We start from the raw sequence: 102,376 nt of genomic DNA, 5'->3' as shown, positions 1-102,376 counted from the left end.
TTTTAAATCCACCTTTCTCATTTTATTTCAATTTCTTAAAAGTATTTTAATATCTGTCGTCATTGTTTGGAGGGGAAATTTTGCATGATGTTTTTTTTTTTCCTTTTATTTAAGCCTAATTGTTGAATACACGTCACTTGACAATTTTTATTTTCAAGGTGGACTGGGCAACACAGCTAGTCCATACTAAATTTAGTGTTGAAAAGCAGGTAATTATAAATGATAATTTCATTAATAAAGCTTTTTAGCATGCCAACTAATACAGTCAAATACTGTTTTAATGAAGAAGAAAGGACCAGAGAAAATATTTTGCTTCGGTGAAATTTTGTTATGCTGAAATTAGTGACTTCATGTCAATATAACTTGGACACCTGAAAGTCTACATTACGACAGAATTGTTGCTGAAACCCGTTTTGCTAAAACTGCTGAAACCCGTTTTGCTAAAACTGCTGAAACCCGTTTTGCTAAAACTAACAGTTTGACTGCATTCTAGTTTGTTGTAAAAATTTTAGTATATTATTTCGAAAATCAAACAAACTGCAAGATAAAAAAATTCACACACAAACACTAAAATTCAGGGTGGGATGCTAGGATTACCACCAAAATTCCTCACACCCCTACAAAAAAATGGTCCAGACCAGAGATCAGAGGAAAAAAACTTTTCTAAAAGTTGGAAAATTCACTCTTTTTAACTGATGTGTATTATTAAAAATAGCAGAGAGCAACAGAACAAAGTTTTCTTCCTGGAAAAATTATTTTCATTTTTGAATTGCATAGCAACAATATTTTCTTAGAAAACATAAAAATGTCAAAAATTGAAAAATATATGCAATAAATCTAGTTTCTTCTTAGCATTTGTTGTTCAAAATACCAAACATTACCCCAATTAGTCAAATTATGATTCAACCATTAATTTTGAGCAGGATGTGATTTGTGTGAACTGTTAAATTAATCTTTTGACAGGTTTCTTTCTTTGTTTTGTATTTATCTTGTGTTTTTGGATAACAGTGAAAGTTTTTAACAGAAAGTTGCTTTTTTCTTTTTTTTAAACATACATTTATATATATGTGTAAGGGTATTACACACATTAGATGAAAATATTGTAAAATTTGAACTTAAAAATGTCAACTAGTTGATACTTTGTTATTGACATAATTATATCCTTTATACATTGCAAGTTGAACTGCACCATGCTGCAGATACAGGGCTCATAGCAAGTGAAACGAGCTGATCTGTGCATCACATGACTTCCTTTTACTCCAATTTAATGTCATTTTCTCATTATTGGCAGGTTTAATGTGATTCAATAGTTTACTCTCTAAATATCACAAACAGTGGCCAAATTGAAACCATTCAAAAAAAAAAAAAAAAAGCCAAATTTGTTGCCAAGTTGGCAACAAAACTTGGCGACCAAAAGACTGGCGATATATCGCCGAGTGTCCGCCAAATTATGACACCACTTGAGTTTACATCGAAATTAACAATGATTCCCCCCCCCAAAAGGGTGAAAAGACCCCTTTAGAAACACTCGAATGCAACCAAAAGGGGAGGTGCACAACTAGACCCCACTAGGAGTCTACGTACCAAATTTCACCTTTCTAGGACATTCCGTTCTTGAGTTATGCGACATACATACGTACATACAGACGTGATGAGAAAACTCATTGTAATTAACTCGGGATTTGTCAAAATGGTTATTTCGCGTGTCTATAGATTCCTAGGCAATTATCCACCTGTGGTCGAGTCGAAAAAAAAACTCAACATTCATTTGGGGGTGAGCAAAATGGAAATAAGGGTCGATTTTTGAGTGAAAATTTTGTCGCTAATACAATACTTCCTTTCTTGTAAAAGGAAGTAAAAAACACATAGGAGTTTCGAAGAAAAAATATAGGATAGTCGTGGGTAACTCGCTGGTGAGATAAAGTTACTTTATCTACCAAATTGTTGCCGCTCTCAGTTTTAATGAGATGACATTTTCCTCCAGCTTAGTTATTCAATTCACTATTCCAGACAGATAAGTTCTAACAAGAACAAAACTGAAGTCTCTCGATACGATAACCAAGCTGTCTGGTATACTGCATGTAGTTCTGCCTAAGCACTGGCTTAGGGGCGGTAACTCACTGCTAAATATTTAGTTTTGTTAGAAATGTTATGCACTTTCAAAGGTAAGTAAGTCTGACTTGTACCCCGCTATGACCAAGTGTTGATTTGTCAGCACTGGTATGCGTTTGGATGTCAAACCCATCAGCATTATTCTTATGTTTTGGACACTTTTTAGAGCTCAAACATATGGTCTGTTGATGTTTTACGGTTCATTTCAAAGCATTAGAGCTAATTACTGTTATTTTTACTGATTTTCTAGAAGCTTTGGCATTACTATTTTCAACTGGGCCATGTGATATCTCTAGTCTAACAACAGTGTGTTTTACTGCGTTCTACAGCACACCTCCAGTGTTTTGAAATACCTCTTTCATTTAAGTAGGTATTTTAAGTGTGTGAGAAGGTATGAGAGTGGTTGGGGTTTTTTTTGTGGAAATTGCACAAAATAAATTACATTGCAATAATAATTTTTTTACACCCTGCATATATAAGCTACTGAACAAGAATTAGTAGGTAATATTTAATAACACATTTAAAAAAAAAAATCTGATTTTGAACCCCACACAACTTTCATTTATGTCTTTAAATAATCTAAGTTTTATAATGACTCAAACAGAGAATAATTGCATCTGTACATGTACGAGAGTTTGAAGCAATCATCTGAGATCTGAATTTGTGGCCACAAAAACTAAATGGAACGAGTAAGAGGAACATTAATACAATAAAATAATGCCAGCATAAAATCATTTAGAGTATTAACAGCCCAAGTTTGTTGCCAATTGATGAAGAAAAGACCGTTATACAGGAACAAATATTAGAGATATCAATAATTTTAACACTGATTCTACAGGGATCTTGTTACATAGCACCAAATCTATACTAAATTGGCATTTCCTTTTCGCCAAAAACTTGGCAAAGCTTTATAAAGTGATCACAATTTCAACCTGCATTAAAAGTAATGTCGATTTGCCACAAAAAGGCTTTATAGACTCCTTTTGGAACATTGGAATGCAACCAAAAGGGAAGGTGCACAACTGAATCCCATAAAGACCCTAGATACAAAATATCAAATTTCCACAGCGAATTACTTTTTAGTAGTGTGTGATACATACCCACATTCATACATATGCAACAAGAAAACTTGTTAAAATCAATTCGGATTGGTTAAAATGAATATTGCAGCTGTCCACGTGTTCGTCTGTACATATGCACGTGCAGATGGGCCGTGCATAACATAAACAAACTCAGCATAAAAAACTAACATAAAAAACTTAACATTAATTCGGGGATGAGTAAAGTAGAAATTTAGAATGTAATATTTCTTGATTACAACACTTCCTTTATTCATTTAAATGTGAAATCTAGCTTTAACTCTTCAGAAAATTTTAATGTGACTTTCACATAAAAACTTTCTAGGAACAAATTTATTTATACAGCTACAAACTTTTTCATTGACATGACACCCAACATTTCTGTTGGGTGTCATTCACACACCCAAGGTTTCTGTGCGGGTCAGTATCATACATGCAGCAAAAATTAAAAGTAAAAGTATGTGTATTTGAGTGTAGCTACTTATTAGGCTTAATACAGTAAGCAAGAAAATACATTACTGCTGGCATATTAAATACCTTGCAGAATATTTAATATGCCAGCTGCTCCAGCTCTTCGTAAAGGTAGCAGCAGATTAATACCCATGATTTCATTAATTCTTGTTTTCAATGTTCCTAGTTTATTTTTTAATGTTCCATGTTTATTATTGTTGTTGTTATTGTTGTTTATCTTCATTGTTACATACACTTATTTCTGTGCTACCCGTGTATGTGAAACTTTACTATACATATATATATATTCTGAAACAGTTCATTCTAGTTAAAATTTTGCATCAAAATGAAAACTTTTGAATTTCAATAATGAAACTTGACCAGCTGTTAAAAATCATTTAAAATTACTCTTTGTCTATTTCTGAACAAAACAGATACAACATTAGCTTTAAAACTATGCATACAGTACGTTAAATAAACTTATTTACCAAAAACCAGAGAGTGAACTTTTGAGGGTAAATTCTGATAGGATATGTAACAAATCGTAAATAAGACATGCTTAACAAACAGTGGTATGACAGAAACAAACTGCACGATATTACTCGGACTCTGAATCGTCGTCGTTGAATCCCGAGAGATCCACGTCTTCCAGGAGACCCCTGCTCAAAGCATATTCTAATAAAGCCAAATGACAAAACACATACTGATCAGGCATTTGAATACTATACGCTCGTTGGGCTCGGATTTTCTCGACAGTTTTAATAATGTCTATTAGACCGGTCGCCTCTAATCTGTTGATGCAAATATCCAAAGTGATGAATGTCCCTGAAAACAGAGAAAGCAGAAAATCAGAGATTACAAAGCAATTGCAGCATGGATTTCCAATTTTGCAATCTCAAAATCCGGAAGATCCAAAACCAGGAACTTTTTTCACTGAATTAAAAAAAAAAGCACCATTTTTTAATATTAAATGTTTAAACTTGTAAACATTCGGCTATTACTCAATGAGTAATAGCTGAAGTACAGCACTTACAGTTTATTTTTTAGCTTTTTCTTTGATATCACAGGTCATGCATAATATGGTGTTTTGCTGCCATTGAAAAGCAATCTTTTAGCATCTGCTTTTGGTTTACGATATTTCTTTTAATTTCTTCATTAGTGTGCATAGTGTACATTAGTGTACATAAATGCATATTGAGATAAAATACAAAGCTATTTTTGGTATAAATACAATTTACCGATTGTATCAATCGGCATAATTAAAAGTAACATCCACGGATCATACGTCGTTGCATCTCTGACTCTTTTCTTTTGAAGCAAAGCAAAGTATACTTTCATTAAGATTCATAAACAGCAAAATAAAAATTTGGTGTGAACATTATATATAGAGAAATTTAGAAAGATGTGCTAAATATTGCATAATAAAATTATATTTACAATGTTTTGGATCAGGATCCAAAATCTGAAAAATTCCAAAATGGTTGCATCCCCAAGCGTTTCGGATTCACACACAAGACGTCATACTGTATTATAAAAACCGGACAAGGGTTACAAAAGTGAAGAAATCGGTTTTAAAATCTTAGAACAAAGATTTGCAACCTTTTATTTGTCAAGGTCACCTATGAGTATTTTATTAATTTTGCAATACTTAATAAAAAAATATATACATATTAACTAATAAGAATTTTCTTCACTGAGTTTAACAATTTTTCCAACATTGTGCTACTGCATATGTGAAAACAAATATATAAGATGCATTGTAGCATTACGCACACATCAAATGACTGACTATAAAATTAAAATGATAAAGAAAAACTCAAACAATAATTTTTAAAAAATTACTGGTTAATATTACAACATTTGTTTTTCTCTTTTCCTAAAATTCAAAAGCGCTTTACAAGAACTCAACTAGAATTGTGTTTCAAGGACTTTAGATTTGTTAAAATGATTTAAAGCATGACATAAATGCTTTCCAGTCAGTCAAGTTTTAATGCTGGAAAGTATAACATGAAAGAATAAAGTACTAGCTTTTAACCTATTTTAAATTTAAAAAATAAAATGAATAATTTTCAATGTAATACAGTTTACACATAAAAGCAGTGCAAAAAGGCAAAAAAGTAAATACAATATTAAGTTTCTGAAAGTTTATTTTATTTCTTTATCTTTCAAACACATTGATAGTACACATACTTTATATTAGAATGTACTATACATTGTAAAATAAACAAAAGAAATTTCAAAAGTAATAATGAAAAACAATATCAAAATATTCACTAAATATAGTGCAAGATATAGTAGAGCAATCCATGAATTTATTCTAACAATTTAACTGAAGGTGGTAGATTAAGGATGTTAAAATGGAATGATTTCAGCCAAGGGTGCAACAAAAGTTCAGTTGTAAATTTAAAAATGTTTACACATATGTATTTAAATTTCATTATTTGTCCTTGCAACATAACTGGCGTGGAGGGGGGGGGGGGGCTAGAATTAACTGGATGGAAACCAAGATACAAATATCTGTGACCAAAGTGCAACAAAAGAATTCTGACAAGTAAAAGATTAGATTTTTGAAAATAATTTTTTTTTCAGTTTGAGAAAGCAATTTTAGAGCAGTCAGGCTCAAAAACAGGAATTTAGGGACAAAACTAGAGGACCCGACAGACGTTGTTCTGTTCAAACTTTGTAAATTGAAAAGTTAAAAAAATTCAATAAACCATCAAGTGTTTGAGCTGTTTTGTTGAAAAAATAAGTAAAAAGAAAATGTTTTAAACTGCTTGGTGTAGGAATGCGTATATTTATTACAATTTGATTTATCTAATGTACACTGAGCAGTTGTTTTATTAACTATTTGTTTCCCGTACTTGATGGTTTGTTCCTTCAGCCATACTGAAAGGATAAAAAGCATCCTCAGATACTAAGTGTAAAAAACTAACTACCCATCTAGAACAAACGGGAAATCCCGCTGCAACATCCCTCATATGAAAAAGAATAAAACAATCGAAAGGATATCGTTTAAAAAAATGATCAAGGTAAAAACAGTTCTCTGAATAAGCGAAAATCACTCATCCTTCCCCCCTCCCGATGTAAAATAAACAGATTCTTCAACTAAAATGACTAAAAAAATTTATTAACGAAAAACAATTCTTTGCAATTTGAAATATTTCGCCAAATAAACAAAAATACAATAAATTACATTAACAGTAGATTTAAAATGTAAACAAATGATCACGCAACTCTATTGCTTATAGCCAAAGTCGCCAAGCCTCCACGTTACTGTAATCCAGCCCATCAGTGAGCGAAGTCAACTCCGACCGATTAGCAGTCCGATCTTTTGAATGAAAACTTTTAAAACTTTATATATTGCCTAATTTGTTCTTTCCATATCAAAGAGAAAGATCTTCCACTGCACTGATCTTTTGTGTACATAACTACCCTGTTGTAATTTATCTGGACGAAAATAAATTTTGTTTCTTATTTAAATTCCACCATTTTTTTCTTTAATAATGTTACTGATTAGTTTGACAATCCTTAAAGTATTCTATACATTTGTTCCAAAACTCAGACTTGAGCGATGCCGTCGCAACGATTTGAGCCGATAAACAAATGTTGCTAGGTACGGTACTTTTTGATCATTTGGTTATTAGGAAAACCTAAAGCACCGATCCGGTCACATGGTTCAACTACGATGACAGAACACACGTTTTGCGTGAACCTTCCGTACTTTACTTAAAAAAATATCTCTGGACCTAAAATCGTTGCTTTCAAGAGAGAGAGAGAGAAATGAAAAAAGGCTTCACTCTCTCTCTTTCTCTGTGCTTTATCTATTCTCAACTGACATAATCACAGTAAGAAATTTCATTACAAAAAGCAGAGCTGGCTTTCTTATTGTACTTTGGCAACAGGTTAAATATTTATTTCAGTTCTCGCTCAACAATAGGTTAAAATAAATATTAATCATTTGGGAGATATAACCATCCAATGTTTAAATTATTTAATTAAGAAAAACGTTCCCGATTCGATCCATCGCGCTTCGAAACCATGCTTGCGACAACTTAATTACACACAAAAAATTTGATTAAAATCGGCAAAGTCGTTTAAAAGCCTTATGTTGACAAACGTACGCACAGAAGATTTTTATATATTAAGATGCCGCAAGAAATTCAACATGGCACATTTTAGTGCAGGGTTTTCTACTTGTAATTGTTAAAAAATTAACTCTAGGATTAAAACTGCATTTTTCATATATATTTTTAAAACATATTAATTAGGGGCCATTCATTAATTACGTAAGGATGATTTTGGCAATTTTTGACCCCCCCCCCCCTTTTCCCATGTAAGGGTACGTAAGATCTTTCAACCCCCCCCCCCCCCATTCTTACATAAGATTCTATTTCGTTTTTCAAAATAATGAAATAACAAATCTTACATCACTGGAATTGGTACTAAATTCACTGTTATTAAATTTAACTTTTTTGTGTAAGGAAATATGCACTAAAAGGGTGGAATCTAGACTGAATGTTTTTTCGACATTTTTTTTTTTGTATATGATGCGATACTCATTAAAAATAAAACATGCCATACATAGTGTGATTCTTTTATTATAGTTTATATTTATATATTAATAATATATATACACTATTCATCCTTTGTAAAAGAAATAAAAAACAGCTCATTATATGTTTTTTTCCTTCCAGATGCAAATGAAATATAATCCCTGTCAAATCACCTGGCATGCACGATTTCTAATGTAAAATATCGACTTGGAAAATACTACGTAAGAATGGGTTTAACCCATCCCCCAAAGTAAGGGTATGTAGAGATTTTTCCAACCCCCCTCCTTCTCAGGACCCTTACGTGATTAACGTGAATGGTCCCTTAAGCTTAAAACCAAGACGAAATACTAATACGAAGTAAAGTACCTGTCCTGCCAATGCCAGCGCTACAATGGACAACAATAGGAGGCCCAAGTGGATGACCCTGCCAATGGGCTCCTATAGCTGCAACAGCTTCTGTTTGCTTCATTCGTACTTTATCTCTGAAGTCAAGCATTGCCAGAGCAGAGTGTGGTACTCCATAATCTGGCCAACTTGTAAACTGCATATGTACAACATCTTGAGAAGTGCCAAGCTAAAAAAGAAGTTTGAATCATCAGATCTTGAATTCAAATTATTTTTTTTTTGCAATCACGAATTTCAATAGGACCCTACTCATTGTGCTTCCAGTTTCTACTAGTGGCTTTTATCGCAACCATAATTTGAATTCAAGAACTCAATATTCATATGTGAATCCAGGGCTTGGACGCTGAATGCTAGAGGATGGATGCTGGATGTTGTGTGATAGATACGGTTTTCGTGTAAAAAGCATCGAAGTAAAGTTGAGAAGGTCGTTTATAAATAATTTGATTCCGACGCACACGGACAACTGCATTATACAGGGTTCATACTCACTTCGGGTAAAAAGATTCCATGAATTTTCCAAGACTTTTTCATGGTTTCATAAAAATTTTCATGACCTTGTTACACAAAGAGAATAGTACTATTTCATGTCAAACTTGGCAATTATTTCTTTGTATTGTCTGACTAAAGTCTTTATTTTCCTCCAAGCCTCCAACAAATTAAGATAAACTGATAAATTTAATGCTTTATTTTTACGAGTGGTTCAACTAAACTCGGATGCGACTGAATTACACTTTTTGAGCCGGTGTGGTAAAATCAAAAACATGCAAGTCCACTACTACACAATATAAAAAACAAGAAGTGCTGAAAATAATGGTGAATTCAAAATTAGTGATGTCCCAGCAGTAAAATCTGATTACAAAAAAAGGTGGGCGGCTGTTACAGAAGCGGATGCAATAGGATTCCTAAACTCAGATTTGTTTTTATGATCATTAAATTTTCAAGTATTAATAGCTTTTATTAGCAATACTATTAAATCCCTAAAGGTTTCTAATGTTTTTCTTTAGCTACTGTTACTTTATTACTGTCCAAGACATTTTCCCATGACTTTAAATTAATTTCCATGACTTTTGATGAAAATATTAACTTTCCATTACTTTTTCAGGTCTGAAATTTGTTAAACTTTTTTCCATGACTTTCCAGGATTTCCATGACCCGTATGAACCCTAATTATAAGCATAGAAAAATAAAACCAAAGAATAGATGTCCTTCAACGGTCAAATGAAAACAATAAATAATTCGTGATTGCTCAAAAAAAAAAAAAAAAGCATGATCTTACATTAATGTAATTATATTAAGTCAAACACGAAAATAACTCTAACATGAATAAAATACTGCAGTGCTTTTGCTAACAACAGCATTAGATTATGAAATATTTGGCCAATTACAACTAATATGAGAAAAACCATTATTTAAAAACTTGATCAAGAACATTCTTAATCAAATATTTTTCTTCTAGCACATAAATTCATTCAACCTACAAATTAGTTATAATTGCAAAAGGGGAAAAATAATCAATACAATAAATTAATAAAATTATAATATCTTAGCGGAAAACTCCACTAGTTAGCCTCTAATTTAATCTTTCTTTCACTATAAACCAAATTTCCGATTAACCTATTAATTTAGCTGATTATTGCAAAATGAAAAAATCTGAAGCTCTCTCCGATTTACTGAAATGAGTGAAACTATGAACACGACTATATGAAAATTTTAGAATGAAGAGCTCAACAGTCACATAAATTAATGTAGTTGTAAAGTCTTGCAAGAAAAAAAGAATATATCAAAGCAAGATTTTCAACTGGAGGGGGGGGGGGGGCGGCATGCCTCGCTAAGGAGGTGTAGAAGAATTTCAAAGGAAACTTTGAGAGTATAAGAGAATAATAAAAATTAAAAAGTGAAACTAATTTTAATTCAATCAATATTGTGGCTACATATGATAATTACATGATTAATATTCTCTATATAAGTTTACAGAACTGGAATTTTCAAATTGACTAGAGATGCTTTTGAAATCAACACAGATATATTTATTGATCATACTCAGGGACAAAACATCAACCTAAACTATGATTTTCAAGCAAACATGATGTTGAAGCATTTTGGTTAAGCTATTTTCATATTTACTTTGGAAACCTTGAGGTTTTTAGTGCTATTAAAAATTTTTTTCTTAGAATCTGAATTTTCAGCATTAGCATACATAAAGCCAAAATATCAAGCAAGGCCAGATTTTGAAAGTTGTCTGAGGTGTGGCTCAAGATATGTGAAGCAGTATTTAATTTGTGCATGAAATTAGCTATATTTTCCACTAATAACCAATGACCACTTTTCAGTTTAAAATTCTGATTGCACTACAGTCGAGTCCCGACTTACGCGAGGGATGCGTTCCAAGACTCCTCGCGTAAGATGAAATTTTGCGTTTTGGAAAAATATATGCATACGAATTTTTTAAAGCATACCAAATACTTTTAGGCACTTATAAACACTCCTCAAACTGCTCTAAAGCATTCCTTAACCATTACAGTTTCTTCCATAAAGAGCTGAACTTTTACTGTATTTAAAAAATAAAAAACTGTTATTCAACAAGAAATACTTAAGATGCACAAAATGAATGACCAATGGGAATAAAAGACGTAAAATAAAACAACACGGTACGCACTGCATGCAGTAAAATTAAAATGCACAAAATAGTACTGTACAGTAGATACAGTAGCAATATTTACGAGTTAAAAAATGAGGATACTAGTGATGATTTATGCTCCAAGATCAGGTCGTTATTCTTATCTAATACATTTTTAAATACGCTTCACCTTTTATTTAAAACGTTTCAATTTGTGGCTACATCTCCTCAACCTGATCTTTTTATTTATCCACAATGCAAGAGCGCGCGTAGCTTCCATTTTCATGATTTTTACTTTGCTAGACTGCTCTGAGCTTCAATATTGAAACTAAGTTCTAAACTTTTACGGACAATTTTTGGTTTTGACTTTTAATTGTACGTGTGGAAGATTCACTCATACTTATTGTCGCGCTACCTTCGACATTCCGTAATTATTCAAGCATATCGAAAATCTTAACCTTTTTAAATTTTTTTATCAGAAACTTTCTTTTTCTTCACATTTTCAAACTTTAGATAAAGGTGACACTAAGGTGCCATTATGGTTATTTGATGCACTAGACTAGTTTGGCGTGGGAACTTTGGCTTTCAGTGGTGCCCAAAGGGACGTAATAACATTCACGAAATCAATATTTAGTAGCCAATAACGAAGCTGATACTTCCTTCTAAAAAAATTCATGTTGTGGGCAAAAAATTGGAGTTAGCTCTTAAATTCGTTACTCGTGAAAAATTCGCGTTATAGCCGTTTCGCGTAAGTCGGATCACGTTGTAGCGGGAGTCAACTGCACTTATATTGACCTGGCATGGGCATTTAAGGGGGGGGGGGGGGCGCACAGCATAAAAGGTTGAGAATCCCCGTTTTAGACAATGAAGAAATTTCAATGCATAGACTACACTTGAATACAGATAAGATTTTGAAGTACTTCAGATGCAAGTACAGTGGACACCGGTTGAATCAGTGGTAAATTGAATCAGCCGCTTTATGGAATCAAAACTGTTTAGAACAAACGTGTGTGTGATTCATATTTGCTACCCTATCTTCAAAACTCCTAATTTTAATGTTAAATACATATTTAAAATTTTATTCATAGGGTTTCTATAAATATTATATCTCATCTATTTACAAAATATTTTTTGTTTGCATTTTAGTGTTTCCCCTAGACATAAAAAGGGCATTTTCTCAAAAGAATTTCATAGTAAAAAAGTACAATGTTTTGTAGTTTTGTAGAATAATCTTCCCATACCCATTCCAATGGACAAGGGGAAAGAGAGAGTTACGTTTTAAAGTTATGCTGAAGTGACTTTTTACCTTTCGAGGAAGAAAATTTGTTTTTGTGATCAAGTGTTGATAAATTTTGAAGGGGGGTGCAATGAGAAATGCAAAAAGGAGGGCAGAGAGCATCAAAGGATGTCAGAAAGAGGGCAGGTCACAGCGCGCTCCTAAAAATGTCTGAAGGAAACACTACATTTAATATTGATACATGTTTGATATAATTAACTTCCCTTAGATATTCTATTTGCCTCATTTAAAAGTTATATAAAAAACAGTTTAATATTATTTAATATTGAAAACAAAAATCAAAAGCTTGAAACTAAATAGAAAAAGAAGGACTATGAGACCACGTGATCATATGACATACTAAATGGTTATTTTTGGAGATTGTGTTCTATGAGAAATTGTCTAACTTTATTTCTGAATTACATTGATAATTCCATATTCAATAGCAATTCCAGAGTATTTTTTTTTATTTTTGTTCCTTGTGGCTATCTTTGCCTCCCCCCCCCCCCCCCCCGCTTTTCTGGAAAAAAGGGTTACTAAGTAGTGGATAATGCTATACAAATATAGTTATCAATTTTATTTTTCATTCCTTCAATAATGCAATGATGGTAGTAAAAAGTTATGACTGAATTTTAAAACCAATGTAGTGCATTAACAAAAAAGCCTTTTTAAAAACATAGTTAATAACTGTATACACTTCAAAAAACTTAGTCATGTTTAAATATATACAGGAATAAACTTTTAGGATTCTTTCATCAACTGCTTTAAAAAATACCTTAATTTTTCTTAATCAGCCTGTTTATATGATCGTACACAGATTGATAAAAGCATAAGCTATAAAAGTATAATGTACATAAAATTATACCTTTTTGTTGGTTAAAACCAAATTAGATATAATATAATCGGCAAAATCTTATGGTACACAGATTGATAAAAGCAAATCTATAAAAGTATAATGAACATAAAATTATACCTTTTTGTTGGTTAAAACTAAATTAGATATAATATAATCGGCAAAATCTTCTACGCCAGCATTGAAGACATCAAAGTCACCGTACTCTTGGGTGACATTTTCTTCTATGGGCCAATACTGCCCACATTTTACTCTTCCTCTTTCTAAAGCTTTTGTCGTCATCACAATGACTTGGCTTTCTTGTTCCCAAACCATACGCCAAAAATCAGGAAATGTTTTTGGAAGAGGACCTAAGGGAATTCAAGAAACATGAATACAGTAGACCCTCGTTTTATGCGGGTTTATTTTACGAGTTTCAATTGCAGCATTGCAAACTGAGATAAAATTTTCCCCTCTTTCAAAATCCCAACTCCTGAGATTGCAGATAACAAGCAATAAACTGCATTTTGACGGGCCAACAAGCAAGCTTGGGCAACTGAAGACACTTTTTTTTTGCGATTGGTTCTAGAGCTCCTTCCAGAAATAAATTTATTAAACTCGCACAATTCAGAGTTCACAGGAAGAACTTTGAGAAGTGACTAAGGGAAAACAAACTCAATGAGGGGACATCAGTGACACACAACCAAAAGCTTTCACACTGAAAATTTTGAGCCATTTCTAGACAATAGCAAATGATCTGATTTATTAGTGAAGAGAGATCACATCATGGAAATTAAGCGAGTGATCATGAAAGCGTAAATGCCCCACAAAAGAACTACAGAGAATTTTTTTTTTATTGTATGCCAAAAGAATAACATAAAAAGCTCGTTTTAATAAGCACTAAGTTAATTCATGTTTTCTTTATACACGTTGTGCGAATGCATCGGAATAAGCTTACATTAAACTTATTAGTATATACATTTATCTATCACTAGAATGGATTTTTTTTTCATCTACGGAACCTAACCCCCACGTTAACAATTTCTAAGTCTCAATTTACGCAGTTTCAATTTACACGGCATTTCCGTGGAATGTAACTCCCACGTAAAACGAGGGGCTACTGTACATCAATCTTTTAAATTTTATGTCGTCATAAAAATTGCATTTTTATTAGCAATTTTCATCACACATTTTAGACCAAACAGTTGATTTGGTAATGTATGCAACAGCAGAAAAAAAAAAAAAAAACACATAAGTTTATTTTGGTCAATGGTGAAACGTCTAACAGTTCTTAAAACAGCACATAACAAATGTCATTTGAAAAATAAAAACATTGCCACCAATGTAAGACATGACTAGGTAACCACAAAAAATGCATCCAAAACAAAATACAGAGTGTTTATAAAGTTGATACTGATAGAAGAAAATTTATTGCCTGGGGCAAAGTGGAAGATTCACTATATATTTTCAGAACTACAAAAATCGTTGCTCACACACAAGTGTAATAAAGTTGTAAAAAAACTTTTTGAGATAAGGATAAAAATCAAAAAAGAATTATGTAACAAGCATGGTGACTGAATACTTATAAACAATTTATTACTTGGACCTAATAAGATAAAAAATGCAAAAGTCAAGCATAACAATAAATATTGATGACTACTCTCATGCTCTGCAAATTCAAGAGATTCATTAAATTAAAACTCAAGATGCGTGCCAAACAATATATTTTTTTATGATAGACATTTTGATTTTTACTTAAATAAAAAAAAATAAATAAATAAATAAACTTTTTATTTTACTTTTTTATATATTTTACATTTATTCATTTATTGGTAGTTTACAAATTTGGGCATTGATTTTTGCAACTTAAATTTCATTTAAAAAAAAGGTAAATTCCCTGCACTTTCCAGGTATTTAAGGAAATTTTCAAAATTCCCTGGGTTTCCCCCTTTTTTTAGCTGATCTTTGAATTTCCTGTATTGTCTATGTTTTTACAGGCTTTCCTGTGTTGTGGCAATGCTGTTAAAGGGAAAAAGTTCCGAATTTCGGTCTTGTTTATTTCGGGATTCTAAAATTTGCGTCTCACATTGCATGAAAATTTTAAACTATCAATATTATGTATCACTAGTATCTATTGGCTGCTCATCGTTGGAGAGAAAAGCGGTAATAGCTAAACTAGAGGTTCCCAAACTTCAGACCTCCGCAGACCCCCTCCGTAAAAATTAGGAAATTCGCCCCCCCCCCCATGCAAAAAAAAGGTTTTACAGTTAAATCTTTTTTTTTTTTTTTTTTTCAAATATAATTTTACGCTTTTTCCTTTAAATTTATTTATTCAATGTTCTGTATATTTTTCAGAATTATTGTTTGGTTTTCATTTTTTTACATTATTATTTTGAGTTATGGAAGTAACACTCTATTTGAAATTCATTTAGGAATAAAAATGCTATCATCAAATTTCTACAAGTTTACTAATAAAAATGAACTTTAGAAGTTAGTGAACAAAGCACTGTTAGCCAGGTTTAAGTGTATTAATTTTTCATATGAGATGTATTTTTATGTCGCATTAGGATTTTAATTAATAAACACGGTTCTGGCAAACCTACCCTGGCAGCGTCGTAATGCTGTGATTAGGATCTGTGTTGCATTCTCAATCTGCGTTGCGTTTGCATTGTACTTAAAAAAGTTTTGTAACAAAATGAACTTGGTAATGTTCACAAAATTAATTAATGTGTAGTGTGTTTACTTCTGAGAGTTCCGAGGGGGAGGGGCTGCTGCGCCCTTTATGTACTTATGCAAGAACTTTTTTGTTACTCATAAATATGCTTTCTTTTTATCAAAAAGATCGTTACTCGTCCTACAATATCAATTTTATTTAATGCTTTTGCTGGATAGCACCGCAGAACCCCTGGCATGGACTCGCGAACCCCGGGGGTCCACAGTTTGGGAAACTCTGCCCTACACCCTTTTACTCCTCTGTGTTAACATTTCAGTCAAGTTTTCTTTCAGATAAATGAAATTAAAAAAAAAAAAAAATTTGAATTTTGATTTCTTGAATTCAAATTATGTTTTTCGCAATCACGAGTGTGTGTATGTAAGCGTGTGTGTTTGTTTGTGTGGGGGTATGTGTGTTGTGTGTAGGGGTATGTGTATGTGTGTGTAGGCATGTGTGTTTGTGTCTGTGTGCAGGCATACGTGGTGTACTCCAATTTCTTCCACACTTCCGGTAGACCCGAGGGACTAGGGGGAGCAAACAATAGCGCTTATCGCAGCCGAAGAGCTCCAGTCATACCTCCTGTTGAGTTTGGGGGCGAAAGGAGTTTGAAAATACCAAGCTGTTTTTCCTGTTCTTTTCCCATTAAGTCTCACTCTTTTAAAAGTTTCTACTATTGAAAATGAAGTTGGCGAGTTCTTGGCGTCTTAAAGAGTTGCCCACTCTTAAGCAGGGGTGTGTGAAAAGAAAAGAGAAAAAAAAAAGCACGTGTGTCCAGTTTCTACGATTTCAAAATGACGTATCATTCATTCAGTCTAACCTATTTAAGACGAAACTGTTTGAAATTTAAAACATATTTACTTGCTACCAAACCTATTTTTGTTTGAATAAAAAATTTTCGCTTAAAGAGAGGATTGTGTACCATTATCTGCTCTAAAAGTTTTTGTGTTCGAATTTCAAATAATAGTGAAAAAGAAAAAAGCTTGCTAAAGTGCTTATAAACTAAATCACAGAATGCTCGAAAACCTGCATTATTTAAAAATTTTAAAATGGCCTATTAGTCATGAAATGTTTTTGACAAAACTTTAACTTTATGACATTTAGGAGTTTTAGGGTGGGGCACAGGGTTCCGAACCTCCCCCTCCCGGGAATAATTTAACAATACCATTAACTATTTTTCAATATACTAGGGAGCTCTGCCCCCCGCTCGCTAACGCTGACCAAGCCCCGAAAGTTGCTTAGCAATCTTATTTGATTCTCAACGATTTAAAACGTCAATTATAAAGAAACAGGTTAAAAATGCATTATGAGCTCTCTTTGGAACAAAAAGCATCCCTTCCCCGGGTTTCAAAATAATTTGTACTAATTTGCAGAGCGATAAAGATTAGGAGTAGTGATGTTCCGGATATCCGTATCCGCGGATATCCAAGGGAAAGTAAAGATCCGTATCCGCTACTTTTTGACGGATCTTAAACGGAACTTTTCTATTCTAAAAATTCCTAAATATTTGAATAAAAAACTCTCCGTTTAAATTAGGTTTTATTCCCTTTTTAAATTATAAGGTATCATTTCAGAAGCAAATTTGTACCACCCGTTGCAAAACCGGAGATATTAATAAAAACCGACTTCACGTTTTTCACGTCATATTAGTAAAAACTTACCCGTACGTTAAAAATATTGGCCTCAAATTGAAAGAACTAAGTTTTTCTTCATTTGATATTTGTTTGGAACTTCCAAGTTATATGCAGTAAAAGCTATAATCTTGTCAAGGAAATTTTAAATGCAATTCAAAGCCTTTATACGCGTGATAGGTAGCTATTTCATAGTCGGTAAGGAGAAAAAGTTCAATGATTTAAAATTTCTATCCGCTGTCAGTTCATATTTGTTAACAATGTGTGTTTTGACCCGCAAAATCCATCTCAATATCGGGTCGGCCCTCTAGGACATGTTTTTTTTTTTTTAATTTTTAGTTTAACATTAGTTTCTGTTATTGATTTGGGGTTTCTGTCATTCTTCATTTTGGTTTTTCTCGGCATTCTTCAAAGAAAAGTGAAACTAAATTCTCTATTAATTGTTTGTAAAGGTTTTCTCGGCTCTGTTATTCTGTCGGTCAGATTAAGTTGGGTGGAATGGGTCAGTGCTGCATTTATGCTGAAATAAAATGCGAAAAATTATTTCTAGCCTGTCCAGTAGCAGCTTTACACTCTTGCTCCTGTATCCTACATTTACCGAGGAAGCTAGAAATAATTCTTCACATTCTATTTAGGCATTAATGCAGCGTTGACCCGCAGTGGCGTACCGAAGGGGGGGCGGAGGGGGCGGTCCGCCCCAGGCCCCGCTTTGACATAGGCCCCCAAATTTCAATTTTTGGTTTTCACCAATATTGTCGCATATCTTGGTTTGAATGCTTAAATAAGTTGGCTTAATAAATCATAATTTTTTTAAAGAACAAATATTTGTTCACAGTGACTCCTCTTCGGGATCAATGGAGGGTTTATGATACCCAGGCCCCGCTTTGACATAGGCCCCAAAATTTTAATTCGTTTTCTTTTTCGCCAGACGTGCCTTATGTCATGGTTTAGATAAATAAAAAGTTGACTTTTTATGTAGAATGAATATTTTCTCAGTGACTCTTGCCTAAACAAACAGAGGGCAAATTATGTCCCACAGGCCCCGCTTTGACATAAGCCCCGAAATTGTATCTTATTTTTTCCAGTAGATCTGTCATATACATCATGATTAGAAATATTAATCAGTTACCTATATATGCGAGTATATATCATAAATTTTGTTAAATATGACTTTTTTTCATAGTGACCCGTCCTAGTGTTCAAAGGCACATGAGCGCTTGGGCCACGAATTTAATGGGGGCCCCAAATTTTTAAATTAACTAAACCTATAAAAATCATTGGCTTTTATTTCTTTAAGTACTTTCAGCAAAGTTTTATGCTTTTTTTTTTCAAAAAATTTATAAAAAAAAAAACTAATGCATAACAGATGCACGTTTATAATTTTTGATCATTACAGTATAAGCTAAAATATCTGTTTTATGTTTTGTTTTGTGTATTAAGACTACGATGGTTAAGTCTTAATTCATACACTATTTTTGAAACCAAATTCAAACATATAACCAAGAAAATCCATTCCTAAATGAGAAGTCTATCCTTTGTGGCGTTGGAAAAATCAGCCAGATAAATTTTTCTTTTTTCCAGCTGCACTTTTGTGGTTTTAAGTTTCGTCTCCTGCCCGAAGCTCTAACTTCTAAGAACAAATCGGACCCCTTCTGACTCAAGCAAATGGGTCTTCCTTTTTGCTATGCCCCTTTCGACAGCGTAAAACTGTTTAATTGGTCAATCCTTCGGGACTTTTGACTTTGACTGCATAATACTTCCTTCCATCCATTCTATACTCGATTGCAAGCTTACTTGACTATGGAGAAATGAGATGCGGCCAAGCAAAAGATATAGTTCCTAGCCCTTTGTCCGATAATCGGGGGAAATTACGCTCTTCGCTTTAGAAATCGGATTAGTTAGTTAAACCCACGTATACGCAAAATTTTTTTGTCTTAATTTCTGTCGAACATTAAATATTTTCAATTCTACCAGCGAAGCCGCGCGGAGCGTTTTCTCCACTTCAATCAAACGCGCCAGGCGAGTATAGGGTCACACCAGTTTTTTTGTCTGAAGAACGTAAAGAGCGGTTTTTTTTTTTTTTTTTTTGTGAGTGAGACCTGCAGAAAAGTTTTATTTAGACTGTGAATGTGTGAATTTCATCCTTATTTAGGTAAGCATGTTTTTAAAATATTTTTCTCTGAGATTAGGTGATGTTATCAGGGAAATAGTTCCCTGGTGTGTCTTGCTCAAAGGAATAGTAAAGGGTTTTTTTTTCTGTAAAAGCCAATTTTTATCCTAAAATTAATTAAATCTGGAATGCCTAAACGTTTCTGTTCACTGTACTTGGATGTTCAGATGCAATAAATTTTCAAGATACAATATAATTTTAGGACTTTTTTCTGTTTTTGATATTTTCTGACAAAGCACAATTTTATTAAAATTATAGTATTTACTTAATTTTACTTAAAACCATGTGCTTTACTGTGGTATTTACAATAGTGTCCGAAATCAAACCAACACTATTGAAATATGTAAAAATATACCACTTAAAATAATTACTGTAATATATGGTACGTACACAGAGTTTGAGAAACTTCAGTTTTAATACCAGGTAGGCCCCCATTTCGAGTAGCGCCCCAGGCCCCCATCTGTCTTGGTACGCCACTGTTGACCCGTTCCTTCCAACTCTCCCTCAATTTTAACGGAGATTCCTTTAAAGAGTAAATCATAGTCTTGATTATATTTTCGCCGTAGATGACATTTTTTGAAGAAGCAGTGTTATTATTCTGACGGGAATATCTTCCGTAACAAATTAAGCCCTTGGATAATTGAATTGGGTAAAACAAATTGAGATCCGTATCCGTGGATCTTGACACTAATGATCCGGATCCGCGGATCTACTTTTTTGACGATCCGGCACTTTACTAGTTAGGAGGCTCCTGCGCATTGCAAAACTGCAGTTGTATACGTTTGAAAAATCGCGTTCATAATCATGATCTCTACTAAAATGTTTTGCTCCTTAGCTCGGGGCTTGAATTGAGTTGAGCCTAAGATTTTCCGTTAAAATCACAACCTTAAAATTTGGGATTAAGAAAGAAGAAACAAACGAATCGAAAAGACGTAACTATGGCAGCGACAAATAAAGCACCAATAATTTGAATGGAAATGAGATTTTTCGAACTTGATAAAAACTACTTGTAACTTTTTCTTCTTTGGAGCTAGAAGCTAAGTTTTTCGACCATAGGTCGAGTTATATCTGGAGTAAAAAAAGCCACTAATTCCAATGGTGTCCAAAAAAAAACTGTGCGACAATTCCTTCACTTTTTACTAATAAATTTAATGAAGAATGTAGTGCCTAAATTTTAGTTTAGCCTAAACGAGCTAAAAATAATAACTAGCGTCGTAATTACATTAGAGCATTGAAACAAATTGCGTAGAACGCGGAACATTCTACCCTTTCCAACGATATATCTAGAGTGCTCGGGAAAAAGAGTATAAGTCGCGCCTACATTCAGATCAAAATGATATAAGTCAAATAATTTAATTATTTTCAACAATATAGTTCAAATGAAGGTTAAGCAATGTTGATTTACTAATTTTGAAAAAGAAAATTGTAGTAAACATTGTGAAAATAAACAAACACCTGATGGAGTGGTCTACTTCTGAAATCTAGAAGGAAAGCTGTGGAAAAACAGCTCCCCTTAAAATCCAGTATTTTTGACTTATACTCTTTTGCCCGAGCACCCTAGATATAATATTTATATATACAAAAAAATTAATTACAGAAAAACTAATTAGAATTTTTAAAAACAAAACCGTAGGAGCAAACCACAGGAGCGGGACTCTAAGTAATTTCGTACAAAATTTCAAGGCTGTAGGTGTGTATGTGCTATAGGGTCTCCTTGACGCTGTCCCGCCACAGACTTCCTTTCAAAATTTTCTTTGACCTTTTTTTTTTTTAATATAAAGGGATTTCTTCATAACAGTATTCACAATTTTAAATTATTTCTTTTAAAACACACATACCTACGCAAGAAACAAATTTCAATAAAATTACGTTGGTTTGCTATGAGAATAATATTGCAGTGGGCAGAGACTTACGAATTTCGAAGTCAAGGGTAGATAGTTTCACGATTTGTTTATTAATTCTTCAGTAATTGTTTAGTAAATTAAAATAAAAAAGATTATTCTTTTTTTTATATATATAACCTCTTTTTTAAGCATTATGACAATGATTCTATGTATTACTGAGCATTTTATGTCAGTTAATAGTTAATCAGCTTAAATTGTTTTTAAAAATATTTCACCACTACATCCGAAATGAGTTAGTACGTAATTTTATGTACTTAAAAGTAGTTTAATTGGCTCTAAGAGATCTTTAAAAACATTTTAAAGGGTCCGCGCGGGAATAGACTGGGATCCCGCGCCCTTTTTCGTTATTCATTACTAACAAGCTAATTTTCCGTTAGTAGCTTCATTTTGTCGAGACGCCCAACATTAGCCTGTACAAAAATTTTGTAAGTGGTAGAACATGGGTATTAAGGACATAGTTTGTTGATTTGGCGGTTATCAAATATTTATAGCTAACTGATTTTTTTTTATAATTCTCATAATAATTATCTAAATTAGCCGAAAAAATATAGTCCTACAAAATGCACGATTTGATCAAAGATGTCCCACTTTTGCAACATGTACTATTTACGAAGACATGAAATATAATTACTATCCAGCTGAATTTTTTTTAGTCAGTTAGTTAATATTTATATAATTTAAGACACACATTGTCCTACAAATAGCGTGGTATGCTTTCCTGGTCCGACACTCCAAAGTTGAAGAGTACAAATCCCAAATATAAAAATAATTACTATCAAGTTGAATCTTCGTGAGTAGTTTCGTTTCAATGAGACGCCCAACAGTTTCCTTTGCAAAAATGCTCGATAGTGGCAGGTATATGATATGTTGTATATACGTAATTTAAGAAAGTGCAATGAAGTTTTCACTTTTTATTTCTGTTTTAGTGTGTGGATTGACTAGCAAAATTGCTCAATTTTAAAGACCTGTATCTTTTTTACAAACCAAATACAAAAAACAATATGCATAACATGTATAGTACTTGAATGGAATATTCAATTGGCCAAGAAATTTTATTTTTAATTCCATCCCCTTTAGGTTTACAGGGGTCTAAAAATGTCATTTTTACGATTTTTGAGGGGCTGTAATCTATAAATGGTGCACAAACACACAGCAAGATTTACATATTCTGTTTAGCATGGTTCCAGTGATTAATTTTTGCCGTATTTCATTTTGTGTTTCCGTCCACTACGCGAGTTATCCCCCCTTTGAAATAAGTAAAATTTTTACATTTGACCCTGAACTTTAATCTGTTGCCGTTATTTTAATTATTAACTTACAGCTTCTTAACTCAGCATGTAAGACTATCAATTTGTGCACTTCAACATCAAAGCGTTAAATTAACTGTCATAAATAATTCAAATAGATTTCGACCAAAATGCAAAGATCTAAAAGTCCCATTTTTGACTACGAAAATCACTTTTGATGACCCCTAAAAAATCAAAGGTCCAGTTGAGAGAAAAAATAAAAGTGGTTTTAAATATCTTTCATATCCAGCTTTTAGGGATATGAATTTCAAAAAAATTAAAAATGGTCGAGCGCACCCATCCGTCGAACCTGTATGAATTGACCCATAAAACACAAAGAAAATGCTCTTTTTCTGAATTTTATTTTAGGTTTGGAAATCAAAAACCAATTTTGAGTTTCTTCAAGCAAATAGTAGAAACACAGCTCTATATTCTTGAAAAATTTTAAAGTTGTCTGAATTTTCCCTCATTTGAATTTTTGTGTCTATGTGAAGGGGAAAATAATCATTTTACAAAATGTCACTAAGTTTAAAACTGATTTTGAAGACAAAGGAGTTAAAATACAACTTCAAAAGTAAGGTATTTCTTTCATGATACTTAGTACATTATTAGGTATTAATTTCATCAAAGCTAATGCATTCCTTAAAGATTGAGATTAAAAAATAAAATGCTCAATTACGAGAAAATTGAAATATTTTGAGTTTTTGAAATTTGGTTAAAAGTTAACTATAATAACTTTCAAAATTTTACTGACATCAGATTAATTACCCTACTCTATAGATTGTAACAATATATAACTTTTATGTTTTCATTAAATAGTTAATAAGATACAAGCCTTCAAAAATGCAACATTTAGCATTTATGAGAATGCTGTTCAATTTGACCAATTTTCAATCGCATGTAACTATTCAAATAAAAAATTTTAAGCAAAAATATTTTAGATATTTTTATATATGCATAAAAGGAACCTGTATACTAAATTTCATAAAAATCTGTTACCAAGTGGCCACCAGAGTGGCCACCAGTTTTTTGCGATTTTTGCTCATTTCGTATGGAATGACCCTTATATAGATATTAACTAACTGATCAAAAAAATTCATCTGGTTAGTAATTATATTTCATGTCTTCGTAAATAGTACATGTTGCAAAAGTGGGACATCTTTGATCAAATCGTGCATTTTGTAAGACAATTTTTTTCCGCTAATTCAGATAATTATTATGAGAATTATAAAAAAAAACAGTTAGTTATAAATATTTGATAACCACCAAATCAACAAACTATGTCCTTAATACCCCTGTTAGCTACCACTTACAAAATTTTTGTACTGTCTAATGTTGGGCGTCTCGACAAAATGAAGCTACTAACGGAAAATTAGCTTGTTAGTAATGAATAACGAAAAAGGGCGAGGGATCCCGGTTTACAACTTTTTTTAATAAAAAAAGTTCCCATGAAGGGGGCACTTTTTACTTTTCTGGGCCCCTGCCAAAAACTGTCTGTATCCGCCCCTGCCTTTTAATTACTGTTTTATTTTATTGTTACTGCTAACAATTAAAACGCGGAAGTGCAGTTTAACCGAAGCGCCAAACATCGAAGCATCGGCCCAGTGCTGAACGAAGCTTCGGCTGCTTCTTTTCTTTAATTTTTAGCCATGAATACTCGAATTCATAATAAATGCATGCAATATGATACTGTACTACAGATATTTTAATATGTATAGCGTCACAAAACATTTCCTGCTTACTGTTTTATTTTTAAACTAATTTCACTAATTGAAGTACCTTAGATCCTTAACGTAACATAACATAATCTTAACATTATACTTAATTTGAAATTTTTGAAGTCAAATTAAAATTGTTCTAGTTATGTACATGTATTTTTTCTTACTTTACTTATCTTTCAGAAAAAATTCTTTTAGTAAGAGAGTTAACGCATTTGTTTGGAACTAGCCCCGCTTAATCGAATATCGTCGATTCCAAGAAATATTATTCGATAAAGCGGGTTATTTGAATATGCGAGAAAATTTTATTCACCTTTCTAATTTGACAACATTTGTCACATAATACTAATAATAAATAGATCGCTGCATAAAGAAATGTTATTGCTAAAATGTTTTTTAAATAAGCTAAATTTAACAGCAAAATAGTTCAACAATTAGTACAATACATTACAAGTACGTATGGAAATTATAAAAAGTAACCTACAGCTTGAGTTATGAAATCGTTGTTTTGGCACCTTTTTTCAGAACGTTATTTTTTGAAAAATTCCATAAATTGCTTGTACTCAAGATCTTTTTGGGAACACTTTTCCGACTCCCTTTTTTCCCTTCTCGTCTACCGCATCTTACATTTAATATTTATCAATTCCTCATCATCGCCTAAAGTGCGTATATTTATTTGCGTTATTTAATTTCATTATCGACTGCTTTTTTTTGTAATGACAAAGACAAAAGAAATTTTTAAATTTCTTTCACTGTTCTTTTAAAAACATTGAAAACGTGGTCATGGAATATCGATGTTGTTTTTCACGCCTTCAACGACAATCATTGTTCTTGCTTAATTTCTTTCTAATTTATTCAAGATTTTTCCCCACAAAATTATTTGCTAAAGCTGATTAATATTATTCGATTATCCGGGGAAATTGTTGCATTAAGCGAGGATATTTAACATTGCGTCTACGTGGAAATATTCGGTTCCAGGGGATTTTGTTCGTAAACGCGGGGTATTTGCATGTCCGCTACCCGATTAAGCGGAGCTGACGTATTTATTTTGAAAAAAAAAAAAAAAATCACAAATAACTATTTTCTTTAAAGTGATAAAACGTGGATGCGCAAAGAATAGTCTCTTTCTTCATATTTTGCTTTATAAAATATAAATAATAAAAATTCATTTTCAATTAACTTTTTTTTGCTTAATTCGTAGGATGTTTTATAATCCAGGACTATTATAAATAATCTTGAACAATCTCTACGGGAAAATATTTTATGGAAGAAGCCGAAAAAAGTTACCCCCCCCCCCCCCCATTTTTTTACTTAAATGAAAAAAGTTCTCTTGAGACTCTTTTTAAAATGTTTTAAAAGATTTCACTTCTCATGATTCGGCCAGTACGATGCTGTGGTGAAATAGCCGAAACTTCGTACCATGTCTATTTATAGTAATAATTATTTTTCATTGTTTTTGCCAACCGGAATTAGTATGCGAGCATTATGACAGTATACTAAGAAATCTAAATCTTAGCGTCTAATTCTAAAAAGTACGCTAAGAAATCGTCTTAAAGTTCTGTATCGGAAAATAATTTTAGCTAGAAAGATTATTGAAAGTTAGGAAAAAGGATCACATGAAAGCACCCTATTATTTACGGCTAGCTTCACACTTACAAGGCTTTCCAAGAATTTTCGGGAGAACCGGACGCTCTTTCGAAAGGAATGCAACAATTTGGCGTGTTATCTTTCCCTTGGCGAATGCTTTCCGCGGGGATTTACAATTGTTTTCGTGACCAGTAATGGCGGACATACGGATTTGTATTGAACCTGCTTTTTAAGTTTCTTTACTTGCACAAAGGAAGTTAAAGACAATAGTTACTCTGACAGCTCACCTGTCATCCTTATCAGCAAGGGGAAGAATTTGGATGTAGCCGGCATACGTGTGTGAGTAGATGTGTGTATGAATGTGTGTAGATGTGTGGGGGGGGGGGGTTGTGTAGGTGTGTGTAGGCATATGTGCTTGTGTCTGTGTGCAGTGCAGGCATGAATGTGTGGGTAGTTTGTATGTGTGTGTATGTGTTTGTGCATGTGTAGGTGTCTGTATGTAATTGTGTGTGTGTGTGTATGTGTGTGTATGAGTTTGTGTATATATGTGTGTGCATGTAGTTGTGTATATATGCGCGTGTGTGTAGGACATGGATGCAACCTGGAGAGCAATAAGCAATCGTGATTGCTCAAAAAAAAAAAAAAAAGAAAACCAACTGTTATTTCTTTTAAAATATGTTTTTGCTCAATACAGATCGTGTTCGGACAAATTGTTCCGATGTAAACAAACAAACAACGTTGAATCGGTAGTGACGTCATTCGGGCGATTCACTCATCTGAACTGGATTGGGTTTTGGCTAGTTCCTGCATGTGATAACCATGAGATGTTTTCTAAAGTTTTCGTGTGTGGCAACAGTGCTTGTTGTTTTGCATAAGGGATTAAAATTTCAGATGTTGGTTGTGCCAACATGTGTTTTGAAGGATATATAATGCTGCAGGTTTGAGGGCTCTCCCTCCCTCCCTCAATGTTTTTTGTGTGTGATGTCTGCATGTTAGTGTCGTCCAGTCCAGTTCAAAGAAAAATGGCGCAATTGTCTTGAATATTCTATTTCATGAAGATGTATTTTTCTAAGGTAATTCGAAATAAGTTGTGTGCCATTTTGATGAGATGTTTGTTGTTAGAATAATGTTATATTTTTAATGTTTCTGTTGAACTGTATTCAATGTAAGTCTTGTCTAAATCATTGTCTAAGTATTAGCTCATCCAATATGCTAAAAAAATAAAAGGTTATTTTTTTCTTCAGACTTTGCTCGTCATGTGCTTTTTTTCATCTGCTACTCTGCTGAATATTTCCGAGGTCTGAAATGCTTCCTTCAGGCCTACACTCTGGACACAGGCCCGTCATGTAGGGAGGTCAGGAGTGATCAACTGCCCCCTAGGGGCAGTGGCGGATACACCCGGCGGGCAACCGGGCATTTGCCCGGTGGGCCGGTCATGTTTCGGGCCGATCAGTTGCCCTGTCTACCAACAGTAAAATGTAAATTCTCTAGCTTCAATCCCTCTTTACGCATGGGTTCAAGCCCGCGGATGGATGGTGAAAGGCCGTCGCTAAGGGGCCGTGGGGGTCTACACCTGCCCAGTTTTTTAGAAATGGGGCCGCCAATTTTATTTTAGTAATCCAATAAAAAACAGAAAAACAAGGGCAGTATTTAAAAGTTAAAATATTTTTTTCCATTTTTCAATTTCATCGATGAATTGCAATTCTCATTTACCTTACTTATGAATGGCAATTCAAAATTGCTATGAATTGTAGTTCATAACAATTACGATAAAAGTGACAAAAAGTATTTTTTTAATAAGGCTTTAACGGAAAATGCAATTTTAAAACACAATTTGGAGCATCCAAAATTCTGTATTATAAAGATTATTTAAGTAAAGACCTCCTAAATGTGCGTTTCTAACATTTTTTTTTTTGCGAAAAATAAAATATTCAGTTTCTTTCACTCAATATCCCTCGAAGGGTTTCAAACCCACGGTTGAAGGTTCAAACCCTTCAGTTTAAAAATGATTACATAAAAAAAATGTGATTATCAGGGGCCGCCGACACACCGACCTTTTCTACCATTTACCTTTCCTATTTTTTTAAAATGAAAAATATCATCCTGAAAATCAGAGTTATATATATAGAAAAGTACACATGCCCCAGAAATACGGTTTAACTAGGAGAAAAATTAAAGTATAGCGAGAGAGATTGAAAATATTGAAATTAATAGTCACACTAGTATGTTTGAAATGTTTGAATGTAAAAACCACGTATGAATCGAAAATTGAAACAAAACTTTATCAAGAAGTGAAAAAGGAATGATATTTAAAATAAAATAGAGTAAAAAAAAGAAAGAAAAGACCTAAGATTTTAAGGTTATTTAAGGTCACCAAAGCACCAGATCAGTTCAAGAAAAGTTTTTTTTTTTTACCTGGGGCCGCAGATAGCTTGCATTTCAAACAATTAAAAATACTAGGCTGTAAATTGAAAATTTTATTATGGAAAATCTAAATGTAAATGGTTTTTTAAGGAGAACACTGTTGAAGGGTGTTTCAATATTATGTATCAATGAAATAAATGAAAAAACATTGGGACGTAGCCAAAAGGGGGGAAGAGAGGGATCAAAAAGAGCTTATATCTTCCTCTTTAGTCACCAAAACTTGCCTAAAGTGCGTATTTAAAACTTAGGAATTTAAGGAATTCCTGGGTAAAACTCCCGAACCTCATTCCTTAGCTTAACGTCATTAAAGATGGCCTAAAACAGCGTATTTGGGATTTCAGCTTCGAAAAACTTCGAGGAGAGTATTTCCGCCACAATCGACCTAGAAACGCTCCCACCCCATCATTAAAGAGCGTCAGAAACCAGTGTCAAAAAAATTTCGGAGGCCCCATAAGCATCTCCTTCCCATAATATCATCGAAAATCGTCTAAAATTACCTTTTTTGAGCTTCAATGACAAAAAGAAAAAGAATCCCCACTTTTCCCATAACATCATGACAGAAGATTTTTTGACCTATTACCAAAAATTAAATTAAAACCTCAAATTTAAATCTAAACACCATACACCAAGCAATTTTTGTAACTGGCCATAGTCCTTTCCCTATCGATCTACTTCGGTTCTCACTTTCAGATTCTGTATCATGTAAAAGTACATGTCATGGTGTCATGGACTCACAGGTACCCCAGACCTTTATATCTTTCATTGTCCACTAACCTCATCTTTCAGCATTAAATATTAACCCTCTAATTTCTCTTTCCGAAGTTTCGATTGTTTACCGGGTAAAAGCCCCCGATCCTCTCTTCTTAGTAACACTATGAAAAAACGTTTATAACTCCGTTTTCGAATATACAGCATCGAAAAATTTCAAAGTAAGTACCCCTCCTCTCTCCCTCTTCGTCATCATCAATAAAGCAGGTCAGAAATCTCGTTTTTATTAATGCTTCAATTTCGAAAAAATTCCAAGTAGAGCCTCGCCATAACTCCTGTTCTTAAAATCATCGAAGGTCGGTAAAAATTTCGTTTTTGGAACTTAACTTTTGAATAACAGTCGATGTCCTAGATTTTATCAAAAAAAAAAAAAAAAAATGCTTACAATTGCCTTTTTAAGATTTCAATTTCAAAAAAATTCTTGATGGATGTTGCTCAAATCTCTCTTTTCCCTAGCATCACCCAAAATCATTTAAAACTGCGTTTTCAGAGCGAATATTTTGAAATTTTCCCGGACCTCAGCTTCCTAACATAATTGAAGATAATATATAAATGCAAGTTCGGAGTTTCACTTCAAAAAAATTGCCGGAAGAGGACCCTCGAACCTCCACTCTCCCTAACATCACCAAAGATCATCTAAAATTTCGTTTTCAGGACTACAATTTGAAAAAATTTCAGCGGAGAGACCCCAGGACCCCATATTTCTGACTTAATGTTAAACTTACAATTAGGTTTCTAATGCTAATATTTTATAACTCAAAAAAGCAAGAAAATCAATCTATTCCCCGTCTCTCTCTGTATTGATACATGTGTTTGAAAAAACTGAGGGGTCGCATACACCCCTCGCCTCCCTAATAACCTCCCTATTCTAACTTGAGTAATGTTAGAAGATATCATTACGGAAATAATCAATACAGCACCAGGCACTTAAAAATACTTGGATTATTACAATCACCTTTTTTTTTTTTTACAAACAAGGGTTTAGCTTATCTTGTATCAATTGCTCACCATTAAAACACAGAAAAGAATCCCATTTGTTAAATTTTGTTTAACAGAAAGTATTTAATTTTTTTTAAAATAATTTCCTCATATTTAAGTGATATCGTTTTCTAATCATTTTTGTAAAAATTAGTATCTATAGAAACTATGGGGCCGCGACATCTCTTTATGCCAGGGCCGATTTCTTTAACCAATCCGCCACTGCCTAGGGGGGTAGGTGTAAAATAGATAATTTTACACCTACCCTTTCTCTGGCTTTCAAAAATTGATGTTTTCACATCTAAATGGGCGTTTATTTTTCTGATAAAATTTTCATCAAGTATAACCCTTTGCCTCCCACAAAAAAGCTTCATTTTGCAGCTTATATTGAGTGATTTGCTATCTATCACTAAAGATAAAGTGACAAAAATCATACAATTATATGCTCAAAGTGTAAATGAAGAAAAATTGATGGCTATTGGTTATTTTTAAGGTTTTTCAAAAGATAAGAACCCCTAAGGTCCCTTAATTTTTTTTAAAAACAAAAAAGCCCCTTCTAAGAACTTTTTAAGGAGTACGAGAGCAATGTAAGCAAAGAAGTTACACTTCATACATACCTTGAGTAGAAATAAATGCATTTCGCTGTTTATACCCATCAACGAAATTAGCATTTATATAATCCGAATAGGGATCTTCATCTACAATAGATAATTTTACACGGCTGTGATCATAACAAAGCACGTCTGTATATCGATTCTTTTGCTGATTGGGCTTTATCCTAAACATAGAATGGCTCTGATTAATTGTTTTAATTCAAATACATGACAACTTTATAATTAAATTATATGAAAAATAAATATTAAAGTATTTAAAATATCTTAATCAATAACATAAAGTAAAAACACAAGCCTTGAAATGAGACTTATTTCTCTAAATTTACAAAATATGTCGGCGAGTACGCTAGCATTAGTATCCAAAAAGCATTGAATGAGCTAGAGACAAATGGATAACTGATGTACAAAAAACACTTGAACTTAAGACTTCATCACAAGCAAGCTTGTTGAAATTCTACCATTACAATACTATTTTCATGAACACCTTTGATACCTCTGAAACTCCAGGGGTTCGCGAACCACCAGCTGGAAACCCATGAGCTATTCAAAATGCAATAGCTATTCAAATGCTATTCAATGAGCATTCAAAAAAATCTAATATTGCATTTTTTGAACTTCCATATTGAAAAATTGCTTTGGGGAAGTCCCTGAACCTCATCCCTTCTTTTAACGTTACCAATGAGGGCTTAAACAGTGCTTTTGATTCTCAAAGTCATCGGGCCAAGGCCCAAACCACCCTTTCCTTAACACCATCACAGATTGTCTAAAATTGTGTTTTCTTGGTAGAAAAACAGCCAAGGGAGAATTCTTTTATCTTGGCAGAAGCAAGCTTGCTGCTTGCTGTCAAGCGAACAACGTGTACAGCATTAGTTTCCTTTTCATTCAAAAAAAAAAAAAAAAAAAAGCCTTGCAAAATAAAAAATCAAAATGATTTCACCTTGAAATAAAATTATCAAAAGTTCATAGAAACATTTCGACACATGGCACTTATACGCAATTGAGGAAAGGTTAAAACAAATAAACAAACAATAAAAAACACCTCACACACACACACCCAATCTAAATTTTTGAGGCTCTTTGTTTTGTATATTACCGTGCAAGGTTTCAACTTCTCCACATCTATTACTTTCCACGAAGATATTCCCAATCTTTAATTTCAATGGCCGGCTGGTGGCGTGATGGTTAGGCGCTGTTCTTCTACGCCTGGGGACCTAGGTTCTGACCTGGGTGGCCAGTCGGTGGATTTTCGAGATGCAGAAAATCTTCAGCGGCCATGTCGTATGATTATGCGGCATGTAAAAGATCCCTTGGGTATTCGTTTGGCTTAGAATATCCCTCGGCTAAATTAAATTCCCAGTGCAAGTTCGCATCAAATGAGAGCCCAGGTGCCTCCATCTGGTGGAAACCGGGCGTCAAAAACACAACTGTGTCATGCATCAGTGCCTTAATGGTGACACACCAAAGACTGATGCATTGTTGGGGAGCGCACTAGGTTTGGTTATGGCCCAGACACCTCTTGAGGTGGGTCTCTTATACAGCCCCATTGGAAAGAAAAAATGTTTAACTTCAACAAAAATTTAACTTTTGCATGAGTTACACATTGCACAAAACTAAGCTTACTTGGAAGTTTCGAAAGTGCCCTCCGGTTGTGCAGCTTTTATTTCTGCGTACTCTTGGTACAACCCTTTCCTCCCTCTTGTACGAAGGTGCTCAATGAATTCTTCTAAAGACATACCGGCGCAGCTTTCGGAGTGGACAGAATCTTCGAATATCGAAAGAGATGCCGTACTACTTGAAAGGTGCTTTTCTTCATCCTCAGTGAAATCGGTGACGCCTGATTCCGGGGTCAGCGGGCAAGGTTCATCAAGATCCTTCTTAAAAATACACCAGTTAATTATGTTACATTATTTAACATTAATAAAGAATAAAAATATTTATATGGTAAAGGCTAACACTCAAAAATTGAAATAGAGTATATGTGCACAAATTTCACTATACAGGGGTGCCCCTCATATAACTTGGTTAGTTCGTTCTGTGTAGTATCGAAACACATATTACACTAGACTTTTTTAATAATAACATTTTTACTTCTTTTTAATACCAATTATGTATGTGAATGAGAAAAATCAGGCTATATATAAGATGTATCGTGTTATATCGAAACCATGTTATACGAGACTTAGAAATAATGTAAATCAAGGGATGTGTACCGTGTTCTATCGAAACCGAGTTTCATAAAAACAAAGTAAAAACTTTATAGAGTTATCAACCATTAACAGAATGTATTAAACAAAAATGAAATTCCCTCTTTTTAAAATATAACATTCGAGTTATTTCAAAACCATGAAGTAATTAATTCAAGTTTCTTACCGTGTAATATCGAAACCGTGTTGTATAAGTACCGTCTTATATGAGGGACGCCTGTAATTGACATAAGGGGTCCATAAATGATGCCACTTTTTACTCTCAAAAAGATTGACGCTCCCACCTTGTGTGGCACTTCGCTTTACCCCCCCCCCCCTCCCCCTTCATCACAAGTTATGCTATTTTTCATAAGCACATATTGTTATAAAAAAATGTGTGATGTCACCCCCTTTCTTCCCCCTTGTCACAATTTCACCCCCACAAAGGCTGACACCATTTTTGGACCTCCCTTAGGCTGCTATTCGTACAATACATTATGTATTACGGACAAACACAGAAACAGACTTCCATTTTTGGGAAGGGTGGGGGGGGGGGGGTCATGCTGAGGATTTATCTCCCCCCCCTCACCTTTATGGCTATGGGTATGAAAATTTTCTTAAATTGCTTGAGTGTCAATAAAAAGCACCAAATTGGCCAGGAATAAGGCATAAACTTTGGGACATAATTTCATTAGCAATAAAAAGAATAAGCATTTACTTACTTTCAAAAATAATTTATGAACTGAAAAAGATTACTGAAATCCTTTTAATTTTATTCTTGAAGTGTTTGGCCACAATATGAACTGCCATTTGGGAGGGGGGGGCAATGGCAAGGGGACATTCACTTGCATCATGACAAAAATGAACTATCCTGGTTTATGAACTGCTTGAATTTTGAAATGTGTTACTTCTAAAGCGGTAAAGGAAACAGAGGAAGATTTTATATTCTGTGACAAAAGGCAGAACATAGTTAAAATGCAGAAAGCTATGTAAAATGTTGAGATGAAAGGAAACATGTAACTAAACAATGCAGTTTTTGAATACTAAGACAATAAAAGTAACCAGCACTTAACAACAAAGCAAGATAGTGCAATTACACTACAATCAGCATTTTTCTCTTATAAAAAAGGTATCATGCAACTGATGATTAAATTATTTAATGATTTTACACATCATTTAACGTAACACAATATTATCACAATAAAAGATGAACAGAAAATAAAAGAAAAATAATCTTTTAACTATTTTTATGTCTTTTCTTCCCCAAAAGGCAAAATGAAGGTTCTAAAAGACATATTGTCATGCAGTGTCAATGAATGAATACTTGAATAATTACTGAAAATTATATAATTATCTTCGATTCCTGACATTTATGACCTACAGAGAAAGAATTTTGCTTTTCAACAATACCAATAATGCATTAACTCTACCAATTTGAAATTTAAAAAAAAGTCAATAAATATGAACAAACTTCTCATATAAATATCACAGCATCTGAATGGAACAAGAGTCTTGGTCAGGAAACAATTAATAATGAAAACTAGCTACGTCGCCCAGCTTTGCACGTTCTACCTCGAAAATAAAAGTTATGTCAAGTGACGCATGTTCAACAATCACGTGTGAACAAAACAAACAAACAAAAAAAATGGTACAATTTTGCGGCAGATTGCGGGAAAATGACCAAAAAGTAAACATTTTAAATCTCTTAATTACAGGAAAATCCTCAAAACAAAAGTCGAAATTTTATTTGTTCATATTCGAGAAAAAAAAATGGTAACAGATCTTTCTTCTCAATGATTTTCTTCGCGCTACAAATTTCAATAAAAGCATTGTTACAAAAAGTTGAGATGAAGCACTGAATAATGATTTGAATGGAGGAAAAAAAGTCTTCAAAAAATAGGGATTTATGTCGAAATCTAAGCGTCACAATTAATAGTTTTAAATTGATATCTCAGCTAATTATTATCAGAGGATTATGTTAAATAGCCAAACACAAAGACAGGAAAATGACGAATCTATCAAAACCTGGTTCAATGGTCAGTTGACTGGTGTTCGGGAGAAGAAACTCGGACATAGATAGGTACCATACATAGATACGCTCAGATTTTAATTATATAAGATTGCTTTATGTGCTTTGAAGTGGAACATGGAAGTATCATTCCTCGCTTACCACCTTCCTGCATCACAATGGTTTCATATTGAGGATAGTTAAAATTTCAATTCAATATGAAGAAGAAGAAAATATCTGACAAAAATTTATTTAAAATAATAAACGTTAAAATTATTACCACAGTGAGTTGCAACAGATCTTCTTTCAAAACTTCAACTTCTTTTTCCCTCTCTTCAGAATTCTGCTTTTCGTGAACTGAATTTTGATGATCACTCGTCTCATCGACGTCCATTTCGCAATCATTAAAGCTTTGATGTATGTGAATCAAGCCATTTTCTTGAATTATTCCGCTGAAAGGAAGAATGGTGCCATTTTGCAGAGGAGTTGGACTGATGGGCGAGCTAGAGAGTTCTTCGTGGTATCTGTTTGTAGTTGATTTTAGACAGTGTTGAAGCCAAGCTTTGTGGTCAATGGTGAAGCTGCCTCCAAGTTCTTTGGGTAATGATGATGATGGTATATGAATACACAGTTGAGGAATGCAAACCATAAATACCTAAAATTAAGTAAAAATCTCATTACAATATGTATCACTGAGATTTTTATCAGCAAAGGGCAGGAATAAAATAGATGCTTTAAAAGTCCACATTACGTTAGTAAAAAAAAGGTCCCTTTTTGCAACAAAATACTGGGGTGGGATAGTTTGTGACCTCAGATTAAAAATTCAGAAAAGTAACAAAGTAAAAGCTTAAGAGTGTTATACTTCAAATTTTAACTACACGAAATGTTTACTACGCATTAAGAAGCAAAAACTATGTCTGTACTTCACTTTGGGCTGAAACTAATCCATTTTCACGATTTTCACGATTTTCAGCAAAAATGGAGAGTATGAGGGTTGTGAACTTCAAAATATTTTTCCAAAAACTCGTGCTTTTTTTTTGCTGCAATTTCCAAATATATTTGATGACATTGAGAAAAATTTTACACTTTGAAATTTTTTTTACATCATTTGAAAGCCTGGAGTTACCACTGAAATTCAGTTGAAGCTTCAAACTTGATTAGAACTGGATTAATCAATAAAGATATTAGTTAAATAATAACTGAAGAAACTGAACAATAACTTTAAGGCTTCTTTTGTAACTTAAAAAAAAAAAAAAAAAAAAAAAAAAATCTGTACAAGATTCCACAGCGATTTATGAAAAAGTTTCATAAAATCTTTGAAACACCTGTATGAATTTTTTTGTTCTTAAAATTTCTGACATAAATAATTGTTCTTCTTTATAACATTTTAATGGATGAAAATAAATAGTCTACAGCTAGATAATTAATATCCAACACAAACATTTTGTAAAAACATAGGTGCATTCATCTAACTCACAAATATTAAGAGAAAAAAGTTTTACAATATAAAATTAGCATAAATAACTTGCATAAAATGAAGAAAATTAATTAAACATTTCCCAAAGTAAACATGCATTAAACATCGTGCTACATATAACATTGGAAAAAAGGAAAGGTTGATTATTGGTTGTTACAAGGAACACAAATTATAAACTTTCAGCCTTAAAATACTCAAGCACTTTTAAAATCAAAATTCATATAAGTTTACTCAACTACAAGACATATTTTAATGTTAAAGATGTAGTAGCAATTAAATAAAATGATATACCTAAATTTTACAAAAGTAAACTGATCAACCACAAATCTTTTAGTGTCAAACCTTATTCTAATCATATAAGTTGGTTTTTCTTTTTCTTATTTTAAGTTTAAAAAATAAATAAATAAATAAAGCATTTTGATCAAGGTGTAAAACTAATAGTATTTACTTTTATTCATTCCTTTAACTGAGACACATCGTTTAAATTCGTGAGATTTTATAATCATGTTTATCACTCCCTCAAAGGCATTGAGGTCAAAAACAAGTCAGCCTCAGTTCTTACGGTCGTCCATATGTGCACCAATTTTTGTTTGAATCCTTGCTTTACATTTTAAGATGTAGCAATCATGCTTCACAAAAAACAATTGGTTGCACTACCTCCTTTTAAATTATTAGCATTAAAAAAAAAAAGAGTACCATTCTCCACTAAGCTACAGCTGAATCCCAACTTCTCTTTGTATCCCATAATTACTTTTTGAAACACAGCTCTCATGCTTTATATGAAACTGATGATGTGATTTCAGGATGACATTAAAACTATTTTTCAATTCTTAATTGAGAAACAAAAAAACAAGAAAATATGTGCAATACACCGACAGCCTGGTTACGACATCCATAGACTGCAGTTTTGTTCCTGTTATGGACTCATCAGTCTGGAATAGCCAATAACTGAGCTGGAGGCAAATACCATCTTATTGAAACTGAAAGTGTCAACAAACTGGTAGCCAAAATAAATTTAGCACACCAGCAAGAGTGCGGTTCAACTCGTCAATAAAAGTCAAAGCTTTGGTAGTAAGCAGTAAGTTACAGCCCTCAAACCAGGGGTAAGACATAACTATATGCAATGATTTACTGCTAATGAAAATATGCGTAAAAAGCTTATTTTGTTGTTTTTAAAGATGTAAAGTTCATGGATGGGTTTGGAAAAAATATAAAACATATTTTATAAAGCAGAGAAATTGCTTGAAGTAATATCAAGTATATCTGCAAAATAATGGACTGGAGGGGGGAGGGGGAGAAAACAGGGACGACAGGAAGAGTAGTATAAATACAGTACACCCTCGTTTTATGCGGGAGTTACGTTCCACGAAAATGCTGCATAAATCGAAACCACGTAAATTGAGACCTAATAATAGTGTTAAAATAGGGGTTTGAATCTGTAGATGACAAAATACTTCATTCTAGTGATGACTAATTGTATAATAAGTTTAATGTGTACTTATATCAACTTTTATGCACAACATGCCTAAGGAAAACATAAATTAATGTATAGTGCTTATAAAAAGGAGCTGGCTATGGTAGTCTTTTGGCAGTCATTAAGAATTTTTCTCTGTAATTCTTTGCAGAGCATTAAGGCATCCATGATCACTTGCGTCGTTTCCATGACAGAATCTTCCTTCACTAACAAATCAGAAAGATCATTTCTATTGTCTAGGAATGGCTCAAAATTTTCAATGTGAACGTTTTTGGTTGTGTGTCACCATTGTCGTTATCCTCGTTGGTTTTGGCCTCCTCTGTCACTCCTAAAAGCTCTTCTTCCAGTGAGTTCTGAACTGTGAGAGTTTAATAACTTTACTTCTGGAAAGAGCTCTGCGGAACCAATCGTATAAAATGTCTCAAGTGGCTCAAGCTTGATTGCCAAATGCAGTTGATTATGCGTAATCTGCAATCTTTAGGAGTTTGGATTTTGAAAGAGGGGAAAATTTTATCTGTTCGCATTGCCGCATCCGCATAAAACCGAAACTCATCTGCGTAAAATAAAATTAAGGTGTCAAATCTTAAACTGTGTATAATCGAAACCGCGTAAAATAAACCAGCATAGAACGAGGGTCTACTGTATATGTAGGCAAGTCACCACAAATTCTAGGATTGTATCTTGTCTAATTATAAGAAATAAAATGTAAGAGTACAAGCAATGAATTATTTGCTACAATTAACAAATGTGTACCAACAATAATAACTTTTCTATGCTGCCAGTGCAATGAACAGATAGTTTTCAGGCTTTTTACTTGTAAATGTTCAAGCAAATATGTTTTTACTGTCAGTTTTTGGGATTAACCAGCAAAGCCATACCAACAAAGTATTTCACTACCTTTTGTTACAATTTTCCATGCATCTAATATTTTTAACAGTCAATTATTTGTAAATATAGAAGATCTTGACTAAATAGTAGTGTGCAAAAAATATTGTTCTGATTGATTCAAAAGCAGTCCCTTCTGAAACACATTTTGCTTGTTTTCATCGTAATACAATTTTATTCTTTCAATAGAATTTCGGGGGAAAAAATGGTATGGTTAAAAGTTAGTTCAATTATGTACTTCCCATAATCTGAAAGTAATAATAATAATGGAGAGTTACAAAAAACGTTGGCTGAAAGTTTATAATTGTACAGGAAAAATAACAAATACAGGAAGGAAGGAAAACATTTTGGAAGACATATAAATTTGAAACATGCACAATTTTGCCACCACCATTTCACCAAAAAAATTAAACAATTTTACCAACTAACAACACACGTTAGGAAAAAAGTTTCTGTACCTTCTGTACAGGTGCTCCTCCAGTTTGCTAAATAAAATGTCACAAAGTTAGACTTATAAGATGATCAAAAACGTCAGCTATAATGGTGGCAAAAAATATAGAATAGACAAATAGCTTTCTAACGGATTACACATTATCAAATAGTTAATTATTACCAAATTAATGTACACGAATAAATAACAAGCATTTTTATTTTTGTTTAATGAGATATCTTTGTTACTTGTATTTGGAATAATTATTGGATGCAGGAACAGAAATGCAAAGTAAACTTTTACTAATAACAGTGAGTTCAAAAAAAAAAAAAAAAATTAAACAACATCATATTAGTGTACTTCAAAATGAGTATTGAACTAGGATTCCTTTTAAAGCATACAACTGTTGCATATAAAAGACAGCATTTCCTGAAAATATCTGTTGCAACAAGAGCTCCTAATATATGCAATGATTAGTTACTATAATTATTCTGGAAACACTTGTATAACATCATGGACTATAGCTAATGAATTGAAATAAAGAGCAGTTCATAAAAACATTGTTCAGTAGAATTTTAGATTTATATAACAGGACAATAAAACAATTCATCTTGTGATGAGGAATATTAAAAAAAGAAAAATAAAAAAAAAGAATAAAATATAGACTTTAACCTTACTCCCCCCCTCATTTTTGGGCTCAGAATTATTTATTAAACTCACATAAGGAAGTCAATTGTTAATCTATTTTGATTAGCTTTAGAAATTTTGCTCCCCCCCCCCCTCTCATGAACCTATTTTCATTTGTGCTTCCAAAGGAAATCAAAATGATAAAATATTATGTCATAACAATTGAAAAATCTGCCTGCAAAAGTTTCATTGAATTATTGCAAACAACATGCAATTGAAAAGCAGTAATATAGTCAAACTTTGAAATCTTGAAATTTCTTATCTTCAAACCCTTAATGTTATGCCAAAAAAAAAAAAAAAAAAAAAAAAAAAAAAAAAAAACCCTGCATTTTACAAGTATTTTTATAGCTATCTCAAAATTTATTTCAAAACCCTTGAAAGTGTCAAAATTTTAGTACAGAAGCAAGTTTTAATTGCAGTTTCTCCTTAGCAATTTTTGTAGTAGAATCAGTTCCAGAGAAATCTGCCTGTAGTTCTTCATCCCTTTTTCCTAGAAAATATAGGGAATTGGTGCAAGATAATGTAAGAAAATGGGTACCATAGGTACGGTTCGCCGATATATATCAGTCGATATATATCATGATATATATCCGATATTTATTTTGAAAATATCATGATATTTTGATATTTTCAATATTTATTTTTTCAACTACGGTATTTTCTTTATAAAAGTTATATTAATTATAGCAATGTTGTTCATTTATAATTATTATAATAAATCTATCAATTTTTTTCAGGGTTCGCCGATATATATCCGATATTTATTTTGAAAATATCATGATATTTTGATATTTTTTTCAACTATGGTATTTTCAATATAAAAAGTACATTAATCATAGTAATACTGTTCACTTATTAATAAACAAAACCAAAAAGTTATGTACTATACTTCTATGATACATTGATACATCATTAACATAACGAAGTAATATAATATTCCTTTTTTATTTTATATTCATAAAATTATTAGCAATGTAACAATTTTACTTCTCACTAAAAGTGCAAAATTAAATATTAAATGTTGTTCAGAAAAAAAAAATATCCTATGACTGCATCGACTAATGTATATTTTTTCTTTCTGAATCATATAACTGTGCAAAAGTAGCTAACAGAAGAAAAATGAGTATAACAGCTAACACTAAATAAACTCCATCAAATTGATAAAAATGTAAAATGAAATATTAAATATAAATAAGGAGAGAAACCTTGATTTTACATATTGTAGTAATTATATAAGAAAATAAAGAATGATTTAAGGATGCATTTACTATTTTGAAGACTTTAGTTTGCAATGATTGAAAATATCGGATATGTATCAAAATATCCGATATATATCAAAATATCGGATATTTTTGAAAATATCATGATATTTTCGAATCCTGGGGTGTTGCAGCATTTTTTATCTCTGTGTTTTCTCCAGAGGTTATTCTTTACGCTGTTCTTCAAAACACAAGCCCACTTGGAGGACACGGAGTTGAGTTTTCATAGCCGATCAACTCTCAAGTGCCAAAGGGAAAACATGTTAATTATTATTCTCAATTTTTATCTCGTGTAAAATGGCTAGTGAAAAGCATAAATTGAACACGATTGAAGATAAAATAAGAGCATTGAAGTTTGTTGATGAGAAAATAAAGTAAAAATTGTTATTCATTTCAAAATAACTTGTCAATTGTTATGTAAAGTACATACATACAGGGTGTCCTGAAAAAGACTTACTGTTTTCAAAAATTCATAACAGGAGAATGGTTAATGATAAAAAATAAATTCTTGCAGAAAAATTCATGTAGTGGGCGCAAAAATTCTTTCCCTCAGAGTTCTAAATTTTAGTTCAAAAATGTTTCAATAGATGGCGCTGCACATAGTAAGCCGATAAGTCAACAAAGAATAATTGAAATTCATCGATTTTTCCTCTGATTGCGACATTGGATAGCAGCCGACGATTATTTGAAAATATTGTTCTGTTCTTTTGTTCATTATTTTCAAAAAATTATGATGTAATTTTCTATTCTTTTTTTTTATTTACGGGCTTACTATCTGCAGCGCCATCTATTGGAAATATTTTCAACTAAAATTTGGAACTCGGGAGGGGGGGAATTTACGGCCCACCACATGAATTTTCTGCAAGAATTATTTTTTTTTATCATTTACCGTTTTCCTGTTATAAATTTTTGAAAACAGTCAGTCTTTTTCAGGACACCCTGTAAATACACATACCTTCTGTGTGATTAATTGTGAGAGTTACAAGGGTAATTTTTTTAAAACCTTGATAACTCCAAAACTAGATTTCTCGAATTCTTTTCTTGTCCCAAGAGATTCGAGATATTGAGGATGTACTGTGCATGGCTACTGCTATTTGTTTTTGTGCAGCAATGTTTTAAGTTTAGAAAAAGGTTGTGTAAAACTATGCATAAATTTATTTTCAAAAAATCAAATTTTTTGATTGTTATTTTGTTTTAATGAAAAATTCTTGCGCAAAAATTATTGTTGGCCAATAAGTTTTCATGCAAAGCTTTGAAAGGTTGGTATAGTAAAAGGAAGTGCACTTAATTTACTACAACAGATTTTTATACTTACATATCAGAGCAAACGTAAGATATCTAATCCCAGAAACAACAGTAAGATATCCTACTGTTACTCTGAGGCGACGAAATATATTATTTTATTTTTATTGTTAATTGTTCAGATAAAGTGAAAGTATTCTTCCTAAATGAAAACTCATGAATAAAATAACAATGTAAAACAGACAAAATACAATTAAAAAGCAAATTACTTGCAACTGTTAAGATTGGTGAAACAATTTTAAAGCACATAAGCATTTAATGCAAAAAATCAGAACTGTATTATGCTCTAAGAGTCAATTTACATTTGAAAAGTTACATAATTGCATAAGGTTGCTTAATGCCCATATTATTGATACCATCAACCAGTAAATAATAAGAATACAGTAAAACCTGTGAAGTTGACCACCCTTATAAGTTGACCACCTGTCTAAGTTGACCACTTTTTTCAGGCACGGAATTAGCCCTTATCATATAAATCAACCTTTGTAAGTTGACCACCTACCTGTTTAAGTTGACCACTAAAGTAGTGCACCGCAAGTGGTCAACCTACACAGGTTTCACTGTACAATGTAATATTACTTATAAAAATACAATTGAGACAACTATTAAGAAAACCAGAAAGTAATGTTTTTTCTTTCAAACAAAGAAATTTTTAAAGTATATTTTTAATCAACGACCCTCGTTACCAACAGCATTTTGCCATCTAGTGTGCAAATTTTCAATTCCAGATACATAAAAATCTATTTTTGGAGCAAAATACCAGGAAATGGCATCTTGGGTACGAGCCCAAGTTTTAAGTTTTTGCCTCATGGAAAATGTTTCAGTGATCAGAAGAAAGAGAAATCAGACGGTGAAATTTGTGGCGAGAAAATTTCTGCTATTATCAGCAGAAAAGGAATGATCCTGAAACATGATAATGCAGACCTACACTGCTCAAGATAAACCCCTAAAAAATTAATAAGCTGTGGTGGACCCGCTCATCCCCCCATACTTTCCTGACATCTGATTTCCCTTTATTCTGATACTAGTGGTACCCGCACGGCTTTGCCCCTAGTAGAAAATTAAAACGTCTTTTGGTTCGCCTGTATATTTACACATAATGTATGGTGAATTTCTTGCCAATTGGCTTTTCCATGTTATGGTTCCACATTATGATAACTTGGTAATTTACTCGTTCACGTTATGATAATTTGCCCGGTAAAATGTTCTTAAAATTGAAATAGAAAAAGAACAAAATTTTTTAAAAATCGCTTCAAGGTGCACACCCTCATGCTACAAACTAATTTAGTACCAAATTTCATGAAAATCGGCCGAATGGTCTAGGCGCTGTGCGTGTCACAGAGATCCTGACAGAGAGAGATCCAGACTTTCAGCTTTATTATTAGTAAAGATATATGTGACGACAAATCTTGAAAGTTTGCTTAATATCCAAAATGCCATTTCTAGATACTTTTCTAAAAAACCAATGAATTTTTATTTATCCCTGACCGAAATTTTTTTCACTACACAGCAAAAGGTTATTGCTAACCAGGGTATAATTACATGGTTAATTAAAAATAAAAACTTCAAAAAGTTATTAGCTTGAAAAAATAAAAAATAAAACAACATTATTTTCCGGCCCCCTAATATAGGCAAGGAGGTTGCAAGTCACAATAGTGAATTTTATTTTGGCAACTATTTATTACAGTGCAACTTTGCAATGATCGAAATTCGGATAATCAGGGTAGCATGGGGTAATAAGCAAAACAAATAAGCGGACTAACTTTTCAGTATGATATAAAACTGTGTTTTGTAATAGATTGCTTAGAAGACACTGAAAAATATTAAAAATTTTCAAATCATTTCTTTAAAAAAAACATGTTTTCTGTCTTCCATTTCAAATATGCATATTTGAATCAAGTGTGATTATACAAACCTTTTATCATTAATAGAGCAAAGTATAAAGCAAATGTTTAGTGTACTTTTGCGTTCTTTCTATCATCTTATACATATAAAATCTGAGTATCTATCTATCTATCTATGTCCAAGCTTCTTCTCCCGAACGACAGTGAACTGACCATCGAAACAGGTATCGATGGATTCGTCATCTTCCCGTCTTCATGTTTGGCTATTTAACATAATCCTCCGATAATAATTAGCGGAGATATCAATTAAAAATTATTAATTATGACTCTTAGATTTCAAAATAAAATCCATATTTTTCGAAGGCTTTCCTCCATTCAAATTATTATTCAGTGCTTCAACTCAACTTTCCGGATGAACGCTTTTATTAAAATTTACAGCGTGAAGAAAATCATTGAAAAGAAACATCTGTTGCCATTTCTTTTTCTCGAATATAAAGAAATAAAATTAGGCTTTTGTTTTAAGGCTTTTCCTGTAATCAGGGTGTTTAAGTTGTTTACTTTTCGATTATTTTGCCGTAATCTGCAGCAAAATTTTGCTGTTTTTTTTTTTTTTGTTCAAGCCTGATTGTTAAATACGCGTCACATGACATAACTTTCATTTTCGAGGAGGACCGTGCACGTCGTAAAGTAAATGAGTGATTTACATGCAGTTTATTTTTAGTTACCTAACCTTAGTTAAACCTTGCTTTACGCGCATTTATTTATTCCTTAACGCGTTAGAAACTAGTGTCAGTGTACTACAAAAGCATCAACTGGACTGCTCTTACATTTTTTAGGTAGCTCGTGCAACGCCGGGCACGCAGCTAGTAATTTAAAAGTATCTAACCAGAGTCTAACTTAAATTTTGATAAAGGCTACAAATTTGATGTGGACTATCTGGAGAACCGGATGAATGGGAGACGGAAAAAACGAGGATCTGAGGCAGGGTTTGCGCTGTGGTACGGGATTGTGTTGAAACTGCATCAAAATGCATTTCTTGGCAATATCGCCATTTTCGGATTGTTTTTCATTTAAAAGAGCTTTTCAACTAAAAATATTTCATTAGTACACTATTTAGTAAAAGATTGATTTAAAAACAGAATCTTGCCTACGTAGCATAAAATAAGATATTTTTATGTTAAGTTTTATTTTAAAAAGATTAGTCAATATCTCTAAAATAATAAGATGTAGGGGAATGTGGGGCAAAGTGAAATGGTTAAGATGACTGAGTTTTTTCAAAATGTATTTTTAATTTTTGGCAGTAAATTTGAGTCTCAAAAAAAAAAGTGGAAAAATTTCACTTTTTTTTTCATGGGGCAAAGTGAAAAATAATCTATAAATAATCAGAAATAATCAATCAATGTATGAAGAAAAATAAATGAGCAAGTAAAATAATGAATGAATAAGAAAATAAGTGAATGAATGAATAAATAAGTGAATTACTAAATGAAGGAAAGTAAAGGAATTTATTAATAAACTAGAGGACCCGACATTGTTCTGTTCAAACTTTGTGAATTGAAAAGTTAAAAAATTTCAATAGACTATCAAGTGTTTGAACCGTTAAGTTGAAAAAAATAAGTAAAAAGAAAATGTTTTGAGCTGCTTGGTGTCAGAATGCGTATATTTATAACATCCTGATTTATCTAATGCCCACTGAGCAGTTGTTTTATTAACTATATTTTCTCCCGTACTTGATGGTTTGTCGAATCAGCCACACTCAAAGGATAAAAAGTGACCTCAGATATTAAGTGTAAAAAACTAACCAGCCATCTAGAACAAACGGGAAATCCCCCATATAAAAAAGAAAAATACAATCGAAAGGATATCATTTAAAAAAATGATAAAGGCAAAAACAGTTCTCGGAATAAACGAAGCCCCCCTCCTGATGTAAAATAAACACATTCTTCAACTAAAATGATTAAACACTCTTTAAAAACGAAAAACAATTCTTTGCAATTTGAAATATTTCGCCAAACAAACAAAAAATACAATAAATTACATTAACAGTAGCTTGAAAAAGTAAACAAATGATCACGCAACTCTATTGTTTATAGCCTAAGTCGCCAAGCCACCACGTTACTGTAATCAAGCCGATCAGTGAGCAAAGCTAACTCCAACCGATTAGCGGTGCAATCTTTTGAGCAAAAACTTTTAAAACTTCATATATTGCCTAATTTGTTCTTTCCACCAAAGATAAAGACCTTCCACTGCACTGATCTTTTGTGCATAGAACTACCCTGTTGTAATTTATCTGGACGAAAATAAAATTTGTTTCGTCTTTAAATTCCATCATCTTTTCCTTTAATAATGTACTGATTAGTTTGATAACCCTTAAAGTATTCTTGACATTGGTGCCAAAACTCAGATGGATTTGAGCCGAGAAACAAATGTTGCTAGGAACGGTACTTTCTGATCATTTGGTTAAGAAAACCTAAAGCACCGATCCGGTCACATGGTTCAACTACGACGACAGAACACACGTTTTGCGTGAACCTTTCAGTACTTTACTTTAAAATATATCAGTGGACCTAAACTCGTTGCTTTCAAGAAATGAAGGCTTCACTCTCTCTCTACGTTTTATCTATTCTCAATTGACATATCACAGTAGGAAATTTCATGACAAAAAGCAGTGCTGGCTTTCTTATTGTCCTTTGGCAACGGGTTAAATATTTATTTCAGTTCTCGCTCAACAATAGGTTAAAATAAATATTAAACATTTGGGAGATATAACCATCCAATGTTTAAACTAATTAATTAATTAACAAAAACTTTTCCAATTTGATTCTTCGCACTTCGAAACCATGCTTGCCACAACTTAATTACACACAAAAATTTTGATCAAAATCGGTCCAGCCGTTTAAAAGCCTTATGGTGACAAACGTCCGCACGGAAGATTTTTATATATTAAGATGAAAATATAAGTGATTTATATTAAATGATTGAGTGAGTAAATGAAATAAACTGTTTCACTTTGCCTCATCCACTTTGCCCCGTATGTACTTGACTAATTGTGCGTTTATTTAAAATACAAATAAGATTAATATTAACTAAATTAATACTGTAATGGGTATTAGGATGTTTTAATTCCTATTTAAAATGTTAATAACGAGAACTTTATCATTTTATAGTAACAAAAATAATTTTTGACTTACAATAAATATTACAATATAAGTATCAAATTTTTAAAATTGCCTGTATTACCAAATGTTTTAATTTTTGGCGGTATTTTCCCCCCGACTGGAATAGACTACATATGGTTCTACATAGTTAAAATAATGTCAGATAGGTGAGCCTAAACCAGAGTAAATACTTTACCATTTCACTTTGCCCCATGTTCCCCTACATTTATTTCTGCAAACAACCTTTTGATTTCATGCTCATTAAATAAGTTTTGTGCTACATGATATGCAAATATTTTGTTCAAATATAATATATAATTAAAATGTTCAAGCAATATAAAAAAAGAAAAAAACCTCACTTCAAATGTAAAATTCCGACTTTTTTCCCTAGTGTGAACCCTTTTTTACAGTTTATGATTCAAGATTTGCACTTGTTTTTTTCGATAACTTTTCCCTGTCACTAACAGCTCTTTGCCTCTCGTTGTATCAATCAATAGAATTTTTGAGTTAGAAACACATCAATGAAGTGCAATTTTTCCATAAATAGAGATATTTGAAATCTACTTACTCTATCACGTAATTTTTCTCTCAAAAATAGCTGAAGAATTTTAAAAGGGGCTTTGAACCATAATGGAGCAGCAACTATTAATATTTTTTTCAGCCTGGCAGGATAACCACCCTTTAAAGAAAAACATACATGTTTATAATGCTTCCTTATTTCATAAATTATGATTCAACAGAAAATAATATAGGAAATAAGAGAATACAAAAAAAAAAAAAAAAAATCTTTAGCGAAGTAAACCTTTTGCAAAACTGTTTTTACCAGGGTTCAAAATGTCGTGATATTTTCGAAAATATCCGATATTTTGATATATATCCGATATTTTCAATCAGCGCAAACTAAAGTCTTCAAAATATTAAATGCATAATCAAATCACTCTTTATTTTGTTATATTATAATTACAATATGTAAACTTAAAATTAAGAATTCTTTCATTATTTATATCTAAAATTTCATTTGGCATTTCTATCAATTTTAATGGAGTTCATTTAGCATTAGTTGTTTTATTCATTTTTCTTCTGTTAGCTACTTTTAGTTATATGACTCAGAAATAAATAATATACATTAGTCAATGCACAGTCATTAGACATTTTCATTTTTTCTGAGGGATGTTTAATAATTAATTAGGCACTTTTAATATTTAATTAAAATTGTTACATTACTAATAATTTTATGAATATAAAATACAAGTAAAAAAGGAATATTATATTACTTTGTTATATTAATGATGTATTATACATCATAAAGATATAGTACATTACTTTTTGGTTATTTTCAATAATTGAACAATATTACTACAGTAGAAGACCATTATATCGCCCAAATTTAAACCAGAGTTTTTGCGTTATACAGGTTTTGGCATTATATAGGTCATTTCACAAATTTTTAAACTAATATTCAAAATATATCTATATATTAGCACTTAAGAATGAGTTTTATCTGAGTGTTAAAGCACTAATTATATGAGTCATTCACAAATAAATATGTTTCTTTATTACAAGAAAGTGAAATATCTTGCACTTCTGCTAGCTTTGTGGTTTGCATAACATCTGCATTTTCAAGAACCATCTAGTATTTTCATTTTACTGTGAATGCTAATTTTCATTTAAAAGCTTTGAATTAAGATGAAAAGATGAAAAACTGATTCAAAATTTAATTTTCCTAACAATTTTTATGTTTGCAAGGCAAAACAGAGGGATTTTTTAAACTTCAAAACTGTTTGTTTACTTCAGAATAGTAGTGCGGTTTATAGAGAATTGCGTTATACAGGTCGGCGTTAAAAAGGTATTCTACTGCATGATTAATATGCTTTTAATATTGAAAATACCGTGGTTGAAAAAATAAATATCATGATAAAAAATGAATGATAAAATAAATATCGGATATATATCGTGATATATCATGATATATATCGGCGAACCCTGGTTTTTACAACTTCTTTTCAAACTTTGCAAAGGACACAAGGATATTTCTAGGCAAAAAATATTTCAGCTATGATGCAAATAATTTTACAGGACTCAAAATAATTATCACACCACAAAATGTTTTGTATGTTGTGAGTATAAAAAGAATATGAAAGAAAAATTAATTTAATGCATATATTTTCTTTTAATATTTTTTTTTTCTTCTAAAAATGAAATAATGCTCATTCAGAAAACAAAAATCAAACAGCAACTAAAAATTGGAACTTACCTTTAATAGATTTAAAATTTTCTGACTAAGTTCATAGTCAAAATTAGCATACTTTGATCCAGTCATGTTATAAATAAAAACAATTCCACGCCTTTGTGTCTCGAAACTAAATTGAGAAAAATAATTTTAATTCTTATTAATGCAACAAACAATAAGAAAATGTAACAGCACTAAATATTCAAATTAATTTTTTGAATTTCAGAAAAATTTCAACTAATAACACTTTTATAAACTTAAAAATAAAAATGATAAGCTATCAAATTTAAATTAATCAATTATTCCAATCAGCTGGAAAAGTCTTCAAATTAGTATGAAATTTGAGTTAAACATTTGAGCAGAAGCTCATATAAAAAAAGACAACAAAGATTTGAAACTCTTTAGAATAACACTTTTTAATAATGCAGAAAAGAAGATTAGAAATCTATCAATTTTTTTCAGGGTTCGCCGATATATATCCGATATTTATTTTGAAAATATCATGATATTTTGATATTTTTTTCAACTATGGTATTTTCAATATAAAAAGTACATTAATCATAGTAATACTGTTCACTTATTATTAAACAAAACCAAAAAGTTACGTACTATACTTCTATGATACATTGATACATCATTAATATAACAAAGTAATATAATATTCCTTTTTTACTTGTATTTTATATTAATAAAATTATTAGTAATGTAATAAGTTTAATTCATATTAAAAGTGCCTAATTTAATATTAAACATTGCTCGGAAACAATGAAAATGTCTTATGACTGAGCACTGACTAATGTATATTATTTATTTCTGAGTCATATAACTGTAAAAGTAGCTAACGGAAAAAAAAAATGAGTAAAATAGCTAATGCTAATGAACTCCATTAAATTTGATGAAAAATTTAAATGAAATGTTAGATATAAATAATGAAAGAAACCTTAATTTTAAGTCTACATATTTTAATTATAATATAAGAAAATAAAGAGTGATTTAAGGATGCATTTACTATTTTGAAGACTTTAGTTTGCATTGATTGAAAATATCGGATATATATCAAAATATCGGATATTTTCGATATTTTTGAAAATATGATATTTTTGAACCCTGATTTTTTTTGCATGTAGAAGAGGGGAAACATATGAAGAGCACACACAAAAATACTTAAAAATATAGATAAACATATCTAAAATAAGGAAAAAAATAAATTGTAAATATATACCTTTCTAGAGCTACATCAAGTTGATACACAACACCTTGAAGTGTAACTTGGTGAGAAGTTTCAGTTGGCACATGCTTACTGGCGGTAAAAATGGCAATAGCAGCACCACTGCTATCTCTTACAGGCTGAAAACATTTTTTAAGTTTAAATTACACATCATTAACAAATATGCTGATCAATTAGAAGAAATCCTATAACTATTCTTTATCAGGATAAACACTTTGTCTATTTTTTTAATAAAATGTTTGGGATAAAGTAGAAAACACAACAAAATGGACAATCCATATAATTTGATACAAAATCATTGCTTTGAGCCCGACCATAAATGTCACCTTTTTTTTTTCAGTAAATCTGACTGCATTCCTCCTTTGTCAAACTTTATTTACTCCCCCCCCCCTCTTATTGTATGTCGCGCTGTTTTTCAGAAGCATATTCAGTGCTAGAAGACCTTAGAAAAACTAGTATGTTATGGCCATCACGAAACTTGCTTCTATATCTCTCTTATGAATTCTGATCCCTCCTCATGCATGACAAGAAAGCAATATTCCCAGCAAAAATAAAATTATGCACATAAAAATTTGACAACCTAAATTTGCGAATTATTGCAAAAGCAAAGCAAAGAGTGAAAATTGAGAAAGTTATTTTAAAAAGCCTTTCTTGAATTAATTAAATATTTTATTTGTTAATAAATATAAGATGGCAACAGCTAAACATTTTAAATCAGTGAGATAATATTTCTGATCATTTCCCAACAATTAAAATAAAGCAAAATACACAGACGACAGTCTATTGCGATTTATCTTTCATATTGTTGCATTAATAAAACTATTTTTATTCGCACAAAACAAAGCCCCCCTTGGAGCCATTGAGGCCAAAATTGAACCAACGCCTGTTTACATATAGGTTCAGATTTGTTCCAAGGCTCATCCAGAACGAAGCATTACTTTTTGAGATATAGCGCTCACAAAGAAAATGAGAGAACGTTCGACTGTACCAAGCCCCTTTTCAGTTATTGACGTGAAAATAGAGTCGGCTCTTGTATCCTTCTCCATGAGCTATTTGTAGATAAATTTGTTTTGATTCTGTTACTTACTTCTTGAGATATAGCAGTCACAAGTGACGACAAAAAATGTTCCACAGCTCATCCCCCCTTTGAACTTTTGACACCAAAAGTGAATCAGCACATGTACATGTTAGGGGCAACATATGGACCAAATTTTGTTTGGTTCCTCCAGTTACTTTCTGGAGAACAGCAGACACGCATAACTCAAGAAACGTCCCATTGCTCCCCCCCCCTGGAGGATTTCGCGTCAAAAACTAATGGGCTCAAGTTCACATAGCGACACATATGTGTATCAAATTTTGTTCGATTTCATGCGGTAGTTTTTGCTGTAGAGTGGCCACAAAAAACTGGTCACACACATACAGACACACACACACAGAGACAGACAGACATTTTCCTAAAATTGTCGAAATGGACTCGGCACACCTCAAAACGTTCGAATCCGTCAAAATTTGAAAATTTGCACGAATCCAATACTTCTATATATTAGATATAGAAGAAAGTAAAAACTGGTTCTAAGCAGGAAGATATACTGGTGTGCAAACAGAATGACTATCCATTTAACTTGAAATGTTGTTGTTGTCTTGTGCCAGCTAGGCTGGCAATTAGGGGTGTGCTGTTTCACTTTTTCAACTGTACCGTAATTTGGTGTGAAGTCCAACTTCTATAGTACAAATGCCATAAGGACCTGTTTATAGGGTTGGCAACCATTTATACCATAACAACACATTCACACAAAGAAAGGACAAGGATAGGGGACCGAAAGTACACCCATGCCCAAGCCGCAGGGTTGGCAAGGTTTTGGAATGTGTCAAAATATTTTTTTGACTATTTAATGTATTTATTCAATGTGAACATTCAAGTATAAACATATATGTACAGTAAAATCCCTCTAATGCGGACACTAATGGGAAAATTTTTTTGTCCGCAATAGAGAGGTGTCCGCAGGACAGGGGTTTAATAAAGTTATTTGCATTGGAACTGGGGAATAAAAGATTGTCCGCATAAGAGGGGTGTCCGTTAGGAGGGGTTTTACTGTAGCTTATTTATGCAGCGGATTTTAATCTAGTTACGCAGAACTTAAATTCATTAAAAATTTCATTTGTACACTGGAGTTTTTTTTTTTTCTTCCCATAATCAAATCTTTTTGACATTTATGCATGTGTGCAAAAGAAAGTGTTCAAAATACAGTGCAATAATTGACTTAAATGCAACAAATTACAATATTTTGTAGTTACAGACTGTAGGATTAAAAATATGAACTAAAAAAAGAATAGCACAAGTCATCAATTTCTTGTTCTTTAATCCTATGATTAAAAGAATAATTCTTGTTAAAGGATTATTTAAAACTTATTTGCAAAAAATCATTTAAAAAAAATTAAGCTTTTTTTTTTTTGCACCTAAATATTGCATTTTTAATAACATTCCTTTGTGTTATAAATGGAACTGAAATTAGTTTTCTTGGTAGTGTTGTGAATTTCCTTTCTCTTTCCAACTATTATATAAGGAAGTTTTTATGTAATAGTTATTCGCAAATAGCAGTAAACTTTTTTTAAATAAACATTTTGTTGAAAAGTATTATCAAATACTCATATTAATTAAACCTTATTAATATCTATATTTATGCATTACGGATATTGCAGTAAATACGAATTGATTAGATTACACCCCTTTAGCTTTAGCATAGTTCTGGAAAATTTAAGAGTTTTGGACGGTAAAAACCTCATGTCCTGTCCTAAACTAGTTTTGGACAGTCCAAAACCCAACCCTGCCGAGCTGGGATTTGAACCCTGAACCTACAACATCCGCAGTCATGCTTCTCTGACTACTAGGCAAGGCAGACAACACTTGATATATTATTTACTAAGTTTGGACAAAAAATTGCAAAAACTTAATTTATATTTCTAAAAACATTCACAATGTTTTTAGTTGGATTTAATTTCATATTAATAGGAGAATAATTTACCTAAATTTGATCAATCAAAATAAATGTAAGTTTTAAACTACAATTTTTAAAATGTATGTAATACGAACTTTTTTAATTGATGGTGATTAACCACTAATCTCACTAACTTGGGAACTAACTACTGAATTCCATTTCATTAGTGGTCTGAAGCAATTTTCACTGATCTCGGACCAGCGGACCACCAATGATTTCAAACGCTGATATTGTTTTAAAAAATATATAATGTCACACTTATTTTTACCCCCTCCCCCTCCCCCTTGTCACAAACTTACAATTTTAAGAATTCCCCTCCTCCCTCAAAGTGTGACATCAACTGTGGATGCCCCCATTTGGACTAATAAAATTGTACTATTAGATGGTAAAGCCATTTGCAGCATTTTTCTGCTGAAAATAATTTAAAATACCAAGTAAACATACTTCTTTACAATGAGCAATCATTTAAAAATCTTTCTAGATGCTGAATTTGATACTCTTAACAACTGCAATAGAGAAGTTGCATACTCTCTGAAATGTTTTCAATTTACATTTTTTTTGATAGATATTATCATACAAACTACAAATACAAGAAAAAAATTTCATTTAAAAAGGCAGAACAGTTCTAAAATCGGATTCAAAACGCGATAAAAAAGTAAACAATACCACATGATCAAAAAACGCTCTCTCATTGGTGTGACGTCAATCGACACGCTTCGCACTTTGCTAGGGGTAAGGGGGAAACTTGCACGTTTCTTCACCCACATGTGAAACCTTGTGGCGGTTTCGCTCACATTTGCTTTTCAGGTTGTTGAAAATTGTGTATGATAAATCTGCATGACGGAACCTGGATTTTCTAAAGGACAATCCTACAATTTGCCGAAAATGGATTGCCTTACCCTTTTTCATTTTTGGGGGAAAATCCCTATTTTACTAGTGCCGAAATAAAAGGAGTCAAGACAAAATGGTTAGTAGGGATTTTTATGATCTAAAACAGGGTTTCCCAAACTTCATAGCCAGCGGACCCCTGTCATCAGATGGTACAGATACTTATTACAGGTCACTAATTACAAAGGAATATCACTGTTCAAAAAAGCGTATGTAGTTTACAATGTTTTTACCTTATTTAAAAACTCTGGAATAAAAAATGAAATTGAACCGCCGGAAATCAAGGTAACATAACAATTAAAATTTTAAATTGAACATCAAATTAATAGGGAGAGTGAGATTGCTTTAAACTGGTATAACTTTGATACATTAGGGTTAATTTTTGATAGCTAGAGTCAAATATCAGGATCAGCATTTAGACAGCTTCGGTATTTAGTTTTGGTGGCTGCATAGGTTCGAAATCCGACTTTGCATCGGTAAGATGTGGCAAATGGCAGAACAGGCTTTGTATTTTCAACGAGCGATTGGTATTTTTGGTTTTCCAGACGAAGTTAAAACTCAGGGTTAGCAGAGATTGACAAAAATTGTGAAATCTGTGAAGCCAGGTAAAAATTTTATGCACTAAACAATTTTTTCAGAGTTTGTAAGAAAATTCAGTGACAAGATTCTTGAAATAATATTGTTTTGAAAAAACTAGTCACTGAACTACTACATCAGCACAAAACTATTAGTTTACAAGACTCCCATTAATAGCAAAATAACTCAGCAAACAAAGTCATTAAATAATAATAACATAATAATAAAATGCAACAGCTGCCTTAAATTGATATAAAAATTGAAATTTCTGAAATGGGGAAATATTATACAAAATGGACATTTTGTAACACATATGTTAAAAGTTGCATTTCTTGAAACTAGAAATCTTATTGTGTGATTTATTTTGCGAGTTGTGGGACATGGAGCTCGATTAAATATGTGAATATCTTTAATATTGTAAATGAGACAGATATAATGCAAATATGTAAACACTTATTCATGATTTAAGTAATAATGCTTAGTTAATTAAGTTCAACAAATTATTTTACATAAAACATGAAATGACAAACAGTAGGGTAGAATTAAAACAAAAATGTCTTGACAATTTCTACATAGGTGTAAGCTTTTAAAATATACCAATCTAATTAGGACTCGACTGATGCATCGGGGCCGATAGTTCAAAAATTTAGCCATTGGTATCGGCAACCAATGCTAACTTGGATAGAACATCAAACCATCGGCCTTGAAAAACATCTAAATGCCAACGTATTGCCAATGTTCTTCGCGAAAAAAAATCTAATTTTTATTTATATATTTCTACCGCATGATTAAAAGTAAGTACAGCAAGAGCCCGAAATCGGACAGCAATGGAACCAACACCAGTTTTGGGTTTCGGAAAAATGACGAGTTTCGGATCACTACCGAAATTTTCACGACATTGCAGACACGTATCAAACATCAAACACTCACTTCGATGATAGTTTTAAGAATTTTCTGCTCTTAAATTGAAATAATGACAGTATGCACTAGCATGCTAGTCGAGCAAGAAACAAGGCTCAAATTTGGGGGATCAACCAATGTCGCGGGACAAAATTTCCGACAATTTTTCTTCCCGGACAGAAATTGAAAATGCCGATATTTTCTTGATTTCAGCTTACCCCTTTTAACGTAACACTAAACAAAAAAAAAAAAAAATACTTGTACATTCTTACATGTAATCTGGCAATTGATTGAAGATTAAACTGCAGCAAAAGCTCAATTATAAGAATAGGGCAGGAAACGCCGATTTCAGGGTCTGTATACTTCCTAAAATCCCTAAAAAGTCATTATTTTTCATTCTTGCTTTTAAAGCCTAATAAGACTAGTTTTTTCACTGAAATTTGAATTCATAATTTAATAGATCGTCGCCTTAAAAAAGTGGTTGCATGCTGTAATTTTATTTTCATTGTGTTTTTTTTTTCTTTTAATTTTTTTAAGAATAAAAAGGGGAAAAAAAATACATTTTTTTAACTCTACATTCAACTCCCCCCTCACCCCCACGATTATATTGTAATGAAGTAATTAAGAAAATCATTTCTTCACAGCTAATAAGGCGAGCGACTAAAGAAGGCGAAACCAAGAAATTTAATTTAGGGAATCCTAATATCGTAAAATGTTTAAAAAATTACTTAAATGCTTTTATTATTTCAAGCCAATTATATCTTTCAGATAACTCATCCAACCAAAAAACAATTATCTACTATTAATGATGATTGACAATGTTTAGCATACTCAGTATCAGGGTTGCCAGTAAATATGGGACAGGCTTCTAAGAGTGAAAGCGGGGGAGGGGGGATATATTTTAAGGTTGAGGGCAATTACTAGATATGGTGTATTTTTAGGAGTTGCTTTCCGACGTAGAACGTTTCTTCATGAAAAATTTGAGAAATTCAATCGTATCAAAGCATTAAACTTTACAAAATGTCGCCGATTAACATATAAAAATCGTTTTCATTGCAACTGCCGACGCATGCACAGGGGTATATTTCCAACATTAGTCAATGTGCAAAGAGGAAGTAATCATTGATCTGCCACCCATGCCAAAACAAAAACCAAATTGAAATGAAAATAATTTTTGCGTTTGCTGCCATATAATTTTCTTTTTGCTCTTTTTTTCACATTTTTTGCTTTACTTAATTGTTTCCTTAAAATAATGCCTCGTCCTGTGAAATATTGAAAACTAACTTCGTGCCAAATTCGTATCCTTTAACGTATTCGTACGTTATTACGTACGTTATTAAATTATACGTTAAAGGGTACGAATAAGCTAGAATACGGGACTTTAGCCGTCCCGTATGGAAGTTCCCCGGGACGCGGAACAATTTTTCAAAATACGGGACTGTCCCTTGAAATCCGGGACTTCTGGCAACCCTGCTCAGTGTATTCACGTTCAGTATACTGCTAAAAAAAATTCCGCACTTGGTGTTACAGCTGTTGTGTTATAGCGTGTTATATAGAACTGATTTTTTTGCTGTAATGAATATTAGTTATAAAGATATTCATAAGGTAAAAGTTTCATTTGAACTTTTGATTTATTATTATTATTATAATAAACTATCCAGTTTGTCTTTAAAACATGATTACAAACCATCTTTGGAAGCGTTAGGGGTAGGGATAGGATTTAGGCACGTTTCTGCGGCAATTTTTCCATAAGAAAATTCCAAATGTGCAATTTTAGGCGATTTTTGATGATGTTAGGGGGGGGGTGAGGGGGTTAAGGAACCGAAATGGAGTTCAGGGACTCCCCTAGGCCAGATTTTAGAAATTGAAGTTCCAAAAACGCAATTATAGACGATTTTCGGGAGTGTTGCGTAAAGAGGGCTATATGGTGATTTGTCCCGGAATTTTTCCTAAATTGTAGTCTTGAAAACCCGATTGCAGGCCCTAGATGGTAACTTCAGAGGAAGAAGTCCTTCTTACGTACTCAACTGCAGAACTTTTTCAATAGTAAAGTTCCAAAAATGTAACTTCAGGCCACGATAGGGGCCACTTAGGAAAGGATCGAGTTCAAAAACCGTTTCTCTGGGTCCACCTTGGCTGCGGCCTTTTTTTTTTATTATTATTTTCAATAAAAATTTTGTGCGAAAACTTTCTTAAGTTTTTCTTTTCCAAAAAACATTCGAAAGTTATGTTTTTCGATAGTAATATTTTAGATTTACATCCTTTTTTTTTGTTGTTGAAATAAAATAAATATCTAGCTAAAGTTTTGTTTTACTTTTGTTTTTACCTTTGAGCTTCTAACTACTAGTGTAATGGTGTTCCTCTTTATTACAATCCCTTAATTCCCCCTGTTTCTCCTTTTATCTTTTCTTCTATTAGAAAAATATTTCCGAGGTCCATGTATTTTTCTCTACTTTGCTGTGCAACATTTTCATCAAAAAAATAAGAAATTCAAGTGTGTTGGAGAACCTTAGCTATCAAATTTATTTATCCGTTCATTTTTTTAAAATATGACTTACCATCGGTTTCTACAACAAATACTTTTTTGTTCTTTAAAGATTTGTTTCAAACCATATTTTGGCCGTCCTTAGGTTTTTCCATCGGCATCGGTCATTTGAAACAGAAAATAATCGGCCATCGGCATCGTAAGGTGAATTGTGAAAGAAGAATACATTGACGTCTACCACGTCACCGTAGCAAAGAAGCCGAGTAGAACTTCCCCACTCATTCCTCGTGTGGATTGGCGTCACATCCTTCCTACCGTGTTTGTGTAGGAAGCGACGCCCCCCCCCCCCCCCACAGCACTTTAAAAATTCATTTAAAAATTGAGTTAAAAACCGTTTTTTGGTTTGGAACTGGTACCAATCGACCTATTTTTTAATGTTCTTTCAATTTCAGGCAGATTTAGAAATCATGCAACTTCTCCAATACATTTCTTTTTGGTGAGTCATTTTAAAGCTAGGAATAAAAAAACAAATACTCAACTTCAAAAGTGCATTCCGTCCTGACATTGTTTACGGAAAGGAAAATTGCAGAAAAGAACGAAAAATTATGCTGGGGAAGGGGGGACTTTACAAATCAATATTTAAACTGGTTAACAAGTAACAGGATAATACTATACAAATAAAAGTTAAATTATATTTTCAAACTTATATCGTAACAGCAAATGAATTGTATACATATACACTTATGTACAAATAAAAAAGGTTGAAAACTCAAAGAAACACTTTTATAGACTATGATAACAGACTTAATAGGCTTAACAAAAATATAGCCTGGAGCAAAGGAGAGCCAGAGGGAACACGATTCAGTTGTTTAAATTTATCAAAATGGAAGATGTTAACAGGTTAAATTTTCTCACGGAAAGCAAGACAAGGGGACATTGGGGGGGGGGGGGGGGGGGGGTTAAGCTATTCAAATCTCAGGCTAACCTGTAAATTACGAAAAATTACTTCTTTAGTAGGGTCGTGGGCACTTGGAACAGCTTACAGGAAGAGGTGGTAAGGAGTAAAGGGGTGGATAGCTTTAAGATGGCCATTGATCTTCATTGGGGACTTATAAACTGACTAGGATCAGCCTAGCTGCAACCAGAGCCTGCTGCTGGTCTTCACTTTTGTATTTGTATTTGTATAATACTTTGAAATTAACACTTGTACTTCCAGTCTAGTATAACTCTTTTAAAACAGAAGAATTTCTTTCTGGAATGTAGGAACATTTTTGAACTATGCCTCTTAGTTTGCATAGGTAAAATAATCTTACTCAACACAGTCAAAAATTAATGATTATACTCAAAAACTTAGTTTTTTTTTTTTTTTTTTTTGGTGAATTGAAACACGAAACTGAATAGGGTAACAACAACAGTAACAGACAAGGGCCCAGTAACAGACAGTTATAAGTTTGGATTAAAATAATAAGCCTTTTAGGGGAGTAAAACCCATGTTGCTGCGATCCATGAATACAGTGCAACCATCTACTGTCATCAGAGTGAATTTTATGAGCCAGTGGGTATTTACAAGGCAGTGGTAGAAGGTTATGAACAGCCACCACGAGATCAGCAGGTGTTTCAAGTTCATTTGAATTTAATAAGGCTTTAGTTCTAAAAATAAAGAACTTTTGCACATTATGAAGAGAAAAAGCAAATTTTGTCTAGTACTCATCCTTTCCTCATCCTGTCTGTTGCTGGGGGTCGGACTTTTTTCCAATATTCAACAAATAAAAGTAGAATTAAATAATTCAGAGGACCCAGAAGCAGCCAAATGTTAGACGAGATGTAGTTAAATGTGAGAAAAATAATTTAGAAAGTCTAAATACATCAAAAGGCTCAGAAAATTAAATTAATCTGACAGCAATGTCTGTATTAGCAATTAGGGTCAGCCGTTACCCTAATTGCTAATACAAAAAGTTGGACCAAACTTTTGTCCAACATATGAGGCAGAGAGAAGCAAAGGGATGTAAGTGGACCTTTTCAATTTTTGAGTAAAACACGTTTAAAGATAACGCTCCAGATAGGCTTTCACTGAAATTTTTTTCTAAATCATGCTGTACAGCAGCACCTACCAGGGCTACTAGTCTCATCTCTTGCCCCAAGACATAGGAGAGGTTCACCTACCATGTGTACTGGTTGTCTCCAAATTTTGAATTTTGCCACTTACATCCCTTTGCTTCTCACTGCCTCATTTATAAACAAAAAAATTTAGACCCAATTCCTATATTTTTGTATCAATTCATTTTATCAACAAAATGCTCTTGAAATTACGGCAAATTTTAAATGTCTTCTGAAAGGGATTCTAGCTAAAAAGAAGTAAAATAGGACAAAAAAAAAAAAAAAAAAAAGCCTGTACTTACCAATACAGTAAATTTCCCTGTTTCCAGTTCTTTTTTTAAAGCATCACTAGTGGGATCAAACCTAACTAAACCTTCACGCCTTCTTGTAACCTAAAAATACATGTATATATTAAACATACTTCATAAGCTGCATTTCAAATTCATTCCCTCATATCCATTTAAGATCGTATAGAAGAAAAAACAGCTTTACAAACATACATTTTCATAACCAGCAAGAATACAACAGATTTTTTCTTCCCTTTTCTTTCTTTTTTTCATGAGAAACGAGCTGATGTGTGCATCACATGACTTCCTTTTACTCCAATTTAATGTCATTTCCCCATTATTCGCTATTTTAATGTGATTCAATATTTATTCTCTAAATATCACCAACAATGGCCAAATTGAAACCAAAAAAAAAAAAAAAAACTCCGCCAAATTTGTCGCCAAGTTGGCGACAAAACTTGGCGACCAAAAGACTGGCGATATATCGCCAAGTGTCCGACAAATTATAACGCCACTTGAGTTTACATCGAAATTAACAATGATTTCCCCCCAAAAAGGTGCCCCTTAGGAACATCCGAAAGCAACCAAAAGGGGAGGTGCACAACTAGACCCCACTACGAGTCTATGTACCAAATTTCAACTTTCTAGGACATACCATTTTTGAGTTATGCGAGATACATACGCACATACGCACATACACACATACGCACATACATACAGACGTCATGAGAAAAGTCGTTGTAATTACCTCGGTGATGGTCAAAATGGATATTTCGCGTGTCTATACATTCTTAGGCACTTTTCCGCATGTGGTCGAATCGAAAAAAAAACTCAACATTCATTTGGGGGTGAGCAAAATGGAAATTAAGGGCGATTTTTGAGTGAAAATTTTTTCGCGAATACAATACTTCCTTTTTTGTAAAAGGAAGTAAAAAGAATGAGTCATTTTTAAAAACAAGAATAATGGGAAAAAACTGAACAAAAGAGTTCAAGCACTAAGAAACCTTTTCAAGGTTTTCAAGCACTAGAAAATAAACTTTTTTTCCCAAGCACTTTTCAAGGTTTTTCAAAGGTGTATGAACCCTGCTATTGCATTTTAGCTTTCTTGTACAAGCATGCTTATTAGGTTTCCACTGAAAATAAAAGAGGGAAAAAATCATATTCCAGAATTTCCCCATTGTTAGTAGAGTGTCAGATGTGTTTCTTCAAATATCTCAAAAACTTATTTCTTGAGATACGGCGCTTTATCTTCTCATGGCAGTATAGAATAGTAAAATCTTTACTGATATAAGTAAAAGTCAAGTTGAAACTTAAAATTGAATTCCATATATCAACAGTTACAATCTTCATAACTTTACGAATACATGTAATATAAAATTGTAGCTAGAAGTTATAAAGGAAATTCATTTTGCAAGTTTGGTGATAATGCAAATGTGAACTCTAATTGAAAAATACAATTATTTTCAAAATAAAACACAATTATCCACAAACTTGAGGACAAAAGTTATCACCTAACCAGCTGCGTTACTCGGCTTTGCATGGTCCAACTAGAATATAAAAGTTGTGACAAGTGACGTATGTTCAAAAATCAAATTTGAACAAACAAAAAGTAAAATTTTGCAGCAGATTGCAGAAAAATGACTAAAAGGTATACATTTTAAATCTCCTGATTACAGAAAAGTCTTTAAAACAAAAGCTAGACTTTTATTTGTTCATATTCGAGAAAAAAAATGGCAGCAGACCTTTCTTCTCAATGATTTTCTTCACGCTACACATTTTAATAAAAACATTGTAATAGAAAGTTGAGATGAAGCACTGAATAATAAATTGAATGGAGGAAAGCGTTCAAAAAATAGGAATTGTATGTTGAAATCTATTTATCATATAATTAATGGTTTTTAATTGATATCATCGCTAATTAAGTTACATAGCCAAACATAAAGACGGGAAAATTACGAATCTATCGATACCTGGCTCGATGGTCAGCTCATTGGTGCTCGGGAGAAGTAACTTGGACGTACATACATAGGTACATACGCTCAGTTTTTATTTATAAAAGATACTTTTCTTCTAAATTTATAACAATAAAATTCACTTGTTTAAAAAAAACATGAAATGTTGCCTTATAACAAATTTTGCAAGTAAATTTCTCTAATACATTCCATACTCTTTAAAGTTCAAAGTTTCAAGTCAAACAAAAAAACGATGAAAGGTTGCCATTGATGGATGCATGAGGAAATACTGGAGTTCAGCATCCCTTGCGGGCAATACATAGTTTTCCAGTTTCCTCGATCAACAAGGAAATTTCATAAACTGTCACAGCCAGAAAAGAAGCATAAGCGTTAAAAAGTGCGACCGTAGTTTTACTCAACATCTGACCTGTATTAACAATTTAACTACCAGTAAAATTTTAATGAATACAGCAAATATTAAAGAAGAAAAGAATCGATTTTCATTCTATTTCAGTAATCTTATATCTGAGGTTACCAATAATTATTGATAATATTACTTTTTAAAAACTTTGAACAAAAAAAAAAAACTTCCATTCTACAACTGAATTACTACTGATTGAAGAAACAACCGAACATTAATATAAAATGAATAAAAGATTACCTCATGTGACTCAAATAATGCAGCAGCTCTACAGATATCAAATTTTCTAGCCATCATAAATTTGATGGCAGTTGATTTCGTCCAAGACTTCCTATCTCCATTGTTGTGCAGCTGTAATTCTTTTACAATTGCTATAAATTCTTGAACAGCCTGCAGAATAAATAAATAAATCAAGGTTAACCCTATAGTATAACATTCTAAAAATCACAAAAACTGAAAATAAGAAGAAACATTTAAACTATATGAAGTCAAAACTTTTTACGGGGTTTGCTGATATATATCAGTCGATATATATCATGATATATATCACGATATACATCCAATATTTATATTGATATTTATTTTTTCAACTACTGTATTTTCAGTATAAAAATTATATTAATCATGTAGTAATATTGTTCATTTATTATTAAAAATAACCAAAAAGTTATGTATTGTATTTTATGATGTATGTACATCATTGTTACATCATTAATGTAACAAAGTAATATAAGATTCCTTTTTTATTTTATAACCATAAAATTATTAGTAATGTAACAATTTTCATTCATATTAAAAGTGCCTGGTTGAAATGTTAAAACGTTGGTCAGAAAAAAAGAAAATGTCTTATGATTGTGCATCGACTAATGCATATTTTTTCCTTCTGAATCATATAACCGTATAAAAGTGGCTAAAAGAAGAAAAATAAGGAAAACAGCTAATGCTCAATCAACTCCATTGAAGTTGATAAAAATGTTAAATGAAATATTAGATATAAATAATGAAAGAAACCTTAGTTTTAAGTCTACAATAAAGAAAATTAGTAATCTGAGGATGCACTTACCATTTTGAAGACTTTAGTTTTTACTGATTGAAAATATCAGATATGTATCAAAATATCCAATATATATATCAAAATATCATATTTTCGAAATGTCATATTTTTGAAACCTGCCTTTTTATAATGTCACCGTTAGAATTACACAAAAAGAAATTATAAACAGACTAACTACATGTCTTTTCTGGCCACATACTTTTTCAGAAAAATATTAACATTTTAACATAATTTAGAAGAAAGTGTGTTCTAACAAATTAAAAGCCAGTGGGACATAGAAGTCCAATTCTACAGCTCACGAAATTGTCGGATGGCTATGAACATTGGTTTCTGTTTGGGAGCTTAACCAAAATACAAAGAAATGAGGTGATGCAAAGCTAACATCGATGGAAACATTTTAAAAAAATATGCAAATAAATTTTTAAATATCTGCTGTTGGATGATGTGGTTTGCCCAATTACTCTTCTTGCCAATTTAAGTTTTTAAGTAATTCTACTTCAAGCTTTCTTATAAGTTAACATCAATCTTTATTTCCCAATAAATTCAAGATCTATCAGTGGAAACTGATAAATTTATAACAGGAAAGCAGTGCCAATCGCCACACTGATCTCTCAAATGTAAAATGAAGTGGCATTATTACTATTCAACTTCTTTCATTATAAATTTCAATAAAAATATTTGAATAAAATTTGTAATTCACTCTTTTTTGAATATTTATAGCCCTCCAATTACTACACTAAATTTTGATTGGACATCGGGAAGCTAAAAGTTCATTTGTGAAGTTCATACTCATATAGAAATTTGGTAAGACCTTATTTGGAGTATGCTGTTCAGTTTTGGTCTCCTTATCTTAAGAAAGATATTAATGTATTGGAAAGGGTTCAAAGGCGGGCTAATAGGCTAGTAAATGGACTTTCTCATTTAGACTATGATTCCAGGCTTAGAAGGCTAAAAATGTACAGTCTTGAGCAAAGAAGAGACCGAGGGGACATGATTCAGTTGTTAAAATTTATTAAAATGAAAGATGTTACGGGGCTAAAATTTAGCACTGAAAACAGGACAAGGAGTCATTGTTTTAAGCTATTTAAATCTTAGGCTAACATGGATATAGGGAAAAATTATTATTTTAGCAGTATAGTAGAACCTTGGCATAGCTTACCCGAAGAGGTGGTAATGAGCAAGGGAGTAGATAGTTTTAAGAGGGCCATTGATCTTCACTGGGGATTGCAAATTGACTAAGACCAGTCTAGCTGGGCCCAGAGCCTGTTCCTGGTTGTCACTTTTGTATTTGTATTTGTTTTAAGCAGGAGTGTGCAGTGTTGGCCGGATTGGACCCAATGGGTTTTTTGAAAAAAAACCCATTATTTAGCCCACTTTTAGGGAGCTTTTTAAAACTTTCTGACAAGTTTTTAAAAAAATTAATTAATTAAAAAATGTTCACAATTTAAACTTCTTTTTTATTTGGTCTTCACCACAGACAATTCACATAAAAAATGAATTTTGAACTTTAATAGTATTTCTTAACTCTTAACAGCATTAAAAAAATACTTCAAAGATTTTAAATAAATATATTTAACTTTTTTCTTTAACTGGGCAATAAATAACTCAAATTATGTTGGCTAAGTCCTGTCATGTCTGATTTTCTCAATATTTGTAGATTGTACAGAGGAAACTATACTCTATCTAAAAGGCTTTCATGTGAATTATTTTCTGCAAACCAACACATCACAAATCTCAAAAAGACAAGGCATATTTTTTAGAAATTAACAGGTTTTACAAACGGTCGGACAGAAAACAGAATAGGATCAGGGGCGCGCCAAGCCTGATCGGCGCCGTCGTGCGAATGTCTTTTGAGCGCCTTTATGCTCTGGCGTTCGAGGAAAATATAGTTACCACCTGGTGGGAGGTTTTGTAGACATATATCAAAACGGAAAAAAATACGTTTGGCATTTAGTTTATACAAAAAAAAAGTATAAATATTTAATTTCGAAATATGGCGTACGTTTTTGCTTCATATCTCGAAATTATCTTGAGTTCAGCAGCTCCTCTGATATATGCTAATGCGTTTTGAAAGAAGAAAATATATTAATATCTAAGTTAAAGCCACTTTGAATATCCATCTAATCTCTTTTAATAAGAGGGGTCCGGGGGGGGGGGGGGTAATTTTTAAATATGTAGTTTGAAAAACGCAATTTTAGACGGTCTTTGGTGGTGTTATGGGGGAAAAGGGTACAAGGCGACCTGCGGAAATTTATAGAAGTTATAGCCTTAAAACATGATTGTATATTTCATATCTATAGACGTTAAAATAAGGAATGGAACTCTGAGATTCTACCCGATCGTTTTTTTTTTTCTTTGAAAAATAGATAGAAATCAATTCCTCTTTTCTCTCCACCAATTTTTCGAAATTGAACAAAAACGCAATTAAAGACACTTTGAAGATTTTTACAGGAAGGAAATTCTGGAGCCCTCCCCCCCCCTGAAATTTTTTCCAAAATTAAAGTCCTAAAAACCAAATCATTATTCTATGATATTAGGAGTGGTTCAGAGGCTAACTTAGGTTTTTCAAAAGACCTATGAAAAATGTAAGTTTTGATGATATTTAAGGAAGGAGGTTCGGAGGCCTTTGCGCGAATAATTTCTGAAAATGAAGTCTTAAAAGCATGATTGTAAGACCATATTTGGTGACATTAGGGCCGGCATTCTATCGAAATTGAAGCTCTAAAAACGTAATTTCAGTGATTTTCAAGCGATGTCATTTCGGATTCGAGAGCTGTCTCGAAATTTTGTGAAATTAAAGATATGGAAACGAAATTTGATATGTTCCGTAATGCTTTTAGCGGAGTGGGGGGGGGGGGAGCTATTCGGCAGAGTAGGATTTTGAAAACTTTCTTATTTTCAGGCGAACTAAAAAAAAAAGAAAAGAAATAGGACGGAGGGAGAGCAGCAAACCAATTTGTGAATAGTAAAGTTTTAACCCAACATCATCATTTTTTCCTTAGTAAAATCACTTTGTTGGACGCGTTCCCCCCCCCCCCCCTTCAGAAGTAAATATTTTTGAAATACATTCAACTAAGCATTCTGGAGGGGAGGGGCACGGGGCGGTGCAACCAAAGGGGTGTCCTCTGGACCCCCCCCCCCCTCTGGCTGCACCACGAAACAGGAGGTGACTGATTATATTTCTGAATTAAAGGATAATATTGCAGAAGATATTCTGCTTTAAAATCTGAAACTGAAACTAGTCGTTAAAACGAATACTTCCAACTTACGAAATCGTTAAAAAGGCATTAAATATAATGTCTAAAACAAACACGTTGTCCAAAGCTCTTTCTTAAATTTAATACACAAATAGTTGAAGAAAAAGGGGATGGAGGAATTGAGTAATTATGGTCAAGTCGTTACAATGTAGCGACAGGAACTGTGAAAAAAAATTCCCTGACTTTTCCCTGATTAAGTTCACCAAATTTCCCTTATTTACGTTACTAATAATAATGGTTTTCTTTCTTTGCTCTACTTGAAATCCATTGTATGTTTGTATAAAGTGCAGTATTTTAAACGTTTTAAGTTGTGTAACTAAAGATATATTTTAAAAAGATGCTACTTTTTTAATAAAATGGTTAAAAAAAACATATTAAGTCAATTTTTTGGGGAGAAAAAACCTACAAAACAGTATAATAAATTTTTCTACAATGGAAATATTATAGAAATTTTTTTAAAAAAATACTTTGCTTCCAGAAATCACTTAGCATAAGAATTTTAAGAAACTATTAAAATCTCTTAAAAACATATGTGTATTTATGATATTACTAAAAAGTAATTGAAATTATTTTGAACTAAGTTCTCAAACAGTATAATAATTGTTGCAAGAATAACAAGTAATAGTGAAAGAATAGAAGTACTGTAGTTATTCTTACATAAATAATTGATATATTTATGCAAAACAGATGAAACCATTTGACATCCATTCATAGGGAGCTTTTCTCTAATCAAAAACATAGGTTTTAATGAATGAATACAGCATTTTAACAATAAAAAAATAAATATATTTACTTAAGTACACAAGTTAACTCTATTTCAAATGATTTCAGTATGTAACGAAAAAAAATCTTAGATTGCTTTTGTAACAAAAAACTTTAAACTGCAAGAAGAAAAAAAAAAGCAATTAGTTAATTTCAAAATATATAAAAGAAGTATACAACTTGGTTATAAAATTAAAGAATCACTTAAGTCTGAAGAAAAGAAAAACCTTTATAATCTGCGGTGACAACAAATAGTATAACGGCAAGTTTTTTTAACTGAAAGTTCAATTTTAGCAATTTAATTAAAAACGCGAAGAAGTAATAACTTTTAAGCTTTTATAGTATTAATTCAAAAACCGAAGATTTCTTCTTGAAATCGTGATTGCAATACGCTAATTACTTCGAGACAATGAAATAAAGGCAAAGGAGCTAAGGCATTAATGAAGGCTTCCTCTTTGCCTGTATGGTTGTTTATTTTACATAGCATTGAAAGCGTAAAAGGAAATTTCAAGCTAGGTAAAATAAACAACCTAAAAGACACTGAAGCAATCTTAGGAAGTTCATCCCGTTGTTAATAAGTAAGATTCAATACTTTGACGTAGAGGAAAAAAGACGCACAAATATACGGCAGTGTATAATCACACCTCATTAATTTTACTTTCTTTTTGAACAGATAATTGGCGGAAAATGCGTAGGGAATTAGAGTACTTAATTTTGTAAAGCAAAAAAAAATTTTTTTTTCTTCATAAAATCAATTTTTCCTGATTTTTTGTTATTTTTTCGAAATTCCCTGACTTTTCCCTGATTAATAAAGTTCCCTGACTTTTCTCTGATCTTTCGCCACCCTGCGTTACTTTTCGGAATTGAAAGTTAATCTAAATTATTGTCTGCAAAAAATGCATATTACGCACAAATAAATAATATGCTAATGTGCTTACCGTGTTTTTTAATGTATGAAAACATGATAGAGTGGAATTACCAAAGACAGTAGTTAAAAATCATAAAAAGACATATTGCACAAATTATAACATATTCACCGCAAGAACAAAAATGAGGAATAGTAAATTTCTTGCGCTGCTTTGTATGCTCAACCTTGTGAAATTATAGACATACCGAAATAACATTCATAGCTCCACATATGAAGAAAAATGCTGATGTATGCATTAATTAGCATCACGTGTTTTCAGTGTAAAAGATTGCGCTTCTGAATAGCATATTCAGACACAACAAGGCATCCCCCCCCCCTTATAGATAGGCAGCAAGGAGGATTGTTTGTTTTAATGAGCAGTATAATTTCACAGGTACTTTAATAGAAAAATGAAAAGCTCAATTTTATTTGTTTGTTTGGAGATTTTTTTTCTCTCATTTGGAGCATTGATTCATAGAGCTCGGCGCCTTTTTGGCTCTGGCGCCGTCGTGCCCCGCACGACCTTGCACATAGGGACGGCGCGGCCCTGAATAGGATGTACAGTATTTTCATTATCTTACGAAAAAGTTTAATATTTGTTACTCTGCACACAGAAATAGAAAAACAGGCAACATAAAATTCAAAGAAATGTCTTGATTAAGCTGGAATTCAGTAAAAAAAGATTTAAACTACTTGAGGTTCTACAGTAGTTTTGCATAGCAACTTTTGGTAATCATGGAAACTAAAAAATCTGAAACTTCACCTTTCTTGGGTTTTGTCGTCTTTTATACTTTTCTTCAGAAAACACTGAATTTTAACTAGTTTTTCAGCTTTTTTGCGCTTTGTCCATATACTTACGCTATAATATGCTATAAGTACTAAAGACTAAAAAAACCCACATTTCTTTTAAATACCCCGCTTTGGTTTTTTCGGGTTTTATTTAAAAAAACCCAAAAAACCCTGGGTCCATGGGCTTTTTTTAAAAAAACGGGTTTTTGCCAACCCTGGGACTGCGGCGTCGGAGAGAAAATAACATACTCCAGGAATTTTAGAGCCTTTAACTCTGACTCTTTTACCCGAAAATAAATCAGACTCCAACTCTGCAAGCACTAGCAGAGTTGTGGACTTGGAGGGAAAATAACAGACTCCGACTCTTGGAATTTTTAATCTTAGACTCCAATACCCTAAAATCAGTTTGACTCTAGCTCCATGACTCTGAATTTGTAGCATAGGTATTAAACAATAAATAAAAAATAATAATAAATGCACAGTCAATTTCCAAATATTCATATAAGTGAAGGTCAGCTGATTGATTTTGACTTCTGAAGCACTTCCAACAGGGTTCATACTCTATTTGGATGAAAAAATTCCATGACTTTTCCAAGACTTTTCATGACTTCAACGAAAATTTTCATGACCTCGTTACACAAAGAGAATAGCACTGTTTAATCTCAAACTTGGTAATATTTGGAAATGAGCATTAGCAAAAGGTCTATATGAATGCCACATAGCCTCATCGAAGCACTTATTCGCAATGGAAAAAATTGCGCACACTTAAAAAACTAAACTATTCTTATTTTTTTTCATCATATAAATTTAAGTAAAGCAAAAATGCCGTGAAGCGAATATGATAATGCTTAAATGTCTGATGTTTTCTTTTTCACAGGCAGAATGATAATGAATGAGACAAAGGTTGAATGAGTCATCACTTAAGTTTCAATAAATTTGCTTCAAAAGTTACCTTTTGGTGTCAACAGTACCTTTAATCCTCCACGTAACTTGACAGTATTTTGGTTCTTTAAAGTAAATACACATAGTTTAGATCTTTATGTTTCTAAACCAGATCTTGTTTGAAAAAAACATTCAGTAATGAATCAATCTTCTGATTCAAAAGCATATTTGTTTGCTTTTGTCGGATGTCTTTTCATCCATAAGCTCATTATTTTTGCATTGAAAAAGGCGTTCCCTGTAACGCCGAAACACGTGTCTGCGGTTATTTACAAATTTGTGCTTCTACTTACGTTGTTTGTTCTGACTTTACTATTCAGCACAAAGGTATTTATTTATCTTAATATTTGTTTTGTTTACAAATTTGCATATTTTCAAATGCATATAAATTATTAGGTTCAGAAATTCCAGAACACGTTTAGTTCCCGACATTGAACGTAGCAATGGGTCGCATGGATTAGTTTTGCAGGCCGTATGTTGGGCGCTACTGTTTTAGAGCATTAGAATTCCTCTTTTTCTGTATTCTATCGCCTGACTAAATATCCTTATTTTCTCAAACCTTCAACAAATTAAGATAAACTCTGATAAATTTAATAAAAAAGTTTTTACGAGTGATGAAATCAAACTCGCAAGCAATTGAATTGCTTTTTTTTGTGTGAGCGTGGCAAAACTAAGAACGTGAAATTTTTCTACTACACAATATGAAACATAAGAAGTGTTGAAAATAACAGAAAATTCAAAATAAATGATGTCCAGGCAGTAAATTCACATCGCAAAAAATGGCAAGCGGCAGCAACAGAAGTGCATGCAATGAGATTTCAAAATTAAGATTTGATTTTTGAATCGTTCAATTTTCCACTTTTAATAGGTTTTATGTGCTATACTGTTAAATCACTCAAGATTTCTAATGCTCCTTTAGCTACTGTTCCTTTCTCTTTGTCCAAGACATTTTTTCATGACTTGAAATAAATTTCCATGACTTTCAATGAAAATTTCAATTTTCCATGACTTTTCCAGGTCTGAAATTCTGTTATTTTTTTTCCATGACTTTCCAGGATTTCCATGACCCGTACGAACCCTGTTCCAAATCATAAAAAGTGATTGGACACAAGAAAAAAAAACAACAATCATGATTTTACTGAAAACAAAGGTGTAAATTTAGTGAGAAAAGTTCGAATACAAAAGGGATTTAAAAATATATGTACGGATTTCTTAAATTAAGCCAGTATAGGACTCGAAACTTGAAGTTCAGAAATCTGCCATGTTTTAAAACTTTACTTTCTTTTACAAATCAAACTTCTAGGTTTGGAAATAAAATGCTTCAAAGGAGGAAGTTTCATTCCTCTTATTATTAACAATTAACGTTTTTTGCAGCAGGTAAAAATTTAGAAAGTTCATAGAAAAATCAGGAATGTTCTACAGCATTTTTTGGGATACAAAAACCGGCATACAATATTGATGAACACGCAAAAGCTGTTCAGGAAAATTTTTCAAAATTTGCAGACAGTTTTGATATTTTTTAAATTTTCTTTCTTCATCCAGTTTTTTTTTTGTCTTCATTTTGTTGATTGTGTGTCAATAACTTCTGTTGTATAAAAATAGCACATTTATTAATCATGATATTTTAGTCCATAGTGGAGTTCTACTCGCATATATAGCTGCTTCACGTTTTTGCTATTAGTGAAGCAGGATTCAGTTAGTGCACTGCATTTTTTCAGAGGAAATTTTAAAGAAATTATTTGAGTTCAGACAATGGAACATTTTATCAAGGTCTGTGAACTTATTTCATTTTTGAGATCAAAATCATTTTACCGTGGGGATTTTTTTTTTAATTTTTGAATTCTAATCAGTGAAAAATCTCTTTTTCTGAACGTACAGTAGTCTTGGTATAAATTCTGTGAGATACTTACATAGTTCATTAGGAAGTTTGGGATAAGCGATCAAAATTTGGAAGTCTTCAAAACAAATCGGGAAAGTTATCAACTGTTATAGAAGTACACCACTGTATAAGCAAATTCATATTTATTGCCTACATTGTTTTTGAGTTGAAAGAAAATACTCAACTACTTTCATTTTAGTGTATACGTTTCTAAAAAAAGAAAAAGAAAAGCGAATATAGAAAATGGTATGTGCCAGGCATTGTAAAAAAATTCACATATAATTCCAATTTTAGGCTGGAAAGAAAAAGAACGTTACTCTGAATAGGTAAGTGAAGAAAAAAAAAATTTCTTACTTCCTCCTCTGCTTCTGTCAAAGATTCTGCCATAGTGATACAGAAAGTCACAAAATGATCTGAAAAATTTAACAATAATGTACCTGATATAATTATTCAAATTATATACACACAAAACTTTGTACAAAGAAATGAGTAAAATAAGACATCCTGTACAACAGTACAAAATTATAGCATTAAAAAGAGAGATGTTTGTTGAGTTTTCAACACTTTTAAAACTCTTATTTGTACTGTTCAATGCGCCTTATTTTACTCAAACAAAGGTCATGCGATTTAAAGTTGTAATTATAATAAAATACAGTTCTAGAACAGTTTAATTCTGTTTTAAACACATGTTTGTCAAAGCTTGACTAGCAATTAGGGCATTCTATGGTATTTTTGACATTTATGTAGAGTCCGTAATGTGACCTTTTTTTGCCATAACTTTTTAATATTTTAATTTGAGCTGGTGTGTTGGTAGGAAAAGATCAAAATAAAATAATATGCTAATCAAACGGTAAATTAAAAAGCTATGGCAAAAAAAGGTCACGTTACGGACTCTACATAATGTTAAAAATACCGTGGAATGCCCCAATTGCAATTTGAATTGAATTTTTCGAAATGTGCGATTTACATACAAAACATGAATACATAGCAACCCTGAGGACAAATTGTTTTGTAGCATTATGAAAGTTTTCAAAATGGAGCAATCAGGGTTGGCCGGATTGGACCCAGTGGTTTTTTTTTGAAAAAACCCATTAAAAAAACCCATTGTTTAGCCCACTTTTGGGTTTTTTAAAATTTTCCGAGAAGTTTCTTAAAAATTAATTAATTTAAATACTTTCACAATTTAAACTTCTTTTTTATTTGTTCTTCACCACAGACAATGGATATAAAAAATGAATTTTGAACTTTCATAGTATTTCTTAACTCTTAACAGCACTAAAAAAAACACTTCAAAGATTTTAAATAAATATATTTAACTTTTTTCTTTAACTGGTCAATAAATAACTCAAATTATCTTGACTAAGTCCTGTCACGTCTGATTTTCTCAATATTTGTAGACTATACAGAGGAAACTACTCTAGCTAGCTAAAAGGCATTCATGTGAATTATTTTCTGCAAACCAACACGTCACAAATCTCGAATAAACAAGGTATATATTTTTTAGAAATTAACAGGTTTTCAACCGGTCGGACAGAAAACAGAAAAGGATGTACAGTATTTTCATTATCTTACGAAAAAGTTTAATATTTGTTACTCTGTACACAGAAATAGAAAAACAGGCAATATAAAACTCAAAGAAATGTCTTGATTAAGCTGGAATTCAGTAAAAAGGGATTTAAACTACTTGAGGTTCTACAGTAGTTTTGCATAACAAAATGAAATACAATAAAGTAAAATGCAAAAAAAAAATGTAGTAATTACAAAACGAACAATAGATTTTATCACTCGAGAAGTAACTCTGCCTTAGATGTCGATAATCAACGAAACTAAAAAAATCAGAAACTTCGCCATTTTGGGTTTTGTTGTCTTTTTTACTTTTTTTCAGAAAACGCTGAATTTTCCAGCTTTTTTTACCCCAAGACAATTTTTGTGCTTTGTCCATATAGTTACGATACAATATGCTACTACCCCACATTTTCCCTAAAAAAAGACAAAAAAAAACACATTTCTTTTAAAAAACCCAGCTTTAGTTGGGTTTTATTGAAAAAAAACCCAAAAAACCCTGGGTCTATGGGCTTTTTTTAAAAAAAAACCGGGGTTTTTGCCAACCCTGGGAGCAATTACTGTAAAAACACTTATCTTTGCACGAGCTACAATTTTTATGAAAATAAAAATTGATGATTTTGTGAGCTGGGAATTTCGCAAATTTAAAATGAACAGAATTGAAAGAAAAAATAATTAGAGGAAAAAATATTTCCCGAGACTGATTACAAGGAGCTCGCGAAAACCACGAAAAATAAAGCCTAACAAAAATAAATGCATGTACAGGCCTTTACATAGGCCAAAATTCAGCAACCACACGAAAATATTTGTTTTGAAATATTTCTTCATATATTTCATCATCATTCAATACACACCAATACATATGCTCAATGTTGAGTTCAGTTTAAAAAAATACGTGACAAAAATGTTGTCATCAAACCTGGCACTTGGACTACAATTTCAGATAGCAAAAAAATAATAATTAATAAATACAACAACAGATACTACCAACTATTTAAATATGTATTTTTATTTTTCATGTTGTTACAAACATTTAATTTTAATAACAACCTACATAAGTGACAAAAGACTCCTTTGATCCATTAATTTATCATAGCGAATAAAATTTGCTGTCTTAGGACTGCTATATAGTACTAATTAAAAACATCTAACTCGTACCACTTACCGGTTTTTTAATCCATTGCTACGAATCAAAACAAGAAAGTCAAAAATAGTAAAAAATAAGAAAGGCGAAAAGATGAATCATATAATTTTCTGTTTAACAATGTTTACTTAATTTAGTTCAGATGGCAACTGTTTTGGGAACAATCTATGCAGTAATACTTGGTAAATAAAATCTTACAGACATAATTAAAAAAGACAACACAGATATTTTAGTTACGGATGACTTATGAAACAAGTTTTTATTTACAACAGACAAATTTGACAAACGACACAAATTAAACCTGAAAATAACCGAGTAACTTACCAAACCAATCACAACATTTCGCTTTATTTAAATAATGTCAATGTGAAATCAGAAAATATAATTCTTTTTAAATGTCACAAAAATTATACGAGAAACAAGCAGTACAAATGTTTGTGAAGGCGGAGTTGTAAAAGTACTGACAGTTGGAGGAGTAACTATCGACTGAGGAGATACGATTTTCTGAGGAGTACCAATTAAAGCGATTTAACTTTGGAAGGCTGCTTCCAAACGAGAGAAAACGTTTTTCCTCGGTCGAAAATCCAACAATAGTTACTTTAATGAACTTCATGACGTCACCACAGGTATTTAAGCTGTTTACCACGCACCACAGACGGTCATTAAAGAGTAGCTAAAATTCTGTTTTTGAAAATTCAATTTCGAAAAACCTGTCGCAGCAGAGTCCCTGAACCTCATCTTTTCCTTTACTGTTATCAAAGACCGCTTATAATCGCGTTTTCGTAGCTTCAATTCAGGCATGGGAGCCCGCATTTGGGGGTACAAGTGGAGACACTAGCCCCCCCCCCCCCCAGAAATTTTAACTTCCTTGCTTTCAGTAATTTTTTTCTTTGCAAAAGTGTTAAAAAAACTTCTTCTCCAGCCATTAATGAATAAGTTATTAAAAATGTCAAATTTTAATAACTCTAATCTGTACTGAAATCGATTCCATAGGGAAAATATCCTTCTAAACCATGGGGAAAATATCTGAGCCCCCCCCCCCCTCTTAAAATTTTACATATGGGGAATATGGGCGCCCGTGATTCAGCGCCGTTGCTAGGCTTTCTTTATTATTTAATACGCCATCCCTTAGTACATATTCAACAATTTTAAATTTAACAAAATATGGGATGACGTAAGTGAAAATTTACAAACAACCCACATGGGTAACATTCAATTTATGATATATACAGAGGAAAATAGTTTTGTTCAAAAAAAATATACAATATATATATATATTATATATAATATATAAATATAGAAATAAAAATATTTACATAAATTGTGATGAGAAAACTAAATAAATAAATAAAATAATGAATTGAAAAAATAAAAGAATAAAGGGAAAAAGAATCAATTTCTGTCTCTTACTGCTTGTAAAATGCTTCATAGCAGGGGCGGATCCAGAAAATTTTGTAAGGGTCAAGTTTCATTTTGTCTTCAGCATGTTATACCTCCTATGTAAAAAGTGTCAGTTAAGCAGTGGTGGCTATACCCCCAAGAATAATGGTTCACCCCCTCAAATGGAACGGAGCACCCCTTCCCGAAATGAGATCAAAACCCTTTCAAATTGCACCCCCACCCCTGAAATTTTTCGATACATGCGCCATGGATCATACTGCTTCTTTTGAAAATGACCAAAAAACTCAAAATAGCAATAGCCCAGTAATCAAACTCAGCCAATCCATTGAACTATGATTCGTTTAGAAGAAACACCTAACAGAAGCAAGAAAATGAAACAAAAAAAGTTAACATTGATTCCTGTACTAATTTTTCGGATCTAAAAAATTGAAGCTTAACATCAATCATAGTAAAATTCTTATCACAGGGGGGTCAGCTGACCCTTTGACCCTCCCCTGAATCCGCCCCTGCTTCATATAGTCAATTAAAAGAATTAAGTTCGATAATTTTCTTTTTTGCTGCAGGAAAGGAATAATACCTGAGGATTTCCGGTTGCTTTGTATCTGCAGAGATCAGTATTTCTGATATGGAATCTTTTTAAGTAAAAGAAGGGAAAGGGCCATGGCGAGTAAAGAAAAATACTTCATATGTAATCTTGCAATAATTTCTGTTCTGCAAAACTGCATGGAAATGGTAAAGAATGTTGTTTTGTTGGTATCAATAATGCATTTTCTGTTAGATTAGCCAGAAAATCTGCTCTATTGTTTCCAGCAGAGTTTGGAATGACCTTTAATCCGAGAAATTTTCATAGAACCGTGATTTATTAGTTGTTGGATTTCAGCTATTAATGAGTTTGTTGTGTTTAGATTGCTAATTGGTTTAATGACTGAGTGACTACTGTCGTGTATAATTGATGGTAAATAATTATGTACAACAGCATGATCTGTTGCTTCTTTTATTACAAACGCTTCTGCTTGAAAAATAGAGTTGGAGACTTTTAGAAGAGAGGAGGTGTTATTTAAAATAAGGAAAGCAGAAGTTGTAGCTTGTTTTGTTTTCGAACCATCTGTATAGTAACTGAATTAAGAATTTTTTGTGCGCAAATTATCCAAATTTAGATAGTTTATTTGTAATGAAGATGTGTTAAGGAAACACTAGGATGGCAGGGGACTCCAAATTTTTTTTTAAGAGGAAGCATTTCATCGTATTCGTGGCCCGAATGGAGCGGTATGTATGCAGAGGGGAAAAAAAAGAACAATATTAAACTTAGTCAACTGGAAAGATTGGGCGCCCACGTTTTGGGCGTTGTTCAACATTTTTTCGGTACCCCCAAAACTGTGCGTCCAATCAACGACGCCCAACTTTCCCAGCGCCCAATATGCTCGGCACCCAATGTTCCTGGCGCTTGCAATATGCTTGGTGCCAATCTTCTTAACCGAAGTAAGATTCATGCAGAAAAAGGGATACGGAGGTTGTCCCTCGGAAAATTATCAAAACAGTAGCCTAAAATGCAATCTTTGACGAGTGTTGTTGATGTTAGAAAGAGGAGAAGCGCTCTTATCATTTAGGACCCTCTTGGCTTTGAAAAGCTAATGGTTTTACAAACAAGTAGACGTGGTTTTTGTTGTTTCCCTTTAAGTTAGCATTAAATATACATCATTGCCCTCTCCCCCTGAAAAAAATCGAAATGACGGGCCTGAGGAGAATTTCAAATCCTTTTAGGTTACATTTTACGATATTAATCTTGGTTAATACTGTCTAACAGTTTTTTTTTTAGACCGTCTTTGGTAGCGTTAGAGGAAACTCCAGGATTCGAGGTAACTATCCCGAGAATTGCGAAATTGAAGCTTCAAAAATGCAATTTAATGGTACTAAGTTCGATGGTATTAGGGAAAGGATGTTTGGGGAAGGTGGTTTTTCTATGGAAAATTTTCGAACTTGAAGGTTTAAAAAAAGCAATTGCATTCCATTCTCCAAGGGATGGAATTTCAAACTCCCCTACCCCGACAATTTCAAAACAGAAGTTCCAAAAATACAATTTTAGACGATCTGTGGTGATGTTAGGAAGAGGAGACGTTTAGGGGCTTTTCCGCAGAAATGTTTCAAAATGTAAGTGTTAGAAACGCATTTGCAGTCTATGTTTGATAACATGAGGGGAATGGATGGGGTTCAGAGACTTTTTCACGATAATTTTTGAAACGGAAGATCCGTAAACGCAATTTTTAGACGGTCTACCATGATGTTAAGTTAAGGGAAGTTTGCAGACTCACATCTGGAAAGTTCTTTAAATTGCAGTCCTGATAAAAACGTAATCGTAGGCAATCTTTGATGATATTAGGGAAGGAATGAGATTCGAAATGTTTCCCCGGAATTTTTCGAAATCGAAGTCGAGAAAACGCATTTCAAACTGCCCATTAAGGCGAGGTTTGGAGTCTTTCCAGAATTGTACAGTTGTATCGAATAGAATGAAAGATAACTCGAAACCGTATGGATTTGTTATAGCACTGGTTGAAGAAAAGCACTGTCGCCTTCAGTAGAAAAATATGATTAATAGATGCTTTTATTATGCCTCTTGCATTTTTAATAAACTAAAAAGAGTTCTCCTTTCTTATTTGGAGTAAGAGAGCAGTATCATGGTTTCCCCAAAAGAATATGAAAAGTAAAGAAATACTTAAGTAAAAAATGTTTAGGAAGTTCTAAAAGTAAATTGTAAAATTCACTGTTGAGTTTTTAAAGTACATTTCTTCTTTTCCTCCATAGGAAAGAGATACATCTTTTTTTCCTACTACATAAATATAAAGCTTTTACAATGCGTAACCTAGAGTCTTATCCATCAATGAGTTTCTTCATGGACTAATATTTTTAATGTAGGAATGCAACACGATTTCGATATTACACGGTACCAAAGTAGATTATTATAACACGGTTTCGATATTACACCCGAAACTTGAATTTAATGCTTCATGGTTTTGATGTAACACGAATGTTATATTTAAAAAAGATGGAATTTCATTTTAAAGACACCAAGAAATTTTTAATGGCTTTTTTTTTTTGACAGCAAAATCTCTAGTGACTGGGCAACAGTAATGTCGCCAAGTTTTTTTTTTTCTTTTTTTTTAACGTCTCATTCTAAAGGTAGGGCAATTCCCCATGGGCGCCCATATGCAAAATTTGAAGGGGGGAGCTCAGATATTTCCCCCATGGTTTAGCAGGATATTTCCCCCATAGAAACCGATTTCAGTACAGATCAGAGTTATTAAAGATTGACATTTTTAATAACTTATTCATTGGAGAAGAAATGTTTTTACATTTTTGCAAAGAAAAAAGTACTAAAAACAAGAAAGTTCTAATTTTAAGGGGAGGGGGGCTTGAGCCCCCACTTGCCCCCTATATGGGCGCCCTTGCAATCCTCCACAGAAGGTAAGGCATTGCCCCCTGATGCACCTCCCAGGCTAGGGTCCTGGTTACAAGGAACACCTTTCTCAAAGCCAGGAAGTGTGAGACACCAAACACTTGTCTGCAGTAATTTGCAATTTTTGTGCAGTAAAACGTTGGTAATTCCTTCATTCAATTTTCAAGCACAAAGGTATTTATTTGTTGTGTATTATTATTATCAGGGCCCGATTAACCTGTGAAATTAGGGGAAGCTCGGCATCATTTTGGGGCCCCCCATTTTCTGTTTGGGGAAATTTTTTAAACATTCCATGCACATTGATACAAAATTGACTAATGCTAAGTGGCCCAGCAGATCAGACTTGAGTTTGTTACACCTTACCGACTGACAAAAATTTTGTTTATTACACATGTTGCACTTGAATTCTCAGTAAGCTTGGGTGGTAACATTTTGAATCATATTTGGCACTTCACAAAAGAAATTAAATGTCATAAAAGTACATTGTAACAGAGTTGAATAAAATCCCACATTTTAAAATCTAGCTTGTAGCTACATTTTATCCAATATGCCCTCACTTTCAATAATTTAATTCTTTCAAACACAATGTCAAACACAGTTACAATGTTTGTAATCTCTTTAGAAAACAGAGTTAAAAGTAGAAACTGGAAATGTTGAGCAGTTTTAGTAATATTTGGGCCCCCTAAAAATTCTGAAGGGAAGCTCAAGCTTCTCGAGCCTTTTGGGTAATCAGGCCCTGATTATTATCCCTATTTTTCTAAAATAACAAGCTATAGATAATTTAAACAAATCAGGGCTAGAAAATTCTTAAAAATTTTACATGCCCTGCCGGTCATGTTTGCCTAAAAAATTCATGCTAAAATAAAATTTTTACATACCCAGTTTTCTTTATTGTATATTAATAAAAACATTTGAATTTGTTGTCAGACAAAAAATTAATTTAACAGCTTTATATCTGAATCAAGAATTCTTTTAATATGAATCATAAAAAAATTAGTTTAAATTAATAGTACATAATAAGCCATAGTTAAAATTTACAAAATTTAAATTGTATGAAGGGAAAGATCACTTCCACACAAACTGGAAACAGCACACTCTCTTTTTCTATTCAACTTTAGGGAATGGGGTCGTTTCCAAAATTTTAAAAGTAATTTTTTTCTGAAGGATCATGCCTAAAAACATAGGATCTGACCATTTTTTAAATAATTTTTTTAAGTTTAATATTTTTAAGAAATTACTTTAATAGGCGCTGTTTCATTGTTTACACTTCTGCCGATGACATCACAAATGATGAAATGCCATTCACAGAGAGCAATATTTAATTCGCATCTTTACTCATGTGTATTGGCAACGATAGGGTTGATAGCAAGCATAGAGCGCAATATTTACTTCGCTTCTTGATTACCATGACGTGGAAACGCGGTAGACAGATGCGCCAAAGTGCATCATTTGTGACGTCATCAAAACCATGCCTTGTTTGAAAAATCAGACATTTAAAAAAATTAATTAAAAAATAACTGTTGGGAAAAATGAAAGTATTTTTTGGGTCCATGTTTCTTTTTTTTTTTTTTTTTTTGCTTATTCTATCAATTTCAGTGACTGAAAGTAGTACTTTTGACTGAAGGAAACAACTTCATTTTTGTTGGGGTTGGGGTATAAAAGAAAACATTATCTTCACACTGACTTAAGGCAGACCGCTTGCTGACTTTGCCGTTGATTTCTAATGATTTTATGTGTGTCCTGATATGATTTTAGCAGTACTGCTTGAAATAAATTTTGAGCTCCGCTAAGGGTGCAGTAATTTTTTTAAACAAAATACGAAATAACTAAGTTTTAGGAAGAAATATTTGGTTCAAAAATTACATGCCCAGTCAGGAATGAAAGGGGAAAAGATTCATGCCCAATCGGAATTTTTACATGTCCCAGGCATGTTGGGCAATATAATTTTTTGAGCCCTGGTTGGAAATATTTTTGGAAAGTCCAAAGGCTCTCAAGTGAATTAGAAGGATTTATATATATATACTAGTGATACCCGCACGGCTTTGCCCGTAGTAGAAAATTAAAGTCATTTGGTTTGCCTGTATATTTACAAATAATGGATGATGAAGTTCTCGCCAATTTGCTATATTCATTTGCTTGCCCAATTACGGTTCCAAGTTATGATAATTTGGTAATTTACGCGTCCACGTTGTGATGATTTGCTTGGGAAAATGTTCTTAAAATTGGAATAGACGAACAAAATCGAGTTTTCAAAAAATCGCTTCGAAGTGCACATCCCCATGCTACAAACTAATTTTGTGCCAAATTTCATGAAAATCGGCCAAACGGTCTAGGCGCTAGGCGCATCGCAGAGATCCAGACAGAGAGACTTTCAGCTTTATTATTATTTAAGATATATGTATATACTTATAACATTCACACCGCAGAAAACTTTGAAGTAGGGGAATGTAGGGCAAAGTGAAATGGTTAAGATGTCTGAGTTTTTTCAAAATGGACAAATCGGAAATTTGTTTTGAAAATTACAGTACATAAAGAAAGAAGATTGTATTTCATAGTAAAACTTGCGTTGAAACAATATTTTTTTTGGCAGTAAATTTGAGTTTTCAAAAAAAAAGGTGGAAATTTTCCCTTTTTTTAACGGGGCGAAGTGAAAAATAAAATATTTTTCAAATGAAATATTTCCTATTCGATTATAAAACGTATTTTTGGTCAAAAGAATCAGCAAATAAAAGGTTGAATGAATGAATGAAAAGAAAATGGGCAATAAACAAATAATTAAATCAATTAATATATGAAGAAAAATAAATGAGTGAGTAGAAGAATGATGAATAAGAAAATAAGTGAACGAATGAATTAATAAGTGAATTATTAAATGAAGGAATGGTGAATGAATTAATTAATAATCGAAAACCTAAGTGATTTAATGATTAAAAAGTCAATGAAACTAACTATTTCACTTTGCCCCATATGTATTTGACTAATTGTACAATTTATTTAAAATACAAATAAGCTTAATACTAACTAAATTAATACTGCATTGAATATCAGGAGGTCTCAATTAATATTTAAAATGTTAATAACAAGAACTTTATCATTTTATAGTAACAAAAATATTTTTTAATTTACAACAAAATATTACATAATGAGTATCAGTTTTTTAAAACTGCCTGTTTTACCAAATGCTTTAATCTTTGGCAGTATTTTTTTCCTGACTGGAAAGAGTACATATGGTACTATATAGTGAAAATAATACCAAATAGGTGGAGCTAAAAGCAGAGAAAATATTTCACCATTTCACTTTGCCCCATGTTCCCCTACCGATTTTTTAAAAATATTTAATACGATGACATAATGACTCATAAATTTATTTCAATCAATAAAATAGTACAAACACAAAATCTATATGAACAAAATTTTAAATACAACCACCCAAAGCACTTACTTTGTGTAGGAATGACTTTCAAAGTGAAATAAAAAATGCTTCATGAAGTAAAAGTTCGCTTATGATGCTTACATGAGACAATAAATAGCAATAAATACGTGAAACTTTATGAATGAAAGTATTATTGAGCAATGTTTTTACAGTACCGGCCATCTACGTAAATAATTTATAATACTTCTCTGAAACTGAACAAATATTTCCAGTATAAAATTGTAATATAAATAACTCCCCAACAAATTTTTTTCAGTATGAATTGGGAATATGTAAGTAAATGTCATTACAAAAGTGATTCAAAAGAAACATCGCACCCAATTCACATAAAAATCCTTGGCATTGTTAGAGCTAATCACAGTTCCCCATTCCCAGAGTCTTCATTATCATCATGGATATCATCTGCCTCTGCATCATCATCTTCCATATCATCACCGTAATCATCATCATAGAAATCCGTCATGTCTGTTTCACGCTCTTTTGGCTTCACCTTGTGTTTGATACAATATTCTTCTAATGTTGTGGGTACTGTAACATTATCTTTCTCGGCTTCGCTTCGGGTAGCCAGTACTTGTTTTCTACGGATAAAAGAAGAAACCTCTAGAGAAAATGTATCATACAGATGAATACATATTTATGGAATTATGTTTAAGTACTAAGTACGCTAATGTCAAAATGCCTAAGCACACTAATGTAATCTTACACTAATGTCATGGCAATCAAACAAAAATTCATAAATCAAAGAAAACCAAGAATTTAAACTCATATGATTGAGATGTTTGAACAAAACAAAAAACTCAAAAAACATAAAAAAATAAATAAAATTTAATGTAAAAAAATGAACATGTCATATGGTTTCATATTTTTCTTGAATTGGAAGCAGGATTTCTGCTACAGTGGCAGTGCTTGAAAAATAAGAAAATAATAACTATAAGAAAAATTAAAAATTTTAAAAATCTCCGACTGAGTCGCAAATGTGGAATTAAGAGGAAAAACTGAAAATCCTTTTAAAAGCCTTATACTATTAAAAACAATAGCAAGTATTTTATTTGTTAACAAATAGAAACTGGCAACAGATTAAAATTTTAAATCATTGCTTTTAATTTCCTTGTCGCCCAACAATGAATTCGTTTACCAATCGTGTGACTAAAGGCTTAGCCGTATTTAAAATCTGCTTTAAAAAGCATTATAATTCAAATTCTAACATGGAAGTTCCAAACATATTTTATCAGATGCAGAAAAAAAACCCTCTGTATTTTGGTACTAAATTTAAAAATGTTTTACTGCAAAAAGCGCAAAAAACCGTTTAGGTTTTTAATTAATATCTTTGTTAATGAATGTCATCCGAATACGCAACCTAGCTAAGACCACTGTCGATCAACTCTCTTTTGGAATTTTTTTTTTTTTAAATCGGTCCATCTGTTTAGGCGCTAGAGTGCCACAGACAGATACACAGACACGCCAAACTTATAACTAACTTCCTTTGTGTGTCAGGGGTTAAAAATATGAAAATGAAGCAAGTCATTTTCGCATTTTTGCCCCTCAAGTAAAAAACTTAATAAATAAACAATTCACAATCCGATCTTAACTTTATTAAAAATCTTAGCTGGGATGTTAAAATTACTATTAAGTTCAACAACACTTAGTCTTAGTGAGCATTTTGTCCCCCCAGTACTGCATGTAATAGGGGGAGTGAAATTTAAAAAGTAAAACTTGTGTTTTTTCAATAATATAAGTGAAATCCTATTTTTTTTTTTAAATTTTAAATCTTTACTAATAATAAAGCTGAAAGTCTCTCTGTCCGGATCTCTCTCCGTCAGGATCTCTGTGACGCGCATAGCTCCTAGATTGTTCGGCTGATTTTCATGAAATTCGGCACAAAATTAGTTTGTAGCATGGGGGCAGGGCCGGATTTAGGGGAGGGCAAGCGGGGCCTGCCCCGGGGGGCCTCCACAATAAATTTTTTACAAAATATCCTAACTTTCACGGGTCAAAAATATCAGATATATACATATATATCAAAATATTCGGATATATACCAAAGTATCAGATATTTTCGAAAATATGGTGATCTTTTCAAACCCTGATTAGGGGCCTCCACTCCTTCGTTGCCCTGGGGCCTCCCCACTTCCGAATCCGGCCCTGCATGGGGGTGTGCACCTCAAAGCGATTCTTCAAAAATTCAATTTTGATCGTTTTCTATTCCAATTTTAAGACAGTTTCCCGAGCAAAATTATCATAAGCTGGACGCGTAAATTACCAAGTTATCATGACGTGGAACCGTAACATGGGCAAGCCAATTGGCCAGAAATTCACCATCCATTATTTGTAAATATACAGGCGAACCAAAAGACCTTCTAATTTTCTATTACGGGCAAAGTCATGCGGGTGCCACAAGTTAAAAATAAACATAGCTACTGCATATTCATTCCTTTAAAAATGTCATGGCTGAACTTTGAGTTTAGTTTTCAACTGCAGAGTAGATGAAACAAATCGAAGCATTTAGAAAGACATTTTAGCATTTTGCTAAAGCTTTTATTTCAATTTTAGCTATTTTGCTAAAGATCGTTTGAACTCAATTTAAACCCTGATTGGAAGTACTGTCAGCCCCGTTTAATTGGGTAACGGTTAAATGAATACCCCGCTTATACCGATAAAACCTCCTGCAGCCGAATATTTCCCTATAGGAGCAATGTTACAGATTCCCTCTTAATCGAATATTTCCCCCAGATAATCGAATATTTATTAGCTTTCGCAAATGTTTTTGTTAAAATATTTTTAAATAAATTAGAAATAAGTTAAGCAAGAACAATTGTTGACGTAAAAATATAAAACAATACTTTTTGCTTTCAACGGGCTTAAAAAAGCTTCTATTTTTCATCAAAACATTTCCTCCATTCTATCTAATTTATTTTGTCGTTACCATTACAAAAAACAAACAGCGCAGTCGATAATTAAATTAAGTAACACAAAGAAATATATCCATTTCGGACGAAAATATATTGAAAAATATTAAATGTAAAACAGGGCAGATGAGAAGGGAAAAAGGACTTGGGAAAAGTATTCCCAAAAGACCTTGGAGCAAGCAATCCACTATTACAGAATTGTTTTCAAAGAATATTGTACTGAAACAACGTGCCAAAACAAATATTTCATAACTGAAGTTGAAAGTTACTTTTTTATAATTTTCATACGTATTACAATATATGAAGAAATTAGTAAACTAATTTGTTGTTTACTTAGTTTATTTAAATAAATTTCACAAATAACACTAGTTATTTCCTTTATATAGCTATTCATTTACAATTATTACGTTTTGAGACAAATGTTGTCAATTTAGAAAGGTAAAGAACATTTTTCCGCTGAATCAAATACCCCGCTTAATCGAATAATATTTCTTGGAACCGACGATATTCGATTAAGCGGGGCCGACAGTATTTCTAGAAGCCTCACTACAAAGCCAAGGAAAACTGCATAAGAGAACTAAGTTCTTAAAGAAATTTACACTATGTTTTATTGATTCTTTTGAGAGGTGTTTCTTTCAGGACCCTCATTTTAAAATTTCCCAGGAAGGGGGTTGGTGAGGCAAAGAGTTTGTGCTCCGTGCATATTATATTGGAAAACAATGTCCACATGTACAGAAATGCGTTGGTTTTTCAAAGCCAGGCAGTCCCACCAGACTCCCCCCCCCCCCCCGCTAATAATGGGCCTGGTTTGGCTAAGTTGCTTGACAACATGGCAAATGCACCTGCATAAAGCAGGATGAGGATACATTTTGAAATGTAGCAGGGGTCTGGCCAGAGGAAATGTAAGTAATTTTAAGGGCCCTTCACAAAAATCTAATTAGTTAAAAAGGGCCCTTCACAAAATTCTAACTAGTTAAACTGGTACCTTTAATAGATTTATTTTTTAATAAATGAGTACACAAACCAGAAATCTAATCTCTATTGATAGATAACTTAGTTTACATTTTGAAATTTTACAAAAAAATTTAATTTTTCACAAAAAAATTTGAAAATTCACAAAAATAGGACCTGGTGAGAAAACCTCGACAGACCCCTGTGTAGTTTCAACAGCAGCCTCTACCCTCCCAAATTTTCTTGTATAACAAGAAAAGGTTTAGTTTGAGATTGTAGAGGAAATAAACATTTCTTCTTAAGAAGTTCGCAGATTAAAATCTATTGCCTTGGAAGCTATTGAAATATTGATTAGAATTTCCATCTTACTAATTAAGAGAGCAAAGAGGCATTTATTAATTCTATTTCAGAGTACACAGTTAATTAAACTAACATAACAATATAAAACTTCCAATGCTGTTCTAATGCAAAACTCCTTCATTTTCCTTTATTTAATTTGTAGCTAAATTTGATTTTTCTTTTAAAACTTCACTTTTTAAAATTATACAGTCGAACCCCGATTTAATGAATTCACCGGGGCCGAAACTTTTATATGTTAAATCGGGGTTATTTGTAATATCGGTGTGTGAAAAAAAAGCACTTACCCTACCTAAAACCGCTAATAAGCAACTGTGCAGAAATATCCATAATTAAAGTGTACACTTTTTATTCAGCATTCCACAACTCATTACACACTAGTTAATTTGAAATTTTAAATTACCGAGTAATAGATGTTTGACAATTTCCCTGATACTTGACTCGAAATAGTTCCCTTTCAACTTTATGGAGAGAAGAAAATACTGTGTCTTTTGCAGCCTGTTGCATGAGATATGGTTTCGCAGTTTCTAGGCCACGTAAAACATTTGAAAAAATAAGTGTCAATGGGAGTTTCACTATCGCTTTCTGTATCAGAATCGCTATTTGTTGGTTCCCCCCTCGGCCGTCAAAAATCGCTGATTCCAAGAAAAGTCTTTTTCTGCTTCGGACAATAGGGGTGTAACATTTGGAAAACAATCCAGTATTTCCTAGCTCAAATTAACAAAATAAAATTTTTTTCGGTTGCTAAAATAGTTTGTTATTTTGGGGTTTATTATTCGGTAAATAGAGGGTTTTCCATGCATTTCAGTCGGGGGGGGGGGGGGGGGGGGGGGGGGAGAAAAATTCGGTAAATCGCGAAATTTGTTAAATAGAGGTCCGTTAAATTGGGGCCTGACTGTGCTTGTTCTTTCTCATAGTCAAAATTAACAACCTAAAAATAATATTTCATCAAATAACAACTACTCAGCTAATAAACTTTAGATTAGTATAGTGTTATTTTATTCTGATCACAACAATCATTAAAATTATTAAAGAACAATCTGATAACATTTTTCTAGTTTAATTTAGTTCAAAAAAATGTAAAAGAGATTTCTCTCTGACTAAAGAAAAAAAAAAAACGTGAAAATTTCATCATTTGATCAACAGTTAAATGCATTTTCTTTTTTTTTCTAGTAATTTTTAAAAATAACTTTTTCTTTTGGTGATCAAAAGTTAGATACAAGCTGAAACAAACAATACCTAAAAATGACTTGAGATTCACAACAAGATGCAATGACCACACAACATTCAGCACATCAACATATTTCTGATACCACAACATCTTTTTCTTTTTTCTTTCAAGTTTAGATTTTTTTAATACACATGTTAAAACCTGAGCTAAATGAAATTCATAATACTTGATTTGTAGACATAAAGAAACTTAGTGTAAAGTTTTTTCTTTAAATTTTAATGGAAAAATACCTTATGATGTTTTCATACTCCATGTCTTTTCCTTTAGAATCTTTCCACCGGCGATACATAACAGAAGCATCCACATTGGCAGGTGAAAAAGTATTAGGCTCATTTAACAATGATATCACACTTAATAATATTGTCCTATAAAAGAAGTAACGTTAAAAGAAAATTTAAATTCAAAAACTTTTAATCACATAACAATCACACAGAAAATTTTATAATTGTAAGTCATGAATTTAATTACAATGTATACTTAAAATACATTTTTTAATCCTTAACATCACAGTTCGTGGCCTGAAATCTGTAACTTGCCCAATTTCAGAAATAACTAATTTTGGCTTTTTTTGGAACTTTATTTTTGTGACAAGCAAAACTGTTGACAATCCAATCTACCCAGAACATGCATCATTCATGTCTGGAGGATGTTCAAAATATTTAAAAGGCAGATATTTTAAAAGAATATAGTGAAAGAAAAGATTAAAAAAAAAACACCTTACGAATCTTTAAGGTGTTTTAACGGTGTTGCCGACTGCTCCGGATCTGCGGCGTTCCATCGTAGAAATAGCGAAACTCCACAAAAAGTTATCTTGCTCCGCATTTTCTGGCCGAGCGTTTTCAAGCATGACTTAGTGTTTAAAACTGTTTATTATTTTTATGCTAGTGCTCAAAAATAATTTTAGATAAGTGGTTTTAGTTTTTTCATTGAATTTTATTCAAAATACCAAGCTGCTCCGCAAACTTTCAAAATGCTTCTCAAAATCCTCAGTGTTCCTCAAATTGTTTCCCCAAAGTTGGAAACTCTGGTGTTTACCCATTTTCAAAGTTGTTAAATTGACTACGTCCATTATTTTGCAGTGCAACCATCCATTCAGACTTTTTATCAATAACTTCTTTCTTTATTTTAAAAACATCAGTTCTTGTCCTATTACAAAGTACCTCTACCTAACACTATCAATTAGATTAAAGAGATTTTCAATGGTATCTTTTCCCAAAAAGATTATGTACATTGGAGCGATTCAGGATAGTATAAGATGGCTGTATCCTAACAATTATTTTAATCATTTATTAAACACTAGAGGACCCGACAGAGGTTGTTCTGTTCAAGCTTTGTAAATTGAAAACTTCAATAAACTATCAAGTGTTTGAACCGTTTTGTTGAAAAAAAATAAGTAAAAAAAAATGTTTTAAGCTGCTTGGTGACAGAATGCGTATATTTATTACAACTTGATTTACCTAAAGCCCACTGAGCAGTTGTTTTATTAACTATTTTTTCTCGCGTACTTGAAAGATCTTCATAGATTGTATGATGTGTTCCTTCAGCCATACTCAAAGGATAAAAATCGTCCTCAGATATTAAGTGTAGAAATCTAACTACCCATCTAGAACAAACGGTTAATCCCGCTGCAACGTCCCCCACATGAAAAAGAATAAAACAATCGAAAGGATATCGTTTAGAAAATGATAAATGTAAAAACAGTTAACTGAATGGGCGAAAATCACTCACCCCCCTCCTCCCAGCCTCCTGATGTAAAATAAACACATTCCTCAACTAAAATGACTAAACACTCTTTAAAAACCAAAAACAATTCTTTGCAATTTAAAATATCTCGCCAAATAAACAAAAAATACAATAAATTACATTATCAGTTGCTTCAAAATGTAAACAAATAATCCCGCAACTCTATTGCTTATGGCCAAAGTGGCCAAGTCACCACGTTACTGTAATCCAGTCGATCAGTGAGCAAAGCCAACTCCAAACGATTAGCGGTCCGATCTTTTGAACGAAAACTTTTAAATCCCGCTCCCTTGCTGAGCATTTTTCTCACTTACCATCTTTTGTTGCATACTTGAATGATCTTCATATACAGGGTCCATTATGAAAGTAATGAGCATAATGTTATTGTGACGCGACGATAGATGGCAGCACGGTAAAACTGGCTGGAAAATGTGGTGGGGGACATGCCCTTTCAATGCATCCGGTCGTCAGTTGAGTTCGAGCAGTGAGAGAGGAGATACGTGCCTCCGCTTGAAGTGTGTTTTCAACTTTTGTAACATGACACGATGGAGCGTTCGCTTAAACAACGAAACGCCGTAAAGTTTTGCGTGAGGCTTGGAAAAAATGCAACCGAAACATTCCAGATGTTGCAAGAAGCCTTCAAGGACGATTGCATTTCAAGTCACAAAGCCTTCATCATTACCAATTTCCCGGCCCGGAGCAACACCCCGGTGATCCCTCACCCCCTTACAGTCCCGACTTAGCTCCATGTGACTTCTTTTTGTTTTCGCGACTCAAGAGAAAGATGAAAGGAAAACATTGGGAAACCGTGGAAAACATCCAACACCATGTTACAACGTTCCTGAGAGGCATTCCCTTCAAGGAGTTTCAGGGTGCCTTTCAGGCGTGGCTAACACGTCTCCGCAAGTGTATTGATGCAGGAGGAATGTATTTTGAAGAATATTGAACATTTGTACAAATTACGATCAATAAACAAATTTTGCCAGTAAATGCTCATTACTTTCATAATGGACCCTGTATTGCCAAATTTTTCTTTCCACCAAAGATAAAAATCTTCCACTGCACTGATCTTTTGTGTACAGAACTACCCTGTTGTAATTTATCTGGACAAAAATAAAATTAGTTTCGTCTTTAAATTCCACCATCTTTTCTTTTAATAATGTACTGATTAGTTTGATAGTCATTAAAGTATCCTTGCCATTGGTGCCAAAATTCAGACGGATTTGAGCCAAGAAACAAATGTTGCTAGATACGGTACTATCCAATCATTCGGTTAGGAAAACCTAAAGCACCAATCTGATCACATGGTTTAACTACGACAAAAAATACGCGTTTTGCGTGAACCTAGTAAAAGAAACCCAATTTCTTCCAGTACTTTACTTTAAAATATGTCACGGGATCTAAAATCGTTGCTTTCAAGAAATGGAGGCTTCACTCTCTCTCTACGTTTTATCTATTCTCAATTGACATAACACAGTAGGAAATTTCATTACAAAAAGCAGTGCTGGCTTTCTAATTGTCCTTTGGCAACGGGTTAAATATTTATTTCAGTTCTCGCTCAACAATAGGTTAAAATAAATATGAATCATTTGGGAGATATAGCCATCCAATGTTTAAATTAATTAATTAATTGACAAAAATGTTTCTGATTCGATCCATCGCGCTTCGAAACCATGCTTGCCACAACTTAATTACACACAAAAAATTTGATCAAAATCGGTCCAGCCGTTTAAAAGCCTTATGGTGACAAACGTCTGCACAGATTTTTATATATTAAGATATTATACACAGAACTGAATTTTTTTCATGGAGCATTCAAGGACAAAATAAGTATTTTCAAGCACTATTTAAGACTGAGTGAAAGCATTAACTTATTTACTATCATAAAATAATAAGTCTTGATTTCTCTCCAGTTTAGTTAAAAATTTTAGAGTTAAACAAATCCTTTTACACCACACTATTAAAGCTTCAAATCAATCTTTATTAGCGAGAAGTAAGGATCAGATTGAATACCACTGATCTAAAATAACAAAGAAACAAAAAGTGACATTAAAAAAAATAATAACTAATGTAGTAGAATCCACATTAAAAAAAATTTCAAACTCAATAGCTTTAAAGCTTACTAAAAAAAGTTTTGCTGCATTAGTGCTACTGGAAAACATAAGGTGATATATTTTTTCAATGCTCTCGTACACTTTACATGGTTTCTGATTTTTAAGTTTTTAATACAGTAAAACCTGTGAAGTTGACCACCTGTCTAAGTTGACCACTAAAGTAGTGCACCACGAGTGGTCAACTTACACAGGTTTCACTGTATCCACAAAAATTTGCCACCTAATACATAGCTTTTGGCCACATGAGTGAGAATGCCAATGTTTGAAACTGCCAACTTGGCAAATTCACCCAAACCTGTTTTTGTGCGCCATGTGAAAATTTCAATCAGATTGGGAATATTTCTTAACAAAGAATTGGTTCAGTCTTCTGGTTCAAACACGAGTAGCACTTGAATTCAACATGGATCATGCTTAGACTTTATCATTAATGGATCAAAATAAAACGTGAATACAGTCGACGCTCATTATAACGACCACACATTATAAAGACCGTCCCATTATAACGACCAGTGGTAAAAGTCCCAACTTTGTTCCTATGAACTCTATGTTAATTTGCTTTCATTATAACGACCTTTTTGTATCGTCTAATCCAATACAGCGACCGAATTCAGCGGACGCTATTTCTGGTGTTCTTTCCAATAAACAAATTTGTAGCTTGAAATGACTTTGATTATTGTTTACGGACATCTGCCTGAAGTTTTCAGTGTCAAATCGAACTTTGAGAGGGGTGGAGGGATTACCATTCACCACTGCTAGCACAGAAAAAATAATGGGAGGAAAAATCGAGAAATTTCCAGATTCCTAAGAAAAGGGAGTTGACAGATGTGTTGGTAGTTTGGCGTTTGAATCTAGTGGTTTTTAAAATTTGGGGTTCTCGAGGGACTTTTAAATGCTTCTTTGAAAAGCAAGAAAAACACAATTTATCACCTATATCTGAAACAGAAAATAATGTTTTGCAAAAATCACTTCTGTCAAAACGGCAAACATCTGTCTGGTTTTATCTTCAGAAAATGTTGTGGTAGTAGTAGCAGTGGCAGATTTGCAAGTGTGTAACATTTTCCTCCCTATATTTTCTAATTTAAAATTTGTTTAATATTCTGTCATAATTTTTCTAAAAAAATCCTATGATAAAAATAATTTGGGCATTTAACTGGAATGTTTGAAAAAGTACCATTTTTTTTCGGAACAGCGGGGCATGCATGATGACCATGTATATATTTTTTAATTATACCTCTTATAACGACCACTCGTTATAAAGACCTTTTTCTCTAGGACGGAGATGGTCGTTATATCGAGCGTCGACTGTATTTACAATAGGGGAAAACCTAACCTGGCAACTTTGAAATGCTGTGATTAGGATATGAGTAGCCTTCACAACGCATCCACGTTAGGGTTGCCCCAACTATACTGCACTTAGAGTTGCGTTCTCGCTATCATAGTTTAAAATGACCTATGTGAACATATAATATTAAAAGCTACAAAATTTGATCCCTATAATCGAGATTCTATTGTAACTCCAAATTTCACTGTTAAATGTTTTCGACAGAATGCAGATTTTAGGTAAGTGCAATTGTTGGCAGTGGTGAATACAAACTAGCATTTAAGGGGAGGTCATGTTGAAAAGTATGGAGTTTTGGGAACGAAAAACTTCTGATGCTGTTTGGGTGTCAATAAAAAGTATCACATTGACGAGGAATGAGGCGCTGGTACAGCACAAAGTTGTCAAATTGATATCAGAAGCAATGAAAGGAAGCAATTTTTCAAATATTTACTTAAAACAAATAATAATCAAAAAGATTACGGAAAACACACTTTATTCATAAAGTATTTAAACACAATGCAAAATAATATATTTATATAATATTTTACATCCATTCATCTTGTCTGAAATTCGGAGTTGGTATAAAAATCGGTTTTTTGAAGAAAAAAAACCTAAAAAAAGTTTTTTTGGTTTAAACCAGGTTTATTCGGTTTTTATTACTATTTGTAAAAGGAAAAACAATTTTATTTCAGAAAAATCATGAAGATTTTATGAGTTAATTGTTAAGGAATATTTAATGTTTATGTTTGGATTTCTTTGTAATTAATAAATAATTAAGAGTAAAAGTTTGTAATTTCATTTCCTCATGCTTGGAGATTTCTCTAAGAGAATATTGTTTGAAAATCTTTAACTATTATCGATAATACTTTTAAACATAATTTTTGAAGTTGGCGCAAAAAAACAAAAAGTAAAATCCAGTGTAACCATGCTTTGTTCAGATTGTTTTCAGAAAATCATCCAAAGTTAAGACTGAAATATTTATATCATTACTCAAATATGCTGTCATCAATGCATAATGTATGTGGTAGTGAAGAAACTGGGCCTGGTTAATTTTATAGATGTAGTTGAGTTATGGCTGTGAATGATTTTATCTGTCGTTTTTGTGCCAACTTCAAAAATTATGTTTAAAAGTATTATCGATGGTGTTTAAAGAATAAAATTAATTTTCACTTTTTAGAGCAATTTTGAAGTCGGTTCAATTTTTTTTTTTAATTTTTTTTTATTTCATTCTTTTTAGTGTGAATGTATTTCAGAAATAGTAAAAAGTTACCATCACGAAACTTCTCCTTATTTTTTTCATAAAAATGCTCCATACTAAAAAAAATATAAACATGCCTTAAACTTTAAGCGATTGGAACTAAAAATTTATCTTTGTTCCTCTCTGGAATTCATTTGTGTTAATTTAATTATAAACATTTAAATATTACGTTTTATTAAACTAGTTTACATTTCACAGCACACAAGTTGCTTGTGATGCAATCCTGTATCTCCTTACTTAGTCCTGATCATCTGTTATTGGCATAGATGATAACAATAAAAATACCACTATAGTTGAGGCAAACTTAACCTGGTAGCATTGTGAAGGCTAAGCAGATCCTAATCACTGTATTTACCTCGCTTCCAGGTTAGGCTTAACCCCACTATAGCACAATGACACTAAAGAAACTTGATGCTAGCTTCAGAGAAGCCTTCTCATTCAAAATTATCATTACAATTACTAATAATACTGTTGTATGGCACCAAACTTTTGTAACAATGGGTTTTATATTTAATCCTTTAATAGGGAAACTGCATGAAATTTACTGTTTTTTGCCCATTACTTTTTTCTAAAGAACAAATATGGTCAAAGTAATGAGAACTAAGTTGAGCCATCCCCTATCCATTAAAAAAAAAAACATTATCAAAATCGGTGCACTATGTGAGATGCTGTGAGTGGGGGGAACAAAACATACATACGGTATAAATTGATAACCACCTCCTTTTTGAAGTCGGTTAAAAAATTAAAAGATCAATGCATATTTTGTTTAAAGATGTTTAAAAAAATTACAAATCATGTAATTTATTTACCTAATGTATCAGTGACAACAATTATAGAAACAGGACAAGTAAGTTTTAAGAAAATCATTATGTTTTCCATTGTAGACATTATTTCTCCTAGTTTAATGCATTTAGGAATACAATTTTTTTTATCAAAGAAAAAAAAAAAAAAATCATTTTAATTAAAAGCCTCAGTACAAACTTAAATGAATATACTCTTTTAACATATTTTAATAATGAAGAATCATAAAAATGTTTGTTGATTCTTTCACCATTCATACATGAAACTTTTTTTATTATATTGGTATAAAAAAGTTTTTTGAAAGGTGAAAATTTTGCCATTAAATTTCTTTTATAAGAGCACATAGTTGCACAAATATTTTCTGTTTTCATAATAATATAAATTTTCTTTTCTTGCTCATACTGCATCATCTATCGAGGATGCAAAAAGTGTGCAAGTATAAGCGCAATTTTATGCCTACTCTAAGTGTTGGACTTCTTTAGTTATTTTTTTTTCTCTTATTATTTGAATATTCTAGTGTTAAAATATTTTTGCACTATGCATCCCTCCAATATGGTACATAATCTATTTCAGTAAATCTCAAGTAATCAAGCAAATTAAGTAGTTTATAAAGTTTTGATTTAAGTATGCTTTTTGGACTATTTTGAAATGCAAAAGACTGAAAAATAATGATAATTAAAATTAGAAAAGAGCTACTTGGATTTTTTTCCATGTAATTTTAGAAAAATTTAGTTGGTCTGCCCTATATTTATGTACCTAATAGGACAGCTACATAGATTTAAAAAAAAAAAAACTATTTAGAAAACATGCATTACCTTAAAATATATAAGTTTCTAAATTTATTAAATCTGTAATTAATCTCTAAAGCTTTGCCAGTTACTTTGCATTAATTAGATTTTTCTCTTAGCAATAATATGTAAAATTTATGAAAACATTTTTAGGAAAACAATGAAATTTTTGAAAAAAAAAAAAAAAAAACAACAATTTTTGAAAAAAATCACATGGTTAAAAAAATAAAACACTTTGTTTAAACCAACGTGATTAAAACCAAACAACCCTGATGAAATTATTAAATTATGATCACATACAATGATGATGGATGGATAATAGAGTTAACGGTTTAGGGGGAGGGGTCATGACCCCCATCAGCTTTCCCTGTATCCGCCCCTGATTGTTGGCATTATGTAATATTAACTCTATTGCACATAAACATACCTAACATTTTGAGTTGGATTCCAGCGCTCACATGGAAGTTCACCACTCTGGGGATCATCTATAGGTGGATGCAGTATGGATATACATAAATCCCCATTCTATACGAAATAAAATAAAGTTAAAGGTAAATAAATTTCTAAAGTAATTTAAAAAAAACATTGAATGTTCATTTTACAAAATATAATATTTTTTTTTTGCTGCCATACATTTAAATGAACAGAACATCTGATTTGGCTGCTTCAGATACTAAATATCCTGAATTCAATGCTGAAGATGGGATCAGGGGTCAATACATGATCTTTTTTAAGTACAAGGCTAGAAATTTTGTTAATAACAAGAGTGAATTTCAGCCTATACATAGGTAGAATGATAAAATGCTTTAATATTTTAGAATGAAGTTTTTGCAAATGGCACAGCACTCGTGACTTTTTATTTTATGATCAGGAACTACTTTAAAGTTTTAAAGTAGATCAAGTGATCAAGTTTAATAACTTTAAACACACAAGAAGGTGAAAAACCTTCTATCTAATTCCTTAAAATCTAAAACCCATATGATCTTAGTTACTGAAGTCCAAAACTAAGATCAGATTGATTTTTTATTTTATAATATGGCTAGTAAATGATTACAGATTAGTCAATAATGAGTTATTCAAAAATACATAAATAAATAATAAAATAAATGACACATTAAAAGAGCTTGACTTTTTAACATTAATGAGTTTGATGTCATATTCAAAGGGGAATGGAATTTTTTTTTTCCTGAAATAAAAATATGTAAATAAAAAAAATAAACAAAGAACATAAATAAATCAATTTATTCATAAAATAAATGGATCAACATAGAACTAAAGCATTTAGCGAAAATGAATATTTTAATAGCATTTCATAATGATGAAACTGCTATTTACAATCAGGTGCAGTGTTTGTCTTTTAAAATTTTTATTAAAAAAATCATATAAATCAATTTTTGTGCCTTTCATATATTAATAAATATTACTTCTATAATGTGTAATGTTATAACTAAATACAACTGAAAGTATGGGCAAAAACAAGATTCACTTAAAGAGAGGAGTGGAGCTGTCCCCCCCCCCCTCCTCTCTGTTAAGGTTATTTAACTCATCTATAGCTAAACTCATCATGCTTGAGAGTGTGGTATGAACAAAATGTTTCAAAATGTGAAAATTCAAATTTTGCATAAACATATGTGATTACTCAAAAACCAAAAAAGGTTACAAGTCTTTTGCAGAATTCTGTGAATCTGAACACTGGAAATCATGGAATTCTGCAAATTAGCTGAAAATACTTTTATTTTATCAATTTTCAAACTTTAGGGAAGCAATTTTTTTAAAGAATATCAGCCACCATATAATACCAGGGGTAGAAATAAGAAAAGTGTAGTCACTGGTCCATGGGACCAGTAACTAAAATATTTGACTGGTCCGAGCAAACTTTCACTGGTCCGTTTACACGTCCCAATTAAAAACTGAAAATAATTTAAAATTACAAAAAATATATACCTATATTTTTGCATATTCTAATTGAAAAATATAATCTAAGCATCATTTAATTCAAAAATTTATTCCGAGATGAGTTAAAACATTTTTACATCATCATAAATAGAGAATCTCATTAAAAAAAATTATGAAAATCAAATTGAATGAGGTACTAAACACAAAATTTTAACAAAATGCAAGGAAGCAAGCTATTGGACAGCAGAAGCACATTTTTCTTCTTTGTCCACTTTCTAGACATAATGTCACTGCTGGTATTGGATTAAATAACTCGATGTCTACAGTATCCAAATTTATCCGCATTAAATCATCGAGAGAGTCTGTAGATAAAGAGCTACGCCCCACACCTGCTGTCACACCACAGAAAGCACACTGGTCAGTGTGACTCAGTTTCTCTTTCCCATTGTGTGTTTATTTCACCTCCCCTTATCATTCTCCTTTGCTAGATAACTCCTTGCCTGACGCATGCGCAGAAAGGGGAAGAAACAAATTTTCTTCATCGTGAGGATTGAATCGTCCCGATTGCGATGGCAAGGGCCGGTGGTCCGATGGACCAGTGATAATTATTTCTTGGTGGTCCGAGTCATATTTCACTGGTCCTGGACCAGCAGACCACTGTAAATTTCGAGCCCTGTAATACCATTGGTTTTTATGAAAAAAATAATAATAATAAGCACACCAGGCTACAAATACTGTGGAATCGCCCAATCACCCAATAACAAAATCAATTTCGGTGCAAAAATTGCATATTTGGGCTTTTTGCACCAGACATTGAAAATTGGTGCAGATTTTTCACACCCTGCTTATAGCATCACCACTTCCTCTACTTGAATCCTTCAAAAAATAATACAGCAAAAAACTTTTTTCAAGAGTTTAAATAAAAAGTTAATTAGCCATACTGTCTTGAGTGTCATTATATAGGTAGTCACCCAAAAACTTGTTGATTAATAGAACATCCACCAATACCTGCATTTTACGGCTGGCTACCTTAGAGTTAAAAAAAAATTAATAAATAAAAATAGACATTCTTTCATTTCTTTTGTACAGAACAAATATTGCAGATAATTATAAAATAACTATTTCCTTATAACACTATTTTTATAATGGTCCAGGTGATTAATAATGCTTACCTAAGGTGTAAAAAATTAACAAATAGTAGTAAATTAAAAAAAAAAACAAGATCATACTGAATCTCGAGAAAATCCATTGTAGCTGAGCCCCCCCCCCCCCCCCAAAGACATTTTAGGCATTTTAAGTATTTAACAGGGTCTAAAGCGATGCAAAATTAAGGTTTTTAGGACCAAGTTATAAAAGAAAATAAAAGAAATGCACATTTTGGGGTTACAAGAAACCATAACTGCAATTTTGCATTTTAATGTACTTTTATTATCATTCACATTTCAGCAAAAAAGTATTTATTAATGGCTCAATCGTAAGGTTTGTGTCTAAAATGTGGATGTATTTTCACCAGATATGAATAGCAGACCTGTAAAATATTCATTAAATGTCAGGATGTAAAATTCAAGCTTACCTCATAAACATTTGGATGAAAAACCTTTGTTAAAAATCGAATAGATGGAGGAGAATATGGATAATCAGGAGGAAATTTGACATGAGCCTAAGGGTTCAAAAAATAAAATTAGTTTATAAAAATATCTGGCTTTTAAATTTTTGCAGATTTTCAACGAGATTTGAAAATTTGACTAACTTTCCAAAATTACAATCTATAAACTAAATTACAATTTCTAAAAATTTGTATAAAAATGCAACACAATGGCTCGATAAACTAGAGATAAATAAAGGAAGTAATTATTTTAAACTTTAAAGAGTTCTACGATAGCTTTCTCTAAAAACTTACTTTAAAATAACCACCTTCGTAAAGGGTTTCTGGTGGGCCGAAGAGAGCAACTTCCCATTCCATCATATTGTCTTCGTTTACTAATTTGACCCTAAAACCTTCTACGGGTTCCTCTTGCAAACTTTTAAATTCAAGGGATAAAGCTCGTAAAGCACTGTTTGTTGGTTGATGAGCCATAGCTTTATTATTAATAATCTACGGCTAATTTAACGCTTTCTATGATAAGCAAAAACGCCAGATACACAGAAATAAATCAATTCATGCTATTAACCTGACGTAAACAATTATCTTATACAGTAATAAATGCATCACAACAGTAGAATTATTATGTGAAAAGCATGATTGTTTGAAAAAAATAGTGAACTTATTGTTTATTTCGACTTACGAAACAATAAAAATGTGTGCTACGTTTACAGCCCACCGAATTTATGAAATTTACGATTTAATTTTGTGCCTGTTGAACCACAAACAAGCCAAAAGCGAAAATAAACTTGCAAACCACGTACTGCCACATAACACAACCGAATGTCAAACCTGAAATGTGTTGAGGGCTGGAGTAGTATTTATAAATATTAGGCAAAGAGCTAAAATCCACAGCACCTTTTACCCACGGTGTGGCAACTGCAGCAGACTAGTCAGCAATCATTAAAGTT

General features: G+C 32.3%; 2 protein-coding genes across 2 annotated transcripts; both read right to left on the bottom strand.

Annotated features, from left to right (window-relative positions):
* Positions 1-1,047: 1,047 nt before the first annotated feature.
* On the bottom strand, positions 1,048-76,618 carry LOC129224131 (tyrosine-protein phosphatase non-receptor type 9-like). Its single transcript, XM_054858547.1, has 14 exons — positions 76,500-76,618; positions 73,823-73,881; positions 64,122-64,271; positions 61,524-61,613; positions 51,274-51,398; positions 50,076-50,181; positions 48,390-48,500; positions 39,600-39,626; positions 35,586-35,960; positions 32,735-32,988; positions 31,118-31,278; positions 13,466-13,695; positions 8,561-8,768; positions 1,048-4,466 (listed from the first exon to the last, which is right to left on the bottom strand). The coding sequence occupies exons 2-14, from the start codon at positions 73,853-73,855 to the stop codon at positions 4,240-4,242; spliced, it is 2,097 nt and encodes a 698-aa protein (XP_054714522.1). The 5' UTR covers positions 73,856-73,881; positions 76,500-76,618; the 3' UTR covers positions 1,048-4,239.
* A 7,765-nt stretch (positions 76,619-84,383) lies between these two features.
* Positions 84,384-102,212, bottom strand: LOC129223959 (ubiquitin-conjugating enzyme E2 R2-like). The gene is made up of 5 exons (XM_054858343.1): positions 101,724-102,212; positions 101,397-101,483; positions 98,355-98,452; positions 90,136-90,270; positions 84,384-85,038 (listed from the first exon to the last, which is right to left on the bottom strand). Exons 1-5 carry the CDS (start codon positions 101,898-101,900, stop codon positions 84,816-84,818), a joined length of 720 nt encoding a protein of 239 aa, XP_054714318.1. The 5' UTR covers positions 101,901-102,212; the 3' UTR covers positions 84,384-84,815.
* Positions 102,213-102,376: the final 164 nt, after the last annotated feature.

This window comes from Uloborus diversus, chromosome 6 (genome assembly GCF_026930045.1).
Source record: "Uloborus diversus isolate 005 chromosome 6, Udiv.v.3.1, whole genome shotgun sequence".
Taxonomy (NCBI): Eukaryota; Metazoa; Arthropoda; class Arachnida; order Araneae; family Uloboridae; genus Uloborus; species Uloborus diversus.
Note: the sequence above shows the minus strand (reverse complement) of the source record. Positions and strands in the feature narration are given on the sequence as shown.

Coding starts and splice junctions, on each gene's coding strand:
- LOC129224131 (XM_054858547.1), bottom strand. CDS start 73,855: ATGGCAGAATCTTTGACAGAAGCAGAGGAGGAA. Junction 51,399..61,523: donor CAGGGAAATTTACTGTATTG/GTAAGTACAGGC, acceptor AAATGTTTTCAG/CCTGTAAGAGATAGCAGTGG. Junction 31,279..32,734: donor GGCACTTTCGAAACTTCCAA/GTAAGCTTAGTT, acceptor TTCTATGTTTAG/GATAAAGCCCAATCAGCAAA.
- LOC129223959 (XM_054858343.1), bottom strand. CDS start 101,900: ATGGCTCATCAACCAACAAACAGTGCTTTACGAGCTTTATCCCTTGAA. Junction 90,271..98,354: donor AATCCAACTCAAAATGTTAG/GTATGTTTATGT, acceptor CTTCTTTTATAG/GACAATATTATTAAGTGTGA. Junction 85,039..90,135: donor GAGTATGAAAACATCATAAG/GTATTTTTCCAT, acceptor TTTTATCCGTAG/AAAACAAGTACTGGCTACCC.